General features: G+C 40.9%; 1 protein-coding gene and 1 long non-coding RNA gene across 13 annotated transcripts; one reads left to right on the top strand and one right to left on the bottom strand.

Moving 5' to 3' along the window:
- Window positions 1–26,841: 26,841 nt before the first annotated feature.
- LOC107306598 lies at window positions 26,842–40,994 on the bottom strand. Its single transcript, XR_001552195.2, has 3 exons — window positions 40,048–40,994; window positions 27,566–28,348; window positions 26,842–27,090 (listed from the first exon to the last, which is right to left on the bottom strand). It is a non-coding gene; the product is annotated as an uncharacterized LOC107306598 (long non-coding RNA).
- Window positions 40,995–42,996: 2,002 nt separating this feature from the next.
- ELAVL2 (ELAV like RNA binding protein 2) lies at window positions 42,997–129,240 on the top strand. 12 transcript variants are annotated; one of them, XM_032441339.1, is made up of 10 exons: window positions 42,997–43,059; window positions 43,604–43,719; window positions 44,506–44,564; window positions 73,935–74,025; window positions 76,344–76,581; window positions 102,011–102,114; window positions 120,571–120,724; window positions 122,971–123,196; window positions 126,003–126,041; window positions 126,468–129,240. In XM_032441339.1, the coding sequence occupies exons 4-10, from the start codon at window positions 73,954–73,956 to the stop codon at window positions 126,793–126,795; spliced, it is 1,161 nt and encodes a 386-aa protein (XP_032297230.1). In that variant the 5' UTR covers window positions 42,997–43,059; window positions 43,604–43,719; window positions 44,506–44,564; window positions 73,935–73,953; the 3' UTR covers window positions 126,796–129,240. The 12 variants fall into 12 exon arrangements, with proteins under 12 accessions (XP_032297230.1, XP_032297229.1, XP_032297228.1 ...); XM_032441338.1 differs by having other exon boundaries at window positions 42,998–43,059; window positions 76,341–76,581; XM_032441337.1 differs by having other exon boundaries at window positions 43,003–43,059; window positions 126,465–129,240.
- The last annotated feature ends 14,939 nt before the right edge of the window (window positions 129,241–144,179 follow it).

The following is a 144,179-nucleotide window of genomic DNA, read 5'->3' as shown; positions in this document are numbered from 1 at the left end:
TGACAGGTAAGGGAGGGTCTTTCTGCTGTTGAAAAGGTCTAGTGTTGTAAGGTGACCTACCAGAACTCCTGAAAATCTTAATTAAGTCCTGTGCATAAACAATAAGCATGAACATCCATATTATGAGCAAAAGCATTGAAGCAGACAAGTGTTATTACACTAAACATGGATTTAAGAAAGGTTGTATTTCAGATTTGATGGACTTCCCCAAGAACTTATTCCTCTACAAGACAAGAATAAACTAGAGAAGATTCAGTGTTTGGTTTATTTTGATGCTAATGTAGTATGCATGCAAGTATTTATACCTACTGTTAGTTATTCACCTGCATATCTAAATTTAAAACAACCACCATGGCTGGTTTCCTTGGTGACCTTCCCTCAGTCCCTCTGAGAGGTATCCAGAATGAGCTTCTAGGTTTGGAATTAATACATAGTATTGATTATAATTTTGTCTGTGGGAGAAGTTAATGTATGGCAGGAGTTTCCCTTCTCCAATTCAAAGATGTTGTGACCTTTTCCATGTCCATAGGGACATACACAGGGACACAGGCAGGACTGGCTTCAATCTTTGATTTGCTGCCATTATGCAGCATGGCCTCAGGCAAACCGCCACCCATCTGCCTAAGCTTTCCTCCAAAATCTGGAAATAATAATAATTAGTTATTTTATGCATATCACTGTAGCAAGGAAAATTTTACTACTTTAGTAATGCTGCTTACAAAATAAGCAGTGGCGAGAAAATATACTCCCATTTCTTTCTTGATTTATCTCTCAGACAGGCACTGGGAAAACAAACAAGTTTCAGACTCCACATATTGAAAACAGCACAGCCTGCCTTTCACAGCCTGTATTTTTCTCATTTTATTACCCTTTTTTTTATTAACAAGAAATTTACTTCTCTATTATGATTGACATTTTGAATCGGGAGATTATAAGATTTTTACTATATGGGAAAAATTAAATGATAGACTATCTCAACATTTTCATTTTACAAATACAAAATGCATATTTCACTGATAAAGCACTAAAAGCAGTGTTGAATCTAAATAGCATTTTCTTTCCACTTTTTCAAAAGAGGCAGAAAAATTAAGTGCAGGTTTGTGTGGCATACAAGAAAGCACAATTAGGGAACCTTGCATTGTTGTCTCCTGAATAGACTTGTCACATTACTATTCACAGCTTTTGTCTAGTGACAGTGGAATATCAAAAAGACACTGCATAATATAGCAAAAATCCATTGTGCCATGAGATCTAATCTTTGTCTGCATGTAATTGCCTTATTAAAGGATTTGCAAGCTTACTCTTCCTCTGTTTCAGAAGGAAGCCAAGAAAGAAACGTGTTATTTTAAAAAACAGTCAAAGCTTCCGAAACTGTGATCCCTGTGATATGACAATACTGTGTAACTCAAACTGGAAATTAAAACTACAGCCCTCCAGTACTGTAACAATGATACAGATGCTGCCAGCACTCCTATGAGCACTCTATGAGCTTGGTAGGCAGTGCTGGAGGAGTTGCCTGACAATCCTGTTTGTGCTGTACTGTCCGTATTGTGGCCCCTCATTTACTGCCACATCACCAGACCTATGGGCAGCACCCAGAAGAGAACTATAGAATCATAGAAGCATTAAGGTTGGAAAAGACCTCCGAGATCATCCAGTCCACCTACCACAAATATAACTCTACTAAATCATGTCCCTAAGTACCAGATCTAAATGTGAACACAAGAGCCCAGGTGGGGCAGGACCACCAGCTGCTCACCCTCCTGCAGGAAGAATAGCACCACAGCCCAGTGTCATCTTTCTGCTCCAACACAAATTGATGGCTTTTTAAAATAGTGTGAGTGAATGAAATGTTTCTTTCAGCCCTTCAGATCATTTCCCTTTATTCCTTGTGATGGTTTACTTTATGATGGTATGGAAGCCATGATATTGCTGCCCTTAGCAACCAAACAGATTGCTTTTTTATCTGCAGATAAGGCAGTGAGGCATAATGCAGGCATCCCCACACAGGGCTGTTAATTCACCTCCTGCTTTGCCTCCGCACACCTTTATCTTAGGATGACAAAATAAACCCATTCTTGTCATTCTGCCTGCCCTGGGTGTCATTTCAGAAAGTAAAGAGAAAAATAACATAAGGTTAATTTAAGCTTTCAGCTCCTGTACTTGTTTTCACCTTTCGAATTTGAAGATGTGCTTGCAGTGATCACACATGCCTAAATAAATGAATAAATAAAGAAAATTTCAGAAGTGGAATATTATAAAATCTATCCTGAGGGTATTTTAGTCCTTGATAGTTGTATTTTTTCTTCAAGGTAAATCAGATAATGATTTTCTGATACTGCATCTCATGCTTTAATTGTACAGCACATATCTATTCTAGAATCACAGACGTTCTCATAATTCACACAGTGAAAACTGAAAGTAAAACTAAATGCTTGTAAATTATTAATTTAAATGTCTTGCAATCCCCTACAAATTAAAATGAGCCAGGTACCTTTTTTTCCTTTTTTTTTTTTTTGTCTAAGTCTTTTTTAAAATTCCCATTTTTTCCTTGCTTTTGAAGAAGAACCAAAAGCAAATTGATCCTAGCATCAGCTTCACACAAGAATGAGATAAACATAAGAGATTAAATGTTGGATCAATGAGATATCTTGATGTATACAGATGTCAGATGAAACATAAAGCATAGCACCTTAATAAATAACTGATAATTTTACTTTAAAATGGCTACCCATAATCCATTCTTAATAACCATCATTAAGAATAGACTGAATAAAATGTAATTATAGATGTTATTTGTAACTTCTATTACCTACACTTGAAATTATGCCATTTTATGTCAAGAAACTGAATAAGCTGTAATTCAAAAGCTATAGTTATGTTTTTCTTAATTTTGTGTGACTGTGTCACTTGTAGACAACTGTTGTATGTGGGAACATCAACAAAGAGCTATGCAAGGGGCACAGGGTGGTACTCTAAACCATGGCTTTCATGCACAGTGCACTCCTCCTAAGACAAGATACTAGAATTTGAGGAGAAATATGCCCCAGGAAAACACTTTCAATCCTTATACTATAGAAATGTCGGGAGATGATTTTTGAACCTTCTTCTGAAATATTTGATACTGACTGCTATGAGGAAACCGTGATTGCTGTGTTTCTCAGTTGGGGTCTGTGATAGATGATTACAAGAATACTCCTCATCAGGGTTCATCTGCTGTATGAAAGTGATAAGAAGATACAATCATAGGATGGCTTAGGTTGGAAGAGACCATAAAGCCCATCCAATTTCAAAACATGAAATGACATGAGCTGTTTGCCACCCACCAGAACTGCTTGCCCAGGATCCCATCCAATCTGGCCTTGTACATTTCGAGGCATGGGGCATCCACAGCTTCTCTGGACAGTCTGCACTAATTATTATACTGTGCAAAAAGTTGATCACTCTCCTACTTGTAAGTTCCCTTCAGTTACTGGAAGGCTACTATAACATCCCCCCAGTGCCTTCTCTTCTCTAGTCTGAAGATTCCCAAATCTGTCGGCCTGTAGGCTCCAGTAGGGAATCTGTTTCAGCCTTCTGATCATCTTTGTTATCCTTCTCTGGACCCACTCCAACAGCTCCATGTCCTTCTTTTTTTGGGGGCCCCAGAATTAAATGCAGTACTCCACATGGGGGCTCACATGAGCAGAGAAGAGGGGTAGAATCACTTTCTTCTGTCTGTTGCCCATACTTCTCTTGATGCAGCCCAGGATTGAGTTGGCCTTTTGGGCTGCAAGCACACATTTCACCTTCAGGTTCTTTAGATGGTCTTGAATCTGATCTTCACTTGCATCAGGCAGTCTGCATCACAAAAATTTGTAGGTACACACCAGCTGTTGTTTGTGCCTTTGTAACTTCCAGTGTACCATTAAAATACTGAGCATATTCAGAAAATCTCTCTTTTTTTTTTCTTTTTCTTTTTCTTTTTTTTTTAAAGTTTTTAACTACTGATTGATTCCAAATTTCTCCCGTCTGATTTTCCTCTGTGATAGACAGCTTGACAGTTTTACAGGCAGAATCCCATGCTGAGGGTCTTAACTCTCAAAAGAGAAACACTAAAAACCAGGACAACAGATTGAAAGAAAGGTGCCATTTATTTCTTAATCTGAGTAATGCAACAGACATCTCTCCAACAACTGTTATTATCACCCGCCAGATGTGAAATGTTTGAGGGCAAACAGATGACATTTAAGTATTCTATCCTCTCATCAGGAACTCTTGCTGACTTTGATTATCATCAAAACCAGTCAAGATGAAGTGGCAGCTTTTAACTCCTACTTTCCATTTTAAAGACTACCTCTCTCTCTCTGTTTTTGTTTTTGTTTTTCTTTTTTTAATATTCACTCTATACAGGAAGATTACTGTATTTCTGTATATTTCTTATAGTGAGAGTTTTCACTGGTATTTCTAATCTAACTGTGAACCCAAGAGCATAGGCAGGCAAGTGTTTGTGTGAAAAGGCAAGATACTGTGACTTAACTTTAAAAGGACTGCAACCTTCTCCAAGCTGGAGCCATGCATTCCTCTGTGTGACACATCCAGTTGACCAGTGTTCCAGCTTCAGATATGAGTTTATAGGAATACAGAATACATAGCAAAGAAAATCATAGTAAGTGCCCAGATTTTCTCTTCTACATCTTTAGGATAATCTAACAGCATGCAGGAAGTGGTTTGCCAGGTGTTACTGCTGGCTTACTTCCTTGAGAAGTCAGTCCTCTGTTTCTGTATTCAGGTATACAGAGGCATAGTGGTTCTGAATACTTTTGAGACTGAACTTCAAAAGCATGTATATTAGGCTGGATATGGTAAATCATATAAACACAGATTTGAATAAGGAACCACTGTCTAAATGAGTTTGGAATCTGGCTTTTGAAGTGTATAATAAACTACAAATTCCATAGGCATCCTATGCTTTGGAAAGCATTGAGAAATACATGAAAAAATAGACAATGAACAGTGAAGGACAAATTGAAAAAAGGGGACTAGTATAATGGACATTTCAGAGTTTCAAAAAGAAAAAAATCACCATGCCTCTCAGGTGTGCTGCGGTGCTTAATCTGTGAGTAAGTGCATCTTTGTGACCCACTGAGAAATTCATAGGGCTTTCATTTTGGAGAGATTTCCAAGCAATTATTGTTGCAGTCTTCCATAAGACTTCCATTTAAATAAAAGGTATTTCTTCTAGTCAGCAAAAGTATTTTGCATCTTTTCAGTTGTAGTCACCGATCAGTGCAGGGCAAGACTGTGAATGTGTTTTGTTATACAAGCTTATTTTGCCTTGCTCTTTTCCTGTGATAAATTGTCTGATTTTTATTTTTTTTATGACATGGATTCTTAATCAGGATATATTACCAGAAGTGTTTTGCTAGTGTTATATGTGGTGAAGATACAGTTTTAATTTTAATCTTGATTTCTTTTCCCTAGCTTAATGAATATATTCAATATAGGTCTTACTGGTACACCTAAGAGCATACAAATTAATGAGGCTACAACTAAAACAGGCACAACACCGAATCTTACATAGAAAGTGGCAAAAAAAAGAGTTTTCCTGTCTCTAATTGGGATGCTGCTGTAATGATTTTAAATTAGCGTGTAGTTCTGAATTGACAGAGAGGTTGCTCACCAGCTCTAACTGTGGCACAATTTAAATGCAGACGCTTTTAAATAAATATGTTTTTTAGTAGCTGTTTTGAATTGCTTTGCCAGTTTGGATGGCAGCTACAATATACGAGCCAAAATAAAAACAGTGGGTAGAACAAAAGTAGTGCGAACAGGTTGGCATCTGCCAACTTGCAGATGCTGCCATTTGCTAACTATCTGACTATTTGGTTGAGCATGGCATGCACCCAAGGTAAACTCTCTTTAAAAAAAAAAACAGAATGCAAAGCATCATAGAAGATTAAGAAACATAGAGTTCATCCCTCTTCCACTGTTTAGAGGACACTTTCTTCTAGAGGGAAACAAAGGCCCTTAGCTCTTGTGGTAGACTTTAGCATGTTGTAGACTTCATTGACCACATGCACCTCAGGGTGTTCCTCAGTAGCCCAGAACCCTTCAAAGATATTGCAGTGTTTGTTATACGATTGACAGTAACATAACATTAAGAGTGGAGAATCAGGAATTTTGAAAAACATGACTTCTCTCAATTAAGCTGTTTGCAAATACGAATGTATCCCTTAATTAACCCATCTTGGGCTATTCAGATCTATCCCAGAAGAGCTCTGAATGCCTTTTTATTATGCCATTCCATTTAAATTGAGAGCCATCATAAACCTGAGTTTGAAAACAAAGCAGATGAACAAAAAGGGTAAAAACAGCCTGCTCTAATCTTCTGTTTTCTTCATCTCCCAGACTTAGGCAGATTATGAGCAAAACCTTGCTGCAGAATTTTCCAAGAATCCTCAACCAAGTCAGCAAGAGCTGCAGCTGATTCTCCCCTCACATTGCGTGCACTGCCTGTGCTACAGTGCTGAATGGCCGAAGATAAAGTGAACCACTGAGCTGTAATCACGTCTCTGCTCTGGCAGCTTTTATGCAGCCACAGGGATAAAATGCAAGTTTACGTTGGATCTTTTGTGTAAGGCTGAGTTAAGCTGCACTGCCCCAGGGAAATAAATATCGCTATAGAAATCAAATAACAACAGTTGTCCACAGTGTACTTCCTCAAATCTGAAGAAGGAAACTGTGGGAGATGGAGAGGTCAGCTCGGCCTTGTCGAATGTCAACTCTGATAATGAGGCTCTGGAAAGGAGACAGAAGGTCTGAATAAACAGGGGTGTTTTGTACCCAAGCATAAGACAAGCCCTCTGCTTGTTATGGAACTTGCTTGCTTTCTTGCCCATGGACTGTTAGTGGAAATGTACTGAATGTGTGCATTAGAACATAAAAGTCTTGCTTAGAAGAATAAGCAGGGATACAAAAGTTGATAGAAATAGACAAGATAAAAGGAATACACAGGATGATGGGGATACAGAAGATGATATGGATATGTGAGATGATGCAGATACACATCATCATCATCATCGTCACAGCAATAAAGAAATCTTCCTGGCATGAGAACCCTGTGCTGTGTTGCTAACTCACTACAGGAAACCATGATTTTGTAAACTGAATACGAATGTTACTTCTTCAGAATGCATTCCTGGCAGCATAAGAAGATCTGAAAAGGCCCAATTCATGCATTCTGTAAACCAGTGGAGCTTTATTGAAGAGTAAATAAAGTAGACCATTGTATTGCTTCAACTTCTGTTCCACTGCAGGATAAAGTGTGAAAGTAATCAGATGATGAGACAAAGCACTAAAGAAAAGAGAAAAGAAATAAAACTTTGTTGAGAGATTTCATGCTTTATCACAGAAATGAAAGAAGCAAGAAACTTTTCTCCTGATCAGGACGCTCTGACATTAATTCATTAGACTATCATTCATAAAATGCATGTGCATTCCAACAGAATCATACAGAAGCATAAGAACATGTAGGATGCCAGAAACAACATTAAGTGCAATAATCAAGAAGCCCTTTGCAGAAAAAGGAAGACAAATCCTGAGCAGCACACTCCACCCCCTGTAACTGCACTCTTTGTCTCTGCAGTGCTCTGCTCAAGAACTTGGTCCTTCACCCAAGTTAACCAACACAGTGGAATAAAAAATTCTGAAGTGACACACTATATAATCGCCCTATTCCTGATTATTCTACATGGAAAGTCAAATGCAGTTTTGCAATATGTCACATATCCAGAAATCATGCATTTGGTCCAGTTCTCTTTCACGCCAAGACTTCATAGCAAAAAAGGAGAATTTGTGAGCTTTGAGAATGCAGCAGTTCTACATTTAAAGCTGCATCATTCTGGGATTTTTTTATCTTAAATTTTGGAAGATTATTAAAAATGATTTAATTAGTCAATGTTTAATTTAAAATTAATTAAATTTTTATTATCTTCTTTTTGTAATTGCCAACATTAAGAAAATGTAGCAAAAGAATATAGTAAATTTCATTTTGTCAGTTTGATATGACTTCAACACATACACAGCCAGTGATATGAACTGATCTAGGAGAACAGAGCACACCTTCAGGTGAAGCAGAGGATCACAAAAGCTTCAATTTGTACTGCCCTGATCCTTAATATATGTTAAAGCCATTAGTACTGCTACTAGGGGCTGGCATTTCTTTATTTATTTCCTTTTGGACAGGAGTGGTTTAAAAAAGCTGACAAGACAACTAAAGTTTTGAGCCTACTGTATAAATGTTCCGCTAAAGATATTTTTTTTCCTCTGAAACTGTCTTCTCTGCTAGATACATTTAGTGGAACAGACTTTTGGCATGCAGCTGCTCTAATCTTGTCATGAGATCTGTATGTGGATACTCAGGTGTATATATGTTAGCTCATACAAGGTATTGCTCACATTGTGTCAGGAGACTGGATTGCCAGCTTCTGTAAGTTTCAAGCCAAAACAGAGTAGGATAGAATCCAGTTCTTGTTGGCAAGCAGAACAAGTTCGTAGGCACCTCAGGTTTGTATGGACCAACGTTGATGTTCATGTGCCTTTCCTGTCATCTGGATCCCATAGACCAGCAGAATTTCTTTGCACCCTCCAGCTGAGCATCTTAGACTGTACTCCCAGTCAAAGCTGCCTTCATGAGGGGGACCAGATGCCATTAAAACACACACACACACACACACACACTCAGGTAGACAGAATGAAAGTATCCTCAGATTTAATTTTTCCACTTTCATGTAATCAGAGGCAGGAGTAGCAAAAATATTTCCATGCACTCAGTCCTCTCATCAAGATTGTTAATAAAGATGTTAAATAGAAGTAGCCCCAGCACCGAGCCCTGGGGGATACCACTCATGACCAGCCACAAACTGGATTTAGCCCCACTGACCTGAACTCTTTAGGCCCAGCCATCCAGCCAGTGTTTCACCCAGCAGAGCATACGCCCATCCAAACCAAAATGGAGAAAAATTGATCTGATGGATGGACCACTACCTGGATAGAGAATTGAGTGGGTGGTCACACTCAGTGAGTTTCAGTAAACAGCTCAGTGTCCAAGTGGAGACTGGTGATGAGTGACATTCCTCAGGGATCTGTGCTGGGTCCGTCTCTACTGAACATCATTGTAGGCAACCTGGACAAGACTGAGTGAGAGTTTACAGATGACACCAAGCAGAGCAGTGCAGTTGACACGCCAGAGGGAAGGGATGCTATCCAAAGGGACCTGGATGGGCTTGAGAGGTGGGCTCATGCCAACAAGGCCAAATCCTGAATGTGAAAATGGTGCCATGGATAAGGAAGTAGCCCTCATCTTATTACAGTGCTTGCTAGAAAAGTGGGGAGTTGAAGGGGTTAAGCATGTACCAGGGCTTATAGCCTTTGGGGCTGCAAAGGGGTTTTTTATGAATTTTGAATCTTATTTCGAGGTAGGTGAATGGAGAAATTTCGGGGACTATTTATGGAATTTAGTAATCAACAATGATAAGACAGTAAAGAAACTGATGAAGCTGTGGCAGGAGGTCATAAATAGTTTGAAAAATATAAGGTAGAACAGCCAGTAGCAGTGGTAGCCACGCAGCAGTTAGGTGGACAGCCACAGGACTCTTGGAAAATAAGGAACATCAGCACTTGTGAGGCTTGGGTCCTACGTGGAGGCTGATTATAAATGTACTGAAGAATATGCAAGCCAAGCAGCTTGCTTGGGGGGTGGTGAGGGGTGTGCAGAGCAGCAAGAAGAAGCTACTGAGAACGAAAGCGATTTGGATGATGGTGGGAATGGGAAAGCATTAGAGGAAGATATTAAAACATTAACTGAGAAGCTGCAGGATATGAAACTGAGTATGAAGGAGTATGAAGGAGGCATTGGTCTCTCTGAGGGCTCCACTGATGTCTTTACAGCCCCTGCCTATGCTGCTCCCCCCCCACCACGTAGAAATCCTCCATCTTTGCATTGGTCCAGGGTTATTACAGATGTAATACTGGAGGGACAGTGGCAAGCTGAGGTTAATGGGATGAGGTTCAACAAGGCCAAGTGCCGGGTCCTGTACTTTGGCCACAATAACCCCATGCAGCGCTATAGGCTTGGAGCAGAGTGTCTGGATGACTGAGTAGAGGAAAGGGACCTGGGGGTGTTGGTCTATGCTCAGCTGAATAATGAGCCCACAGTGTGCCCAGGTGGCCAAGAAGGCCAACAGCATCCTGGCCTGTATAAGAAAGAGTGTGGCCGGCAGGTGCAAAGAGGTGATCACCCCTCTGTACTCTCGTGAGGCCGCATATTGAGTACTGTGTTCAGTTTTGGGCTCCTCACTACAAGAAAGACATCAAAGCCCTGGAATGTGTTCAGAGGAGGGCAACAAAACTTGTGAGGGGTCTGGAGCACAAGTCTTATGAGGAGCAGCTCAGGGAGCTGGGATTGTTTAGTCTGGAGAAGAGGAGGCTCAGGGGAGACCTCACTGCACTGTACAACTCTACAACCCCTCTATAGCACTGCTCTCTCTATTTGGTAAGATGCTGACTGGCTGCCTCTCTGTGTATTGGAAATGGATACTGTAGATTACATCGAAGCCTACGGCATCAGCAATGAAATGGTAAGAGCAGCCATCTCCATCTTGGCTGTTCCTGCACCTCCAGACAGTCCCTCTGGCTCTGCCTTCAGACTGCATGAGGGCTGCTGGCCGGGCAGAGCTGCTGCTGTCCTGCAGCTGTCCTGTGCTGCTCCACACCCCACAACACCTGGTTCCTCTGGCCACCGCTCTCCCCACTCACATTCCTCGGTCTCTCTGTGCTTGCCAGGATCTGTTGCAGAAGTTGCAGTTCCTGAACTGCATTTGCTCACTGTGCAGCACTGCTGGAGAGAAAGGCTGGACAAAGAGCTTGCCTATCTTCTGCATTGTACAAGATCTGTCACAGAAGATTGAGGTGAGGGGACATGGCACCCAGGTGCCCCAAGTAGCGCAGATTGGGAATAGACATGATTCTCACTTCAGGGATGTAGTTAACAGCAACCATCTGGATCTTGAATTTGATGGATGTTGGGTTGAATTCTGGTTTGCTGAGGTTGTGTTCACATTTCCGACAGCGCAGTGAACGTTTGATCAGGAGGTGCTTATGACGTGGGTAGAGCTGGGAAGCACAGATTGGCTGGAAGTCAGGCTGCAGCAAGCGCTGATGCAGCGTCGTCACTTCAGTCAGATTGATTGGTCTTGTGTAGTAATCCTCAGGAAGGGGTTCTACAGGTTCTACAAGACAGGGGGAGACGGAGGCAGGGAAATCATGCACAGACACCAAAGTGCCCCAGATGGGACTCCAGGTGCTGCTGAGACCTCAGCAGTGGAGGCAGACAGCAGCACCAGTGTGCCAGGGTTTGTCGAGGGCCACTGGGGAGACTCAGGCCCTACCGGTCAGTGGCAGGTTTGCTGTTGCTGGGTGCTGGCAGCTGCCAGGTGCCATCCTGACTGTGCTTTGCAGGTTCTGTTGTGTGAGGAGCCCAGCGAGCAGCTGAGCACAGCACTCAGATACCACTGCATGAATGCGATTGCTGCCCTGAGGTACCTGCCCAGTCCCTGGTTTTGCCAGCACATCCCCCGGGCACGATCCTGGTGGCCCTGACGCAGCCCCCCGCTAAGTCTTGGCCCTTGTCCTAAAGCTGCTGGCATCAGGACTGTCCTCTGACCCAGAGCAGCCCTGTGGGGGAGGAGGCGCCTCCTGGCAGGTCTCCCCATCCCTCTCAGGGAGCCTTGCCCAGGGGAGGACCTGATCCACCCCTGCCTCAGCAACAAGGCACTGCTCCTAGCATCTGTGTCTCTCTATTTGCAGTGCAGTGAATGCAATTACGGAGGAAGAGATATTACATCTCTTCAACGTGTGCTGCAGTGTCATCTTCTACGTTCCTCCAACCAGCGACCTGAACATTTGCCTCTACAACAACGTATGTACTGGGCAATGTGCTCTGTTTCCTTCTGTTGCAGCCCTTCATCCAAGCCAGCATTCATCATTCCTAAGAACCTAGTGGCCTTTCTTTAAGGTCTGTTAAGGCCGCTACCTCTGTGTACAAAATAAGACTAACCATGGCAGACACATATGTTGCTTTGAGCAGCATATATATATCATATGTATCACATATATCATAAATATATGATACCTGCTCATTTTGCTGGGCCTGTGACAGATACAAAGCAGGAAAGTAATGTTTCTCCTAGCTTCTTGCAAAGCTGAAGTGCTGGGAAGCAAAGCTCCTGCTTGGTCAGTAGTGCAGTGTGCCTGGGCATGAGTATCATGAGGAACAGGACAAATGAGTTTGTATTTCAACGGGAGAAAAACCCATATTTTCTTGTCCTATATCTTGGAAACCCAGAAATCCAGTCTCACATATTCAGTTTTGTGTTTGCATCTCAAGATATATTCCAAATAAATATGATATTGGAATACAAAGTGACATAATGTAATAAAATAGACTTGGAATGGAGGCCAGTAATCTCAACAAAAACAAGAGAGATTGTCCCAAATTGAAGGCCTTACTCTAAGTGAGGCCGCATCATGGTGAGGTCACATTTTGAGTGTTGTGTTCAGTTTTGGGCTCCTCACTACAAGAAAGACATTGAGGCCCTGGAATGTGTCCAGAGAAGGGCAACAAAACTTGCGAGGGGTCTGGAGCACAAGTGCTATGAGGAGTGGCTCAGGGAGTGGCTAAGTCGTTGACGTTAGAAAACTGCCAATAGGTAACAGGTTCTGTCTTTGTTAATTTCAGCTGCTTTTGACAAAGTGTAGGGAAATGCCTTATTGGACTTTATATTCTAGCTGGCTCAGCCTGAGAAAATATCCATAGACTCCCCAAAACTGAATTCCATTTATACTGAGTTTCTGCAGTAGCAGGCCCAAACCACAAATGACACCACTAGCTAAATCCTATAAGTAGGACACTTTAAATTTCTTCTAGTCAAAGCATTGGAACATCCTGGTTTCAGCATACAGACATTGGGGCCGTTGCTGGGACCATGCCCAAGCCCTGGCAAGGACTCCAGGCCCTGATGGAATCTCAGCTCACTTGTGGGGCAGTAAGTGCATGGTTGTGTGTTGTTATCTGCCTGGCAGGTTCTATCACAACATGGAGAAGGAACAGTTTAAATTACTTAGCAGAAATCTAAGCGACTCTTATGTAAATTCTTACTCTTAAGTAATATGGAGTGAAATGGTTTCACAGGTGGCAGCAGAATCACTTGGTAAAGTAATGAAATTACTTCAGGATCACCTGAGTATCATTTATGTGAAAACCAAATTCAAATCTTATTTCTAGTATTGATGGTAAGCAAGCCTATTTGAAATTTTAAAGTAACATGGGAAGTAAAGTGTAAAATAAAACAAAATCATTATAATTAAAACACATTACTAGTTGTGGGGGAAAAAATAATAATTAAAGCCCTTACTGTGCTATTAGTTCACTCTTTTGACAGTTTTTTAAAGTCTTCTTTAGATTGCTGTAATAACCTTCTACTCCTAATATATTGTCCAGCTCTTGCAAAATGCTCTTGCATTTTGCATGCTCTTGCTTAGAGCATGTCCTTAACGAAACAAAGTTCTGAGTCTGCTTTTGGAACCTGCACACCTTGACAGCCCTCACACATGGTAGCTCACAGTATCACAGCTGGGATCTCAAACCCTCCAGCAACAGCCTCCTTCAATTCTCACCACAATTAAAAAGTGGGACTTCCTACCTTTCTTTCAGATGGTTGGGAGAAGCAGCAGTAAATTACACAACAGTCTTTACCCATCACAGAGGACAGACACAACATCCCTGGTTATCTTTCAGTTTGATTTTGCTAAGTGTACAAAGAGACTATCAGTTTCAGTTTAGGGATATTAGAGAATGTTTGCTTCAGGCTTCTCAAAAAATATACACAGAGGTGCCTATTTTCTCCATGCTCAGGGTTTTTATGTATCTTTCTCACAAGCTGCTTCAGAATAATGCTTATGGTGGTTCATTTCTGCTTTTCATGGATCTCATCTATGGAGATAATAAGGGCATCTTTTTCACATGTGTATGTGGGGGGGAAATTCACAGGATGGTAGCGATCCCATGCAACTACTCATAGTTAGTTCATGTGGAGTCCAATTTCTTCATTCTTATTTTTAATGGGACACCAGACACACAGATATGCCATCCAACTCTGAGAACATGCTCATTTCAGTCAGATAGCTCCAGTCCTTACAATGACTAGCTGGGAAAATGTGATTATAAAAAAGCAGTAACACCTGAAAATAAATACAATAAAATAAAATAAATCCTAGGAGAATTTTAAAGAATGTTACAGCATAGTGCCTGTTAGAAAGATGAGTGCTCAAATTGAAGTCCCACAGAGGGTCTGAAGATGATTGAAACAAATAGAAATTTACTTGTATTTTGATTTTAAGTGTTACCAATGCCCTTATGTATCCTCACCCTTCCTATATTGGAATATCCATAAATGATTAAGAAGCTCCATTTGTTAAAAGCATCAAAACAATAACAAGAAGAAATCATTGTTTTGGAAGTTTCAAACTTAATTCAGAGTGCAGAAGTGTCATTAGGCCGTCGATCTGAGGTGGGAAAGGAACATCTGATCAAGAGGGAACAGTACAGCATTTATTTTTTATAATTGCAAAAATGTGAGTTAGTGAATGGGGCCTCCTGTGTATGCACGGCAAACTCACTGTCTTCCAAATTAAGCTACTTTCCCAACCTGCTGTGAAAAGTGCTTTCTGAGCCAATTATTTGTTAAGCATTTGTCCTTATGAAGAGATTCTTTTAGTCTACAGAGAAATAGGCTTTCTCTCCTTTCTGTTTTACCTGTGAATATGATTTTTGAATTAAATATAATCACAGATTCAGTGGGGGCTGAAGTCAGAGTGGAAATTAATAGCTCTTACTATTGAATCTTCACACTTTGCAACCACTCAGCAGATGATTCGCACATTATTGTCCCTTAAATAAAACCCAGCACCACCTGCCCAGTGCCTTAACCCCTCTGTACTTCCACACAACCTCTTCAAGCTCTCCCTAGTTTACTCAGCCTCAATAACCTGGTCAGCCAGTGCAAAGTATTCTCAAAAGCCTGGCTTAGCAAAGTGCCCTTGGTCAGATCAAGCCACTGAACTAAACTGAGTCACTAATTAATCACAGAATTGTTAGTACATTCGATGGTGTACTAGCACTGTCTGCAGAATGTGATCAGCCTTGAACTCTAGCGGCAATCCCTTATGATTCTACATCATCACAGCCTTCTACATAGTAATGAGAGACACCTCACACATAAATGTCTGCATAGGTATAGCTGCACATAGAGCCTGAGGATTGCCCTCAGCAGGTAGTTCTTGTGCAGTGGACTTAGCCACATTACTGTGGGTGTATACTGTGCACAATGACCAGCCCCACAGAGGCTAAAGGAATTCCAGAAGGTAAGACAATACCATTTGTCAAGCGGCCAGATTAAGAGGAGTAAACACCACACATATCTTTCTCATTAAGATGAAAATCATTCCCATAAGCTCTTTTCTTCTAACTGATGAGGTGTGGAAGGACAAAGAAACTAAGGCAAAGTGCTTTGTGCTCATTACTTCAATAGCCAAAAAATGTAGTCCTTCAGCTTCCACCCAACTTGGGTTTGTAGACAACTTCTCAGCCTCCTACCACAACTCTCAGGTCCATCCATTCACTTTCTGTGTGAAAGAAGAGCTTTTGAGCTCTTTGACTGTCAAGCTATATTTCTGTGTTGTTTCCTGTATTTTTGCATCTAATGGTGTCTGCCCTTCCTCTTTCCTAATTAAAAGCAAAGCCTATGAGGACAACTAATACAGAGCAGCAACTGGAAGGAACAAACTGGAAACTAACAGACTTCTTCCCATTTATGCGCTTCCCACATGAAAATACGAATGAACAACTTTCTGTAAGAGTCACTGGAATTCTTATCCCCTACACTTCATGGAATAGCTAACTCTTGAAGGAGTGGAAGCTCATGACAGTGACAATCATAACACTGTCCTGGGAGGACAGATGAGAAAGTTGGCATTCTTCTAATCACCACGAGGACATGAAGTGGGGTGAGTCACTTACTTTTACAAGTGGGCTTAAAGTGGAAGGAGTGGCAACTAAACGAAGTTGCCTCTATATCATTAAAAACTATAAGTGCACGGTGACAATGACTGATAATGCTGACGCATCATTAGACATGACACAAAAAATGTCACAAAGTAATGGTTTAGTGGCTCTCTGCAGTGCTGTTTGATGACAAGATGCATCTCCTACTGCTAAAGGCTGGGTACTTCTGTGTTCCGAATAAGACAGTACTCTATTAATAGACAACATTTTTCATACTTAATTCTGAATCTACTTTCCAGATGGTACCTAAATATCTCCAGGCCCCAGGGCAGAAGAGAAAATTGGAAACTGCTTATGCAGAATCTCAAAATGAAAAGCAGAAAGAAACAGACCAGTTCCTGTTTTCTTCAGTTAGGATATTCCCATCAATTTTTAGGAGCAGATGTGACCACCACTTAAGGGAGCAATTCAGCTACACTGGGGATGGTAGACCAGTCACCTTTGGTACCGGGAGAAGTATGGCCATCTCAACCTCACAAAAGGCCAAGCCCAAATATTTTATTACTATTTACTTTCCAGAATCCAAAATGAAAACAAAACGTTTTGATCCAAATCGACAGTAGACAATGAAGCCCATATTTGTCTTCATTTTGATAATGCTATGAATGGAATTAAATTCTAGAGTATTTATTTGCAGAACCAATAGATACTCATAAAGTTGTATCTATAAATAAAAAGAAAAATATTAGCCTTCATCCTGGAAGACATAATGAGAAAAAACCTAGCAAACACATTACATTCTGATTATATCTGCGTTGGCTGATTAAAATTTGAGGGCACGACATTTGCCTAGAAGCTAATGAGAAACTAATTGTTCTGTGTTTGTCATGTTACATAAATAACGTCAACCAAAAAACACAGATTGTAAGAGAATAAGATACTCTGAAGTGGTGAAGACAGATATCCCTATAGGAGATGTAATTATATTAAGAAAAATGCAGATTTATTAAAATAATTTTGACTTCAGAATATCTCATGATCAAGCATTGTAATGTCCCAACAGCTGAAACCTCGCATCTGCACCTTACTTGAGCTCATCTACTCAGTCTGCTATAAAATCCCCCAGAAAAGCAGGAAACAAAGAACAGGTTCCAGTATGAAGAATAAAAAAACACTCAGTAATAAAGTTTAGTCATCCATAATAAAGACTATGGTGGTATATTTTCTCATCAATTGTTATTTTCAAGCAAATATCTCAATACACCTGTTGGCTAAGCAAAGGGAAATCTTTATTATACAGTCAGCCTTTTTATGTTCATTGCATTTTTTTTTCTCATTTCAGAAGGACACAGACCTCAGTGTAATGGACTTTTTTCAGAGATGGGGTCACCTAAATCACCGTGAATTCCAGGTAATCTCGAGTAACTTCACTTACTCTCCAAATACTTCCAGTAACTTAAAAGTGAATTAACATAACAAGTAGGACAGAAATACATTGCAGGATCCAAAATGAAGCTAAAGACAAAAAGTTATACGCAGTCCAGTGCCGACTGTATAATATACACGATACCTTTGACTTTTAGCAAGACAAACCATCAAAGAAATAAAGTGCTTTTAAAAGATGGGGAGGAACTAGAGACATTATGAAATAAGCAGAAAATGGTGTGGCTTCCAGGAGTCGTTTCTCTTTGCACGTACTATGAGACTCTTGCTAGGCAGCGTTATGGAACAATCATAAGCACAATATACTTCCAAGTTAGACCCAACTTCCATCACAAGTCATTGTCTCTTCCTTCATCCATCCTTCATGCACAAACACTGAACAACAAGGGCTTTATAACTGCCAAATAATGCCTAAGGGCTTTACTAAGGGGTTTGTCCTGTCTAACATTTCATAACACAATATCATTTCCAGTCATTGTGCAGTGGGTCTCAAAAGAAACCATGATGGACGAGAAGAGCAACATTTCCATATTGTTTAAGCATGGAATAAGCCTAACTCAACACAGATCTCTGTTTTCGCTTGAAATTCATTTTCTGCAGAAGCCAGCATACTGATTTGTGGGTAGAACCTTAAGCCCTGGCAGAAGCACAGTCCCAAACTCAGGTTCTCAGATAAGACTGCCACAGTCAGCCAGTCGTATGTATTTTTATGCATCTGCTATTTTTTAAGCATATACTTTGTTTATATCATTTCAGGAAAGAAAACATCTCAGAATTTTTTGTGCATTCTGCTCTTCCTCTGAGGCACAGAGGAATGCAGTTAATGTGCAGTCTGTCCTTCAATACTCATCAGTAGATACAAGCATCTCAGCAATACTGATAGCAGTTTATTAGTGGCTTTCACCACATGTGGGGAAATGATACAGAGAAGATGAACTAAGGTGAGTAAAGCACCCCTGAGAATTCAAAAATATAAAGAACTGTATACAGCAGCATATGCCCTTTTAGCAGTGCAGCCATACACCTTCAGAACATAAACCCTGGGTTATACTGGGTCCCTAAACACACACACACACACAAAGTTCAGGAAAGTGATTTATCTATATTCCCAGAATAATCCTGAGCTTAGAGACCACACATAGCTTTTGTCCTACATGTACTAACAAGGGTATAGTTATGCTTTCCCTTCTTCCTTTTCTCTCTGCAATCTTTAAGTTCTTACAGCACACTGTCACAAAGAGATAGGCAGTTCCTACACTCAAAGATTTCCAGCCTCCATGAGAATTGGCAGGCCTGCCCTTGAGCATCCCAAGTCTAATAATCAATTCCAAAGTCTTTCCATTTCCTACTCACACTCTCCAATTGGTAAAGCATCGTGTATGAGGTGGGCAGCATCAGCAGCACCAATGCCAGCCCTGCAGCCGCTTGTTGTGAAGGACTGGGTCAAGAAGAGGCTGGATAAGTAATGAGCATGGCTAAAGAGCTGTCTGTCCTCTGCAGAGGGCTGATCAGAATAAGCCTCCAGAGTGCCCAAGGCACCTCTCTGCTGAGTAGCATTAGCCTGAAGGTTTTGGCAGTATTTATATATCTGGAAACATGAATCTATCACTTAGGAATTGTTCATTTCAGACAACAAAGAAAGTGAAGCTGAGCTCCCCCAGGCCACCTCAGAGTAAAGCAGGTTTTAGATGCAGCTTAGAAATTTGCAAACACTGTCTCTGGCATGCCCAGCTCCTTTTCATTTGACTCATCCTATGCGGCTCATAGTGAATTCCTGGAGAAAAACTGCACTGATTGAGTCATTGAAACCAATGATCTAATTGTTGACCCAACACCAAAGCCCTTCCTGAGGCTGTGCAGTCTGGTGGGAAGAACATTGTGCTGGCTGTTATGAGACAAGGTCAGTCTCACCAGCTCTGAATAAACTGAGATGTTGCTAAAATTGGAAAAGAAAAGCAAGAAAATGGAAAGAAAAATCAACAGAATTAAATTCAACAGCTCAGCCACTTTTATTTTTTATTATTATTTTGTAATACAAGCAATAGGTTATTTTGCATAGACAATATTCAGACATTCTATTTAATCATATTCCATCCTTCTTGAGAACTACAAATAAAGCTATTGATTTGCTTTAAGATCTGATGGCCTTCTGGGTTCCCTTCCTGCCTGGGTCCTGTGATTCTTTTTCTCTCTTCAAACTGGTATTGTGATCCAAAGGAACAGAGTACACCATAGTGCCAGGACACGGCTTAACCATGGGAAAGGAGATTAGATTTTTGTTGATCAGCCCTGGGGCATGAAGAGAAATTGCCAAGTGAAATACAAGAAGGAAACAGCAAGAGGGGGAAGGAAGGCTGCAGGAGAGGGCAGATGCCAGCTTCTGGGAAGGAAAGGAGCAGCAGCTTGAGGTGGGAATGCTGCACAGGGCATTCTGCAAACATAAGCCTTCTTGCATGGTTGTTCATGCTGGCCACCAGCACTCCACAGGACACGTGCCGACACGTCCACTCCAATGTGCATAAGCAATTATTGTCTTGGATAGTCACTTTGGGTAAGGTTCACTGAACTGACACTGTTATACCTCCCCACCTCCCACAGCAGGGGCTGAAGCATAAGACCCGTCTGCCGGCGCGGTTTTCCCTTTCTCATTCTATCTTTTCCATTATTACTTTTTTAACAGGCATTTCCTAACGCCGGGTGGCGGCCAGGTCCTCTCCTCTCTCCCCCGCCTCCATCCCACCAATGCTTCCCAGCCGGTTCCGGCTGCGGGCGGAGTGCCGCCCTGTCGGTGCGGTGATTTGGCGATGCACAGCGCCGGCAGTGCCTTCTCACCGCGCTCCCTCCGTGCCCCCAGCGCAGCGGGTCTGAAAACTCATAGACACGTGCGCGTGTGCCTGCCTTTCTCTAAGCCCGTGAGAAACCGCTGGGAGGGCAGAATGGTAAGTAATTTAATAATAATAATAATAATAATAATAATAATAATAATAATAATAATAATAATAATAATAATAATAATAATAATAAATCGCGATTTCTTTTAGAATCAAGAGGAGAACGGTCGGTGGGGCACGGAACCCACAAACCCCGTGTCCAGCTGCGGCTCGAGACGGGTCGGCTCCGGACTGTCCGCTGGGGGTGGGGGGTGGGGGGTGGGCGGAGGGAGGCGTCCCCGGCTCCTCCTCGTCGGGGCGGGGGGCTGAGGGCGGTGTCTGCGGCGTGATCGAGGTCTTGTATGGTCGGGGAGCTCGTCTGCTGATGGCGAGAAGAGCTGGTTCACCAAACCAGCCGTGCAATACATCCGTCGTTATATTTATTTCATTTCATTTCATTCCATTTCATTTCATTTACTGCATTTTATTTCAATCCACTACATATTTTTATCTCATTTTTATTTTACTACATTTAGCTTCATGATAAAATTTTACAATGTTGCTGTATTACTTTATCTTATTTTTTTGCTTTATTGTAACGTGCATGTTCTGTTTCATTCTTCTTTTAATTTTAATTTATTTATTTTAGGAGTTGGACATTTATATCTCCTTTAATCCAACCAGGGGAACAGTAAACTTCCTGACTTTGTGGCTCTGTAGGGTAACTTTCTGATTCTTAGCAATGGGTCTGGTTTTATTTCTATATTTAATATAATAATTAATATTAATATAAATATAATAATATTTAATATTTAAATATTTCTTAAATGTTTGTTTTATTTATGCAATAACTAACCAATGCTTACTCTGTTTTCTGTGGGTATCAGAATCCTTCCTGTAGAAAGCAGCTGTAAGTCAGTATTGCTTAACTTCACCATTAGAGAAGGCTGTTCAGGCCTTCTGTAATGATAAGTCTGTCTTACCACTGTTCAGGTAACACTTCTGGGCTATTGGCTATCACTGAAACTGATTAGATTCCATCTGATCTACAGTATATAAGCAGAAAACATCAAGAACCACCTTAATAAACAGATTTCGTTGGTTTTCTTTTCTTTTCTTTTTTTTTTTTTTTTTTTTTTTTCTGCCCGCCCAAAGGCAGTAACATGCAGGTTAACACTTCCCACAGGTACAGTTGGATGGGCACATGGATGCTTTTGATGAAAGCATGTTTTTGCTGTTAATGGGGTAGAAATAGGAAGGAAAGGAACTACATGTGTTTGTACATGTGTTTATGTACGTATGTAAGTATGCAGTAGATGAAACTTAACCTGAAATGCTGATACAAGGTTTTGGCTACCAAGGAAATGGGAAGATTTGTTGGTGCAAGACTTAGTGGCATTCTCTTGCATGGCAGTGGCTGCAGATGCAGCACTGTGGGTAGCTGGTGGCAGAGGGAAGGCCTTCTGCTCCCTGGTGACTGCAGGCACATGGATAGGAGTTGTGTGCCCTCACCCAAACATATTGTGTGTGTTACCTTGCCAGAGAGCATATGGCTGGGTGTTCTGATGGCAGCGTTACTGCAAACTGAAGCAGAAAACTGTGAGCAGAATGTACACAGATACTGCTGTGTGACATCTCAAGAAGTGGGGTGGGAAGCCCACTTACCGACCTTGCAGCAGGCTGGAAGTAAGGGAGTTTAAATTCTTCTGATCCGTGTGTATGACAGATGTTCTTGTCTCAAAACTGAGCCTTAATGTGCAAAGCAGAGTATCTCCCATATGAGGAAAGGGTGAGGGATCTGGGTCTGTTCAGCTTGGAGAAAAGAAGACTGAGGGGGAAGCTGATAAATGTTTATAAATATCTAAAGGGGGTGGAAGCAAATTGGGGAATCCAGGCTCTTCTCTATGCTGTCTGTCATTAAGACAAGGAGTAATGGCCTAAAACTTGTACATAGAAAGTTCTATACAAACATGTGGCAGATCTTCTATATGGTGTAGGTGACAAATTACTTGGACGAGTTGCCCAGAGGGGTTGTGAAGTCTCCTTCTATGGAGATATTTAAGGCTGGATTCCTGACTGTGCAACCTACTGTAGGGTACCTGCTTTAGCAGATGGGTTGGACTCGATGATCTCTTGAGATTTCTTCCAACCCCTGTGACTCTGTGATTCTGTGAAGTGGGAATCCAGATTAGAGAGCAATACCAAAAGTATCAGGATGGCACGAAATAGTGTGAAGTTTTTCTTGAAAATTGAAATGAAGGGAAATCTGATCATCTCCTGCATTCTGTGGGCTGAATTTTTAAATGATGCTTTGGGATGATTTCTTTAGAACTGTCTGAAAGTCCATGCTGGATGCTAGATATTAAGTACCAAACATGCACAGAGCATGGGATATTTAGTCTGTTAGAAGGAGAAGTCTCACTAAATAAGTTGTTTCACACTGAAGAGACTCAGCAAACACAGCCACAGGTAGCTCTCATTGGAGCACCTTAACACAGTTGTGTTAAAGTGATCAAATAGAGAGATATTCAAATCAAATAAGCACAGTCCAAATGCTTCCCTGTCTGCCAGAATATCTGTATGACTGTTTATGTTTTCCAGAAGGATAATCAAACTGTTCTCTAGTTCAACTAATACATTTCATTAGTAAGTGAACTTAGCTAATAAGTTTCTCCTAACTTGGAAAAGTGCTGAAAATTTTGTGAATCGAGGCTCTAAATGAGACTCCTTTGCCTGCCTCTGCAGAATCCATGGGAAAACAAGATCACAGCTGTTGCAGGGTTTCCATGTTTAAATAATGCAGATCTCGTTTAATCAGAAGTACGAGAAATGTTTAAAAATGTATCTTAGCCTAATTCAGGAAATCATTGCAGCATCTGACAAATTTTAAGCTTAGCTAATTGCGTGCTGAAGACTTTTGATTTACAAGGTTATATTTGTGGAGAAATAGAAACTAAAATAGCCATACTTAGAAACCACCTGTGTCTTTTTGGATAATATTAAGCCCAGTTAACATTCCTGAAATGAACACTAATTATTGAATGGAAGACTGTTGCCTGAAATATTGCACATAGTCATGCATGCCCGTAAAGTTAATAAAGCTTTAGGAATGTTGTTAGGGAAGTATAAATGCCTTTGTTGCTTCCACAATAGCGTTGGTACCCCTTGATTAGCATCAGTTCCTGCAGGTAACTGTCAGGTAATCCTGCACAGGTAAAGCGCCTTGTAGTCATTAAAGACAACTGAACATTTGTGATTTTGCCCTTGAGTTAAATTTAAGTATCATAGAAATGCGCTATATGTCAAAATTCCTAAGTGAAGAATTGCCCCTTAAGCTCCTAAGAGGTCTTTTAAAACCTGAATGCTTAAAACAAATATTCGCTTTCATATATAAGTCCGTGGTACTAAGGTTAGTACCTCAGATTTCACATGCTCAGAGACCTCTGCCCCTTGAAAAAACGTAGCTGCAAAGAAGAACTTGTGCTGAAATCAAATCACTTGGAGTGCAGAGTGCCATTCGTCAGAGCTCTGTTGTTCTTGAAAGTTGGCTTCACAAGTTGTCTGCTTGCCCTGCATGTTGTTTGGTAATTCGGTCATAAAAATGTCAGACCAGTCTACCATGGCAGAAATAGAGCTGCATTTGTTGGAAATTACAGGTATAAAACTGGGGGTTAACATGACCAGGGCGCTGCTCTATTCAGCAGTCAGTCAGTAAGCAGGGTTTACATCTAGACGAGGTGTTGCTATGCGCTGCACAAAGCCTTGCTGGGTTTGTTTTTATTGTGGTGCTGGTCCTTGGCTTCTCTCAAGGTTACGAGAAGATTCTCATCTCTTCTAGAATCACAGAATTCTGTGATTCTGTGACTCTATAGCTGATGCTTGTGTTCAGCCTGAGAGTTAACACTCATTTCTTTTCTCAGAATGAGATTTACAGCAGCCTTCTTTGGCCACAGAAGTGTAAAAAATGGGTATTTAAAACATATATTTAGAGAGAGTAGAAAATCTAAATACTTAATGCCATTAACAGTACCAAAATGTATGGCCACATTCAGCCTGAGTGCAGGGACTAATTTACAAATACTTCACCATTAAGCGCTTTCACCCCTCCAACAGCACAATCTAATGTAAATAAAGTGTTTCCATCCTCACCGAGTTCTTTTTCTACTTCGCTCCTGAGCTGCTGGGGTCAGCACAGAGTGGCCATTCCTTCTGGGCACAGCTCCACACTTTCTTGTTCCTGTAGCCCTGCTGACCCGTCAGACAATCTGCAGAAGTGATAGTTTATAAACAGAGCAGCAGGATCGGAGCACTGAGGTTCACCAAACACAGGAGGCTGAGTTTTAGCAGTTTATCAGTAAGTGAAGGTTTTGACTCCTCTAGGTTATATGATCCTATTGCCTGTTGAGCTTATTTTGTCTCACTAGTTATAACACGTTCGTAGAAGCAGGCTGGGGTACTAAGTGCATATGTTGTAAAGTTTTTGAACATATGTTTTGAAATATAGCATGTAAAATAAAAACTAAAAACAGGGAAAAAAAAAAAAAAAAAAAATACCACCCCCCCCCCCCCCCCCCCCCAAAAAAAAAAAAAAAAAAAAAGAGAAACGGTTATCAGGGGAAATAAGAATTGAGCAAAACTGATTCTCCAAGTAGTGTCTCACTTTCTGTTATGATTTAAAAATGATTGTTTGAGTCCACGTTAAACTTAATGTGCTCTAGTTGGGTTTTACATCCCATGGTGTGCTGTGTTGTTCAGTGCATGCAGAATATGGAACAGATGGCTTGGGAAGGCTGTCAAAAAGACCTGCTGGGCCTTTTCTGGTGTTACCTTCAAGCAAGAGAAGGGATGAGTAAATGTGCTGCATTTTTTGGCCTTAGCACAGCATTCAGTAAGCCGAGTCTTCTGAAAGGATGCTTACTCAATCACAGTAACAGATATCAAAACAAATATCTATTTGGGAGCAATGAAACAATAAAATTATTTTAAATTGAGATGCGTAATGGAAAAAAGAAAAGGGAAAATTGCAGCGGAGGAGTAGGAAAGCGCAGAACGTTTGCTTGAAGGGGCTCATCAGAAGGGCTGAATAATGCAGAAAAATAAATCTATTCAGGAGTCTCACCATCCTTTAGATATTTTAAACACAGTGTAGTAGGAGCTAAATCTTGCAGTCTTTAATTTTGATACATATATTTTTTTAATGATGATTTCAGAGGTCTCCCTATGGAAATAGCAGCTGCGCCCTCAAGACCTGCTTTGTTTTGGCATCAAACACCCAGAGCACGTAGGATCTTCTAGCTACAATCAAACTATGTATTTTGCAGAGAGAATCTTAGGCATGAGAATCAGACCCCAGTGTATAAACCAGAGTTTACAAAATGCTGTGTACTTTTCGGAGATGTTTGATAAACTGAGAATATATGCGTGCACATTTCTGGTGTTAAAAGCAGTACACAACAAAAACTTCTCATTTGCTTGCCCACTGAGATTTGGATCTTGGAATCTCATTCCCACAGCTGCATACCGCCTTTTTAAACTTTGATTGAGTTAAGCAGACATCCTGTTTTAAGACAAATTGACTAAAAGTTCTACATATTAAAAAATGCATTCTGCCTTTAGGTTCCAAGCTTACAGAAATGGAGAAATATGAATGTTGCAGAGTAAGGAATACGGTTTTCTTTGCTGTTTGCTGAATTTCTCTTAACTCTAAAAATGTCCATGCAAAGTGTTCACTGAGAGCTGCATTTCTTGTGTTACGAGAGTGTCATGATTTACAACTTAACTGCTCTTGCTGGATTCCTTTACATGTTATCATTTTTCGCTCATCTGCTAAAGCTGAAATGTGCAGCAGTTATTTCATTTTCCATGGCTTTGCAATGCATTTATCTCAGAGCTCTGGGACATTAATGCCTGTTGAAGATGGTTCTACAGCACCTAAGTTGAAAATACACCTTTATGCTGTCTCCCCCAAGTCTCTGTCTTGGTGCTGGTTTTTCATTACCATGTTTTAGGAAAATCCTATAGATGTTGTCATGTTACCTCTATGGAAAGGAAAAAAAAAAAAGGGGGGGGGGGGGGGGGGGGGGGGGGGGGGAGGGGAAGAAACATGTAAAATACTGTTGAACTCATTTTGCTTGTGGTTTTGAATAGCTTTCAAATTAGAATGATTTTCCCAGATTTTTTATAGGCTTGCCCAATCCAGCTGTATATTTTATATGCTAATCTGAGTTCTATTTTTGTTCCCCTTGGGATTTAAAGTGATTATAATTGTTGCTCTTCAAAAGCCAAACAGATGATGATTGCTGCTTCAGGAATATACCAAAAGAAACTGGCTTTCATTAAACCTGCTCATCCACTTCATAATTATCTCCATTTGATCTCACTAAGAAGCGGGAAAATGGCAACTACAGTTCACTGAAGCCAGCTCGCTTATTTAAACATCACTTTACTGAGATAACAGGAGGTGTTAAAGCAGGGGGCCTTTTTCTTTTCAGGCACTAAGACATAGACAGCACTATAATAGCATTGCCAGACTCCTCAAGTCAGCTTGAAATGCAGTACCAGAGGCCAGAGATGGCAGGAGATGCCATCTCCAGAGGGTGGCTGGGGCCGCTTCTGGAGGACACACATAAAGTAGGCTGACAGTGATGTTGCAGGGCGTCTGCTTGTCTGACCCCTCTGCAAGAAACAAGAAATCAGAATGAGCTCAAGCATGTGAACAGAGGAAAGGAGGTCAGGGCAGGCGTGTGGGCAGAGGCTGAAGGCAATAAATAGGTGAATGATAGATATTTTCATCAAGGATTCACGCCTAGATCTGGTGTTCACATGAGACCTAGTGGTGTTTGGAGTGGGCTGGGGGGAACAGAAGGTTTCTCCTGAACTTCAGCAGTAAGATTCAGGCTAATTTCATTGTAAGAATGGCACTGAATAAATTTTGCAGTGAATATATAGGTCAGAGAGGAGCAGGTCCATGTGATTTGCACCAAGATGCTGGCAGACCATGAGCACTGGCAGCAGAATACAGAGGTTTCCCAGCACCTGTAAACCTGTTCCCTACTCCACGTAGTCAGCTAAAAAACCTCACGTATTCAAATTTCTGCAAATCTCCGTCTCTTTTCTTTATCTTACAAACAGAAAATGGTTTTGTTTCTACCTGTTCCCTGAAGTGCAGCTCTTGCAGTTAGCTGGAAGAAGTCTGACCATATGCGTTGCCATTTGTCCTCCGTTGCTTGTTTTATGCTGGCAATCAGCGCAGTGCTTTTGCATAAATCACAGCTTACCACTCAAGGGGACCTGTAAAAAACTGGTACCATCAACAGTTTCTTCAAAGAGGGACTGCAGCAGCTGTCTGAAAAGCTGGTTCTTTCATCAGAGAGAGCAAGAGCTTTTCACAGCTTCAGTTTCCTGCACGGCATGTTTATGTCAAGCAGATGACCAGGAAGAAAAAGGACAAGGTAGGCGTACACAGTGAGGCTGATGTAGATTTTCATTTCTTAAATTTAAATGCCTGTATGAGAGCAGCAGATAAACTTTGCTGGGCCATCAGAAGCCTTTCTCTGTCAATCACAGGAGCAAAGCTTTTGTCAGTTGGCATCTTTCTTGCTGGAGCATTGCCAAAGTTTGGCCATAGAGCTGTAAGCAGAGGGACAAAAAATTGCAGGACCTGTAGACTGAAGGAAGAAAAACAGCTGCTCCAAATAGAGAGGATGGCATGGAGACATTTATCAGCTGCAGCGCTGGGGTGGGTTATTCTCCTGCAGACCACTGAGGCTCAGCAGAGAGACCGACCAAGAGATGAATCCCAGAGTGATGGCAACACAGTGCCAGGAACACCCCATGTGCAGTTCCAAGGAACAGTTCATACTGGGTTTTGGCTGCAGCACTCTCCTGGCACTGCATGCTGAATGCAGAACGGCAGCACTGAGGTCAGGCCAATCTGTAGAGCAAGCAAAGGATAGGTGGCAGATGATAAGAGCAGCCAAAGCACTGGTTTGTTAGAGCTATCACCTTCTTCTCATTCATTACCAAGGAAAGATTGATCGTGCATCTTCAGCTGGGAAAATCAGAGCTCTACCCACAGTTAACAGGGGTCAGGATCTCCTGAGATGCAAATCCTGTCTCAAAGTCTTACTTACTTGCTTTCCACCTTCCTTCATCTGATATGAAATTGTACTAAATTATCCTCCAGGAGTATTTAGGGTTCATTTTTTCTGCTTCTGGGAATGCAAATTTCTATCTGGAAAATGTCATGCACTTACTAAGGAAAGGAACAGTAGGTGGCTTTGGGAAAGCAGGTGGTACAAAGAGAATTTTTTAAGTTTTTTTTTGTTTGTTTTGTTTTGTATGTATAAATGGTTTATCAAACAAAATGCTATATTTTGTCCTAAGCTTATTATCTTTCTAAGGTAGCTCTTAGTTGCGTATCTGCTTCCTATTTGTGCTGTGTTTCTGCACCGGTTGGTTTATGGCATAATGATGTGCATTCTGTCATACCAGTCCCAAACCAAAGTCTTTGTAGACCCTGCATTTCCTCACTGGCAAATTGTGCTTTGTGGCCCTTGCTGCAAACTAGCTGTGCTATATACCTTTACTCACACAGAGTTCTCATATTCTACAGCTGGAGAATTGTTTATGCAGTTTCTTCAATCACTTGCTTACATTTACTTCTTCATACACTGTCATTCAGAGTGCAAGGAAGGTACTGAAAACATATGCAGAATTAGTATCAAAAGAAATCTGTCTAAAAGTAGAATGTTCAGTAATGAACTGCAAAATATAATTTGCTGTATTAGCAGTGCTCCACTATAATGGAAAACAACCATAGTTTTTGCTTCCTTTTTATTAGTTTGCAGGTTTTGCTTATTTATATTAGATACCTGACCTTAACTTTATATTTTCTGCTTCTTGTGTAATTACTTTGTTCAGGTCAGAGCTTAAATTTGCAGGGTTAAAAAATATTCTTACAGAATCTGTAAAATGTAATAAATTAGCTGTGGTATTACAAAGAAACCGAGGAAGATGATGCCCCAGTACTTTGAATTATACATGCAGACTGATCTGATATGTTGAGGAGGGATGCTTTTAAAAATATGGCATCTCCGTTCTCAAATATGGGTCCCAAAGTTCTACAAGCTATCAATAAATAAATAAATAAATAAATAAAAAATTAAAAGGAAAGTTCCATTCAGGTAGTGATAATAAAAACACTGCAAGGAAGAAGAAAAGACGTAGCAGAGAAATGCCAGCACAGTAGGATTTAAAGAATATAATACAAGGAGAGATATTTTTTTTCCTCAAAAATCTAAGGTAAGCAAAGTGAGAATAAAAATGGGTGTTTTTCACAGTATGGACTGTCAGAATAATTCATGAAAACATGTTGCTACTCAAACAGTTCAAAAGAGCCTTTATTACATTAGTTTTATGTAGTCTTATTCCCATTAAGGCATTTGATTTAAAATTACTAAAACAGGTCCAACAGAACAATGATAATATTTTATTTCTTGTGTCACAGTGAAGCTGCAAAATGAAGGAGGTAGCATTTTGGTATTCATCCCTGTTATATCTGGTAACAGCTTCTACATAAACTACAAAACCCATTTCCTGCAAAATGATACATGCACAGAGCTAAGAGTTGCAGATTCTTGGCAGTTAAGGAGATGAAGTGTTCTGCAGGCTTTACTTAACACACTGTAAATATTTCCATTGATCTCACAGAGATTACCATAACAAGGAGAGTTAAATATGTGGTGAAGTTTTCACTGTGTGGTGGCTTTACAGAGCTACTCCTAAGCCCTACAGCAAAAGAAATGACAGAAGTCATTCTGTGCAAGAATTGGAAGCAAGAGATGAAGCATTCTGTGCCCTCATTGGGCAAACATTTTCTGGATTGGTATGTTTGTTCTGTCAGGAAAAAGAATAGAAACACTTACAATCCGGTAGTTATTTCTTCCTTCTGTTCAAAGCATTCTGACTACTCAAAACAATACTTGGATATAGTTGAATGTGGAATTATGGGTTAAACTGGGAGGGAAAGTCTGAGAAGCAGAAAAGATGTGAAGAGCAGCCTCAATGCTGCTATTTCAAATAACACAATTTCCCCTTCTCTCAGCATTTCCAAGCACTGTGAAAACCATGGACCTACAGACTTACAAGAGACGTTAGAATTTGAAGAGTAGAACTTGGTCAGCATTCCTGTGTTCTCTGAAGGTGAAAGTTGGGCTGACTCTCCTTTCCTTCTTTGTTAGCTCAAGAATGACATTCCCAGGAAAAATAAAAATAAATAAATAATCAGTTCTTTAGAATGAGGAAGGTATGTTCCAAATAAAGCCTGCACTTCTCCACCTTCTCAGTATAAATCTCTCCCATCCAAAGCAAAAGTAGGGGAGCAGCTTCTAATTCTGCTTTCAGGTGCACAAAGGTAGTCTCTCCCTAAAATAACACATTCTAGCATACTTTCTTCACTTGTTAATCCAGGTGTGCTTTTAAATACTGAGATACACTTAAGAGGCATACTGTATTGAAGCTATGGTAAAACTACCCAAGTACAAGCTCAAAATACTTCATCTCCCTTCCACATCAAAGATGGAAAACTGAGTTATTCTGGGTACAGCGTATTCAGTGAGAATAAAAGACTGTTACATGTTACACAATATATTTCCATGACATAAAATGCTCATGTGCAGAGTTACTACATGGTAGGCTTTTCATATCTGAACCACCAAGTCAAAATAAGAAAATACAACAAAGTTTTTGCCTACTTGATAATGCTAAAGAAACAGAGGGATCTGAACACATACAAAGAAAGACACAAAGAATTAACAAGCTCCCATATGAAGACAAGTAGCTGTCACATATCTGGGAGGTAAGCCATGAAAAGATGGATATAACTTTCAGCATTAGTTACTATATACTTGTTTTGAACGCTCCATGACAGTAATAGGGATATTTTACAAGGATTAATGAGGGTCTTTAGCCAATAAGTATTAAATAATTATTTGTGGAGTGAACTAGCATTTATCTTTTGCTTTACAATAGCATCTAGGAGCAATGATTAAGTGCTAACTGGAATAAATACAGCTAGCTCTTTTCAACCTCAGGATTTGCCATATAGGGAAAACAAAAAACAAAAGCAAGAGGACTAGATAAAAATATTAAGTAAACCTTCTTATAGGACTTGTAGTAATTACATCTTGGGTATTTTAGGTATTTTTCTTCTTTGACCATCTTTTAAGCACACTGGAAACAAGGATCTCATGCCCTTCAGAAGAACGTGTTTTCAGAACATGAAGAAGCCATCCCATAATTCTGTCCCTCTGTTGCCTGTCAAATCAGGCTCTGTATGGTTAATGTAACTTGAAGGTTCAAAGCAGGTCTTAGGGCTGGAGTACAAACTTGAGTATTAAGAAAGATACTTCCGATCATTTGGCTATAAAAGCCAAAAAACAAAACAAAAGCAAAACCAAACCAAACAAACAAACAAAAAAACCACCCAAAAAACAATTTATTCATTCTGGTGGTGAATGGCGTAAAGCCCAAAGGAGCTTCAAGAGATCACAGAATCTGTCCTAGCTCAAAATAAAGTGTATATATAAGTTTGAACGTGTGATCCAGTACTTAATTACCCTTACAGAATATTTCCCAGGTGTTAATCTGGGTTTTACGTGCTGTGAATAAAGCCATTTTCCATTTTCTTCTCACCTTATGGTGCATTTGAAGACTCTTTGATCACAATCTGTCAATAGTGATACAGTCTAATAGATCCTTTGCCATTGTCCCAAATTTTAAACAAATTCGCTCTTAAAATATCTCTTTATCTCCATGTTTTGTACAACCTTGTGGCCTCTCCCCACTTTTCTTAAAGCCTGACTGGGTACAGTGTTCACTTTTGGACTCATCAGTGCCAAACGGGAAATGCATTCAGGTATCTCTCTATTTTCAGCACCACGTTCCCAGGACTCTGTGTGGTGAACCAGTGTCACACACCCTCTTCCTCAGTGCTGTTGTAATTCTGTTTAATTTTTTCACGTTTTATTATGTTCTTTCTTTCCTAATAACCACAGCCACTTGACACTTACCTTGCTGGTCTGTCTCTCTGTTTTGGAGAGATCATTTTGTATTCAGCACTTAAGCACCAAATGTTTATAACCTCCTCTGCTTTTGCTGCAGTTTACCGTTTTTGTACCCACTGTGTGTCCGTCCTTAAATCTCAGAAAGAAGTGCTCACTTTGCCCTGAAAGATATACTATAGTAAGAAGTTATTTGATGAGACCATCCTTTTTCCCAGTGAACTATAACAAAATATCCTCTGGATATATTTTTGTATACTGGCTTTATTGTAATCTAATTAATACTATCTTTTCTTGTTATCCCATGAGAACACAGTGCAGGTTGGCAATTAAAAGCTTTAAAATCAACATATTCTCTTTTATTCTCAATATATTCTCAACATATTCTTCTCTGCCTTGTGCAATGTGCTATGCTTGTAGAAGGAAGTAGGTTTTGTCTAACAATTTGTTCCTGGCACATTGAGTGTTTCTTATTGCTATAATTTTACAATCTTCTTTTGAATTAATAAACAGCACGTTTTGGCATGTTGAAATAAGTCTGAGTGGTGTCCCTTTTCCTGAAGCTCTTTTTACAAAAGGAAACAGCATAGTACCTTTGAATCCATTCTGAAGTGTGTACACATATTAGCTAATGAGCAGATACATGGGAGAATTTTCAGCCGTGGGTAAATATCCTTGTCAACATCAAAATAATTGGCTGTAATCTTATCACACATTTTATTTCAATAAATCATAATACTGCTCTGTACATTGCTATTAGTTGGAATAACCTTTTAGATATTTGCAGCTACATGATCATTTATGGTCTAGGTTTTGCTGATGACTCATATCCAGCAGAATCACAGTAGTAGAAAGCTCTGCAGAAACTGATGCAAGAAACTGAGTTGTATAAGCAGAAGAAACAAAACCTCCACCATTTAAAGGCAAGAAAACTAGGGCAACACTAGTGAAAGACAATAAAGTCATCCACAAGTGAGTAATCCTGATATTAAAGAGAAGATAATGTGATTATTTAGAATATTTTCAGCCTGGCCCATAAAAGTAAAATCTCGATGATCACTGTGAGATGCTCTTTGGAAGTGCGATCGGGTCTTCATAGCTAAGGAGGGCAAGGAGTGTTCAGAAAAGACTAATTCTACTACGTTTGAATATTGAATCACTGCCTTGTAAACTGACTGTAATATAGGTGATTTATATAATATCTGTAAAAGAAGAGTGTAAAGAACTGGGTATAATTTTGTCACAAGCATACAGGAGTACATATGAAGAAGGAGGCTTTTAGTGTAACATTAAGAAAAAGTGTTTCTAATATCCTTTCTCAAGCACGCTGCTCATCTGCTCTCCACCACCAAGCCATTAGAGTAGGTGTGCGCTAAAAAAAAGAGATGAACTCTGTTTGGAGGAGGAGGAAAATGTGCAACCTTCATATATCTTCAGAACCCATACGTGTTAGAGCACTCTGTGTGCAGAAACATAATTGCCAGCTGCTTTCTTATTAGCTTAACTGAAGGAAAAAAAGAAAGGAAGAAACTAAAGCTGATATTTAATATGATATGGAGCTTATTTCAGAATTGCGCTACAAGGTCAAAAAAAAAAATCTGTCTGCTATGCATGTGATCTGATTATCTGAAGATCATCTAATTACATACTGTGGAAACACTCTGGAATTTATTGGGACTTATTCGATAAAATATTGGTAGCAACATCCTCCCCTTTATTCCTCTGTGCTGTCAGCAGGAAATATGCTCGCAGACTAAAAAGCTCTATTTGTGTAATATGTGCTTTTCCCTCAACAAATGAAAACAGATGCATGCTTCCGAAAAAGCAAAATCTATCTCTCCAGTCAATATTGCTGTACCTTACTACCGTAATAGGATATACTAATTACTGTAAGTTTATAACTATGCCTCCCTTTCCTGGAGAAACTTGTTACAGTAGACAACTAATCTAACCGAACTGACAGCATTTGAGATGATTCACAGGAGAATTTAAAAGCACTTTTTATTTTTGGATAACAAACAGCATTAAAAGTATTGATCGCCTTCTTGCTTTCGATTGCCTCTTTTACGCAAGGTTATTTCTCTCCCATCTGCACAGCACTTTGCGGGCAGGGCTGTGACTTCAAGCCCTGGTTACGTACTACAGATTGGCAGAGGCAGGATGGCATTGCTAAAGCTGAGCTATTTCTCTCTGGTTTGTCACCTTCATTAGAATACCTATCTGTTCGTAAGCTACTGCGTTTCATCTGAAGTAAAACCATTTATTTTTGGCTTTTGCCATGGACACTTGATACTAATTTCCCTGTGTTAAGACTGCACAGTCCTCTCAAGTTCTTGTGTGTTTGACCTCTCAAGTTCTTGTGTGTTTGACCTTACCAATACAGTCTGCCACACTGTATTGTTAGAAGGGTCCCGAGATTTCAGAGACAAGCACAGAAATGTTTCCAGCAATCCAGCCTGAGTAACAAGCAGGAGGAACTGGAAACTGTGATGCACTCTGAAAATTATGACATTTGTGCTAGCCAGCAGAATGGTGGGATGAGCTCCCACAATTTGGGATACTACCATCGATGGCTATAGGCTCTTTAGGAGAGATAGGCGAGGTAGGAAGGGTGGGGGAGTCGCCCTTTATGTCAGAGATTGGATAAACTGTGAGGAGCTCCCCATGAGAAACAGTCAAGAACAGGTTGAGAGCCTGTGGGTTAGGATTAGAGATGGGACTAATAAAGGTCAGCTGGTATTAGGGGTATACTACAGGCCACCTGATCAAGGGAGGGCTGCTGATGAGGCTTTCTTGCTCCAGATGCGTGAGGCGTCTGGCTCACGGGCTCTTGTCCTGGTGGGGGACTTCAACCATCCTGACATCTGTTGGGAAAACCACACGGCGAGCTGCAAGAGCTCCAGAAGGCTCTTGGAATCCATTGATGATAGCTTTCTGGTTCAGGTATTGGACAGACCGACCAGAGGTCAAGCGTTGCTGGACCTGCTGCTCACCAACGCTGAGGAGATCATCAAAGGCGTCAAGGTTGGAGGCTGCCTGGGCTCCAGCGATCATGCCCTGGTTGAGTTTGTGATCTCAAGCGATGGGCCTGGCAAAGAGCAGGACCAGGATGCTCAACTTTAGAAGAGCAGACTTCAAGCTACTCAATGGAATGCTGGCCAAGATCCCCTGGCGCGCTGCCCTCAAAGATAAGGACGTTGAGGAGAGCTGGCTACTGTTCAAGGATGGCCTCCTGGCCAGCACAAAGAGGTCTCCATTCCCCTGATTAGAAAGTGGGCAGGAGAGGTAGAAAACCGGCATGGCTCAGCAAGGACCTGCTAAGAGAACTGAGGGTGAAGAAAGGTGTACAAGCTCTGGAAACAAGGCTGTGTCACCCGGGAAGAATACAGGGATGCCGTCCGAACTTGCAGATGTGGGATCAGGAAAGCCAAGGCGCAGGCAGAACTGAACTTGGCGAGGGATGTGAAAAACAATAAGAAAACCTTCTACAGGTACATTGGCCAGAAGAGACAGGCCAAAATGGGCGTACCTACTCTGGTAAATTCAAAAGGAGAAATGGCTTCAACAGATGAAGAGAAAGCTGAGGTGCTGAATGAGTTCTTCACCTCGGTCTTCACTGGTGCCAGGATTCTAGTCTTTTTCACGTCCCTAAGTCTTGCACCCCCATCCCTCCATGTTGGGGACCAAGGGGTAAATCCCTCCCCACTGTAAGGGTAGAGCAAGTCCGAGAGTGCCTCCTTAGACTGAATGTGTATAAGTCTATGGGCCAGATGGCGTGCATCCCAGGGTCCTGAAGGAGCTGGCTGAGGTGGTTGCTGAGCCGCTCTCCATCATATTTGAGAGTCGTGGCTGTCAGGTGAGTCCCGGATGATTGGAGGAAGGGTCACGTCACTCCCATTTACAAGAAGGGGAGCAGGGACGACCCGGGTAACTACAGGCCGGTGAGTCTCACCTCTGTGCCTGGGAAGATATGGAACAGATCCTCCTGGACAACATGCTTGATCACATAAAGAACAAGCAGTGATCCGAGACAGCCAGCACGGTCACCAGGGGAAGGTTCATGCTTAACTAATCTTGTGGCCTTCTATGATGGAGTGACGGCGTTGGTGGATGAAGGGAAGGCGACCGATGTCATTTACCTGGACCTGAGCAAGGCCTTTGACATGGTCCCCATCACATCCTCATCTCCAAATTGAGGGGAGGTGGATTTGATGGGTGGACAACTAGATGGATAAGCAATTGGTTGAAGGCCGCAGACAGAGGGTGGTGGTCAATGGCTCTATGTCCAGGTGGAGGGCGGTAACGAGCGGCGTCCCTCAAGAGTCTGTCTTGGGACCGGTGCTCTTTAATCTTTATAATGACATCGATGAGGGAATGGATGCACCCTCAGCAAGTTTGGCTGATGACACCAAGCTGAGTGGTGCAGTTGATACGGTGGAGGGAACAGATGCCATTCAGAGGGACCTTGACAGGCTGGAAAGCTGGGCTCGGGTGAAACCTAATGAGGTTCAACACGGCAAAGTGCAAGGTTTTGCACTTGGGCCGGAAGAACCCCAGGCACCTGTACAGGCTGGGAGGAGTTGTCCTTGAGAGCAGCTCAGCTGAAAAAGACCTAGGGGTCCTGATAGATGAGAAACTTAACATGAGCCAGCAGTGCGCTCTGGCAGCCAGAAAGCAAATGGGATCCTGGGCTCCATCAGGAGAGGGTGGTTCAGCAGGGATAGGGAGGTGATCGGTCCCTCTCTACTCTGCTCTTGTGGAGGCCCCATCTGGAGTACTGTGTCCAGGTGTGGAGCCCTCAGTCGTAAAAAAGATATGGAAATTTTGGAAAGGGTCCAGAGGAGGGCCACAAAGATGATCAGGGGGCTGGAGCACCTCCCTATGAGGACAGGCTGAGGGAGTTGGGTTTGTTCAGCCTGGAGAAGAGAGGTTGCGGGGTGACCTCATTGCAGCCTTTCAGTACCTGAAGGGAACTTACATCCAGGAGGGGAGTAAACTCTTCGAAAGGGCTGATAATAGCAGGACTAGGGGAAATGGTTTAAGTTGAAGGAGGGAAGATTTACGGTTGGATGTTAGGGGTAAGTCTTTTACTAGAAGGGTGGTTAGGTCCTGGAACAGGCTGCCCAGTGAGGTTGTGGATGCCCGTCCTTGGGAGGTTTCAAGACCAGGTTGGACGGGGCCTGGGCAACCTGATCTAGTAAATGTGTATGTTTGGTGGCCCTGCTAGGCAGGGGGGTTGGAACTACATGATCCTTGAGGTCCCTTCCAACCCAGGTAATTCTGTGATTCTGTGATTCTGTGAATCTGCAAGATCTCTCTCCCAACCCTATTTGCTTCCATCTTTGCTGTTGATTCTGGTAATGCTTACAATCCTAAAGCAAGTGAGAAATTAGCAATTTCCTTTCGTGATTCCTCCTGGTAGTCCCATGTGTCAGATATGTTTAATTGACAGGCAAATGCCAAGTGAATGTGGTTGGATTACTGGGAGGATAGCAGTGGTCTCACCTCTCTGCCCTCCATTTAACAAATCGAAGTGATAAGCATTTATGTTGCTGTTGAAGTTTCAAGTTTCTCTTGGCAGAAGTACCCGGCAACTTGTCTGTTGTTAAGAAGAAAAGCCTACCACAAGTCTTAAATTATATCCAAAGAAAATGGATAGTTAGCTTAATGGCTAAAATTAGATAACATAATGGCTTGTAAACCCATCTACTTACTCCAGCTCTTAAGAATCAATCACAGGAGTCAAGTGATTGTAGCTATTCCTCCTTCACAACATAATGTTGTTTGACATCAGGTTACATGCCCATCTACATTCGTTTTAATTGCATTTTCCAGGAAGACCCCTTTAGAAAATAATTAATTAATTAGGGGGGAAAAAAAAAACAACCCAAAACAAAACCCAAAGCGGGACTGAAGTCTGTTTTACACTGAGTGAAGACACTACTGAAAAGGTGGAGCTACAGAAAAGTAATCTGCTGGCATTAGTCAATCAAAGTGCATGGTTTGAAACAGATTTTCTGCTCTGTAAGATGTCGCGATGAAATTTGGCTGATATTTTTTCAGGGAATATGTTTAAAAGTGCCTATATATCCTTTACACATCAGCAGTTAGGTTTTGTTGTTGTTTGATTTTTTTTTTTTTTTTTTGCCTGTTGCTGAACTGAGCTTAAATGCTTTAATGTGAGTGTGGCTGTTGTTTATTAAAAATCACATTGCACTTCCTTCTCCTGTAGAGGAAATGGGGAATTGGAATAAAATACTCCATTTCCAGAGTGGGAGATTTTGTTCTTTGGACAGTTTGTGCCATGACTCACAGACGTTTCACAGCACGAAACAATGAGGAGCCCACCCCAGCTCAGGTGCTGCTAGGGTAGCAATTAGGGACGGGGGTGTTAGAGTATTTTATTAAAGCAGCATCAAGTAAGAGAAACCTATTTCTCTTTGCTGAAAACATCCTAATGACAGTTTACTTCAGTGGATTATCAGCAGCATGCTGGCTGTGCCACCTGAATTTCAATTTCTTAATTTACAGCACAGATAAAACTGAATGGAGCTGCATCTCTGCTGCTCTCTACACCGGGCTGGTCTTATCAAGCGTGAAGTTTGGTGCATTGGAAACCTATTCAAGCGATTATCTGTTGAGGACCTCTTGAGCCATCTCCATCTCTGCAGTGTGCTGATAAGACAGCTGTTTCTGTAGCTGCAGTGTCTCTCCGGGCCTCAGTCTTCTTTTGGTGCAAACTACAGCTTTGTCACTGTGCCGCGATGCTGTCACTTTGCCTGTTGTACAAGTGTTTGATCCAAGCACAAAAGAGGTCGATGGAAGTGATTGATTGGCAGCCAACACAGTCTTATTATTTCACAATTGAATGCGTATTACACACTGCTGGAAATAAAAATCCTTAATAAAAGAAGCTGCCTAAGCTGTGGTGTAGCAGAAATCTGCCTCTTGTCCAGTTGCATTGGGAAACAAGCAAAGGTACGGCCGTTTCAATAAATAGCATCTTTCAGGTGTTGTGTTTGAATCAAGGCAACACAGTGTTCTGCAGAACTCCCTGCAGCTGTGATAACCTTGTGTCAAACAGACTTTTGGGGTATCTTCTCAGTTTCAGACAAATAAAACACCTCCATTTCTTTGTGCAAGTGCTAACTCCTATTTGCAAAACAGGTTTTATTCGTATTCAGACACTGGTGCATAATAGGGAAAAGCAGAGCAGAGTCATTTATAGCAAAGTATACAAAAGTATATTCACACAATTCCCATATCTTATGACCACGGAGAGGCTGAGGAAAAAAGGAGGCCGAGCAATCACGCATCTATACCGAATTGCAGCCTCTGTGTGACTTTTGCAGCAGAAAGAGCTGCTCCAAAGCATTCTTCTGAAGCTTTCCAGCCCATTACTGTCCACGTATCGAATTCAGAGCAGTGTGCACTGTAAAAGCGAGCCATGGAGGCCCCAGGGTGTCCCCCCCGTCTACCCTCCCCTCCCCGTGCACGGCTTCACACATGATCACCACCATTTGGCTGAAGTGCCTTCGAGAGGGACCGAGCCCACAGCGACACCACGTACCTTAACCGGAGTAGCTCTGAGGGGAGGAAGGGCGAGATGAGGGTCAGGGTCCCCGTTGGGCGTCACGCTGCATCAGGATCCGAACGCTGCCCACGGCGGCCGAGCCGGGACGCTCCGTCGGGGCGCTGCTGTCCGTGGTGCTGGACCTGCGCCGCCCACCCGCGGCCGCGGCTCCTCTTCGCAACGGAGCGACTCTTCGTTGCTTAATTCCTCTTATTATTCTCTCTTCCCTCTCTCTCGCTCTCTCTCACACACACACACTTTTTGTTGTTGTTGTTGTTGACGTTGTTGTTTAATCTCTTTCCATCCCCCCCCCGCGCACTGCAGCTGCAGCTTTCTTCCCCTCCCTGTCCCAATCCGGGGCTCAGTGTGCCTGAACAAACAGCAGTGAGATCTCCTGCAGTTTTCCCTTGTGCAAAGAACATTTAATAAAGCTGTGCATGTTCTGGCTTTAGGCTGTGCTCAGCCAGGCAACTAACATCGATCTTAAGCACCTCTTTGCAAGACGCATCAACACAGCTTACCCTGAAGAAATGATGCGTCCCCAAGGAAGGACAGAGTTCAGCTTTACTTCTGCCACCACTGCATCCAAGCACTCTGAAAATGCACCAGGGCCAGGAATGGTAAATGACAAGACAGTTCACTTTAGCAGCTATTTTCTGGCTGATTTCATCTTAGCACCATGTATTGACAAACGTGATAAGCATGAGTGCATTATTGGTACAGATATTAAATCCTTAGAAGAAAATGACTCAAATCTGGCTTTTACTGCTACAAGCTGGTCACTAATTACAGGCAGGATATCATTCCCTGTGATGGAGAAGGGAGAGATGCCATTTAAACGCTGAGAATTGGACTTGACAGGGAGGCTGCTTAGAGTGGAGTTCTTTAATTTCCTCAAAGTTCAGAAAAGCCATGGTTCTGGTTTCTAGTGGTATACATTTTGGACTGCTCTTTAAACTAAGTTTCATTTCTCTTGAGAGCAGCTCAGAAGCTGTTTGATCTTAGAATTATTACTAATTTCCTCCCTTCCCTTCCCTTCCCTTCCCTTCCCTTCCCTTCCCTTCCCTTCCCTTCCTTCCCTTCCCTTCCCTTCCTTCCCTTCCTTCCCTTCCCTTCCCTTCCCCTTCCCTTCCCTTCCCTTCCCTTCCTCACACACTGCCAAATTTCCCAACCAAAGGAAAGTGGCCCCATTTGCTAAAGTACTAAAAGACCTAAATCAAGTTTGAGGTAATCAACCAGGCGAACCAGAACTCAGTAGTTCCTATATAACCCGCAACACAGTGCATTAATTTTTATGTTTTCTTTTTGCTCCCTAAAACCATGCCCAACTAGAAGGAGATATCTGCACCTACAGTGCTAAATGGAGTGAGTTGTAATGGTGGCATCCACTTGGAACCATTCACAAAGCATGTCTATGGGTTCCAAGGTTGAAGTTGCCACAGGAGGCCCCCCCCCCCAGAAGTTCACTGCAGTATCATATGTACTGGGCATACATACTATGTCCTGAACCTGCCTGAAATGAGAATTAAGGGCCTGTGCAGACACAGAGCTACTGCCACAGAAGCACAGGTGATGCAGTGATTGGGCAAGAAATGACCGGTGAGCATCTTTTCCTCTGTGCATTAATTCATTATAACATTGCTCAGGACATCCACAGCAACACTCCTTTATGCCTCTGTCTTAACCCGGTGTTCTAACTCGTGCCTTGCTGTCACACCAATGCTAGAACTATCCAAAACACATGCCCAAAGCATTTCCTTTCTGCACAGTTCTCTGCTCTTTGAAGTACATCACCATGCACTTATGTCACTGTGTAACTTTAGATGTTGTGCATCATGGTGAGACTACGCCAAGCGAGCTCTGCAGGCTGTGGGCAAGCACAGTGCAGGAACAGCGCAGGAACATGAGACCTTGTGGCCTCACGCAGGTGTCTTCTTCCACCACAGCTCCATCTCTTCAAAACACAACTCATGGTCCATGGGAGACACAGGAGGCATTCTTTTTTTCCTTCCTACCCGCCTGTCTCTCTCTTCCTTCTCTTTCCATTCCTTTTTTCATCATTCTTCCCCCTCCTTCTCCCTTCTCCTCCTCATTTTGCCAGAAGCTTTAATAACAAGGAATCACACTCTTTGCACTGGTTCTGCCCGCAGTCAAAGTGTGAGAATCAGCCCTTGGGCAGTGGCATAAACTTTACATACATGCTGCTGACATGTCACTGGCAATAAGTGGTTGAGGGCAGGGAAAGGAGGAAGAAGGAGAGGAGAGGAGAGGAGAGGAGAGGAGAGGAGAGGAGAGGAAGAGGAAGAGGAGAGAGAGAGGGAGAGGAGAGGAAGAGGAGAGAGAGGAGAGGAGAGGAGAGGAGAGGAGAGGGAAAGGGAACAAAAAGAAACAAAATAAGGGAAAAAGAAAATAAAAAATAGATAAGTGATAGAAACAGGGAAAATAAGGAAAAATGAAAAAATTGGGGAAAAAAAAAGAAAAAATGAAAAAGAGGGAAATGAATGAATGGGGGAAAGGGGAGGGAGGGGGGGGGGAGAAAAGGAAAATGAGAAAAATTGAGAAAGAGGGCAAAAGAAGAAAAAAAAGATAAGGAAAAAAAAGGGGGGGGGGGGGGACAAAGAGCGGGGGAAGGAAAAAAAGGGAAGCGGGGAAAATGAGGAAAAAAAAAAAAAAAAGAATAACATGGAATAAGGGTGAAAAAAAAGAATAAAGAAAGAAAGGACGGAAGGAAGGGAAAGGAAGCAGAAGGGTAAAAAGGCGGACACAGAAGCATCGTCCCGGGGCTCCCGGCTGCAGGTGGAACCGCACCCGCTCCCAGCCCCGCGATCCGCACAGCGCCCTTCTCCGCGGCGCCATGGGGCCGGCCCGAGTGGCATCGCGCTGTGCCAATGGGCCGCAGCCGTCCAGCCGGCGGGCGGGCCGAGCGGCGGATGCTGCTCCAATGGCTGCACGCAGCTCCGGTAGCACGCTGCTGTGCGCCGGGCTGCGGGGCGGTGCGGCGGTTGCGGGGTGCGTGTGTGCGCTGGGGAGGGGGGTGCGGACAGCCGCCCCCGCGCCGTGCCGGCGGGCGCGGCACACGCAGCCGCACGCAGCCCGGCGGCGGGCAGGAGCCGGCGGCGCGGCCGCTATAAATCAGCGCGTTGGTCCGCCTCGGGCACGGCGCGGCGCGGCACGCGTCCTCCCCCCCGGCCCCGCACGCAGCCCGCGATGCGGCAGCGGGACCCGAGCCCGGCGGCGCGGTGCTAGGAGCGGAGGCAGCGCATCACATCGCCCCGCATCGCATCGCCCGCTGCTCTTTGTTCGCGGCTCTCTCCCTCCACCCCTTTTTGTGCAGCGGAGCACAGCGCTGTCACTGCCGCGCTGCTGGGTTCTCCCTGCTGATCTTATCATTTTTATTTTTTTTTTTAACCCCCTTTTTATTTCTCCCCCCCATCCTGCTCCCCCACTCCTCCCCCCCCCACCCCCCAGTGTTGGACTGCAGGGAGAGGGAGGGAAAGGATTTATGTCTGCTTGTTTTATTATTTTATTTTTACCCTTTTCCACGCCCTTTCAGAACTACCCGCGATTTCTCTCTTTGCGCCTTGTCCTGAGCAGACGCTGCCTCTGCCCCTCGCTCCTTACCCGGGAGAGCTGCGCCGTCACTTTTTGCTCTCAGACGAGTGGACGGAGGTAAGTCGTGCTTCGCTCCGGCCGTGCACGCACCGCGCCGCGCTCTGCCCGAGGGGGCGGCCCCGGCGGAGCTCAGACTCGGTGTGACCGCTCCGTCCGACTGCGATGCGGAGCTGCGGGAGGAGGGGGGCCAGAAGTTGTGGGCTGGGGGCCGTGCCCTTTTGTCGCCCCATCACGGAGGACCAGAGCCGGCCGCTGCCATTGTTGCTTAATGTATGCCCCGCACGTCGCTCCGCGCCCACCTTTTGCCGTAGGGAAGGTAGCGGCACAGAGCGGTTCCCGGCAACGGAGCGGCATTACGACGCTCTCCGTGTATTTTGCCGGGCGGAGGGGAAACGGAGCCACGCGTGTCCTATCTCGCAGGCACGGAGCCGCCGTCGGGCGTACGGTGCAGGTGTCCGGCGGCCGCCGCCCCGGTACTCCCTCCACAGCGGGGAGTGGGCTACGTGCGGATAGGGAAGGGGGCATCCCGGGGGCGCGGCCCCGCGGGCGCAGGGCTCCTTGAGTGGCCGCCGGTCGTGTCACTCAGGCGGGGGCGGGCGGTGGGTGCTTTTATCGGCCCGACGGCGGGGGTTCGCGCTTGTTCCAGCGGGGTGGTATTAGCGGGTGAGGGCAGCGGTGTTGGAGCTTGAGGGGCGAACGGCTGCGAGGCCCCACGGAGCGCCGCGATGCAACGCGGGTGTTGGGGCGGGGGGCGGCGGGACGGGGAGGGAGGGGGCGGCGGCGGTGCGTGGGCACTGAGCCGCGTGGGGCGGACGGAGACCTCACCCTGCGCTGTCGTCGTAGGTAACCTGCGGTTTTCCGGCAGCTTTGGATCCCTGCACTCCGAACTTGAGAGCTCCCAGGTATTTGCGGCGTGGCAACACGAGGGCTTACGGCCTCTGGCAGCCCATTCCCTGCGGACAGACCGCCCTTCCCCCCCTTCCCCACCCCCCGCCCATCCCTCCCCCCGCCTCGAGGTAGATGTTCTGCGGCGCTCCAGGATTTTTGCGAGCTGGACCCACCCTGTGTGCGGTGCCGACATCGCCCGACGACGGCGTTGTCCTTCTCCCCGCTTCGCTCTCCATCCGTGGCGGAGCTGTTCATTGCTTCGGTGCGCTGCGGGGCCGCGGGTGGGGCCGGGGCGCGGCTGCCGTCGCGGCTCATCTCTATCGCCCTCGCCGGCGCTGTGCGCACCGAAGTAGTATTTTAGGTCGTTTTTTTTCTTGTTGTTAGTTTGTTTTACCATAATTTTTGGCGAGGGTTTCGTCCTAAAGGAGCTTACTAATCAGATCTTTTGGTGCGGGGCTCAACGCGCCGTCTGTGCGCTCCGCGGAGCCGTAGAGCTGCGTTGTTCCACCCCTACCCCTGCGCTCTCAGCGCGGTCCGGGCGGCTCCACGGGCTTTTCTTTACGGGAAGAAAATTCATCTTGTTGTAGTTGTTTTAGTCGGAGTACAGAGCTATAAGGCGTTGCCGCAGTTGGGAGTTGGGAGGACAACTCTTGTTTGATGACTTGATGGAGAATTTGGGTGTCCGGATTTCTTATTAATGGCGTTTGCTACGGATTGTACGCGTCAGTATGTGCAAATGTATATCTCACGAAAGCGAGGTGTGCCGATGTTTGTACTAAAAGCAGCACGTCCGATTCCATTTGCCTTAGACTTCTGACTGCTTTCACTCCTGTGAAAGGGACGTTTGGGGCAGCAGGCAGCGGACATGTGGCTGTAGCGTCGGTTCGGTGCCTTTCCCATTTTCCTGGCTCTGGAAGTGGTGCTCAGCGCCTCTCCTTCCCTGCTGCTCTTCAGGGATTGTTGCACTGGGGGTGGTAGCTGAGCGCTGGACTGTGAATTGGGGTTAAATTACTCATAGATTATTTTTATTTTAAAGCATAGGATCGTCAGTCAGACTAGTTTTCTTTAGAAAGATGCTGTTCTTGAAGCCTTTTGGTGTGGTATATTGAGAGCATTCGTGATGCAGGCAACATACAAATGACCTTGAAAGTGCTGAGGAATCTTATCACGCTCATTAAAATCCAGCCAAGTGCAGCTTTGGTACCACATTAAATGTGTTCCAGCTGTACCTGAGCTCATGTTTTCCCTCAGCAATGCCTTAATTTCATCTCCTTATCTTGGCAGAGTGGCTCAGCCTTCCTGTGTGCAGCAGAGGTATTAATTGCTTGGATTTTAGCAAGCGATACCTCCCCAGCGTGTGTAAATCTCTCCTATTAGTGGCTTAATCACACTGATATGATATTTCTGATGTAAATTCAACTTTCTGTTCTGCTGCAAATACAAACTTCTGCTCATTTTCCTGACTTAGCCATAACGCTGCTCAGCAGGGAGGGGCAGGTCCTTAATGCCCTTCTTGTAATTTGTATCCTTGCTGCTGCTGCACAAACCCTGAGCAGCCACAGCTGAGCTCGGCATCAGGTACAGCGTGCTTAAATTACTCCAAGCAGCTGCTAACTTGGGAGTGTGTGCTTTTAAAAGAGGGCGGGGGGGGTGGGGGGAAGAAAAAAGCTTTTAGGCTATTTCTCAGATTTCTGTGTGGCTGAATGCAACCTGCGCTGGTGCTATGGACTCGTTCCTATTAAAACATTTGCAAATGTAAGAGGTATTTTTGGGAGAGTCAAGGCTAAGCTGCCTTTGTTTAGGGATGCAGCTGAAGATAGATGAGAATGGATCAAGCATTATATTTTTAAAAAGGGATACTTAGCCTTTTTTTGTTTCTTAAAATAAGTCGGTGCCATTGGAGAGGTGGACTGTGCAGTTAAAAATAGCACAGGGATGCATGCTGAGCTCCTTCCTGGTAGCAGTGATGTTAAAATGTGGCTTTTATGGGCAAAGTTCTTGCTGTCCTGCAGCGTAATGACTTCTGGTTCTATTGCTGAGGTTCTTCATGGCAATAAAACAGAATGCTTGCTAATGGAGAAATCCAGTTTGTGATGAATGTGTGTTTTAGTCTTACTTTAAGGCCATCTTTCCTTCTTATCTAATGCTTTCCTAATAAATGGTGCTATCTATAGAGGGCAGCAAATGTTACTGGCTGCCTCTGTGTGTTTAAAAGTAAGAACATAGTGTTATGCACAGTTTTATTGCCCTGCTAGAAATCAGTGCCATCAGCAAGATCAGCTGATGTTGCTTTGGGTTTTGCTGTCTGCATTTGCAGTCTTGAAGGAAGCAACTTTTGATCTCATCTGCTCAAATCTGTCTAGTTTCGCTTACTCAGAAGGATTAGCCTGGTGAAGACAGGATGATGGAGCTTTCAACTGCCCTACCCCTTGGGCTGGAGCAAGGTGTGTTGTTGTACAGCTTCTTGCTGAGTTTGAAGTCATTGTGAGTTTCAAATGGTGGAGTACCACAGAGAGGCAGATGTCTTGATGACTTCAGAAGCTCAGGGGAGGTGTGAGCACTGAGCAAGGGAAGAGCCAGTGCTAAGCAGTCTGCTTTTGCCCAGCAGGTTTGGTGCTGGTTTGTTGTGCTAACCTTGTCAGAGCTTGGTCATCGTTGTACTTAAGTTCTCACAGCTCAGCAGAGACTTTCTGTGCAGAAGGTGCACCTTAGGAGGAAGCCCTCATTGGAACACCAGGGTCTGGTGTGCTGTAGAAAGTTCAGTTCTTTAGTTCTGTAAACTTGGTGAAAGAGTTCTAAGCTTCTTACTTTAGGTATTTGGGGGGGAAAAAAACCAAAACCAAACTAAAACCTTTCTGAGAAGCTCTAGAAATTCTAAATGAACATCAATTTTAAGTCCTTGTTAAAATCTGTTTTTTTTGGGTTTTTTTTTGTTTTTTCCTGGCAAGATATGTGGAGTTTTAGGAACTGTTGGAGATAGGATAACAGGAATTGTAGTAGAAAGTCATTATTCTATATGTTTGAACATGTGAATTGGGAACAAGCCTAAGTGTTCCAGATGGAGCTTAAAATGAGTGTCACACTGTTTTCTGTTCTGTTTGAGCCACTGTTCTTTGTGGCATTCCTATAGTTAAGCATCAGGGGTCTTCATTTGTTTTGATAGTCACAGTGAGCCTGGACATACACAGGCTTGGAAGAAGCTATAGCTTCCTAACAAGAAATCTGCAAGAAGATAAGGAGTCTAAATGTGGCTTGGCACTGCCTTGATATGAAATGCACCAGCTTGGGATCACTGGGAATAATTCTAGAGAGTTCTAGACTTCACTTCATGAAATGTTCTGTGGTATCGCTGCCTTCTACAGCCCTGGGCTCACTGATGACTCAGATGCTGCACATACAAGTGGTTGGGACAGATGAAGATGTTGCAAAAATAATTGAGAATCTTGGTTTGTTGTGGTTAGCAAAAAGGGTGTGTTCTGGTAAAAACTGCAGTAGTTGACCACATGATGCAAGCTAGAAAGCAGTGGAGTGCTGTGGGCTCATGAAAAACCTATAAGGTGCATGGTGCTTTCTCTCTGGTCTTCATCAAGCATGGAGTAGATTGAGATAACATTGAGTTACTGAGCTGCTGGAAGGTGATTGAGAATAATACCCTGGTGTAATTTCTTGAGTGCTTAATAGCAGAGTACTGCTGAGATGAGAGGACGTGTCCATTCGCTTGCTGGTGTATTTATCAAGCAGCCTTTCTGCAGGTCTATGCTAGCTGCATTTGCTTTTGGACTCCTTGTAATGATTGTAATGTAAAGATTTATGGGGTGAAACTGCATTTATGTTCTTCTGCTGGTCAAATTTTAATGATGGCAATAAAATTAGTGGGATTTATTACACAGCACAGGTGAATAAAACTAATATTTGTGGATTTTATGGAAATCTGTAGGTGTCTTGGTTTGCATTCTAAGGAATGGAGATACACCTGTAGACAGGGATAAGTAATATGAATTTGACATTTTAGGGTCTGTTTCTTACATGGTTGATAATGGTTTAGCTTCATTTCTTGTGTAATTTTTTCAAAAGTAGAGTTATAGTCAATAAAGATGTATTTGGGGTCTGCCTCCTTGTGGGCTCTGTGCTCGTCTGTGGCATGCTGACCTGATTCTGAACTGTCTGGCCATGTTGTTGGGGTGAGTGGGGGTTGATGGGGCTGGGGAGGAGGGAGGGAGGGGAGGGTCTGCCAGCTGCACCTGGGCTGCGCGTCCGTACGTGAAGGGGCTTGCAAGGACTGCTCTGACTTCAGTTGGAGGGGAGCAGATGGTGTGCTTGCTAGAAAAAAAAGGTGTGGCTTTGAGTCCTGCAGCAAGAACTGTCTCTAGGACAGGGAAATGCAAAGTATGAATATGAGGTGCAGAGGGCTGCAGGGATTTTTCCTGTGTAACTGCTTAGGAAGCTTAGTATGAGCATGCATTCATATAGATAAAATCACATGTGGATTTCATGGTGATGTGTCATTGCTTTTTTGTTAATGTTGGAACTATGAAGTGGTATCAGGAAATAATTCTGTTGTAAGCTTGCTGTAGGAAATATCTGCAGTGAGAAATGAAGTATATAGGCACCATTAGAAGATCACGGATTTGCCTGTCTGTTGTTTAAACTGAACCTTGTGAATTTGGCCCTCTCTGGCATGCCCTTCCACTTTGAGTGCTGGTGCAGAGCTGTGCTTAACCTCGGTGCTCTGAGTGCACCTGTGAACACTTCCTTGCAGTTATAGTGTTCTCTCAGCAGAAACAGCTGCACCCGATCTGATGCGGTGCAGAAAAGGCTGAATGGTGAAGCAGCTTTTAATAATGTGTGGGGGCCAGTGGGGCAGGAGCAAATGCACTCAGCCACTCTACTGATATTTCTTGCAACTTAAGGTGACCTAGAATTGAGTGCATTTTGGGGAGGAGAAGTCCCTTGGGGCTGTGGTCTAGGAGCTTGTTTCTGATGGGTTTGGGAGGGAAGTAAGAAGGAGAGTGCTTGGACATCTATGTGATTGATTGTTTTATGCTCCAATGGGCAGAGTCATATCTCATAAGTAGGCAACAACTGCTACTCCAAACTGCTGCAATTAGTAGCTCCAGGACCTTCCTCCATGTTTTCTTTTTTGCAGTGGAGTCCTTGTTACTCTGCCCTCCATTTTGTTTGCCCACCTGAAACAGCAAAGATACCTAATGCTGTGACTTGTATTCATCCACTAGCATTGCATTTCATATATTTCAGTGCAGAACAAGATCTTGGAGTTCCTTTTTTCTATCACCCGTTTGTCTGTGGTCTTGAGCCAGCAAACGTAACTAGATAGAGGTATGTAGGAAATACTACTGCACATCAGTAGTTATATGAAGAGCTTTCAAAATCCTAATACCTGCTATAATTGTAATTAAAGGTATTATTTTTATCTCTAGTAACATGGTTACAAATCTTGTCAGACTTCCTACTGCAATTTCTTTCTTCCCAATATGCATTAGAAGCTGTTTTCTGTCTGTTTTCGAAACGGGGACAACTAAAGTCATAACTCTAAAACACCATATGCTTCTCATAACAAACTATGCGTGTACTGCCTGCATACATAGTGAAGTGAGTTTATTAACAAGCATAACTTTTTTTTTTATGTTTGTGCCTTTAGTTATATCCCAAAATACAATTACTGATAAAACAATGGTAATCTTAATCTGGCCTGTGCACCCATTACAGAGGGGACTAGAAAATTGCTGACAAAGTGAACTGCTTAAAATGAAGAGTTTAGAAGCTGCTTTTGCATTCAGATAGCTAAACTGTGAAACTTGGCATAGCAAGTTGTGTTGGAATGCATCCATGGTTGAGAAGTTGGTAGGCAAGATGAGAATTACAGCCTCATTAACCAACTGAGTAGCTGAATTTTTCTTTTCTATAATGATTGAACAAAATGAACTAAAAGTAAAAGGAGTCACACTTGTTTTTTAGTAAAGGCCCTTTTCATAAGGAAGCTCTTGTAGTGAAATTTCTCTGAGCCACTGCAACTCAGTGATAGAAAACTGGTTGTCATGTTGGAGATTAAATGATGGCTGGGAATATCTGTACTGAATTATAACTGAGTGTGGGGTTACTTTTCTTGTGTGAAAGGTTTTTTGCATAGCTAAACTCCTATGACATGGTTGTCTGCTTCCATAGCAAGGAATGTGTAACAAGCTACACGTGCAGAATCTCTGAAGGATTTTTCTGTGCAAGATAGCATGTTAATAAAAGTGTGGATTCTGTTAATACTTTTTAATAGACTGGTGGCTGAGGGCAGAGCAATGGGTAGTCTTCCTTGACTTCAGTAACTGGAGTGCCTGTCCAGTGCAGAAAGCCTGATACAACTGCTTGATCATGGTGGTTGTGCCAGGCCGTATTCCAGAGGTGCTTTCTTAACCATTCAATGCTTCTATAGTACCTCTTTTCATGGCTTTTTCACTTGAGAGGGCTGTGTTGCTTTTTTTCTATATACATCTGGAAAAATATGGCTGTTGGAATGTCAGGAAGGGCTGTAGCTGTATAATTTTTGATCACATTATTTTATTTTTTTTTTACTCTTAATTAAGATAACTGAGTCAAATTGCATTGCAGGTGTGCAAGACTTTGTGTTGAACTACCTAATGTGTGTGTAGCATAGAGGTGAAGAGGCGTTTCATGTTGGGATGGTGGATGACTAGTTTGAGCAGTATCTGACTTATGTTTGAGAGCTTATAAAGGTGGACTCTTGGGATATCTGTTCATATATGCTTGATTCCATCTGCCTTGCTCTGTCAGGAGGCTCTGTGAGGTCACTGTGTAAGTAGATTTGAGAAAGGGGTGAAATGATATGCAGGTGAAAGGAGAAAGGAGTACAAGAATGAGGAGAAAGGAGTGGTGAATAGGCCTGTGTGCACTGAGATCAGAGGATGAGGAGGTGTTCTGGGCCTGCTGTTTTCTCTGCAGCCTGTGGGGAGGCCATGGTGGAGCAGGTAAGCTGTATGATGAAGTACCTGTAAAAACCTGCTTGTCTTCCTCCCCTCATTCTGGGGAGGAGGTGAAGGAAGGGAGTGAATTTGAGCCTGAAAAGATGAGGATAAAAGGTGAGGAGAAACTACTGTTTAAGCCTAGTTCTGTTTAATACTAGCTAAATCTTTCAATTGGAAATACATTAATTTTCCTTAAGGTGAGAAGCCTGGCTTCCAAATGTAATTGTCTGCTCTGATATTTGTGTGCCTCTGAGATATAACTTGTGCATATAGTCTCCTGGCTAAGAAGGAGTAATTGGGCTTTAAAGTGGCCTAGGAATTCAAACTGTTAACTATTTGAAAGCCCTTCTTCCTTTGTAGTTTAGGCTTACAGGTGGGGATGGTTGCTGTGGGTGGGTGTTGTAGATCAACAGGCAGGATATCTTCTTGATACTCCTTTTGCATGAGTACCTGACCTGGTACCAGTTTTTTTGCTTCCAGCTATATTGGTTGGCATTTGGAGTTTTTAAATGTCAGTGGAACATGTGTTCTTGGCAGCCACAGATCCTGTCCTTCTCAAGAGGGAGTAAGGTGTTGGAATCTTTCTCAGTTTTTAGAAGGGAGTGTTTCCAAGGCATATGACTTGCTTCATTCTTTTATTGGTTAAATCAGCTGTCAGATTTGGTTCTATCTGTCTGTGGTTTAGGGAACTTTTCGATTTTGCTAGTGCTCACTGCCATAATTAAAGATTTGTAGTCATCCATCCTGAAAAGTGACAGACCTTAAAACTGCCTATGTCTGGTAGATCTCTGTTCTTTCTTTAGAGTGTGGGGAAAGTGTGAGATATTGGTGTGAGTGTTAGGTGGTGTGCCCAGCTGCATATTAATTGTAACATCGTTCTGTAGGGCAAGAGGGCACTGTCAAATATTTGCTATGTCAGAAAGGTTGGGAAGGTTCCTCCTTGTTGGGGCAAAGTCTTACTGCTGTTATGTGAATGCAGTAAGGGTACCTGAGGAGCCTTAACTGTGTCCATGAGTAACTCACTGATTTGTTGGAGTCATTTCTTTGGAAGTCAAGGAGAATCTGAATTGAAGTACCCAGCATTGATTTACCAAGAGTAAGTTGTGGAGGAATGCGTGTCTTTGAAGTGTAACTCTGTGGCTGAGGAGAGAGTGATAGATGTAATCTGCCTTGTGTCCAGCATGTCTGCAGTTTCCTGCAGAATCCTCATAACAACTTAAGGATGTTCACTTCTAGGTGAAGGGATGGCTAAGGGTGGAGAATTGGTGGGATTCTTGAGTTTAGTTGTTAATACCTCCATGATTTTCCTTACTATGAATGTAGGTCTTGTGTACTGTGTAGCACTGATTATATTTAGTATGGAGGAGCTTTTCTTCATCAGGTTTGTAGGTGGTACCTGTTTGGGTGATGTCATTCATATTCTGCAGGGCAGCTCTGCTTTCCAGAGGTTCTGGAACTGTGGAGAGAAAGGGGCTTTGGAGGACTGCCTTTCAAAGTGAAATCCAGTCTTTTACACTGTTCAATAATTGTAATTCTACTTAAGGTTCTCTGTCGTCTCATCCAGGATCTTGGTATTTGGGATGGCAGTTAGCTAGTATGGTGACGTACTATGTGGGCTGCAGCCATTCTGAGTGTTCTTTACGCTTTAATTATTAGTGAAGCCATGGGATAGTAGAACCAAATGTTTTCTGATCCTTAGGGGCTGCATGATGCAATTTTTTTGAGAGAAGAACTTAGAAGAAGAAAAGAACTTAGTTGTCTCTTCCTCATGTAAGTGACCTAATCAAAAGTAAATACTGCAATCTGAACTTGTTTTCCTGGTGGGGATTAGCTCAGAGGCAAACAGGCTCCACATTTAGATTTTACAGGTCTTCAGAGCACTGTTAAAGCTAAAACGATGTACCTCTTCATGAGATACTCTTGAGAGCAGTGACTGTCAGAAGCCTTTTCTGGAAGTCCCTAAGGGTAGATTTGGGCCACATACGGATCCTTTGACAGCTGGAATGTGAAGGTGTTAGTGCTGCACTGTGGGTAAGAGAACTGAAAGAGCTTACTGGCTGACACTGACACAATTTCTTTGTGATAAGGGGGGAGAGTTCAGAGGGCTCCGAGTTGTTACTTGCATATCAGTTTGCTTGGATTTTGGTTTTTTGTTTGTTTGTTTTCCTGGCATATTGGTACAGGTTTAGATGTAAGATTTTGGGTGTTCTTCTAGGAAGCCGAGTGTCAAAGTTTTGGTGAGGTTCAGGCTCTTTCAGAGGCAAGTCATGAAAAGTCTTCTGGATTAGAGTGTCTTAGTGTGGGCAGTATTTATCCTTCTAACAGTATTGAGCTCACTAAAAAGAATCACAGAATCCTAGAATGGCCTGGGTTGAGAAGGGCCATATTGATCATCTAGCTTCAACCTCTCTACTGTACGTGGTTGTCAACCACTAGACCAGGCTGCCCAGAGTAACATGTAGTTGAGTTACAGGACTGAAGGTATGGTTGTAGTGGTGATCAGGTGAAATCTTGTCATGCAGCAACTTAGTGTGGTTTGTTCTATGCCACATGGGTCTTAAATTTATATTGCTCCCTGACTTTACCATTTAACACATGGAACTGATTGTAATATTGTAAAGCTAACACTTAACTTAAAGGAGGCAAAGATCTAGCTGATCTTCTGTGCTTCTAAACAACAGAGATGCTTTTGTATGGTAAATAAAATACGTAAAAGTTTGGTCTATAGCCATTAATTTTTGACAGTTACGCTGCTGTTGTGTCCTTCTGTTTCTAGTTAGGAGATGGTAATACTGCAGTGGAGGCATGCCCTTCACCAGTATGTGACTGAACTGGTCACAGTCTGTTTGTATTAACATTACCTTACTTGCTCTTCATTTTTATTATACAATACAGGATAATCTAGGAGGATTAGGGCTAGGCACGAAAACCAGATAACTACCTGAAGGATTATGGAAAATTTGAAAACTTGACTGTTCTATGGTAAATGACTAATGGTTGTGTGTCAGCTTCTTAGCCTTGGCCACAGACTCACAGAATCTTTCGAGTTGGAAGGGATCCTTAATGGTTGACCAGTCCAACTCTCGTGCAAAGAATGAGGTCATCAGGTTGCTCAGAACCTGGTACAGCTTGATACTGAATGTCTCCAAAGATGGGGCTTCCATCATCTCCCTGGACAACCTGTGCCTCACTTTATATCCAGTCTAACCATTGAACCATTGACCACCTTTCTCAAGGTACAGTTTCGCAGCCAGTTATTTGTTCATTGAACAGTTGACCGGTCAAATTGGTATCTTTCCAATTTGGAGAGAAGAATATTATGAAAGATTGTGTTGATATTTGTCTTTAATGCCTGCAGACCTTCGAGTGCAGTGCTTACTTCATGTGAATAGATGCTAAAGGCACTTATTGTGGACCCTCAAGTATGCTACTGGTGTGTTCTAATTCACGGTCAGTGATTCCAGTTTTTGGGATTATGCAGATCAAAGCCAAGGTGATAGCTGTCTTCTACAGTTGTGTCACTTCAGAACCAAGAGATCTTGAAAAAGGAGAGAGAAACTGATCTACAGCTGATCATGTCAGACTCTCGGTAGGTAGCTATTGTGTTGAAATGTATTGTCTTTTGTTTCGAGTTTGGATTCACAGAACTGGAATATTAACTAAAGCTAATATTTGTCTAAGAAAATGGGAGTTAGGGAGGGTCTTACACTTTTCTCTCTTTTTCTCTGTAACAAGCCCTTTGCTTGTTACATAATCCTGAAAAATTTAGTTTACTGGAGTTGAGTGAGCTAGTAATGGGCCTGTCATATAATCTAGATATGGTAGTGATGATTTGGGGAACCTTGTTCTGCCAGAGCTGCTGGATCTAGTCATGTGAACTGCTACAGAGGGAGCCTGAGAAGCTTGGGAATAGACTGATATAATGGAGAACAGTTGGAAAAAAAAAATTATATATATATATATATATAAACACACACATTGCTTCATACTTTTTCTCATGGTTTCTTCTGCCACATTAGCTTTTAAATTACCTAGTCAAGATCTGCAAGTGCATACTTTGCCAACTGATGTCAAGAGGGCATCATATGGAAGAAACGCTCTCACACATTCTTCTAAAGATACCTGCTTGGATTTTAAATATATTTTCTGTCTGGCGAATTACAAATTTTCAAGTTATGAATAAACAATAGCTTTCTTTTGAGGTCTGTTTCTGGAGTGAACCAGTGTGTTGTCATCTGTTTTTTAACAAGATTAGCATTTGGAATACCTCTCTTAACAGTGAGCAGCTGGTTGTCTCTCTGACTCCCCTTCTAAACGCACACTTTACAATAGATATCAGCAGTATAATTTCCTTGAACTACTTCACTGTTCCTTGATTAGGAAGTACTTATGACTTATTGTGCTGTGTGGGTGTATAGATAGCACAGTGTCTTGCTGGCTAAATCAACATTTCCCTGTTTCTTTTGCTTTCCAAAACTAATCTTTCTCAATCTAAGTTTGGCCACTTTTAAAACTTGTGTCACTTCTGCTGTATATTAGTAAAACACCTCTGGAGGTGCTGTCTGAACTTGGACCTATACTGTTTTAGTCCTTTATTAATCCTCAACCCTGTGTTTTGATAGGTAAAGGATCCTGTAACATACAGATTGTGACTTGATTTTTCAAGCATCTTCAGCTTTATTGCATAAGTAGTAGTGTGTAGACGTGTATGAAGTTGTGTACTTCTCACAGTAACACTGTGGTTTGGAGAAGGTGAGTGGTTGCTGTGAGGGCTTAGTGCAGGGTAGCTCTGTTCATTGCTTGTCCTGCTGTCAGTGAGCAAGCAATTGAGTTTGTGTTCCTTTTCAGTCCAGTAAAAACAAGTGACTTTTCTGCTTGTTGTATTTTATATGTAAATAAGTTTAAATCAGCTATTTTCTAAATCTTAATGCTATGCTTCTGTGAGATGAGTCAAGAAGTACAAGCAAAATGTGGACTAGTGCTGGAGTTCTTGTCTGATTCTGCACGGAGTTCCTGAAAGCTAAGTGTCCACTTGTGAGTAGTTGTGGCTGATTGTAGTACATTATGTTTCTAATGACAGTTTTCTCCCTCAGCACTAGCAGAGACACTGAGAAAGTTAAGACTACTGGTTATGCAACACCTGGGTTGTTAGCAGTTTAGTGTTTCCATTCTACTCTTAGTCCCTAGGTATAATGTGTGTGACACTTGAAAACTGTTCTAAATGGAAAGAAGCAATCATAAGTTGATTTAAGAATATGGCATCTTGTCTGTGGCAAAAGAGTTGGTATGCTTGTACTTCAGTGCCTTACTTTTCCATCATCTCTCTTATCTTGTGCAAAACAGTAGTGTATCTTGCTCAGCTTCAGCTAATTATTGGCGGTTATGGATCTACTAAAGGGTCAGGCTTTTGTGTATTGAAGCAAGCAGTGGTGACAAGTTGAGTGTAGGTGCTGAACTGGAAGTGATTTGGTAGCTAACTGGTATGATTGAACTGTTGCCCAATTGCTGTGTTGTCCAGCATTTTGAAAAAGTGTACTTAAATTTCTCATTGTGGCATCTATATATTTCAGAATGCAGGGTGACAGGAAAGCGAAAGCACTGTGACTCTGTACTGAAGTTGGAGGTGCTTGATTGATTTGGCACTGCAGGGTTTGCTGTAAGAGGAAAACCTGGGTGGGCTCAGTCTAACAAGTGCTCTGAATTATTTCATGGAGCTGTAGAATAATCTGGTTTGCGAGGGTTCTTAAAGACAATCCAGTTCCAACCTCTCTGCTATGGGATCAGGTTACCTAAAGCCCCATCCACCCTGGCCTTGCATTCAGTGTAACACAACTGTAAAATTCATTGCTTTTTGCGAGATGTCATCTGAGACTGCTGGGTGAAGAATTTTGTAGGCAGTGTTTGATATTTGGAATGAAGAAATCCCAGAAAACCAGAACAGTGATAAACTTGCACAATGGATTAAGCAACAGTTGCTGTTCAAGGCAATTTCCTTCTGCTTCAATTCATTCCCAAGTGTGCTTTTTTCTTTCTTTTTATAGCTCATGTACAGCTGTTCCTTAAAAGTGAAGGACTCCGTTCTGAAGCCTCCGTAAAGGCATGACACATTTTGTCTGTCTCTAGTTGATAATGAAGCTGTCACAAACAGCCTCGAGGAGGTAGACTGTGCATTAGTAATGTCAGAACAGAATTTTGGAGATACGGCTTCAGAAACATCAAATGGGTATGTTTTATTCAAAAAATTTGAAGCCTGAAGGTTTTTCTCAAACTTCCTTGCTAAGTTTGTTAACTTGTTCAGCAAAGTGACTTCCCGAGAAGTTTCAAATAGTATTGGCAGGACTTCCTTTTTCTTATGATTAAATAAGGTCAACGTAGAACTCCCTGCCCAGTGCAAAAGTTTCTCCTGATCTGTCCAGGCATCATCTCTGTAATTTTCACCATGTGGAGAAGTCTTGTGTTTAAGAGCTGCCTGTTCCTGAGTTGAAGAAAATCTCTAGCAGTACTGGTAAGTTGAAATAACTTCCGCAGTTTGATAACGTGTGTTGTTTAGTGGACTAACATGTTAGCATCTAAGGGGGGGAAATAACATCAATGTTTTTATCTCCTTCTGTGTTAGGGTGCAAGATATTTTTTTTTTTCAGTCTGCTTTTAGTTCTGCTTTATGCTTAATCTTTGTTGATCTCAGAATCATAGGGCTTGGAAGGGACCTCCAGAGATCATCAGGTCCAACCCCCCTGCCAAAGCAGGTTCCTTACACCAGGTCACGCAGCTCAGCATCCAGGTGGGTGTTGAATATCTCCAGAGAAGGAGACTCCACAACCCCCCTGGGCAGCCTGTTCCAGTGCTCCGTCACCCTCACCATAAAGAAGTTTGTGTGCACATTCATGTGGAACTTCCTATGCTCCAGTTTCTGGCTGTTTTCCCTTGTCCTGTCTCCACACACTGCTGAATAGAGCCTGGCCTCATCACTTTGCTCCCCGCACCTCAGATATGTATAGACCTGGATCGGGTCCCCTCTTAGGCTTCTTTTCTCAAAGCTAAAGAGACCCAGTTCACTTTGCCTTTCTTCATAGGGGAGATGCTCCAGATCCTTCACAGTCTTTGTGGCCCTCCACTGGACTCCTTCCAAGAGATCCCTGTCATTTTTGTACTGGGGAGCCATGATAGTAAAGATCTCCAAACTGCATTATGTAGACATTACTGAGACGTTGTTAAGAGCAGTCAATATCCCTGCTGTTCAAAAGTGCAACTCTTGAGTAGTAATTCAGAAGTATCTTGAAACTAGACCTACTTTGTGCTCAGAAACACTGTAGTTAACCGTGTGTGTGTCTTTTTCTCTGCAAGTTGTGAGGCTGCAGTTAAAGATTGTCTGTGGTGTAGAATGCCTGTTGGGCTATTCTTTTTGAAGTTACAGTTTTATTCATAATGACTTTCCATATAATGAGCTGCATTGGAGGGAAGCACTACATAATGGATATGTTTTGTAGTGGACCCTGCATTTTTAGTGTGGCATTGGACAAGGGCTTGCTTGAAGATTTAATTCAAAGGATGTTGCTGCTGGGAGGTCTGCAAGGTGGAGCTAGGCACTGCAGTTGTCTCTTCACTCTCTGCAAGAAGACTGAAAGAGGGTTAGGGATAGATCTGCCTTCTGCAGCTTCTGAGATTATAGCAAAATCTGATGGTACAGTAGTTCCTTCTTTAGAAGAGGGAAAGATGTCTGATTTGGTAAGCTTGCATTTCATTTGAGAGCTATGGAAGAAATTATTTGCATTGTTCCTTGGAAACTGATTGGATGTTGATACTTAGCTTTGTTTTTTTCTTTTTGCTCTTTTGTTTCCATCCAGGCTTCATCACAGTAGCTTTCTGTTCATGAACTGAGTTTCATGCAGAGCACAGATATTAATGGCAAAGATCATTTGCTTGTTAAAAAGTAGTTTAAAATCGTGGTTATTTTTCTGTTGAGTTCTCTAACTTAATAACTCATTTTTTAGCACCCTGAAGTATTTTTTGCCATTCTAATTTGAATACTGATTCCTAATTAGGGGGGAAAAGATACTAAGGATTGTGCTGGAAACAAAACATTGTAGCATAGGAAGTCTTTGAGGTCCACAAGGTTATATAGGACTTCTCAAAGCCTTGACTATGTAAGAGTGCTGGTTTTGCCAAGTTTGTATCTGATGAGATCTGTAGGGTGGAATGGTATAGTGTACCAAAGACACTATGATTGGATTTACCACTGTGCCAAGACTTAAAGAAGGATATGTAGATCTGGAACAGAGGAAAAAAGATCCAGGAGTTTGAAATCCTAGGAATGTAAAACAAGCAACAACCCAAGAAACACAAAACAAATCCCCCACAATTTTAGTGGCATAGTTAGAGCTGTCTGTATGATTTGAGCAAGAGTAAAGTACCTTTGACAGAAGCTCTTGTGTCAGTTGTCTGAATGGATGTGATAATGTCCTGTGCTTTAACTTCATTACTTCTAAGTCGGAGGAGCAACAGATGTTAGATGAGAAGCTGAATCAGTGTAGGGTGGTCTTTCAGAATAACTGTAGGCTTATAGATTTGGGTTCTCTAATTTCCCTAGCTTATCAGAAAAATAGGCCTAGTGAGCACATCCAGACTTGCATGAATCTTAACTCCTAAACTCACAGGAGCACAAGCCATCTGTTTTGGGTTGTGTATAACTATCAGTGTTGAAATAACTTTGTTGGGTGCCAAAACTTTGTGTCCTGTGCACCAGTTGAGCTGAGCTGGTGCAAAGAATAGAAAATGGATTTAAAAGCACTTCAGCAGTCTGTACAAACAAGAAGTGTTATGAGATGAGGAAAAGTTACTATTTTGGGCCTCGCGTCCATCGGCACTTTTAATAAGCTTGAAAATGGTCTATTATATGAGATTTCCTGGTTGTGAGACAGTACTACCCCTCCATGACAGATTGTGCTGAGTAGGAAGGTAAGGGCTTGATTCGTTGAGTTCACACTGATTTTCTTTCAATATGTTAACAAATATAAATGGCAGAAGAGCACTTTAAAGACTTAAGTAAAAAGGGTTTGGATAGGGTGGCACTGAATGGTTTGGGATTTTGCTCTAAAACTTGAGGTATGAAGAAATCTGCCTTTTTAATGAGTTTGAAGTTTCAAGTGTGACTTCAGCAGTTACTGATATGAGAAGGCAGAAAAGGAAACTGAAGAAGTGTTGAGTATTCCACCTGATACTGTCCTGTGTAGTCAACCATAGTACTTTGTTTTGTTTTGTCTTTCTGATTTATCTTTGTTTACTGCTCAAAGATGCGAGGGGTTGTTGCAAGGCTGTGAGACTTAGCGCAGTGTTCTTAGGTACAAATGAATCCCTTGAGTAGCATCAGTGATAGAAGTGTCATTACAGTATCAAAGAAGTGGGATGAAATAAGATGTTGATGAGTGTCTTAACAAATTCAAACGTTATCTCCTGGGTAATAGTATCTAGAGTTTGAATCATTAGCAGTTAAAGTCAGATGTTTGTATTCTGCTCATCTTCCATGGGAACAATTCATAGAGAAGACTAATTGCCTTCTCTTGAATGAGGCCTTCTGGATTTTTTTTGGTTCCTTGTCAATGCATTGAAACTGAAAATAGCTACCAGGGCAGGTACTATAAGGAGCAGTGTGTATGATGCTTTACTGAGCTGGATTTCAACTTCATATAACTTACAGGAAACAGAAGATGTTAACATTAGAGGTTGAAAAATGCAGCGTCTGTGAAATGGGGGCTTTTGGTCTGGTCCTTAAATTTCACCCAGTGAATTTCTTTTGGAGCCTTTTGTAAAGTCTGATCTAACAATCCAAACTCATTTAACTTGTTTGGCTTTGATTTTGTTGAACTCTGCTTCTTGCGGGTGACCATACCTTTGATGAACCCTGGGATTAACTCTTTCTCGCTAGGACCTTAGTCTTCTTTCATTTAAGTAATATAACAATTTCCCTAAGTTTAGAAAGCTCCAAAAGTCTTCCACCTAGAAAAATAGTATTGTGTACAGAACTGAGATATAATTTCCAGATTAGCTGAAGGCTTTTTTTTAGTCCAGCACCAGTGATTTGATTGTTCTCTCGGTCATCACAAGATTGTTAATTGTAGTATAGTATATGTAAAAGTCACTTCTGAAAAAGCTGTTGACTAACTGACTATAAGAGGCTGTAAGGACTGATGGCAGCCTTTTAGTTAGGATAGGAAGTGATCAATGTTACTTCAGTTCTCTGCAGTCCTGTCAAGCTCCAGTGTTTGCGATTGCACCTTGGTGGGGTGAAGGAATTTGTTTTAAGGAGGTGGTAGGAAAATATTCTTAGTATGTTTCTCTGATCATGTCTGACTGAATAATTTGCAAAGCCAGGAGGAAGAAGGATTCCCATGAGCAGACTGCACGTAGAGGTGAATAAAATCACTGAATCGGTTTGTGGGGTTGCAGTTAGTTCTGGGTCAAGAGAAGCCATTGTAATATTCTTGTGAACAGCTGATAGTACTTTTTTCCTTGTCAAGTAGGCTCTCTCAGCCAGCTGAATCATGTCTGCCACTTACTCCCTGCTGAGGTCTGTAGAGAGATTCCTGCTGCTGCTTCTCAGGCACCTGTCTTCAATAAATGCTGAACTCCACCCCCAAAGTCATACCTCTTCTCAGTGCTTCAGAGGAAAGTCTTGCTAATAATGGTAGTCTCTGTAGTTAATCCACTTACTGTAGTGAATTTGGTAGAAAACTATAACAATTTGTACTTTGCATAAGCAAATTAGAATGTTAACAGACTGGTGTGACAGCTGGGAGACTACACCATTAACTTTTTTGTTTGTTTTTAAAAAAGAAAAATAGCATTAGGATTGAGGATGGCTTTTTCTCCTTTACTTTTTTATTGAGATTTCACGGATTGCCTTGTAGCTGTACTGATTAGTTAGGAGTCTTGCTGGAGACCAGAGAGGTCCCATAAGACTGTAAAAATGCTTGTAAATAGGAGATAGTGAACTTTATAATACAATCCCAGTCTTAAACAGTAACCTTCATAATGAGGTATCAGTATGTCAAAGGCAGCCAGATGACTTTTGGTGTCTGCCAACAAACTACTTAGGTTTGAAGTTCTTTGTGTGTAAAACTGACCATGTTCTAAAGTCTTGAGTTCAGTCACAGACTTACTGTACTGCCCACTTGTTTTTAAATGAACAGTTCTGTGTCAAGAATCCCAATGTGATTTTTGCATTCACCAAAGAGTCATCATGACTGATGTTTTCAGATTGACAATATTCTCTCCTCTTGGAAAGGTTTGTATGATAGTCATGTAGGCAGCTCAGTTTGTTCACCCTGTTTCATTGTGGCTGATCATAGGCTCCTGTGTTGATATTTGTGTGTGAATTATCTTTTCCTTATTGTATAAAGTGGATCAGTTATTGTGGGTTTGAGGAATCGAGAGACATGATCTTCTAGCAGCACTGATCATATAAAGGCTGCTTACCTGGTCTGATAACATGGCAGTAATATATCCAAAGAGGTTGTAAAAGAGGGTAGTATTTTCAGTGTTGCGCTTGTTTAGCTACAGTACAGAGATGTGCCTAAGGGTAAGAACAGTCAACCAAGGGTTGCTGGTTACTTGCATGCTGGTTACTGGTGAGTATGCAGCCACTGAGCTCCGAGCTGTGTTGCTTGTATTGCAGCAGAAAGTTTTTCTTTGTGATTCATTAGATGTGGCTGCAGTGAATTAAAACCATCTTAAATGTGACTTGGCTGATCAACTGTGGGTGTTCCCGGTATTTTTGCCAAAGGTTATCATGCTCGTTTTTCCTCTAATTCCTTATGAGGAATGCTGATAAGTTATGGAAGCTGAATGTACTTTGAAGGAGATGTATAGTTCTTGAATCAGAGTTCTTTCAGATCCAAAAATTATTCCAGTTTGCTTTTTCTTTATATGAAAGATTAAAAAAAAATCAGCTGAGGAGCTGGTAGTTGGGAGACATTTGTGATTTCTCTAACCTCTGATGCTTAACAGGATAAAAATAGTTACCATATGGAATGTCTTTTTTTTTTTTTTTTTTTTTTTTGGTGAGGACAGTCTCTGCTACTTGAGAAACTTTGTGTTTAAGCACTTTCTGTACCTAAACATTTTTAGCAGTTTCATCAGCTAGATGAGATGCAGCTTTGAGAGCTGCTGTCATTGTCTGTAGATCTAGGGAGGAAAGAAGCTTTCTCTGAAGTATATATGGTCTTGATGTTGAAGCATTCTGCTTTTGCATTTCCGTTAACAACAAGGTGCAAGAACCCCTTTACCTTACACTAGTGAAAAATAAATAGCAATCTTGGGTCATCTGTTTTTCAAGCCTCTGTAACAATTCTTTAAGATTTTAGCAACATTCCTACAATTTTCTTTTAAGTCACTGGAGCAGTGTTAATGACACTTCATCCTAGTAGTAGGAGCTTGAAACCATGAGCTTATGAGGAAAGAGGAAGATCTGGTACTTGTATGTGCTGAGCCCATTCTCCAGTAAGCTGTTCACAAGTAATATCATGCTTTAAGAACAGTTCCTTTGAGTGACTGTGAGGAAGGAAAAACCTAAGCCTACATGTGCTTGTGTGACACAGAACATAAGTGTGTGCTGTTTACTTAGTGATTTTCTTTTGACAGTCTGTGGTAGTTCTGAGAAAAAGATTGGGAGATGTTACCTCTAGTCTGCATCTTAGAGACTAGAAGTTGTTCTACAAGCCTGTTTGCTGATGGAATGTCTTCAGTGTCTGGAGGCTGGTTCTCAGCTTTGACTTCTACTGCGTCCTTACGTCATCCTCCTTTTGTCCATGTCTGTCTTGACAGAAAGTCTCTTTAAAATGACTTCTAACTCTTGGCTTCAGGTTAACACCTTTAATTTTTCCAGCCTTCCCATGCATTGGCCTTTGCAAGTGTTTTCAGTGTCAGTCATTATAGTTCATGTGGTTAAATGACCTGCAGTCATGAGACTCAAACTGATGTTCTTAATATTTTTTTCCTGTAAATTAGCTAGCATATAGCTGTCGATGGAGCTGCTGCTAGCCCTATGCAGCTAGTCCTGGTGTGTGCTCTCTGCCAAGAGTAAAACAGTTGTAAACATTTTTGCATTACTTTTTGTATTACACATAAGCTGAGCACTTTCAGATCCTTCATCCTAAGTGCTGTCTTGTATGATGGCCTGGAGGTAACTTGTAGTACCCACACATTTCATACAGCTGTTAATCCGAATTTGCAGTAAGAGATTTGAACTGTCCTTAATGCTTTTATTGGTAAGCATATTTGAACTTGGTTTTCTACTCCTTTTCCCACAAAACATTGCAAAGCAATAGATGAATAACCTACTCCTAGTTATCCACAATGTGAGAGAAAATCCTCGCTCTCTGTCACACAGTGCAGTGCATTGCATTTACTGGCATCTATGGATTTCTTTAAATTTTGGCTATCCTTACTTCTGCTTATTTGACTGATTTGTCTATAGTTTTAGATACACTGTTCTTTTTAAAAATGCACACTTACAGCTTAGGGAGCAGAGCTTAAATGAGCTGATGTCCTTATGAAGTGTGGAGTAAATGGTGTTCTTCCAGACATGTCTTTTTTTTGAGCTATCCTGTGCTGACAACAAAAGAAACTTGCTTTTTTCAAACCTGGAGCTGCTGCTATTACAGTTTATTGAAGAACCTGTTCTGTTGAAGTCTGGATGGCATTTCCTTGAAACAGCAATCTGTTATGGTTTTTTTTTTCCTTTCTCTTCATAAAATTTTAAACTAAGTAGTGCAGATGCTGCCTTTCTGTTTTCAGAATCTAGTGTCTGATGGTAGGGTGGGATCATATAGGACAATATAAGAACCCGTGCCTGATACCAAGGTCTGTGAATGATCCAGATTTGCCAGCTGTGACTGGTTGCAGCCTGGAAGGCCAGCTGTATCCTGGACTGTATTAAAAAAAGAGGGTGGCCAGCGGGGAGAGGGGGATGATTGTGCCCCTCTAGTCAGCTCTTGTGAGGTCCCACCTGCAGTACTGTGTTCTGGGGCCTCCAGCACAGGAAGAAAGTGGAGGTCTTGGAATGGGTCCAGAGGACGGCCACTAAGATGATCAGAGATGGATCAGCTCTCTTATGAGGAAAAGTTAAGGGGGAACAGGGCTTATTTAGCTTGGACGAGAGAAGGCTCTGGGGAGACTCTATTGTGGCCTTCCAGTAGGGAAAGGAGCATATAAACAGGGAGAGCAGCTGTTTACGAGAGTGGATAGTGATAAGACAAGGGGGAATGGTCTTAAACTGAGACAGGGGAGGTTTATGTTAGAGATTAGGAGGATGGATATGGCTCTGGGCAGCCTGGTCTGGTGGTTGGCGACCCTGCACATAGCAGGGGGGATTGAAATCAGATGATCATTGTGGTCCTTTTCAACCCAGGCCATTCTATGATTGGGTTTTCAGGGTGTTCCATTTCTCCCAGCCCTTTCAGGTTGTTATTCTTCTCCCCTAGGTTCATTGTTCATCCTGTGAAAGTGGGCTTGATGCTGTTTGTAAGTACTTCATGATGAATCAAACAGCAAAGCTTCAAAATGTAGATTTCTGTTTCCATGTCAGAGGAGTGCCATGCTGAGAAATCTGCTGTGTGATGTACTGAGGTATTCAGTGCTTGACAGAGGTCAGCCTTTGGGTGTCATGGCACAGTAATATGATTTGACGGGTCTGTTATAATGGGTGTTAGGTAAGAGCAATGTCTTAGCTTCCTTGTCTCAAACACAGGTGCTGGGTGAAAGTACCTTACCTTAGAATTGTCCATGGCCGTTGTAAAATTCTAAGTAGAAACACATGGATTATCTCATGCTAGAGACAAGGGCATCTTGAGTCAGATAACATTAGTATCTCTTTTTCAACCTGTTGAAATTCTTTAAGCAAAACTTTTTTTGCTGCATGTTGTAGTTCTCTAGCCAGGCTCATTTTCATCCTGTGGAACGTGTTAGAGTTTTTGGGGCTGTGTAGGAGACTTCCTAGAACTTAATGTGCATTCATATAAAGGCAGGGAAGTATGAAATTATTCAGGGCCGTGTGCTGTTGAATTGACTTTATTCTTGCTTTCATGCTATCCTGAGACTTCTCGGCAACTTTGCTAGGAGTTATCTAGCCTGTCCTTTAATATCAAAGTTGGAAGATCTGCAGAGACTGTTGTAAACTGAAGGTAGAACTCTTATGTACTTGGGAGATCTCTCACAGCATTGTACTTTCATGATGGCTGTTTGTTTCATTACTGAATTATACATAATGTTACTGTGGATTGGAATACTACTTAAGGCTTTTGATGCGGTGAGAAAGATTTAATACAGCTTGAGTCAGCCTTTCAAAACAAATTGAAAATATGAAATTTGCTGTAAAAACATCTGTATCTCATGCTTAATAGATAGGAGATATATAGAAATGTGTAAATATATTGGATGGAAATTGTAATAGGCTTGGCTATAGCATCTACTACAAGGTCCTTCATTAAATGATATTAAAAAAATTTAGTCTAGCCCATAAAGAAAAAGGGGAATTTTTATTCAATTTAGTGGCATTAAGTGTCAAATGGAGTACTGGGAAACACTAGAGATGGAATAAAATTAGTTGCATCTCAGTCAGCAGAAAGTTAAGCAGAAGTGCCAGTGTATGAAGACTATGTGGTCCTGGAAACCTATTTTATGAAGACAATTATAAGGTGTCTGTATTAATAACGATGTATTGGTTTCTTAGGTTTTACAAGCAGTTCTGGCAACTTGACTTACATTATTGTTCTTAAATTTCTGTTTTTGCAGCAGTTCCATCCACAGAGGTCAAAACTTCAGACCAGATAGATTTTTGTGCTGATTCTGGTCAAGTATGGGTTTACTTTACAGCAGGAAAGTACTTAAGTCTCTCTACGTTTTTAGTTGGATTATATAAATCAGCACATAAGACATTTCTGTACAGCATATGGATCTGTCGTGTTCTATCTGTGTTGCATTATTCATTACTTGTATAGCTGGATGAGGAAATGAAGTTCTCATCATCTGCTACTGTGAAAGTCTGCTACATTCATGGGACTGCAGTGACTTCCTGCTCCTGGTAGAACAGGCAGGGTAGAGTGTTGCAGCTGTGTTCAATCTTGTATTTTCAAGAGCAAGTGACTATTAGCTTCAGGTGGCTAAGAGTGTTCCTTAAGCCACATAGCTTTAATCTGTAAGAGGTGTGAAAAGTCTGGTTTTGGTCATACTTTTAATACTTAGTGATTAACCTGGCCATGATTTATTGATGTATTTACTCGTACCTCTGTATGTTTTCAGTGAAAATATTAAGAAGTAATGCAAGCTTCACACATCTGTAAGCAGCATTTGAGCATCTCTTGGCTCTTAAGAAGATGGAAAATGCTGACTGAGAAGTTTGATTTGTGTCCCTTCTGATTTGATTCTTTCCCTTACGCCCATTTTAGTGAGGGAGGAGAAGGCAGCTCAAGTTGGTACCACATCTCTTTTTTTTTTTTTTTTTTTTCTTCTCAATTTCTAGGCCTTTCATGAGGGAGAAGTGAGGATTCATATTTGAAATACATCAAGCAGCTTAAAATGCGCTGAATTGATTCTACCAGGAGTTAACTAACTTCGCTGTTTTGCTTTCACTGTTATGGAATCCAAATGGAGAATACTTTCTGTTTTTCAGCTTGGGAAGGACAATCTTTATTCTACTTACTTTTCCCTTGTTAGTGTTGTTCTCAAAATGGAAATGTGGTTCTTCATCCTCTTCAAGTTGTCTGTCAGGAAGTAAGAAACCTGGAAAACTATACCTCCTGCGACTTTACCTTTTTAGTTTCAATTTATACCTGTATTTTAGCTATCTGTGGGCTTGTTGTACATATTTTAGATTTGTTTGAATGTTTCTTCTTGCACATGTTTTGCTTGTTAACAGTTCTAGAGCTGAGAAGAGTGCTGTCTGCAGCCTGTAATGTGGCTCTCATAAATGTCCTGGGTGATGAGGGCTCATGCGGGTATACGGGTTCATATGCTTACTGTTGCTGTGTCAGTCGGACACTGCTTTGAGAAAATATGTGGAGAATAAAACTGTGTGGAAGCTGCTTTTTACTTTCAGCAGTGTGCTTTTTTTCCTCTGTTTGTGGGATTGAGTAATTGCTGTGCATGGAAGGATTATAGGAAGTGGGGATATTAACTGCCAAACTTCTCCCTGCTTATCTTCATTTATGATTTTAGTCTGGAAATCAGACTAAAATATTATTTTAGAAAATTAGACTAAAATATTTTGCCTTTTCCTGGCTATTGATATACGTAAATAGTTCTTATGACGCCAGGGGGTCAGCACTGGGTCTGTTCTTGTTCAGCATCTTCATCAATGGTCTGGGGTGAGGGGAGTGGATAGGGTCTGCCTTCAGAAGTTTTCTGGTGGTGTAAACCTGGGAGGAGTGGCTGATGCACCAGAAGGTTGTGCTGTTATTCATTGAGACTAGACAAGCTGGAGAGCTGAGGCAGATGGAACCTGATGAGAGTTCAGGCCTGAACTCTGAGCTAGTGATGACTGTCATGGGACTTGCACACTCATATCCGCAAAATTGTCTGTTTTCACACGTGCCTAATGTGACATGTGGTGAGGAATCAGAATATAACAAATGTAGCTTTGTCCTCAGCTGGCATAAAATTTTTAAATGAATGAAGGCTGTGAAAAGAAGTACAGTTTTAGGTTGGGTTCTTTCATCTTGTGTGTGAGCTAATATTGATGAGTTCTTGTGCTGGAAGTAAGTAGTTATGTTGGTAAAAGTGCTCTGATTCTAAATTGACCTGAATAATTGCAAATAGTTAGAATTGCATCACTGAAATCTCACTTGGACTAATCATTTAACAACATGCTGGTGCTGCAGGTAACTACTAGTGTTGCACTTAAGCTACTTTTTCAGACCTGCTTTTAAGTCTTTGTGTTGACCTCTTGACGCAGTAGCAGTGTTAGTGGGGCAGTGTTGTTAAGAGCATCTTGCAGGTTAAGTGGTCTTTGGTGGACTGCTGAGTTTTCAGCAACATTACTTTTGTCTGGAGGCATTCCTTCTGATTCAGATATGCATTTCTAGTGTTCCCTATATATTTCTATTTGCTCTTTTTTGTCTTTTTGGTTTGGGTAGTGAAGCTGTTAAGCTGTTGGTAGAGTGTGCCTGTACTGATGACAGTGTCCTGTTCAACCATCCAGAACTGCTTACTCATTACCTACCTGAAACAAGCAAGTCTGGCTGTTTTTCTTCTTGCCAAAGGCTCCTGCAGATTATTTTCTTCAACATTAATCACAAGGATTAATTTGTCTTTTTGCTTACATCCCATGTGCCCTTTCAATATCTATCTACTATCCATTTCATTGCCTTTTCTCTTGCCTCTGGGGACAAGGGCTAACAGTACTCCTTGTTTTCTGATTTGTGTCAGAGTGATTGCCAGAAGGTTTTCCTTATAATATGGTTGACTTTGAGAGGCTGCACGGCAAGCTGTTGTTGTCTAGTGACTGCTGCTCTTTTTGCTCTTAACACTGACCATGTTCAAATTAACAGAGTCAAGCTGAAACCTTCGAGAGTCTCTTTTTCAGAAACTTAATTCTATGTTTTCCTGGAGCTGTGACGGACTTCAATTAATACTATATCCTATGGTCTCCATATTGTGCATAAATCAAAAGATTCTCTGCTGTTAGTTTTCTCTTAAGCTGAGTGAACTTTCTGTTGGAGCAGAAACTGCCAGTTTTTGCTGCAAATTTTTTTTTTTTTTTTTAATGGTATGATGAAAGAAAGGACAGACGTGAACAGATGTGCTACTGGGAGGTTGGGAAGGTGTTTGGAAAAGAAATGCTGCTTTGTGGTTCTTTTAAAATAAGTGACAGTGCTGTACTTCTTTGGGCAAACTCTCCAAGCAGTTTGTCCTTGTGGACACAGGGTAACTATCAGTGTACAAATAGCAGTGTGCTTGGATATTTTTGAAAGAAATAAATTTTAGTTGTTTTTAAAGCAGAATTGGCTGTGCACATTTTGTCAGGGCTATTGCTTGTCCACGAGCCTTCAAATAATCCATAGCTTTTCTGTTTTAAGGTGTTTAGGGATATTCCTTAGGCAAATCACTTACTCTTGCTAAGAGACTTTTGTTGCTGGTGCATGTCAAAGTAGGTAATGTACTGAGGACCAGATGTTAAAAGAAATTACAAGCAGGGGCTAAGTAAAATTCTGGTTTGATTTTCATGTTTGAAGATAAAAAGGGCATTGTTCTCATCCATGTGTTCTTGTTCTGCTGCTTGATGCCCTGAAATCAAAGTCTGTTGTGCTTATCCAAACAGCAGTGTGTGATGCCTCACTTCCATTGCACTGTTTGTACCCAAAGGCAAAAAAACACATTCTGAAAGTCTTCTGCTCTTTAGCTTCTTAAGTGGATCTTCATAAGTATGGGTAGGATCTCTTAGGACTTCAGGAGCGTTGTGTCAGTTGTGACCCTTCTTGAGGTTGGAGGCATTTATCTCATGGTGCAGTTTTAGTTGCCTCGTATAAGTAGTAACCTGTTTGAGGAGGCAAGGCAGGTGTTTAGTATGTAGTGACTGGTCCCTTGGATTCAAGGTGCTGATTTTCTGTGATCACCTTTATCTCAATACCATTTATAAGTATACAGCTGAATTGGGACAGGTATATATGCAGTGATTTTGATGTGGTATCTCAAAGTAGGAGTAATTTAAGTGTATGAAGCCCGTATGAAACGTATTTCCTTCTTGATGACAAAGATGCACAGGAGTGGATGAGAGAATAAAAATGATTAGTAGAGGATCTCCACCAGAAAGTATGATGCACTGAAAGCTTCTCTACTCTGCACATCTGAGGTGGTAGCAGCAGTCTCTTTCTTTTGTCACCTCACCTTGTTTACCAGAGCTGCCAGGGTGCAGACTTAGCTTCTCTTTCCTTCCGAGTGTAAGCAATTGAATGTGTTCCATACCAAAATACCTATTTTTCAAGGGAAAGGAGTAGTAGACCACTGAATATTGTATTGCTGATCTTCATCTCAGTAGCTTCGCTTTAATTTTCTTAAGCCCTCATTAAAAACAAAAACTATAATCTGAAGTGTTCCATGGTAAATAGTACTGATCACTTATAATATGTTCCTTAACTCCTGTTGTGTTTAAACCTTAATTATTAAAAATAAATCAGGAAAAAAAACTAGTCCCTTTTCTGTCATGCAGGCAACTTACATAAATTAAATAACAGCTAATTAGAATTAGCTAATAAGAAACTGAGTTTCAGTCAGTGCCACAGACAGTTTTTAAGACTGTTTGGATTTAAGACTGTGCTTGATAAATGAGAAGTGAATTTAGTTAAAGATGCATGACACGGTGCAGTGTATTATCAATGGGAACCAGTCACTGTTTGCTGGACTGCAGAACTTTCTTTGTTTTTTCTTTTAGGACTTAGAAACATCAGAACTCCTTTTCCAGCTTACTTATTATCAATCTCTATATATTTGACAAACTTGCATTTCTTTAATAAAAGGTCTGCTGATTTTTGCCCAGTTATTGAATGCAGTTACTGCTAAGCTGTTGTAGTCATTTGAAGAGCAGTATTCTGAGGGCGGAAATGCAAAAAACTGTTACAGTACCAAGTCTAGTTCTCTAATTAGGGTTTTCTTTAACTTGGGAAACTTGTTAAAATTCTACCATTTTAATCTTCTAATAATGCTGTTCCGTTTGGAAATAGTTTTTTGAAAAAGTCATGACTTTCTTTGGCGAAGTTGGCCATGTTCCTTATTTTTCAGGTCAGGTGGAAGTTGTATTGAAAGGGTAAGAATTGTTTTTTCTAAATTAGATATAAAAAGACTCTTTAACTTCGACGCTGTGAAGCAGTGTTAAGCATTCTTGGAAGTACTTGAAATGAGTTACTTTCACTTTTGAGAAGTGTTGTGATTCTCTTAGGGTCTCAGTGATGCCTGCAGTGAGTGCACCTTAAGTTAACACGGATGATAGGAGTTCTCAGTCTGTAGCTGTGGTGTGCAGGAAGCAAGTACCAGTTACTGCTGTTTTGCTGGGAAGTGTTGAGGTAGGACAGGTTCATAGATCTGACATTTTAATGCAGTCTCTCCTTAATAAAACTTGCATAGATGTAGCAGAGCTCCCCTGATAAGCAGTTTGCCAAACATGCTTGGGTACCATGGAGTGAGTGCTTCAGAAATGCATGTCTGTGTATTGTTCTTGGTTTGAGGCCGTAGAGGATGTGGCTGATAACAAAGTATTTTTGCATGAACAGTTGTGGTTATGATTAAAAGTCCTAATATCAACCTAAGATAGAAAATAAAGTGTAAAGCCAGTTAACCACAAAGGTTTTGGTAACCAACCAACAAGAGGGCAGGTTCTAAAAGCGTTTAACAGAAAAACAACTTTGTCTGTTGTGTGTTTGTAAAATGTGGGTGTGGTGTTCTTACAAAATCTTTTTTTTTTTCTTTAAATCAAGTTAGATTTACTGTCTATTTTTTTTTATCTGCTAACCAGGGGCGTAGAAGGAATCAAGCTCAAGCTTATCAGCCTCAAGCTATGGCAATGCTCTTACTATTCCTTTTAAGTATTGCTGTATTTAAGATCTGGACCAGCTGTAATTGGCTGCAAACGGTCAATTAGCTTTTGTGATATCCTCCTAGTACTGCTCAGTCAAAATCCAGCTAGACTTGTAGTATTTTTTTTTTGTTTGTTTTAAAGCAAATAAGATGCCATTACGAAGAGCTGCTCCATTGATGATTTTTTTTTTCTGGGTATTCCACTTGAGAAACTCTCAACTCTTCTGCAACTTGCATATCTGCAGACGCTCCTTTTGGATGCACCTGCTGCAGGAGCCTTTCTGAATGTCTTCTGTGCAATGTTTTAATTCTAAAAAACTTAGGGTTTTGGTAATGGACTGGATCCTGTCAGGTAGCATGTTCTGTGTTTTTGTGGACTGGGGAAGGCACGTAAGAGATGTTCTTCAGTGGTACACTTTACATGTTAATTGAAAATCGACTTATTTGTTCTGTTTTGAAGACTGGGATGTGTGGGGGGAGGAACACACAGCTAAAAGAAAAAAAATATAAAAATAAAAACAAAATCACCAACTGTGATGTGTTAAGGTTCATTCTGGGTGTGGAGTGGTTTCTTACAGTAGTTTCCAGGGTAGATGGAATGATGGCAGAGGTAATGATCTTTTAAATCTTCTCTTAAAAATAATCATCCTAATTCATGTAAGAAAAAAAAACAATGAATTCGGAAAGATTAGATTGGAATTGCCTCAAATTCAATTAAGCCACACTGCGTGGACGTGCTGGGAATATAAATGCAATTACTGTAAATTTGTACAAACTGATTTGTTGCATTATCTTGCTAATCTAACATACAGTCCTTTTGTGTCCATATTGCAGACGGCAACTCCAAACTAACATGGCAGTCAGACTGTGTGATGTGGCTTCTCTGCTTAGAAGTGGTTCGTGGGCAGCAGAGCCTTGGACTGGGGTCTGTGGGATTTTTCTTAAATTCTGTAGGCTACTTTTTTTTTTTACGTGTTAATATTGCTGAGGCCATACCAAACTCCAATATCATTCGGAATGCTAACGCTGTTCTATGTTTCATTATAGGCTGTAGGCTGTGTCCCTATTCTGTCAGGGTCTAGAGCACACTGGTGTACTATGATAACTTACCTATTATATGGTGATCTCCTGTAGAAATTATACTGCAGTGGCTTGCCTTTTTTCTAATGAGATTTTAGTGATAATTCAAAATATCTGGTGGATAATTGGAGAGTAGTATTACATTAATGTTGCTTTGGTATGGTCTGAATACTAAGTTGCAGTAACTTTAAAAACCTGTATGCTATGTATTTATGATTACTAATTTTAAAGTGTGTTTAAAAACCTTATTCTAATAAATTGTTAAAAAAAAAAAGTAACTTGGGTCTATTTGGGTAGGAAATACTTAGTAATTTCTGAAGGTGTGGCTTGTGTTTTATGAACAGTTGTATCCAACCTATCAATGGAATATGCATTAATTGTAAAACATGAGTATCACTTCCATCAGAGCAGATGGTTCTATAGCTGGGAAATGCTGTAATTTCAGCACACACGGGCTACTGCAGCTGTTCACTTGAATGTTGGCTTAAATAGCATTTTTGCCACCTGAACGTGAAAATAAATGCGCAATTAAGTGAGGACTTATTGTCCTTGCTAACTCTTTCTAATTTTGGTCAGTGAACACTTAAAAATTGATTGGAGGGGGAAAAAGGAAGCAGCCATGGTTATGGTATGAAAAGAAGGCATTGGAGGCTATCAGCTCTGCTAAATACACTGGAGTTCTGAAAAACAGTTCATCTTGGGATCATCTACGTTCTCATCTCTTCAGCAGACTTTCCCTCACAGTGCCAGTAGTAATTCACCCCCTCCCTGGTGGTTAGTCATGAGGGAATCAAATGCTTCTGATCCAGTGGTAGCTCCTCAGGAAAACCAGAACCCATTTCTACATTAAATGTTCTGAATAGATGGATCTTCCTTTTCTTTCTCTGTGCTGAAGTAACGTCTTGGAAAATATGCTCGTATGCAAAACAGAAATGTCTTCCTGGGTGTGTCTGAATTTCATTCAGGCACTCTTAAACTCTTTTCATGTTTGCAGGAAATTAAGATTTGCCTTCCCTGACCTAGTCAGTTCTTCAGATATGTGCTGACTGGATATACTGCTTAGAAGTGGGGAGTTAGGACAAATTCCAGCCTGATCCTACTCTACAACTTTACAAAACGTTTTCCTGTGTGAGAACTCCTAGAAATTTTAATATTAGATTGGATTTCAATGATTACTGAATTTTCAGTGAAATGAGTCTTGCTTCTTTGTTAAATGATCTGTAAATGGATAACTTCTATAGAATTCTCTGCTGACAGTTGTCCTCAGTAGGCTACCCAACCTTTGTGTATTAGACTGCCGTTTAGAAAACACGTTGTCTTTACCAATTGTTATTAGTTGGTGACTGTCAGAGAGGCAGAAAGCCTTTGTATGTGTGGATTCCTTCTGCCAATCATAGAAACTAGCCACATTGAGGTGGAACACAGTTTCTGAAGTAGCAGTTGCTCAATTATTTGATACCTAAGGGTAGGTTGAGTTTTAATATCAAACAGCTGCTTTTAGGGTGCAGATGAGAGGAGTAGTAAGAACCCCACGTTGTGAATTTAATCCAAATAGATTTAGAAACCTAATTCCAGCCTGTGGTGGCAGAAGAATGATCTAGAAGTTTTGAAGGAAAAGTTTGTTTTCCATTTTAGCACATTCATGTGCATCTCTAGGCATCTCCTTTTAAAATATGAATCTTCCTTGTGCTCTTAGATATAGGGTCGAGACACAGTTATTTACCCACCTATCTTGAAAGTAACATCTCCAAATAATAAAACAAACAAATGATTACTTTAAGGACTATGTACCTCACTTGTCACTTGCAAGTTGATAGCATCGATGGCTCTTGAAAAAGGACAACTCTTGGTTACTTCTGTACTAGGAAGTCTGTGATGCCCTAAATGAATTGGAGAAGGGACAGGGGGAACTAAGTTTTTGTGTATTAACTTAATTGAGGTACATCTTCATATTTTTAGTGATTACTTAATTTGCTTGTAAGTTTGAAATTGTTAATCAAGGCAACACTTAATCTTCAGTAGTGTTTTTGCATGTAGAAGCATTGTCTGGCTGTCACAGTGCCACTTGTGCCTAGTAGCGGTTCTTATAGATTTTTGTCTGGATTTTCCATAAGGGGGTGAAATATGAATTTTGATGTTTTTTGTTTTCTGTATTTTTAGCAGGTAATTGCTGCCATGGAAACACAACTGTCTAATGGACCAACTTGCAATAACACAGCCCATGGTTCAAACACTATAAACAATTGCTCTTCACCGATTGATTCTGGAAACACAGAAGACAGCAAGACTAATTTAATAGTCAACTACCTTCCACAGAGCATGACACAAGAAGAGCTGAAGAGTCTGTTTGGCAGCATTGGTGAGATAGAGTCCTGCAAGCTTGTCAGGGACAAAATAACAGGTATGTTGGTTTCATCTTTTCACTGTCCTATGGTCTATGCTGTCAGACAATATCTTGCAATTCTGTTCGGTTACAGAATAAATTCAGGGAAACCAGTGAAGACATTGTTGGTCTGAAGGAACTAGTCTATCATCTAGATTCCGAACAGTAAATATAAATGCTTGTCTTTCATCCAGTTTTGTATGTGAGTACTATAAATGCTAACAAGACTTAGAAATTTTCTGCGCTTTCTCATTTGTTGGAAAGAAGATTTTAGTTAGCAGCTTTAAACTGGAAGAGAGTAGACTGAGACTAAACATTGAAAATTCTGTACTGTGAGGATAGTGAGGCACTGGAACAGGGTGCTCAAAGAGGCTATGAGTACCCCCTCCCTGAAGGCATTTTAAGACTGAGATGGATGGGGCTGTGAGAAACCTGGTCTAGAGGGAGGTGTCCCTGCCTATAGAAATGGGTTGGAACTAGGTGATCTTAAAGGACCCTTCCAACCCAAACCATTCTGTGATACTGAAAAGCAGATAAAAACTCAAGCCTTATATAATTATTCAGCTCTATTATTAGAGCTGTGCCTGATAGCTATAGCTGATTCAAAACTTCCTTTCTGAAAGATGTAGGGATTTAAACTTCTACCTTGGGAGAAGGGTGGACTAATTAATTTAGCTTTTGTGTTGCAGCATTTAAACCAGTTTCTTTAGGCTATGCTCTTGAATTGACATGTGCAGGCTTAGGATATGCAAGTATGAAGTGCTGAGTGATGCTGTCGATGAGTACTTCATTTTACCAACAGCTGTTGCTCAGTGTGCATGTATTTAGACCAGTTGTTTAATTTTGAAAGAACTACCAGATGGATGCCTACACTTTAATAACCAAATGAAAGGATCATTGGCAATGTTCAGTTTGCATCATTTCCATTTGTGAACTCCAAACTCTGTCAAATTAAAAAACATTGATATACAGTTTATGTTGACATTTCATTATTTTTATTCAGAAAAAATGACTTTGGCACTCTACTTCTTGGCATCTTTTTTTATTTTGCAGAGCTGTTCAATACCTGATTTTCAAAAACATACCTGAACTTAGATGCAGCTCTTGAATATACTGTGTTTAAAGCTACTCCTTTCCTGGTTTGGGAGTTTGAAACCATCACTAATGGAAGGTAGCGGCAGAATATTAGCGTTTCCCTCATATGGCATAGACTTCCTTTTGACTGAGTATTCCTAGGGCAGCAGTGGTAGATAAAGGCCTTAGGTGATGAAGGTTGTATGTAGCTTCAATCCATTCTCTGCATGTTGACACCTTGGCTGTGCTGGGGAAGTGTTCCCCAGCTGTATACATGACTTGCGGTGACTGAGGCTAAAACCTTCTGGCAGCTCTGACACCAGGACTTGTCTTTGTGGAGTAGGCTAAGCTGATCTTCTCCTATATTTTGTCTAGTATGCTGCTCAGACAACAGTGAAGTCCTCATGTTCTGCTAACATGCAGTAGTGAAAATATTAATATGACATTTGCATAATTTCTGGACAACTTTTGTTGCTTTTTGAGAATGCTTTTGTCATTATTCATTACATGCTAGAGATAACACTTGTGAAAGGGTCTGACAAGTTTTAGTTGTGCACCATGTGAGAATGACTTGTGAACACAGAGTTGTATTCTCAGCTTTGTTTAGCGATGAATATAGGTGGTGCCTATTGTTCTTAACCGTAGATGGTTTTGTTGATGAGATACACTTATTTCAAGAAAGTGAGGTTTGAAAATCTACCTTGTGACACAGGAGTGTATCTAGGCTTAAAAGTGTAAGCCTAGAGATGTGTTGTATTTTGAAGATGGCAAAAATGGAGTTCTCTTGAAGTCATGGTTTTTTTTGGTTTTTTTTGGTTTTTTTTTGGTTTTTTCCTGCTGACTATAATACATGTAGTTTATATGTAAAAATTTGGAAGCAAATTTTCCACAAAAGAAGGCAGTCCTTCCTGAAGATTGTGGCTTTTTTTAAAGACTGCCGGAAAGGATCCATGTTGGTGAATTCGCAAGTTTTGTACTCATGGTGATTCGTTCCAGTTGGCATTTGACAATTTAGCCTGACTGAGAGCTCTGCACTTGCTTTCTTCCTAGGTAGTCTAACTAGATTTTGTGTATTTGAATTAGGATAGTTTTTTTACCCACTGAATCTTAATGATCAGCACAAATCCATAGCAGATGACTTGCTCTTAAGACAGTGTAGCAACATTATTAAATTGGAGATTCATGCTCTACCATTGTGGGTTAGGCTACAGAAACTATTTTCAGTCCTATTTATTTGACTTTGCTACCAAATCATGCTCCAGTGTCTTGACTGTAGTTAGTACCAGAAGTGCTTGGGGTGTCAAAGAAACCAGAGATGATGCCACATATTGCTGTCTTCAGCTGTAGGTTGGCTGGTCCAGAAAGCAAACTGATCTTCTCTATAGGTACTGACTTCAGGGCCTCAGAATAGAAAGCTCCTTTTCTTAGGACGAGTGGGAATGGTTTCAAGCTACGGCAGGGGAGGTTCAAGCTGGACATTAGGAAGTGTTACTTCTCAGAAAGGGTGGTCAGGCCCTGGAATGGACTGCCCAGGGAGGTGGTGGAGTCACCGACCCTGGGGGTGTTCAAGGAACAACTGGATGTTGTGTTGAGAGACATGGTTTAGTGGGAACTATTGGTAATAGGTGAACGGTTGGACTGAATGATCTTTCAGGTCTTTCCCAACCCTGGGGACTCTATGATTAGCTACTTCCTGACTTTTTGTTCTAAAAGTAGAAAAATATAAGTGGTACTTCACTTTTTTTATGGGATGGCTTTTCATGCTGTTTACCCATATTGCAGTTGGGAGTTAACATTTAGCATTCTTTGTTAAATTTGCTTAGGGATTAGTGCTTGTCCCAATTATGAGGCTGCTGCAGGCCAACAGAAATGAGCCTTTGGATCTTACTGGTCGATGTGCAAACAATCCTTCCTTAAGCAATGGTTTTGATGCTTTTTGTGCTAGAATGCTACTACTTAGTGTCAGGTGACTCCTTGTCTGGGAAGAGAACAGGAAAACTTAATTGCAGGCTTTGTTTGAAAGCCTGATGCCTTCTGTATAGCACAAAGTGGTACCTAAGAAAGATCATTAATTTAAATGCAGTCTGTAGTGGGGGCTAAATGAGGTGATGAGTCTTACTGTTTGCAACTGTTAGGAGAAAGACATCATATTTGCCCTTATCCGAGGGCAGCTCCTCAGCTTTGAGGCATGTATTTAACTGACAGCAAAAGCATGAGGTTAATCTTGTTCCAAAAGTTATTACTAACAGATGAGAAACTGTATTTCTAACCTGCACAGGGAGCAGTACTTCTTATTTAAGCAGTGTAGCAAGGTAACCTTGTGTTAGTGGATGCTTGGTTGAGAGCACTGCTTTGAGATCTGTTCTCATTCATCTTCAGGTTTTACGCAGTCTGCTTAGAGATAATTTTCCATTTGTTTATTCAGTTCAGGTGAGGGATTATTAGAGTCTTCTCACGGATTTCAGAATTACTCTAATTCTTGTATTTAAAGAGTTGATCATAAATAAGCTGCCATGAGCGCTAAGTACTTGGTGAATACCTTAAAATGATGAGAAGTTTGTGAGTATGGAAATTTAAATACATTTTCATACAGACGGAACAGCAAGTGAGAATTGATAAAGGAACAAAGCACTGATCTGCCTTCAGATGTCTAATGCAAGTTGGTCCACATGAGTGTTGGATGCATACTTGGGAAGTGAAACTTGACACATTATGTGTTAGGACTGAGATCTGTTTACCAAGCCAGTATGACATTTTCAGTATAGGAATACTAAGAAATCTTGTATAAATGGATAATCAATACAAATGCAGAGAAAACTTTCTGCAGCAGTGTTGATCTTCCTCTGTGTATTGGCAGATAATACCAGAGTGGCGGATATGTTTAGTTTAAGTTCTTATGCATTTTTAAGAGCAGCAGGTAACTTTTTACCCAGTTGCACATAATTAACATTAAATGGTTTTAAAAAGCTGAAGGTGGTATAAAACTATAGAGTCTCTGCTTCCTCAAATGAGCAGCTGCTGAGGAAATGTAAGATAAAGTAGTAGCTGCCACTTAAAATAAATACTTAAGTTAAAAAATTTTAGTTTGCTATTCTGCCACTTTCTGAAACTTGAACATAGATGAAAAATCACAATCTTTAAAAACAAAAGCTTTTTTTTTTTTTATGTATTCACTGTAAGTTAGGTTGTGCAGAAGATAAATTTTTAGCTTTTGCTTCAGGGTAGAATATTTGATTTCAGACCTTTACTTTTTAGTCTTTTGCCAATAATAGTAACCTACAGGAAAAAAATCTGAAATTCAGTCTCATGTAAGGAGCGGCTGAAATCAGCGTCACAGATTAGGGAGAATTTCTTAGTTTTCTTGTCTGCAAAGCACGTGTAGTGTTCTCATTGTACTAATCATGGGCTCATAAAATTCACTTTTTTCTCTAAAGAAATCCTATTGCTGACAAGTCTGTTTTTCTCATCCTCTTTAAAGTATCTTGTGTAAGCTACAAATAATGTGTGTATATTGACCTTACATTTGTGATGTAATATACCAGCCTGTATTGCCTAGAAGCTGAGATAGGATGCATCTAGTGTAGAGCAGTATCTCACAGCAGTTGACTTGCGTAGTTCACAGAATCATAGGGTTGGAAGGGACCTCCAGAGATTGAGTCCAACCCCCCTGCCAAAGCAGGTTCCCTACATCAGGTCACACGGGTCGGAGTCCAGGTGGGTCTTGAATATCTCCAAAGAAGGAGACTCCACAGCCCCCTGGGCAGCCCATCCCAGTGCTCCGTCACCCTCACTGTAAAGAAGTTCTTGCACACATTTGTGTGGAACTTCCTATGCTCCAGTTTCTGTCCGTTTCCCTTTGTCCTGTCTCCACACAATGCTGAAAAGAGTCTGGCCTTGCCACTTTGCCCTCCACACCTTGGATATTTGTAGACCTGGATCAGGTCCCCTCTTACGCTTCTTTTCTCAAGGCTAAACAGACCCAGTTCACTCAGCCTTTCTTCACAGGGGAGATGCTTCAGGCCCTTCGCCATCTTAGTGGTCCTCTGCTGGACTCTTTCCAAGAGATCCCTGTCATTTTGTACTGGGGAGCCCAGAACTGGACACAGTACTCCAGATGAGGCCTCACCAGGGCAGAGTCGAGGGGGAGGATCACCTCCCTTGATCTTCTGGACACGCTCTTTTTAATACACCCCAGTATGCCATTGGGCACATTGCTGGCTCATGGCCCACCTGCTGTCCATGAGGAAACCCAGGTTTCCTCTGCAGAGCTCCTCTCCAGCAGGTCATCCCCCAACATCTACTGGTGCATACAATTATTCCTTCCTAGGTGCAAGACTCTACACTTGCTTTTGTTAAACCTTATTTGGTTTCTTACTGCCCAGCTCTGCAGCCTGTCCAGGTCTTGCTGAATGGCAGCACAGCCTTCAGGTGTGTCAGCTAATCCTCCCACCTTGTATCATCAGCAAAATTGCTCAGTGTGGCCACAGTCCCCTCACCAAGGCCATGAATTAAGATGTTGAACAAGGCTGGACCCAGCAATGACCTCTGAGGAACACCACTAGTTAGATGTCTCCAACTGGACTCTGCACTGCCAATGATGACTCTGTTCTCTACCAGTAATTGAAATTGTCTAGTTAATAGACTGTTCCATTCAATAGAAGGAGACAGGTGTTCCCCGCCCCCCCTATTTTACTGCGTAGTTTTCTGCTGACAAGTTTCCTGCCTTCTGAACTTGATGACAATTCTCTTTTTTTTCAGGTCATTGTTAGCCATTATTATATGGACCTGTTTTTCAAATTCAATCCAACTGTCCTATTATCAAATTCTCAAAAACACAATCTTCTAAAAACTTTCTCACTTGCTTCACATCCAGTAAATATTTGTAGTTTAATAGTGAGGTTTCTTAGTGCAGGATCACATAATTTGTGGGTCAGTTTTAAACATATTTCATTTTGCTTTCTGCAGACTCTGATTTCCTAGGTATTTAGAAGTGTTGTCTCATTATCATTTGGTTATAGATAGTACAGATAACAAATGCAGCACATAGCTCAACAGATTTCTGGAACTGTAGTTCTGAAATAATTGAATATATCTAGAAAACATCGATGAAGCTCTAGTTAATGCTTGCTGTTAATGTTTGTATGTAAACAGTTTCTAGTAGTAAAATCTTGCGCATTTTTTAATATTGCTTTTGTTGAAGAGCTGTGGTAATGAATTCAAAGGGTTCTGGTCTGATCGCAACTGAAAATGGAAAACATAAAAGGAATTGCATATGTAATGATCAAAGTTGTAAATTGGATGTGTCATCTTCGAAGCTGAGCTTTTGTGTTAGGTGTTATCCATAGTAGTATTTCTTATCGCACTGTTTATAATTCAGTGTACTTCTGTATACAGTCACTGGGGTGTTAAGGGAAATAGAAGTCATCAGCTGCTTGTTCATTGCTCTCTGGCTGTACAGTGTCTAAGAGGAGATACGTGGTGACAGTGCTGCATTGTTATGTACCCAAATAATTGTTAGATTCAGTGAGGTAAAGGATTTTCTCTTAAGGTAAGCCCAGTATCTCTTCAGAGCAGGGATGAAACATTGATCTCTTAGTGTTAAGTCGCATGGTTGTTCAACTGTAACTGCAGTCCTTTGGTAATAAACCCAAAGATCTTGTTTTAGCAGTAAAAAGTTCCTTGTCTGTCTGGCTTCTTGGCTCTAAATTACTAGAACCTGTGAAACTTGCTAAACTCTTTGTATTGTGTCTGTGCAAGAGCTGTGATTCACTTGGGGTTCTGGGTAAGAGTAGAGCTGTTCAATTGGAAGCCTTTTTTGTCAGTGCTACTGCAGAACTCTAGATTTCCTACATATGAACTCTTTGTTTCCAGGTAGTCTCTTGGTTTGCTTGAACCTGGTCTGCTAATTTGAGTCTTGTCACCAGTTTGAAGTGTTGGCTTACTTTCCAGCTGTAAATCTTTCTCTTACTTTCTTACTGCTTGGTTAATTCCAGGACATCTAAACTAACATGGGAGAACAGGAAGAGAATAGTCATAGTTATTACTTCAGACTAAGACTCTACACGTGTTGCCCTCTTGAAGTACTCTGTGTGAAGATGAGATAGAAGATGAACTAAGCAAGTTCTTTTCCTTTGTTTTCACGTGTCAGGGAAGCAAGAGAAGAATAATACTATGGTGTTCCTATGGAATGGCGTAGTATGGAAAGTGACTGCTTAGTTCATTCACAGGATAGGAAATCTCATATGTCCCTGTCAAAATTAAAATCTCCCTGGGTAAAAAAAAAAAACAACAAACAAAACAACTGAGGATGGTAAGACCAAACAGCTGAAATTCCCAGTATTTGCTTTATGGTGCTGATACCTCATACAGGGAGCATCGCAAGAGCAGATGCCAAAAGTTTCTTACTGTTTTTTGTAAAGCTCTCCACTTCTTTTTGCCTTCTCAGCCTTCACTCCCAGTGTGTGTGGTGTTGAGAGTCCTATGGCAGTCTGGCCTGCCACATATTTCCTCAGGGTTTTGAGCAGGCTTGAGGTGGATGAATAGTTTGGCAGGTGGAGAAGCAGCCAGATGAAGGTTGCTGCAGTTCTGTGTTGTGCTGACTTAGTGTCAGTGGTTCTTTGTAGCTGCTGACAGCCTGACAGTAACTGGTTGGGACAGGGATATGGACAAAAGTATTTCATGACAAGATATTTTGCAAGCAGGATGCCTAGAACAGACTATAACTAAAGCATACATTGAAAACTAATGGGACTGCAGACTGATTTTTATGTGAACTTAGTTTCTTTCTGGAGTTTCTTTTTCTTCTTAGTTTCTTATGCAACCGTAAAACACTGGATTTTTTTTCTCCTTTTTCTTTGTTTCTACAAGGGTGGATGAGAAAGAGCTGTTCTGAGTATTAGCTTTTTAATTTTTAAGGTAAGTTTGTATTGTAAACTGTACTGCTATTAGATTGTGGACTCTGGGGCCTGGGGACCCAGTGTGTAGTAGCAGAAGGGCAGTAATGATCATTTTAAACATTGTGGTTGCAAGTTCATTCCGCAAGCACAGAGAAATCGGTCTACTTAGCTGGTGATTGAAATACTGTCCTATTGTCTGGAGTGCAGGAATTAATCCTGTAGAAGCTTTCAAACAAGCATTATGAGCACTGTTAATGGAGACTTTCTTTAAGCCTGTCAGTGTAGTATATTTTATAAGTGTCTTTTCTCTGTTTCTGCATACTTATTGTTTGATGGTACTGGAAAGAACTTAATGACATTAACTGTTCTTTTCCATTATGAACCACATGATTGATTGCATAGCATGCACTCCCAAAAGTAACTCATACTTGCAGATGAAGTAATTTGTTTTACTTATATTACTCAGTAGCATTTGATTCTTCATGTTTTGACTTCACTTTTCACTGCTTTGCAGGAGTAACATTGTTTTTTGTCTGTTAAAATTTTTGAAGTTTCACTTTTATAGATAAGGTAACAAAAAAGTTCGATTTTTACATGTGTAGATGTTGTTTTTTCAGGAATTCAATTAAATTTCCTGCTTGGTCAGCTCTTAGTACTGACGTTGTCAGAACAAAGTATTTTTTTAGGGGTTAGATGGTTATTGTTCACTCATATGCCAACCCCCTAGGACTGACCTCAATATGCAGCATGGGAAGTTGATGTTTAATGGTAATTCTTCTTTTAACATTAAATATGGATGAGTATATATAGTGAATCATAATGTCACCTTCATAAAACTGTTGCGTTCAGCAGTTGCCTTTTATGATTGTGATAAATGTAGTATACACTTCCTTTACACTTCTCTGTAAGCAAATTCAAACTTACTCTTGTCAGAGATCGCAGTAATGTACGAGAAACCCATGAAAATGTTGGGTCTTGGATTGTGTCTCTTTACAGTGACATCAGACATGCTTGTGTGTTTCTGGCAGGGGCAGGGCTCTGCTTCCCTCCTGGCACCATCCCAGCTGCCTGTTACATGTCTTATCACTCACTGATTATTTGCTCTTCCTTAGCTGCCTGTAGATAATGCAGTTTTCTACTGATTTTTAGACAAACCTGGAATAAATGTTAGTTCCTGTGCAAAGTGGTGTCTATTAAAAGAGACCCTGAAATTTTTGTAGGCCAGTGCTGTCTTCCAGGGTAGCTGTGCTGTGAGATTAGTGCCAAGTATTTATAGCAGTTGTGATTTATTTCAGAGAACTCTAGCTCAGTTTGGGCACCAGTGTTACTGTATTGCTCGCCCTGAATCCCTCTGTTTGAAATTATATCGTGAGGATTGTATAGTCCTTGTATAACCAGGGATAGTATTTGGCTTCATAGAGGTTCCATTATATACTGAAGTAGACAGCATACAGTGTTAATACAGGCAGAATAACAAGAGTGTAAATTTCATTTGAACAAGTGATTATTTTAACAAACTATATGGTATGTTTTCACCTTAACATAGTAAGGAGCTTCTACTTACTCCTTCTTGGAACTGTTTTGGGCCAGGATTTCCTGTTTGGACATTCAATTACTGTACATTCCTGACCTACCGTGCTTAGTTGCTAAGGTTTCTTCCTACCTGTGACTTTCTCTGCCTGCTGTGGAAGAACCAGAGCTGCACTTCTGTGTTTGAATATGACATCAACAAACAATGAAGTCCCCAGGAATAGTGGCTTGTGTTGAATAGCAGTATTCTTCATGTATGGGAAAAACTGCATGAGATGTAAGGCAAGAAGATGTAATTAAGTTAATGAAAACGGAGTACTGAACCTGTCTAGAGTGAAACTTTGCATCTGTTGCTGAAAGAAGTCTGTTTTTAGAGTAACTTAAAGCTCTGGTGATGGCTGTTTAATCAGACATAGTTGTCTTACTATATGGCAGAATAAACTGTCAAGTGTGTTGATTGGTATTTGATAATCAGTTTGACTTCCTTTTGATTCGGAGCAGTAGCTGAGGGTCCAGATGCCTCAGAAAGAGGTGGCATAGTATCAGAAAGAGGTATCTAATAGTGATCACACGTTACAAGTGTTTCCTTGATGGCTTGCCAGCACAGTGTACAAGCTGTGAATGTTCAGTAAATACAATCCATCTACAAGTACAAATTCCTATTAAATTAGGAATTGCTTAGTGGCTCCTGCAGATTTTTCTCATTTTGCTGAAGCTGATTATAAAACACAGTTCAAACTTTAATATTAACTTGAAAGGACTGTGGAACTTGAACAGTGATTTCTATTGAAGGAAAATGGTGAGAAGGGAACAGTGCTGCTATTCAGTACTTACCGTTAGTTTTTCTCAATAGAGGAGTACAGCTTTAGGTACAGAATTATGGCTGAGTGACTGGCATCGTCACCAGGTGTGTGCTCCCTAGACTTATTCATTGTCAGAATACTGACGCTGGCTTTTAATGTTGTCCTTGGCTTTTCTTCTAATAGAGTTCTTACACTAGTGTTTATAGCTTCAGGCTTTCTTCTGTTGTTCATCACGTCCAGTGTTAAGTTTCTGTGAACTTCACTTGATACTGTTAGAAAGGTTAAGATACTAGCTTGTTTTAGCAGTACTTCAGGGAATCTTGACTGCTTAGCTTTGAACACAGAAGAACTGTGGATTTAAACAAAGTTATTCTTAGTTAAGCATCTTTGGCACAAAATGAACGTTTGTGAGTGTTAGCATAAAAATATTTATCTGTATGGAAGGTAAATGCATGAGGGTATTTTAAAAAGATTTATATGTTATCTTCATCTGAAAATGAATTATAATTTCAGGTTTTTTGTTCTAACAGCTTTTAAAGTTCACTTGTGGAGGTACTTCATATGTTATTTGTAAAGTGAAATGGACGAGAGGTGGAACTCTTAAACTTAACTCTTTCTCCTTAAACCACTTTATTCCATAGAACTCACTAGGTTACACATTTGAGTCCATACTGAGAAGGCTTGCAGTATTCGTTATTGAGCACTATGAAACTCAGAATTATTATTATTGTTGTGGAAAAAGAGATTACCTGTGTTACAGGTTACCTAGATTTACCTGTGCCCGTGACAGGGGGGAGCCACCCCATAGGGCCGCCCCCAACCTGGAAAGGAAGGGAAAAGGGGAATGGGATAAAAACAGCAGCAATCTAAGGAGGAAAACTTATTTTACTAAGTATGATATCGGAATACAAGATAACACAATATAATATAATTGAGGCTAATAAATCAAAAGAAACAGAGGGAGAGAGTCCCCGAAAACAGAGAGGCCTAGTGTGAACTCTAGGTGACACGGCTGGAACACTTCCCACTCCATGAGAAGTGTGAGAGAGAGCACTCCAGCCTGGGAACGAGATTAAATAGTGTCCTGGTCCCGTGACTTATCCCTGACTGTGATGTACTGTTATGTTGTGGAATACTGATAGCACAATTACAAAATTACAAAACCATGACATTCCACCCCTTATTCTACATTATTATATAATGGTTAATATATACATATATACATGTATGTAAAACCATGATAGCTAAATAGTAGAATTACATGTAACATAACTAAATGTATAACTATAATAACTAAAATATACTACACATGCAAATATATACATAGATACATAAAATTATTGACTGCACTCCCCCAGCATCAAATTCCCTTGTGGTACACATTGAACATCCCCATCCTTCTGCATTACCCACTAAGTGCACCCAGGTCCCTGGGCAAAAACAGTTCCATGGACAGGTTTGCCCTTTCCAGAGGCTGAAAGGACCAAAACAGCTTTTCCCACATGTTGTTACATGTACAACGAGGTACTTAAATCTCCCTATATGGGTAGGGCTAGATTTGACTGGACGCATCACGATTGACAGATCCTCTAGTATTGACCAACCAAGTGGGCTTCTGCCAGATTCTTCTCCAGTGCTTAATGTTCCACCACCCATTGCTTTCAACATAGTTTTCAACAACCCATTATATCGTTCAATTTTACCAGAAGCTGGTGCATGGTAGGGAATATGGTAAATCCACTCAATGCCATGACTTTGGCCCAAGTATTTATAAGAGAATTTTTGAAATGTGTCCCGTTATCAGATTCAATTCTTTCTGGGGTGCCATGTCGCCATAGGACTTGTTTCTCAAGAACCAATATGGTTTATCGGGCGGTAGCATGGGGTACTGCGTATGTTTCAAGCCACCCAGTGGTTGCCTCTACCATGGTAGGCACATAGCATTTACCACTGCGAGATCGTGGCAAGGTGATATAATCATCCTGCCACACCTTCCCATTTTTATACTTGTGCTATCGCCCTTCCTCCCAGAGAGGTTTCATCCTTTTGGCTTGTTTAATTATGGCACATGTTTCACAGTCATGAATAATCTGCGCAATAGCGTCCATAGTTAAGTCCACCCCTCGGTCTCTGGCCCACTTATATGTTGTGTCTCTTCCTTGATGGCCTGAGGTCTCATGGGCCTATTGAGCTAGAAGTAGTTCGCCCTTATTCTGCCAGTCCAAGTCGATTTGAGCCACCTCAATTCTGGCAGCTTTATCTACCTGATGGTTGTTTTGTTGTTCTTCAGTAGCCCGACTTTTGGGCACATGTGCATCCACCTGACACACCTTTAGGACCATATTCTTTGTTCGGGCAGCAATGTCCTTCCATAGTTCAGTGGCCCAAACAGATTTACCTTTCCGTTGCCAGTTATTTTGTTCCCACTGCTGTAACCACCCCCATAAGGCATTTGCCACCCTCCATGAGTCAGTATAAAGATACAGCATTGGCCACCTCTCCCGTTCAGCAACATCTAAGGCCGGCTGGACAGCTTTTATCTCTGCAAACTGACTTGATTCTCCCTTACCTTCAGTGGCCTCTAGAACCTGTCGTGTGGGGCCCCACACAGCAGCTTACCATTTGTGATGCTTCCCTAAAATGCGACATGATCCGTCAGTGAACATGGCATATTTCTTTTCATTTTCTGGTAATTCGTTGTATGGTGGGGCCTCTTTAGCACGTGACATCTCTTTGCTGGTGATGTTCCAAACTTTTTATCTTCAGGCCAGTCCATGATCACCTGATCACACTGGATTGAACATGGTGGTGTTTGTAAAATTGCCTATTTCATGTGGGATACGAGTGTTTGTAAAATTAGCTATTCCATCTGGGATGTAGATGCCAAAATTCGGACCATACCACATCGCATATAAGTACCAGGCAGGTGTCTCCATCAGTGCTCTTATTAGGTTGTATGCATACATGATTCCACAACACCAAAGCATGGTATTAATAGTTGATCAATACTTTGAGAAGATCATAATTGCTTTCAATCCCTTATACAGAGCAACTGGGATGGAGAGTGGATTCATAGCTGGCAGGCTCTGTAAAAGTCAGAACTAGCTAGCTTTGCTCTGAGGGAGAAAGAAATCCCTTTGTTTTCTTTACAAAAGTGAGATAGCAATGTTAAGAGTGTGCAGCTACCCCTGAATGTTGACAGTTCGCCTGGAATTTCAAGGTCGCGTTCTCAGTGAGCAGCTATGAAAAGATAACACTCCCGTAACAAAGCAAATGAAGCTCTTTGAGAGCAAAGAGAGAGTTGTTCTAAAAGCTAAAAAAGCAGAAGCTCTTTGCCCGCATTCTCCACCAAAATCTGTCATGGGTTACCTAGATTTACCTATGCCCATGATGGGGGACCCCACCCCGTGGACCCCCCCCTCCTGGCCCGGAAAGGAAGGTAAAAAAGGAGAATGGGATAAAAACATCAGCAATCTAAGGAGGAAAACTTATTTTACTGATTATGATATTGGAATACAAGATAACACAATATAATATAATTGAGGCTAATAAATCGAACGAAACAGAGAGAGAGAGTGAGTCCCTCCAGCCTGGAAATGACATTATATAGTGTCCTGGTCCCGTGACTTATCCCTGACCGTGATGTTCTCTGGGATATGTAGTCTTCTTCTGTAAACTGCACATTGGGCAAAATCGTCCATGCTTTACATGATGTTATGATGTGGAATACTGATAGCAAAATTACAAAACTATGTCAACCTGCAATTGTGTTACCTATTTTACTTGGTCAGCAAACCCTGCTGATGAATGTTTAAAGCTTAGCAGGATAAGCTGGATGCTGTGGCAGCACATCACTGCAGGGATAGGAAAGGTAGCTTGTTCAGCCCTTATGTTAGCTGATCCGTAGCTCTGAAACAGCGTGGCCAAGGACTCCCTCGTGTGGTGGGTGTGCCAAGATTCAGAGGCATCTGTCTGAATTTTTGTTAGGAGTCTCTTTCTCTCCGGAGTGTGGAGAGTGCTTGACAAAGTAACACAAGTGATAGACTCCAATAAGAAATGCAGCAGTGGAAGCTCTTTTTTAGTACTGTAGCTGCTGTTTTTGGCATGTGTTAGTCATCTGGTTAAGCTAAGAGTGTATGCTAATTAAGTAGTCCTGGAAAAACACAGTGTTTGCTGAAGCAAAAATGCTTAGTTCTACAGCACTGGTTCTGGGTTTTATCTGGGGTATAAATAAGAAAATAATTTTCATCAGAGGCTATCTTAGGTAAACAGTTATGAGTAATTTGATTTAGGAGACAGCAGGAGAATTCAAGGCTGAGAGATAAGCAAGCTTGGTGCTGGCAGAAATTTCTGGGGGAGAACTTGATGGTTTTCCAAAACAAGGCAAAGAAATAAGTTCAGAAAACCTTATAATTTACCAGGATGTTTTAGTCAGTCATGATCAGTTTGATGCTTAGATTTCAACTGCTCTCCAGTCACTCTGTCATGCAGTATACATCCTTTTATGTAAAAGTAGTGCTAACAGTTGAAAATGCAACACTTGAGTTCACTTTATACCTGTGACCTCTTGAGGACTTTTGTGTGATACAGCCATAACCGTATTTTAGAAGTAGTTTTAAAAGTGGCTTGCATGGCAGCTATTATATCAAAGCTCACACTTGTCAATGTTTCAAGCTATTCTCTTGTAATACAACAGACTGTAAATGACACTTGAACACTTTCAGTCAAACTCTTATTAACAGGACTGTGTAGTTCAGATGGCTGAGCTTCCTCTTACTGCACATCCAGTTCAGCAGCATTGAGTATAAAGCTGTTGAAGATGCTGCTTTTGGCGCTTGTCTGAAATAGTATTTCTTATTGGTTCTGAGTTGCCTACAGGGTTCAGAAGTGGTAGCTCTTGGGCTGAAAATGTAAGAGAAACATTTTTTTCTGCTGTCTTAAACTTATTTTATAAAATACTGTCATCTTTTGCCCACTGTAGAAGGGAGTAGCTATCCAGACATCTGTCTCCTTAGAGGTTTTCGTTTGTAGTATTTGCTTGTGTTGGTATTCCAGTTACAGAAGTTGCTGTAGTTTAAATAAATAAATGCATTTTAAGTAAACCTCTTGTTTTTCAAGACAATTATCTGATATGGGGGCTCTTCTCCTTTCTGTGCATCTGTGGAAATCCAGCAAGGAGAAATTTAGCTATTACGTGGCAGCTCTAGTAAAGCTTTAGAAGAGCATGCATTAGCTGTGGATGCTGTAGCCATTTCCAAAAAAACAAACAAGGAAGTGCAAGTGTACTTTTTCTCATTGTCAGCAGTCCAGTTCCTAGAAGAGGCTATAAAAAGTGTCTTCACTGCTGTCCTGCTGTGGTTGGGCTGAGTGCTGGGGTTTAGCTGGTTGCACAACTCTAGCATAAGTGAAGGAGCACTTTATTCGAATCTAAATAAACTCTGCTTCATCTTATAGTTAGAATATGTTCTCTACATTGATAGCAAGTCAGAAGGGTGTGCCTATACAAATGAGAACCTGTAGGAGGTGGTACAAGAAGAAAGTGATGTTAGGTTTCCACTTCAGTTGGAAATGAACTGTATATACAGCAGTAGTGGACTTAAAGTGAAACTTGACAGGAAGGGGAGGGTGGAGAGGTATTACTCTGTTGTCCTTGAATGTATGCTCCTAGTTTTCTCACCTAAAGCAAATTTTGAGACAAATCACACTAGCTAATGTCTCCTAACATTGAACTGGGATGTGCTTCAGGTTGCAACAGATGTTTATGCCTGAAGTACTCAACTGCATGAAACATTTTTTCTAGGTAATATTTGGACAGCACTAGGCCTTGTTTTTTTCTTTCATGTCCCCCACTATTTCTTACTTAAAACTTACTTATGAGAAACTTGCATAGTAGTGAGGGAAAATGACCTTGTCCTTCCCCAGTCTCTTGAGAAAACTTTACATGGGTAGTTAAGTACGGCCAAGTGAAATGAGGTAACTTGTAGTGGATTACAAGGGTTTGTTAACCCAGCAGCAAGCTCTTAAATATTGTACGTACTTCTGCTTCAAGGAAATGCATGATGCTGTTTAGTGATGTGCAGTAAGAAATTGAGGGAAGACGAAACTTGACTTGCATTTGACTAGGCAGACAGTTAAGTTGCTCAGTCATCTTGTCATTCCTTCTCTCTGGAAGAATAGCGTGAGGGTCTTCCTCATGGTCTTTGGTTCTAACATTCTGTTCTTGAGAATGGGACTGTGGTATAAGCAACCTCGCAAGTTGCTGAAAATAACCAAGAAGTTCTTCAGCAGAAGTTACAAAGAGATAGACAGTCCGATTATTCTTATTCAGAAACTTGAGCATTTTTGTTGTTAGGTGGAGGGAAATGGCTTTCCAGCAGTTATATTAAAAATATGCTATTGTGCTTTAAGGAATATTGCTGCTACTTTAAAAGCAAGATGTTAAGAAGGTTCAACAAATATGAGTTCTCTGACATCTGTTTTGTATGACAGTTTTCTCTGTTACCAAGCAGAGGATTTTCTTTGAATTTTTGCTGCTGTATGTAGTACTTCAATAGGCTTTCTTTTTTGTAGGCATTTTTAAAGCAGCGTGTTCAAGGTAGAGCTAATTAGTTACTGAATCTTCCCCTTACCGCTATCGTGAATTAGAGCGTGTGCATTTTTAAAGCCAAAAACCATGTGATGCTTCCAAAGGCACAATTCACAGGCACTGTGGCCATAGTTGTGCCTTCTCCCTGTTTCTTGTCTCCTTGTGACTTCAAACTTGAGCTGCCCACAGAGTGATACAAGTTAATGTACTGCTTTTTCCTAAATAAGAAATTAGTGTTCATCTCTTGCATCTTAGTGAACTTTGAAATACTTAATGTACACTTGTCTAGAGTTTACATGGATCTCCACTCAGTCTTTCAAAGGCTTATTAGGGTTGTTTATAATGACTTCTTAACTCCAGTTCTCTTAGAATCCATTCCAGCTTCTGATTGTAGTGCCAGAAAGTAACTTTGCATTCTCTTAAGATGCAAATTAAAGAACAATGTATACATGGTGATCAGTAGAGATTTATGAAGCTCAAAAGCTTGAAACAGGAAGGGAGTAGTTTCCCATATCAAGTGGTGCTTCCCTGTTAAGTTTTTTCTAGGTTGCATGCTTGGAAGCTGTATATTTCGCAGTGACTGACAGCATACCTAAGTTTAGAGAAATGCTAAAATCCCTAGAGATTTTTTTTTACCACTTACCCATGAATTTGGCTTTGTTGCAAGCTCCAGCTATGTAGAACATAGGATGTAGTTACTGTGAATTTTCAAATGTTAATATTGGTTCAAGTTAATCAGAGTTCCTTGAAGGAAGGCTCAAATGAAACAGCTTTCCTTCTTTTTCATGATGTAATGAAAGAATAGTTTATCTTCCTGTTCATTAGCATTGCTGTGATGCTTTAATAGTGCGTGACTGTGATTGTAGGGCTTTAGTAATCCATGGTGGCAGTTATCTTTTATATAGTGAGCAGCATCAAGGACCACGGGAGTTACTTCCACACCTGTTCTGTTTCTCTGAAAGTGAAGAGGAGGTAATGTTCTGTACAGCTTTGCTGCCCATTCCTGTGGATTTTTTTCTGTGTTTTTTGGTAGTACGTGAAAAGATATCTTAGTGTACACCAAAGGCTACTGTTTATACTGTCTCTGTGTCCAAACCAAAGCACAAAATCCAGAACAAATTATACGGAAACAGATTTTTAAATCCTAATGAGCTGTGAAATAACAGCAAGAGCTGTTGAGGTGGTACTGTACTTCTCAGTTGATGCAGTTGAGCATGTAGCATGTCATGTGTTATACACTTGCAGAAATGAGCAAAGTAACCTTCTCAAAGGTGTAAGTTTTCCTTTATGGGAGTATTAGTAATTCATAATAAGAAACAAGGTAGCCCCTAGAGGTACTGGTGACTTTTCAAATTGCTGGCTGTGCCATTATGCACAAATTGGGAAGAAACACTCCTGAGGTTAAGATCTAGATGCTGATGACCCTATTCTAAAGTGGCAGCTCAAGCTACTTTTTGATTGTTTAAATCCAAGGATTAATTAAATTAGGGAGAACTGTAGCTTTACCGTTCCTTCTCTTACCCACTTGGAGACTTCAACAAATGTACTTATTAGGCATGGAAACATATGTAAGATGATTTGCAGATGACTTCTAACTTGGTGTATTATATTGTTATATGTTATTTCTATTATACTTGCTAGATAATTCCATTTTAAGGAAAGTGAAATGTGTGTGCAGTATATACGCTGTTCTTCCTGCACAATCAGATGGGATTTCTTGTATGCTTTTTACAGAGATAGCATTAGTGCTAGCCATGCTTAAAATGGAAGTTTTTATGGCTATGAAACACTTAACTGAATTCCCAAGTCCTTATCTTTCTAACTCACCTTATATTTTCTAAAAAGAGGGAAAACAACCAGCAGATGTTGGACATACTTTGCAATAATTGGGAAACCCATGGATTGCTTGAATTAGATATTTCTGGTTTGTGTGGACTGTTTGCCGGGATTTTCTACAACTGAGCCACCCGTATATGAACTGAAGAACTCCTTACGCATTTTCCCTTAACAAAAGCTGGAGAAGCAAAAAGCAGCCCTGGAAGAGATGCTGTTCAACTTCCAGCTTTGTATTGCTTCTTGCTATCCAGAATTCATCTTCCTGTGGGCTTCTGTCTGGGCTTCTGTGTTTGTTTGACACAAAATTGTTAATTCAGGAATTGCTGTGACATCCACAGTTCTTCTGGGGAATCTTTGCCAGTGCTTTAGTGCCGTGTAAGTAATATCTGTTTAATATAGTCTAAATCTTCCCTATTTTAGTTTGAAATAATTCTTCCCCCTTGTCATATTGCTACCATACTGTGAAACAAACAAACAAAAAAAAAATTGGAAGGCTGAAATGGAACTTTCCTTACAGCCTTCTGTTTACCAGGCTGAACAAGCCCAACTCAGTTGGCCTTCCTTCATTGGAGAGGTGCTCCAGCCCTTTGATAATCTTTGTGGTCCTTCTTTGCACCTTCTCCAACAGCTTTGCGTCATTCTTATGCTGGGGGCCCCAGACCTGTACAGTACTAGAAATGGGACCTTACAAGGGCAGAGCAGAGGGAGATTATTCCCTCTCCCTGCTTCTACTCCACTTTTGATGCAGCCCAGCATAATATTGGCCTTCCAGACTTCATGAGCATGCTCTGTTCATATCCAACTTTTTGTCCCTCAGGGCCCCCAGGTCCGTCTCTACAGGGCTGCTGTCAGTATCTCTGTCTGTACACATGCAATTGCTCTTGCCCAAGTGCAGCAGCTTGCACTAGACCTTGCTGAGTGTCATTAGGTTCTACATGCCTGCTTTTCAGTCTTGTCCACATCCCTCTGGATGACATTTCTTCCTTCTGTTGTGACTGCTGCACCACTGAGTGTGGTGTCACCAGCAAGCTTGCAGAGGGTACACTGTATATTCCAATGTTGATGTCACTGATAAAGATGCTGAAGAATGCTGGTCCCAAAACAGACCCCTGGGGGAAACCACTAATCAGCAGCTCTCTTAATGAATGGCAACTTTGACTGCAGCCATTCAGCCAGTTCTTTGTAGACCACTGAGTAGTCTATCCATTGCATCTATCTATATTTTTGAGATAAGGGTGTGGTGCAGGACTGTGTCAAAGACCTTGCAGGAGTTCAGGTAGATGACAGAAGCTGCCCTCTCTTTGTCCACTGTTGCAGTCATTCCTCCATAGAAGACCACAAGACTTGTCAGACATGACCTGCCCTTGAAGCTATGCTGGCTGTCTTGGATCACCTGCTCATCCCTCATGTGCCTTAACATGGTTTCCAAGATAATCTCCTCCATGATCTTCACAAGCACAGGCATAAGGCTCATTCACCTGTAGTTTTCTCGGGTCTTTTTTCCTTTTCTTAAAAATGGGAATGTTTCCCTTTTTTCTGTCTATGAAGAATATGACAACCATGGCTCCTCAGATTTGGTCTTTGCTTGGTCTAGATTTTTTTGTGTAAAAAAAAAAAAAAAGACGAAACTCACGTGCAGAAGTTATTTCTGTTCCTCTGTTCACCTTCTATATTCTAGAAATAAGAATATATTCGGAGCATCTTACATGAAGTAGCTTTGTCTTAGATTTGACTTTCTTACAAAGTTGTGGCTTAGATGAGTTTTATCCTAGACCATGACTAAGAATACCAAAATTAGCATTTCTGCTTTAGGAAGTAAGACATTCATCAAAGTTGCTTATTTTATTTATTTATTTTTTTTTTTGAAACTGTGCTTGGGAGAGTTTCTGCAGACAGTGGGAGTGATGGAGGTGACAGGTGTAGAAATTGCTCTACTGTAATCAAACTAATATGGAAAAAAAGTAACTTAAACTCAGTTCTAGTTATCTAGGTAGACTCATAAATGAGCACAGATCATACTTCCATGGGTTGCCATAGTGTTTGTTACACAACCACTGATACTGAATGCTATTACAGAAATCATAAAGTAGAATTCCCCGCTTGGAGCAAGGCTGTGTAGAGCAGACTGCTCAGGGCATTGTCCAGTTGAGTACTGATGTTCTTTTTGTTAATGACTTGGCACTTTGTCTGTGTGCATCTGTTCACAGCTGCCGCTAGCCATTTTTTTTCTTGTGCTTCTTGGTATTATTTTAGACAAGTTGGAGAAAAATGGTCACATTGCAGAAGTGTAGCTTGTCTGCTAAACTTTTGGTGCTACCAGAGAATGACCCGGGTTGGAAGGGACCTCAAGGATCATGTAGTTCCAGCCCCCCTGCCTAGCAGGGCCACCAAACATACACCTTTACTAGATCAGGTTGCCCAGGGCCCTGTCCAACCTGGTCTTGAACACCTCCAAGGACGGGGCATCCACAGCCTCCCTGGGCAGCCTGTTCCAGGGCCTAACCACTCTCCTAGTGAAGAACTTCCCTCTAAGATCCAACCTAAATCTTCCCTCTTTCAACTTAAAACCATTTCCTCATTTCCTGCTATTGTCAGCCCTTTCGAAGAGTTTACTCCCCTCCTGGGTGTAGGTTCCCTTCAGGTATTGAAAGGCTGCAGTGAGGTCACCCCGCAACTTTCTCTTCTCTAGGCTGAACAAAGCCAACTCCCTCAGCCTGTCTTCATCTCTTCCTTCCACCGTATCGACTGCACCACTCAGCTTGGTGTCGTCAGCAAACTTGCTGAGGGTGCACTCCATTCCCTCATCGATGTCATTAATAAAGATGTTAAAGAGCATAGGTCCCAAGACAGACCCTTGAGGGACACCACTCGTTACCGGCCTCCACCTGGACACAGAGCCATTGCCCACCATCCCTCTGTCTGCGGCCTTTCAACCAATTGCTTATCCATCTAGTTGTCCACCCATCAAATCCACCTCCCTCCAATTTGGATATGAGGATGTGGTGGGGGACCATGTCAGAGGCCTTGCTCAGATCCAGGTCAATGACGTCGGTCACCTTCCCTTCGTCCATCAATGCCGTCACTCCATCATAGAAGGCCACAAGATTAGTTAAGCATGACCTTCCCCTGGTGAAGCCATGCTGGCTGTCTCGGATCACATACTCATTCTTTATGTCATCGAGGATGTTGTCCAGGAGGATCTGTTCCACAATCTTCCCAGGCACGGAGGTGAGACTCACCGGCCTGTAGTTCCCCGGGACCTCCCTGCTCCCCTTCTTGTATATGGGAGTGATGTGGCCCTTCCTCCAATCGTCCAGGACCTCACCTGACAGCCACGACTTCTCAAATATGATGGAGAGCGGCTCAGCAACCTCCTCAGCCAGCTCCTTCAGGACCCTGGGATGCACGCCATCTGGCCCCATAGACTTGTACTCATTCAGTCTAAGGAGGCACTCTCGGACTTGCTCTACCCTTACAGTGGGGAGGGATTTACCACCTTGGTCCCCACATAGAGGTTTGGGGATGCAGGGCTTAGGGACGTGAAAAAGACTAGAATCCTGGCCACCCGTGAATTCCGAGGTGAAGAACTCATTCAGCACCTCAGCTTTCTCTTCATCTGTTGAAGCCAGTTCTTTTTCTAGACTTGCCAAAGTAGGTACACCCGTTTTGGCCTGTCTCTTCTGGCCAATGTACCTGTAGAAGGTTTTCTCATTGTTTTTCACGTCCCTTGCCAAGTTCAGTTCTGCCTGCGCCGTGGCTTCCCTGATCCCACGTCTGCAAGTCCGGACGGCATCCCTGTATTCTTCCCAGGTGACACAGCCTTGTTTCCAGAGCTTGTACACCCCTTTCTTCGCCCTCAGTTCTCTCAGCAGATCCTTGCTGAGCCATGCCGGTTTTCTACCTCACCTGCCCACTTTCTTATTCAGGGGAATGGAGAACTCTTGTGCTGCCAGGAGGACATCCTTGAAAAGCATCCAGCTCTCCTCAACATCCTTGTCTTTGAGGGCAGCGCGCCAGGGGATCTTGGCCAGCAATCCATTGAGTAGCTTGAAGTCTGCTCTTCTAAAGTTCAGCGTCCTGGTCCTGCTCTTTGCCAGGCCCACATCGCTTGAGATAACAAACTCAACCAGGGCATGGTCACTGGAGCCCAGGCAGCCTCCAACCTTGACGCCTTTGATGATCTCCTCAGCGTTGGTGAGCAGCAGGTTCAGCAACGTTTCACCTCTGGTCGGTCTGTCCAATACCTGAACCAGAAAGCTATCATCAATGGATTCCAAGAGCCTTCTGGAGCTCTTGCAGCTCGCCGTGTGGTTTTTCCAACAAATGTCCGGATGGTTGAAGTCCCCCACCAGGACAAGAGCCCGTGAGCCAGACGCCTCACACATCTGGAGCAAGAAAGCCTTGTCAACAGCCTCCCCTTGATCAGGTGGCCTGTAGTATACCCCTAATACCAGCTGACCTTTATTAGTCCCATCTCTATTCCTAACCCACAGGCTCTCAACCTGTTCCTGACTCTTTCTCATAGAGAACTCCTCACAGTTTATCCAATCCCTGACATAGAGAGCAACTCGCCCACCCTTCTACCTTGCTTATCTCTCCTAAAGAGTCTATAGTCGTCGATGGCAGTATCCCAATTGTTGGAGTCATCTCACCATGTTTCTGTGATAGCAACAATGTCATAACTTTCCGAGTGCATCACAGTTTCCATTCTTCCTGCTTGTTACTCAGGCTACGTGCATTAGTATAAAGGCACTTCAGCCGGGCTGTCCGTCTTGCCACCTTTATAAGGGATCCAGGATCCGCTAGAACAGCAGCATCCCCAGCATCCCCCTGCCCTACTCCATCCCTTTGCACTCTGCCGTCATTACCCATGGAGTTTGGTACAAGCCTTCGAATGACTCGTTCAACTCCAGTAGCCCTTATTTTTCCCCCTTCCCCCTTTGTTCCTAGTTCAAAGACCTGTCAATGAGTCTCGCCAGTTCTTCAGCTAATATCCTCTTACCCCTCAGGGACAGGCTGCTTGCATCAGCAGCCATCATGCCGGGTGCAGTGTAGATTGTCCCGTGGTCAAAAAAGCCAAAATTCATGTGTCTGCACCAGCTCTTAAGCCATGGATTTAAGAGTTGGGTTTTTTGGATCCTCCCTGTACCTTTCCCTGACACCACGGGTGTAGAAGAAAAGACCACCTGCACCCCAGCTCCTTCAAGTAATCGCCCCATTCGCCTGAAGTCTTCCTTTATAGACCTCAGGATTTCCTTATCACCTTCCTTGCCGCCAGCCTGAATTATTAAAAGTGGGTAGTAATCTGAAGGCTGAATCAACCCAGGAATTATCTTTGAAATGTCCCTGACCCGTGCCCCAGGAAGGCAGCACACCTCTCTGCGGGTAGGGTCGGGCCGGCATATAGGGCCCTCTGTTCCTTGCGGAAGGGAGTCACGACAGTCACCCTTCTGTCCTTATGGTGCTATGTTAGTTGTACAAAATACTACCAACAGTGGTGGGCTTATTACTGAAACCTCCGGTCTCTATCCATCAGGTATTTTTCTTGTGTATGTTCTGCTATCTAAATAGCATATAGCAACTTCATACATCATGGATGCTTTTAGATCTTTCCTGCGATAAATGGATTTGCCACTTGTGCATTATGTAATACGGTTTATCCCTTTATCAGTACATTGCCAGGTAACATCTCATACTGGCATTCTGTGAGTGGGCTGTACTGGATGCTTCCCATGGCTTTGACTTGTTGACTCAGGTTTTTGAATTAGATTTTTTCAGGTTCTTAAAATAATCTTGAAAGACTGTGGGACTCTGTATTAAAATCTGTGCTAATGAAGGGTATGTTTACTAGATAGCATCCTGTTGCTATGTTACGTTTTAGTAGCTGTCTGTTCTTGTGTGCTGAAAGTCTTTTTAAAAAAAAAAATAGGCTGAAGGCAGCTGCTTAAGGATGTTACATGCTTGGTTTTGTGATTTTCAAGAGATAAACCCCTAAGTACTTACTAGGTGCTTAGACACAGTACACTGATTGAAATGGGCTGTGGCTTAGTAGGAGTTAAAAGTGCTCTGTAGCCATCTGTGATCTGGACTGGTAGTGCTAGAAGAATCTGATGATGTGGCATCTTTGTTCTAATGATATATAATTGATGTCTGGTCATTTGTATGAGTTGGTACGAATATAGCAACAAAATGGTCTTTTAAAACCTCTTGCTACCAGGAGGCTGTATTCTGTGTGAGTAGTGTCTGTGGAAGCGATCATCTTCAGAGATCTCATGGCTCAAATTCTGATACTGAAATGCCTTTGAAATTCCCTCATTTTGAAGTATTGTTATGGAATCTTACCATTATGCTTTCTGTACTCAATTAAAAAGTTGAATAGTGGATTTTTTGATGTTTTGACTTGGAAAATTTTGTGTTACTTCTTGTTTCCAACAGTTCATAACCAATTACTGAACTATTTCATACAATTTTTTTTCAAGCCTTTTGTTAAATGTATGGTAGCCATTTCTTCAGTGCATTTTGGGCAGTCTATGGGAAAAGAGAAAGCTAATGAAATTTATTAGCCTTACTGGAAAAACAAAGCATTGTGAACTTCTGATTATTGCAGATGTCTGTTTCTCAATGTAGTTATTTTGTTGTATGTCCATTTAAGGTTTTTTAAGTACATTTAGTTATAAGACAGTGTAGGAATACTAATGATCACTTTTCCTTTCTTTAACCAGGGCAGAGCTTGGGTTATGGTTTTGTGAACTATGTTGAACCGAAGGATGCTGAAAAAGCTATCAACACACTGAATGGATTGAGACTTCAAACTAAAACAATAAAAGTATGTATTTCTTTCTATGACTAAATTGTTTTTGACTTTTTAGTCTTCACTATTTATGACTTGTGTTCTTCCAAATAATATTCAGGCATTCTGCTGTTGGCAATATAATAGTGTAGGACATCATTGTGATTAGTCCTTTGTAGTCTAGTTAGACTTAAAGCTAGATTGTAATTAAATATAGAAAATCGAGAATTGCTAAGTTCTTTGCACCTGCATGTAACTGTGATCTAACTGAGAAATCAGATTAAATTGTTGTTTGCTTGAGTTACAGAAGTGCAGTATTTCCTGTCGTCTCAAGGCTACACTATGTGCTTCCTACCTACCCTTTCAAATAATAACGTATAACTCACTTAGTAAACCAGGCAATCACTGCCTGAAAGTATTCTCCTTTATGAATATCCTTAAAATGAAATGATATAACTGTTGCGGCTACAAAGATCCATGAATTACTGGTCTTGCAAGTTTGTTCTCTAGTTAGTGTATCTATGGTTGTTTATTTGGAATTTGTGTTTTTGTTTTAACTCGATCATGGGTGAAGCTGTACAGTGCTCTTGTAAGAGAGCAGCAGCAATACATTTATTGTTATAAAATAGTGGTTTAGCAAAACTTAATTGTAAGTAAGACAACTTCACAAGATTTTAGATGGCAGGGTACCCAAGATTAACAAGATTCATAGGATTAAACAGACTTCTCAAGGAGACCCTCCCACTGTGTCACAAGGTTTAGAAGAGACTCTTGTTTTCTAAACTCTTACTTGATCTAAATGTGTTTGAATCTACCCTGAGTTTCAAACTTGCCAATTGTTTGTGTCTAAGGGATTTCATGTACACAGTCAACCTAAGATACAATCTTAGCTTTTAGGATTTGTGAGCTTTGCTGTTAGTCACTTACTGCAGATCTGTAGCAATACAGTCTCTTGATGCCAAGGTGTATGGTGCCCCTGCAGTGCATGTAGGCATCCCTACTCAGAGGGACATCCTGTTGTTCAGTCTGCTGTCATACAGGAAAACTTGAAGGGCTCCTGGGCTGTTTATTATTTATGGGGTGAGATGACTGACTCATAGCCAGGTGCTGAATACAATTTTGAGCTTGATGTTAGTTCTTCCAAAACTTAAGCCAGAGGCTTCAGCACTGTGGCTAAGATTGTCACTGGCTCATCTAGTCCTTAGCTGTGAAGCAAGATGCCTGTTTGTTGATCTGTTAGCCTGGGCCAGAAAGTAACCAGTGCTGTATTCACCACTCATCTGAGTAAAGTTGATGTTAAGTCAGTCTGGAAAGAGGAGAGCAAGGGATGTGCACGCCACCCTCCTGTATCTTCTGTTTATTAAATTCAGCTTACTGAAATTCCAAAAGTACAGATACTTGGCTCAGCAATTGTTTTTTCTTGTTTCATTCTCCTGATGGCATCACTTACTTATAAAATGGTTTTCTCCAAATGTATGTAGGCAGGGTTATGGTGATGAGGAAATAACTTTATAATAAGCATGTTTTTTTTATCTGTTTTTTTATGTTACTAATACTTCTAAAATGTAGCTTTACACAGTTATTCCATCATCAGAAGAAGATGCTCATTCAAACAATCATTTGGGTTCTGAAATGTGGGCATTGGAGATTAGATAAATAAATCTGTCAGAAAATGGAGACTTCCAAATCTGTTTCACAGGTGTTGGTGCCTGTGGGCAACATGTGTCAGCCAGTTTCTTCTTCATTAAAGAGCAAGGTTTGCTTGCTGATCTCTTACCTAGTGATGGCTCTCAAACTTACAACAAAATGCGCTCCTGTTAACATGTTTGAAGTTTAATTGAAGTTAGAAGCATTACTAAGCCAGTTAAGCATAACTGAAATAAATACAAGGTGCCTGTGACTACAGTTAGAATTCCCTACCCGTTCCATATTGATGAAGTTTAATAAGTATGTGACACTATTTGAAACGTACATACACTGCTGTTTGACAGACTCTGAGTCATGGAAAGATCTGGGTAGGTGTTTGGCTGTGCAGCTCTGCCATGTTATTTGCTGTGGGGAAATGGAAGGAAGTCATTCGGTGCTCCAAAAGCTTGTGCAGATTTTGAAGGAGTTTTCAAAAGGGAATAAATTTGTACTCAGTAATGTTGCAAGTATATGCACCTTAGCAGTGACTGGGATAAAATATCTTGGTTTGTAAGAATAAGAAATGCATTTGCTCAATTCTGTGGACTGTGTTAGAAGACAAGTAACTGAGTGGTGGCTTTTTTTATGGGGCAGGGTGGCAAGTTCTGACTTTTCTTGCCTATGCTCAGTTCTGTTCAACTTCAGCACATTCTTTCAGGTTTAATGTACAGTAGCTGGGAAAAGACTGCTTTACTCCCTTACCCTCTCTTATTAAGTGTAAGCTGGGTTTCAGGGCAAGTTTTCAGGATTGTAGACACTCAACATGCTGTTTAAAGTGTTTGGCTTTACCTGCTTCAACACTGTGGGGGAGAACATTGATTAGGGGTGTTTCTAATGTGTTTCAGGACTTAGGGTATTTGTACACTAGAAGGTTGCTTCTGTTAGAATAGTTGAGATGACTGTGTAGTTGAGAACTGTCAAGGATATCTGCCTTTATCTCTGAAGCAATACAAATTCTCATTCACCTGGGAAGCAAGCTGTATTTCATATTCCCCTCATCAGTCCAGAGACTAACCTGAAGAGAGCTGAAATTGATAACAGAGCTCTTTGTGCAGGAACATTTGAAGGGAGCAGTCATTTCTGAGCAATCAGCAGGAGGACCTTGGTGGAGCCTGCAGTATTCCTGCTTATCTGGAGCTGGCAGCCCAGCTGAAATGTATATATATATATATATATATAAAAGCAAACTCAAAATCCAGCTCTTGGTTGAATTTTATTTGAAGCTAGATTTGAAACTTAAAACATGGATATCAGACAGGTTTTAATATGCAGTCCTAAAAAATGATGGAATAGTGTCTTCAATGGATAACTTTACTTCAGAAGAAAAGATGATTAGATTTGTATTCTCCCTGCATTCTTGAGGTTTCTGTAAAATTTTCTCAGTTTACTAGATTAATTGTTGACAGTGCTTGTTTCCTTACTGGTATGCAGTTGTGGAGGGAATTTGTTTAGGTAATGGAACTTCACGTCATGCCTGAACTCTACAGAGCCACTGTTGATTTGTGTGTGTATGGTGATTATCTTTGATTACCTGCATGCTTGCACATTATTTTTTTCATTTCTGTCCTGAAAAGGTAATTCCCAAGCGTGGAAAGCTTAGAGGCGCAAACAACATGCAAGTATCTCATCCCTCCACGTAGCAATAGGTGAACTCAGCCCATGTTTTGCTAGGTAGGTTTTCTGCATGGGGGAAAGGAGTGAATTCCTCAGTGAATTGTCCTTCACCTCACTACAGGGAAAACTCCTTCAGAAAGATAGATTAAATCACAAGATGATCTGAATGGCGATATCTTTTGGTATGTTGTGATTTCTGCACAGACAAGATCCTTTCTCTTAAAAGGAACAGAACAATCAATGGCCTATTTTTGAACTGGTACAAAACCGTGTCAGGAGGCAGATGTTTTGTTGATTAAGGCTAGTAGAAGGACACAAATCTCAGAGTTTGGTTTTACTTCTTACGGATGCCAGGGTGATTGAGTGGTGCATGCGGGCTTGAGTGGGTTGGAGCTCCCAAGGGGTGTAGCTGATGTCAGTAACATGATGCTTGTTTCTGTCTCAGAAGGTGAGATGGGGCTTTGGAATATCCTTCAGTTCTCCATGTGGCAGAGCTTCTCCATGAAGGGAGTAGCAGATGGTTTTCTAAAGCAGGTGATGTGTGATGTAGTCACATATGCAAATATGAATTGGAAATGGGAATGAAAATGATTTGTCAGAGCTACAGGCCTATCATTTAACCTTATGTGAAAGATAGAAGGCAGTTAGATAATCAGTGCTACCTACATTTTAAAAATCAGATTTAATAAGGTTTTTTCTTCTTTGAAGTTTTGTACTTGACTATTAGTGTTTCCCTGTCAAGGAAATATGGATTTAATGCTTTATCTAAAATATTTCTTAAATCTATAGGTTTTCTTCCCACTCCTTCATAGCTCTGCATACATTCAAAGAGATAATTGTCAGACTTGTATGTAATATCATTTCCAAAAGGAAGTTAGAAATGTCACTGATTTTCTGGCTGCGTGCAGAGAAGTCCCACTTAGCCATCAATTTTTGCTTGTTCACTACCTTATTGTGGAAAGATGCACAATTAGAACAGTGAGCTGTTGGTTGACTATGGGAAATACAGCAAGGGGAGACTTGAAGGCATGTGCAGCAACCTTGTTCATGTCATCTGAGATAGCATGTCCTTAAGCTCTTGGTATTATACTCTGCAGTTTCACTGATTTCCCCATTATCTAGAACCATCCTTCAGGGGTCCTTTCCAACCTAAACCATTCTGATTCTAAATACACAGGGTCAATTCTGCTGTGTGGGTGAAATAAACCCACCTTGCTGCCTCAGTTCTGCTCTTAAAATAGTAAGGAACATTGATGTGCTGAGTGGCAAAAGAGGATTCTGCTTAGTGGTTTAGTTAAAGCTAGTGAATTTTATTGATGCTGCCAATCTGCAAAGATAGTGGTGGTATGGTGCTAGACAGTTTAGTGGTCATGACAGGGTAATTAAGTACCTCAGGACTATATTCTTGAGGTAAAATTGAAACTCCAGTAAACCTGAGGCAGTAGAACAGTTTATCTTGGAACGAAGGTAATGATGTTTTTTTGCCATAAATTTCTTCAGGAGTTACATAAATGGTAATTATACAACTTTCTAGCTGTGCTATGGAAATGCTGTCAAAGCTTTAACTATTTTAAGCCCTTTCCTTACCCTACATGTACCTTTTCACCTCCTAGTAAAACTTGTTCTTCGCTGAAGTTAAAATCCCTTCAGACTATCAGATGATGGATGTTATTTAACTGGCTTACCTGAATGCTTACTCATTGTTTTAAGAGGAGAACGGTAGAATCATAAGATTCACTTGTGAATGCATATTGCTGTCATCTCCTGTAAACATAGCTTTTTTCCTATTTGGACCAGCTGGTTTGTTCCTGCAGGAGTCTGCTGCAGTTTTCCCAGAATCAGAGGTCCCTCACATCACTGCAGCTTGCCCTGAGACTGCTGAGCAGGTTTGTGGCCAAAAAACTCTGTGGTGCAGACTTTCTCTGAGCCTGCACAATAGGTATCCAGCACAAATAGATGTGTTAGGGCAAACCAGGACTGAAGGAAGATGGTAAATGTTTCCAAAGAGCTTAGTTATAAGAATGCAATAAAATAATCAAAAGTAAAATACTGGGACCAATATTACACTTTTTTGTCTCAGCCCTCTCCATGCTATGGAAAGTCTGAGTAGGATGTGACTTTTCTGCAGATGTCCAAAAAGCTACAAATGTCAAGTGTGAACATCTGTTTGGGCTTATTAAAAACCAATTTTTTTTTTTTTTTTCTCACCAAGGGTACTTTTATTACTCTGAAAAGTAGATACTTCGGCAGTTACAGAAGTACTGAGAATCTGTTTGACCTCTACTAAATAACAGGCTTTCCAGGCTACTTGACATTGTAAATAGTGACGGCAGGCATCTTTCATTCTTAAAATAAGACTTTTTTCCTGAAAAGCTTCATAGCTATTTGTAAATGATAGCATATAGTAAATGATAACTGGATATTTAATTTTCTTTAACATTTGTAGTAGGTGTGTGGAGTGATTAATGAAGGGCAGACCCAATGACGTGCTTGTCAGTGTTTCTATGCTTGGAGAGCTGCTGAGGAATGGGACGTGGAGAACTTGAGGTGCACTTCCTTTTATTCACCTCAGCTTCTAAAATGAGCAGAATTGAGGCTTCTTTGTATATTCCTTTAAAGGGCTGGACATTACACTTCATAGTCTTGTCCTATTAATTATATATATATATTTTAACTGGAGGTGTTTGAAGTGTGTAATGCTGTTAAAGCTGTTGGGTATGAGTGAGGAGGAGAGTATGCATATATCAGGAATAATAAGGACAGGAAAGGTCTCAGGACCGTCAAGAAGTAGGAAAGCCTTTTCTCCAGGTGCAAAGAGGGAAGTTTGGAGAATGTCTCCTTTTATTTATTGCTCTTCATTTGCACATAAATTAGGTGTTGTAAATAATTCTTCTTAAAAAGACAATAATTGACTGCAGATTTTGAAGTCTTCTGTGCTACAAATCCTTTAAAGGGTAAAGCGGTCAGAATTGTTATCCTGGAATTACCATAGAATCCGTAAAGTTAGGAAGGACCTCTGAGGACCATCTAGTCCAGCTGCCCTGCAGTGTACAGGGACACCACAGCTTGATCAGGTTGCCCAGGATCTGATCCATCCTGGCCTTGAAAGTCTCCAGGGATGGAACATCAACCATATCTCCAGTGCCTTACCACCCTCACTGTAAAATATGAATTCCTTATATTTTAAATTCTACTATCCTTTTATCCACTGGAGTGCACAATCTTCATTTTATTGTAAAAAGACATCAATGATCTTAATTGCTTTTTCTCTTGTAGTACAATAGATTTCTGATAGTACTTTTACCTATGTTATCTCAAACACTTTTATGAAAAACTGAGTCTGTTAGTTTTTAACATGGTTTCCATTTGGTTCCTGTTAACTTAGATGTTTCTGCATGTATCATTTGGTAGATGGAAGCAACTTGAATCACAGAATTGTAGGTGCTGGGAAGGGACCTTTGGAGATCAGTGAGTCCACCCCCCCCCCCTTACTTAGGCAGGTTCTTTACAGTAGGAACTTCTTGTGTCCACTTCAGACCAGGTCTTCTGAAAGCCTGTTCTTGGTGTTCCTTTGTGGTAGGTAGTTTTGTGAAGTGTTCCTCTTAAAGAAATACACCGTACTTCATCAGTTATATTCTAAGAAGTGTTCCTAGTTACCTTCTTCTTTATCGTATTAAGACTGATCTGAAGAAAAGGCAACACAGCATAGGGGCCCGGAAATACAGCTGCCAACAGATTAAATGTGAGGTCAAGTGAGTTAGAGAAGAGCTGACTTTCTTCATTTGTTAAACTCTGTATTTCAGTTCTCTTTCCCCTTCCACTCTTTTCGTAATGTAGAATACGCATTTAGGATTACAGAAGGAATAAAAAAAAAATAAGAACTGTGCAGTGCGGTTTGGGGCTCTGTCAAACCCAAAGTACCATATCTGTCCCTTCTCATTCCCTTGTTTGAAGCTAATGGCCCCTTTAGTTTTCAGCAGTACTAATAGCAAGAAACAGAAGAAAAACTGGTTTACCCTTGTCAAGGGCAACCGCTCTGGACACTTAGTTTAAAATGCCTTTATCCATCCTTGCAGAAATTAGTACCCAGAGGTACTCAGAGGTTTCCATCAGCTTGTTTATCCTTTTTCTCCATCTTTCTGAGACCACCAGTGTGTCTTTAACTTAAACTGACCATGTTCTTAAATAGGTGGTGCTACTTATATACACCAAGCTGCTACTTTAAACAAGGCCAAAGACAAATTACTGTAATGTTTGAAAGTCTCTGCTTGATACTATGATATGCTGCATAGAGATTCTCTAGCTGACTATTTTCAAATCCAATTGAGGTTGTGAAAAATGTTAATAACTTCAGGGTTATGTTAGGACACTTATAACACACATTCCTAATATGTTGGTTAATGTTTCCAAGGATTTTTTGAGGGGTATCCTGACTGTATAAGCATACAGAACACCAGAATGAGTTTAAGCGCAGTACCAGCTTGATCTGTCTTTGCTTATGGGGTCATGTTTTAATCACTTTTGCGTAAAGGAGATTCAGATACCTTTGACATAGTTGCTTGCAGAGAATTCTGTTACGAATGGGAAGTTTTTTTCCTAAAGTATGTTTCTCGTGAGAATTGTAGAACAGAAGATAGGGTTTTTTGGTAGCTGCTGGAAGTTATATCAGACTTTCTAGTTGAAGCATCTCCTCTGTCCAGAGAAACCAGTGAACTGTAGTTGTGTTTCCAAATGAAACATGGTTCTTAGGTGACTCAGTGCTATCCAGGGATGTGGAACTGAGTGAGAATCAAAGCTGGTTACTAAGTAGGGTGCGTTCATCTATCTGTGAACCCTGAATGGGTATTGGGACAGAAGGGCCACTTAAAGTATTTCATGAAAAAGAAGCTCTTATTCCAGTGTGCTGTTGCTATGCACTGAGTAAAATACTACTATTGATCAGTAGGACTCCTGACAAATGATGAAGATAGGCCATATTCTGTTTGAAAACCCACAGCTTAATGACTGGCTAGATAGTGGACAGGTAAGAGTTGATGACTTAGTGATGTAAGACCAGGTGTTGATCTTACCCATGTTGAGGTGACTGTTCAGCTGCTGCATACGGTATGTCTTTGGCAATTGAAAAAATGTCTTGTTTTCATAAGGAGATATTGCTGTATTTTATTTCTAGATACCCTTGGGAATTGTACTGGGAAGAAACACTTTCTTTTCTGTCTAGAGAACCCTACACTTTACACCATGCAAGATGTTTTTATTTCAAGGGATTGCTTGCATGCTTTCTCAGTTTCTCAGACTGGTTGTCTCATTCCTCTCTTTTACCTTTCTTCTCATCCAAATAGCATCAGTTCATGGTCTGTGACCATTGTAAAGCTTGCATCTCGTACTCTGCTTGCTGGTACATCTGCTTTCATAATGATTAAATTATGCTAAATTTTGGGGAAATTGCAAAGAAAAGACTAACCTGATTTCATTCTATGACAAGGTGACCTGCTTGGTAGATGAAGGTAAGGCTGTTAGTGTGGTCTACCTGGACTTCTGTAAGGCCTTTGACACTGTCCCCCATAACATTCTGGTAGAGAAACTGGCGGCCCATGGTTTTAATGGGCACACGCTCTGCTGGGTGAAGCACTAGCTGGATGGCAGGGCCCAGAGAGTTGTGGTCAATGGAGTGGAATCCAGTTGGCGGCCAGTCACGAGCGGCTTGGGCCACTTCTGTTTAACATCTTCATTGATGATCTGGATGAGGGGATTGAGTGCACCCTCAGTAAGTTCACAGACGACACTAAGTTGGGAGGGAGTGTTGATCTGCCTGAGGGGAGAAAGGCCCTACAGAGGGACTTAGACTCAATTGATGGGCCAAGTTTAATGGCATGAGTTTCAATAGGACCAAGTGTTGGGTCCTACATTTTGGTCACAACAACTCCAGGCAACCCTACAGGCTTGGGGAGTTGTGGCTGGAAAGCTGCCTGATGGAAAGGGACCTTGGTGTGCTGATGGACAGCCAGCTGAATATGAGCCAGCAGTGTGCCCAGGTGGCCAAGAAGGCCAATGGCATCCTGGCTTGTATCAGGAATGGTGTGGTGAGCAGGACTAGGGAAGTCATCTTGCCCCTGTTCTCGGCATTGGTGAGGCCTCACCTCAAGTACTGTGTTCAGTTTTGGGCACCTCAGTAAAGAAAGAACATGGACGTACTGGAGCAGGTCCAGAGAAGGGCAGTGAGGCTTGTGAAGAGCCTGGAGAATTGACCCTATGAGGAGAAGCTGAGGGAGCTGGGGCTGTTTAATGTCTGGGGAAAAGGAGGCTGAGGAGAGACCTTATCGCCCTCTTCCAGTATCTGAAAGGTACTTACAGTGAGAGTGGGGTGAGTCTCTTCTCACTGGTGACAAGTGACAGGACAAGGGGAAATGACCTCAAGTTACTCCAAGGTAAGTTTAGGTTGGATGTTAGGAAACACTTCTTTACAGAAAGGGTAGTCAAGTACTGGAATAGGCTCCCCAGGGAGTTGATTGAATTGCCATCCCTGGATGTGTTTAAGACCTGTTTGGATGTTGTGCTCAGAGACATGATTTAGCAGACGGTTGTTAGAGTTAGGGTACTATGGTTAGGCTGTGGTTAAACTTGATGATCTTTGAGGTCTTTTCCAACCTGGATAATTCCATGATTCTGTGAAGATGCTAAAAATGCAAAGGGGAAGTGAGCAGCTGCAGGAAGCTCCATCTATAAGGAGACTTCACCATTTTTACTTACTCAGATTTTTTTCAGGGAATGTCAAAGTTCAAAGGAAGTTTTTAACAATATATGTCCTTTTTGTTTTTGTAAGCTACTGTGCCTGTCAGTAATCACTTTTAACATCTTACTTCAGGCTTGCTTGTAAAAGAGCTGGAGCTTCTGTGTTCCAGCAGAGCTGTTGATGTGAACATGCAAGAGCTGTGCCAGTCAGCGTAGCTGTCCTTGTGTGCTGTTGTGTGGGATCCATTGTCAAGAGTGTGTAGAAACTGATACTGCTGTGATGCAATGTCCTGAGACAATTAGTATCTTTGCATGTCAGGGTTCTGATGAGCCTAATGTCTGCGTGATTCATAGATTCAGGATTTTGTACAGGTGACCACTTTGTGTCCAGTTGTGGTTCTGACTGTGCCTGTTTTTCTGGATGGATAAACTTGCAGGTTGATCTGTTCATTGGCTCTGTGCTGGGCATGGAATAGACAGGTACTCCATGACTAGCCTGCAATTCTGGCACTGGGTTTAGCTGGCATTCTTCATAGGATGAGGGCTAGAATAGCAAAACATCCTTTAATTAAAGTACTGAAAAGGCATTTCTGTTCTATAACAGCACGAGTTGTGAAAGCACAACCTGTTACCAGTCTTTATTAATTTAGGCACATATTTCCAGTTTGCGTTTGTCACAAACGTTTTTGTACAAGATTTTACCACCTACATAATCTCGGTATAGCGTGAATGTGTTAACCTAACAGTCTTGCATATACTGGCAAAACCAGCCTTCAAGCTTTCTTTGGAATGCGTCCATCTTTAATTTGAATAGAGGCAGAAAGTAGACTTGATAAATGCACACTCTTCTGTTTCTGGCAACCTTTTCCTGGCTAGTGAGAGCTGAGACCAAGCTCGCTGTTCTGCTTCATCATTCTATTGGAAATAACATGAAGAAGAGTTCTTGAGTCATGGCATCTCGTATATTGACCTAAGTGCAGGTTAAGACACTTGCCTTCTACAGTCACCTCTGAAAACATTGCCCAAGCAGAAACAATATTTCTGTATTTTAATTGTGCTTGTCAAGAGTGCTTATATTCCTAATGTCTTCCCTTTCCCAATATACACCTGTCTGCTTTGCAGAAATCTTTAACCCACTTTGTGGATGTCTCTTTTTCTCTACTAAAAGAAGCATTTAAAAAGAAAGTAGTATCCATAAGACAAAGCAAGATAAGCTGAAAATCTACACTGGAAGCTATTGAATATAAACATATATTGAAATCCTGACTTCTGAAACTCTAATATCCAGATATCTTAAGCAGAGGGTTTTAAATTTTACACTTTCTCCTAAAGTTCTTGCAGGCAACATAGGTTCCCTCTTGCTCTCTAGACTATTAAGTAGCTTAGCAGTTGTTTTTTTTTTTAAAAAAAAGGTAGAAGTACAGTGTTTGAGGTATCAAAAGGTAGTAGCAGATGGTAAGAAACTGAGACATTCTATTTTAAAGGCGTGATTTTTGCATTCTCTTTTGGCAACTTCATTGCTGAACCTGCTAGCTTTCACAGTTGTGAGCTGAAAGCGGTAAATCAGTTCATCTCAATGCTGAGAGAAGAAATGTTAAAGCAGTGAAAATACTTGGATTTTGTATTATTTGAAATTCTAGAAGCAGGTCTTTCCTATTAACGGCAGTGGAAAATTCCAGGAGAACAGTTTTTAAATTGGTTCCTGCAGAGCAAATACGTTCTGTTTGCTGTCATTAAATATTTAAAAATCAGACTTTCCAGCTGCTTCTCAACTTGCTCTGTGTTAAATAGTTGTGATATTGTGAACTCCAGTGTTTACTGATAAAATGTTCACTGGTTGAAATATCTGCAAAAGTAATACCTTACCACAGCTGTTGATTTAGTGTATGTATATTATGTAAAGGAATGATTCTCGAAGGATCAGGGAGTAACTGAACTAGCAAACTGACAAAAAAGGAGATGAATCAGAGGAGTCTTGCTTTAAATCTTATAAATGAAATAGTTGGACTCTGGCATCAACAACAAATAGAAACTAAGTGTCCTGTACTCCATACACGTTTTGCATGGGCATTGGTTCTCCTGTACCAATAATGTTTTCATTATTTTTCTCTTAATACTGACTTGCAGTAGTCAGAGGAAAAAGTCCCAGAGGAAGAAGTAAAATCTTCAGTTATACTAGGTGCTTGAACCTGTTATTCTTCTGATTTTTCCTGCCTGGTCAGAATTTCTGGTGCTTAGCAAGGTGCTTAGAGGTAGTTTTTAGTTATTGAGCCTGATGTGCTGATTTCTGTTCTATATTCTTAATGTGGCTGAACTGTGTAAATACCAGTATGTATGAATCAGGAGGCAGAAGTACCTCTTAGAGGTTTCCCTGCATGGATAAGTATGTTCCTAGATATGAAAAATACTTGAATACCTTGAAGAATTGAAAGAGAATTACACTGAAATTGGAGTTACAGTACTATTTACTAGTTAGAGGTTATTGCATTCATTTGTTGCTTTCTTAAAAGCATTCAGTATAGGCCTTGACTGTTATGTCAAACTATTCCAAATAGCACTTATCAGCCTTGGCAGTAGACATCAGTGGATCACCGAGAATGAACATTCTCATCATTACTGCAAGTTCAGCAGTGGGTCTATTTTTCCTGGTTATCTGCTGTTGATGCATTTGCTCATATTCTCATCTTCAGCTGTTCAGACAACTTCTGTATTCCTCCTTTGTCATCTGCCCTTGCTTTCACATTCAGCATGCTTCAAGTTTAATGTCTTGTACATGCTAGCAGTTACCTGGTCACTTTGGGTTGATTTGCTGTTTTAGACTTGGAGGAAAATGAAGTTTAAAAAGTGTTGATAGGTAAAAATCACTCCCAAGCCCAAGTCTGCTCTTCTATGGTCATGCCATTTGTACTACTCCATCCTTACAGTGTCCTAAAGTCCTCCAGCTGATGATCACTTCAGCCAAAATGAACACAAGCTTTGCATCCCCAGCCAACTCTGCTGTTTGGAGGTACTATGTCCAGGAGTGTGTCCTGCTTTTGGTTCTGTAAGGAACTTGTCATCAGTGCATATCTGAAAATTCCTGGACTGCTTGATTCTTATGTTCCTCATCAGATACCGGTGTGTCTCAAGTTACCTGCATCTTGTCCTCTTTGCATTTCTAACTTGAAGCTCTCAATTGCAGATTGGTCAGTGTTTAAGCATGTTTACCCTGCTCGTGAAGAAGAAACCTATCCCTTTCTGACTGTACTTGACTGTAAAGGAGTTTTGTGGCCAAAAGCCATTTAGATCTCATTTTGTTGACAACAGTTGCTCAGCCTCTTCATAACCCACAGTACCAACCTCTGATTTTCAAGCACTCTCTCCTTACTTGCAGAACTTGAGATGACACCTCTTGGAACACCAACCTCTCAGAGCCTCATATTCTTCAGGTTTCTAGGATTGTTGGTGTCTGCAAAGGGGGTTACAATTTGGGAGCTCTACATGCACCAGCAGCATCTCTGTGAAGTATCAGATGCAAGCTTCCACAGAGCAGCAGTCTCCTTGAGCCAGCAGATCAGTCAGTGTATGGGAACCTTTATCTCACACAGTTGTTTCTCACTCCTTTTTCTCCTAGCACTGCTACAGGGCTCCAGCTTCTGACAGTCCTGATCCCCATTTTTCTCCAAAAGCCTTGCTACTGGAGCCTGAAATGTATATAGAGAACTAAGCCTTCTGCCTAAAGTCACTAGTACTCAGGCCCCTCCTAGTGAGAGTTCTTGCGCTGTGAATGTGACTGGCTTCCTGGGTGCTCATTCTTTGATAGAACATCAGCTGCAAAGAACAACAGATGCTTCTCATCATTCCTGGAATACGCATCGTGCCCTAACTGTGGGAATATTTTGCAGCATGTCCTGTTGTACAGCAAAATGTAGAATTAAAGCAGCAGAGAGATAAAGGGTTAGGCACAGGCAATTATGTTATGTGATACTGCTACATGCTCATGCTGGAGATGTTGAGCTGGAAATCAGGTGTAGTTGACATGATCATGCTTCCAGACCTAGAAAATCTGTTCCAGCAGCTTTATTTGTGAGAACTGTTGCTGGGTTGTCTCATCAACAGGGTGAAGTGTCAGGCCATTGTAGAGTAAGAAAGGTGAATTTTCATTCTCTGCAATGCTGTACTTGAGGTGCTAATCTGGCAGAGCTTTTTGGGACGGCAGTTTGGTTCTAGCCCACTTTATTATGGCTGAGCAAGAGGAAAACAGATACTAAATAGTGCCTCATAGGTCAGTGAACTGACTTAAGGTTTTTCTTTGAGAGGGCTTCTTGCACATCTTTCTCTTTTCATAACAAACAGCGCTCTCATTTCTGCTTGTGTCGTTTTACTCTGTCTCATGTGTTGAATCAGAATGATTTGGACAGTGGGCAGCTGGATGGAGAGTTCAATTACTACATTAGATTGTGTAGAAAATGGAGTTATTTAATCTGTCAACAGCTATATAACTTCACAAAGTCAAGGCAGCCTGGGAAAACTGCGGCAGCCTGTATATCATAGGCAAGCTTTTGGGTATCTTCTGTTCACATAGGCTTTTTTCCTGTTAGAAGAAGTTTGCAAAATCTATGCTTTGCAGCCGCTGTTCTGTAAACTTAGAAAAATGCACGCTTCGAAAGCTGTTGGGTAATGTGTTTATCTGAGTTCAAAGCCAGACGCAGTAATTCTTCAGAAAACTTAATCTTGAGCAAACGATGGGTTGTTTTTGCTAGTGGTTTTTTATTTTTTATTTTTTTTCTCTTTATGTCTCTCAGCAGAGAAATGTTTGGTCAGACAGCTTTCTTCTTAACATACAAAGATAAGTCACTGTTTTTCTTCTTTTTCCAGCCAGTGCTCACTCCTGGAATGCTGACTGTTCTCTAGAGGATGTGAACAAACGTATATAGAAAACAAAACTTGTCTGACAGCTTAATTCAGACTGGATAAAGCTGTTTTCAGCCTATCTCGATTGCAGAGAATGAAAAACAGTCCAGTAAAATTGAGATATGCCAATGATCCATGCAGCTATGTAACTTCATCTACTTTTAAGTAAAGTAGAACCTGTCTGTTCCTGCTTCCTTTGGCATCAGTTTTAACTTGGAAAGTTCACTGTGTTCCATTAACAAATGGGTTTTGCTGTGCCCCCTTATGTGCTAATGGTGTTGAATTCTGAGGAGCTCAGGGGTTCATTTTGAAAACAGACATGAACTCAGCTGTTCAGAGCTACTCGTTTTTAAGTGGAGATTTTATTTTGCCCAGGCTGCTGCCCAAGCAGTCTGTCTGCACTTTGGCCTGGATCCCCTCAAGGTATTTCTGCCAAATATAACATAGTTTTATTACTTAAAGAAGCTCACAGCAGCTTTGTCAGTACCTTTTTCCTTAGCTGTTATGTTTTTTGTACCTCTTGGGCATCCAGCACTATCTGTCTTTCAGATGAATGCAGAAAACTTCATTCTCTGTATGTTTTCTTGTCTCTGGTTCAGTTTACCTCAGTGCACCTGGGAATATTAAAGGTGTGTGCTTTTTGTACATGAAAGAGTAAGGGAAAACGCAGGGTATAGCAGAAGTTCTTGGAAGTACAGGCATTAGTTAGAAAGGGGGTTGAATTTACAGGAGGAAAAAAAAAAGAACTTGGTGTCAAACATCTTACAAGTTTTGGGTCTTGGCTGCATAACTCTATGGTGGTAGATCTGCCATGTGAAAAAAAGTATTACTGAACATGTGTCAAATAGTTGAGCCCAGAGCTCACAGAGTCAGTTATTTGATGTAGCTGTGCCAGGAAACGTGGTGTCTGATTTAGCTGAATTCTGATTCCTCTTCTGTTTACTTGAATTTCAGTGCCATGCTTTCCCCCTTGTTTTCGTTTCTATAGTTGTGCTCATCATGTTTAACTCTGCAAATGCTCATCTGAAAACGATCATGCAGCTGGGTAATAAGAAAGAGCCAAGAGACATAATAGGTCTCTCCATTCCTGTCTTCCTGTGAAAGAGCTAATGTCAATGTCTTGGACTTAATAATACAAAAGTAGGAAGTTTTCAGAAATTGAGAGTTGTTTGCCCCTCTGTGGAAGGACCTGATAAACTTATGATTTGTCTTGCGAAAAGCTCTCTGGTTTTTTTTTGCACAGGAATGCAACTGCTGTTCTCATTAACATCTGTTACCTGTTGCCTTCTTTCATGAGCTTCCATGTAAATCTTGATGATAAAATCTCTGTATAGTATATGAAAAAAAATATACCTGGTGCTGCAAAACAACCATAATCAGACATTTAAGTGTTTTGGTGCTATGAGTGTAATAAATTAGACACTTCTTATGCCAGGTTAGGATCACTTAATGCCTTTGAACACTCCTGCTGTGTTTATCTTACTCTAGCTCTTATGTCATGTAATCTTCCAGGAATAATCCTCAGATGTCTTTTTATGGAGTGCTCCCTGTTTAAGTTCTTAGTTAGCAAAAACTGATTGTAGTAGAAACTTTCTCTGTTCCCAGCCGTTGTGCATAATCTTCAGGATGAACTAACTTAGTTTACAGTGTATTTTAAAAAGTTACAAAACACAAAAATTTTTGAAGGAAAGAAAAAGTATAATTGAAAATAATACCCGTCATTGTATACTACTGGATGACAGAACAACTCTGAAATTGGAAGCTGAGAAAATAACAGAATTTTTTGGGTTGGAAGGGACCTTTAAGATCACCTAGTTCCTTCCCTCTAGACCAGATTGCTCACAACCCCATCCAGCCTGGCCTTGAATGCTCCCAGGGATGGGGCATCCACAGCCTCTCTGGGCAGCCTGTTCCAGTGACTCACCACTCTCACAGTAAAGAATTGATTCCTAGTATCTAGTCTACATCGAGCCTCCTACAGTTTTAACCCATTTGCCCTTGGTCCCTCCCCATCTTTCCTCCTTTAGGCCCTCTTCAGGTACTGAGAGACTGCTGTAAGATCCCCCCAAAGTTTTCTCCAGGCTGGATAGTTCCAACTCTTCCAGCCTGTCCTCAGAGGGAAGTTTGATTTAGAGTTGTCCAAAAAGCTGATATTTACCCAGAAATCACATAGCAAATTCCAATTCCCAGTATTTTGTGGGGTGGTTTTGTTTCATTCACTCTTAGCACTATAGAATCCTAATCTGTTTTTCCTGAGAAAGGATCTTTGGCTGCCTAACATCTTGATGGTGGTATCTTCCATCAGTCCTTTTGTGGACAGTTCCTTAGTGCATATTTCTAGAACTTGAAAGAGGAGAGAAAATGGCATCTAGAGGAAATTAGGCTCAGCTCCAGTGAAGAAAGTTCTAGTGTGAAGGATTGAAACTGTGTGTAAACTGGGAACTTTTTTCATTCTTGCTTTGTGAAACTGGGAACTGACAGCTTTTCTCTTTGAAAAATTGAAATTGAACCATCTCGATTAAGACAATCAGAGTAAATGAGAGAAGACTGCTGTTATTCCCAGCTGCCTGTGCTATAAAACAAGGGCATGCTTGTTCTTGTGTCTCTTCCATTTTAAAAAGAAAGGTGGTGCTGCTCACAGGGTTCTGTGTTGGAGCTTGTCTTGCATTGGACAGATAGAATTTTAGTAGGTCAGCCACTTTCAGCAACACAGTGTTTTGTAAAGCCTCTCTGGAAGGTCAGATGATAAAAGCAGCATTGAGGATACTGCTTGTTCAGTTACTGGGGCTCTCAGTCTTAATTCCTTTTTGTTTTGCTTTCACCTTATGCAGGAGTCTTACAGTTCACTGACTTATATGTGAATTAGATGTGAAGCATTTGAAAATAGATGCCAAAGGTTTAGGCAAAAGATAGATTTACAGAGTTGAATTCCCTGCCCAGCAGCTGCATCCTGAATTATGGAGGAGAAAGGAGATAAATCTGACTAATCCTTGAGAATCCTTTTACCTTTATATTTTGTACAAGGAAAAGCCCTAAGTGTTTTCTATCCTGTTCCACTAGTGTGGGTGCCCAATTGTTATCCTTTTTGTAACACAGATAAAATTTGTCAGGACTTCATTGGGAGATACTGAACCCTTCAACTGAGTTGAACATAATTGATTTTACAGAATTTCTAGCTGGCAGGTGCTTTGAGGCACTGAGTAAAATTTGGAGCTGGGTGTGCTTTGAGGTCCTTTCCAGTTTAGGCTGTTCCCTGTTGCATTCTGCTGCATGTTCTTAGTGATGTGACTGTTTATTTTCACATTCTGGGTGGCATATATATGCCTAGCTTGTCTCCTTTATTAAGAATACTGCTTAAGTTACAGTTCACATGTAAATGAGTTTATGTGGTTAACTTCTGATCTGTGTTGCATTCCCTTCTTACAGCTGTCGGCACCAAAGACGACTCAGTTGTCATTGTGAAGTAAGCTGGCTGTCCTTAAAAACATTTCAGTATCTTAGAACAGTGTGGTTTGTTCTATTCCAAGTATTTCGGAAGTGTTCATTTTTATTACTTTCTGTTCTTTTTAGGTTTCCTATGCGCGACCAAGTTCAGCTTCTATCAGAGATGCAAACTTGTATGTTAGTGGACTTCCCAAATCAATGACTCAGAAAGAACTGGAACAACTCTTTTCCCAGTATGGACGCATTATTACTTCTCGTATTCTAGTTGACCAAGTCACTGGTAAGTGGGCAGCTTTACGCACTCTCATATAGCAATTTGAATAGTATTTCACCTTTCAGTACAGTAGTCTTATCTCTAGAATGCAGAAAAGCTGTATAGGGGCTAAAAAATGATAATTTCTGCTGGAGTTGTTCATAAATATGCATGGTCAAAAATAGGTTGCTGTGTAAAATAAGCCATCTTGAGTCATTTCCACCCTAAAGGTGTAGGTTTGTAGTCTCATGTATTGTAGTAAATCCACAGCTGCTGTCATCTTCTTTTCCAAGCTTCTATGTGGAAGTTGTCCCCATGCCCTTATGAAATGCTACTAAACACTTTCTCTAAAAAATCAAATTTTATGCAGAAATGCACAGGTGGTTCTTTGAGTCTAGGATTACAAAAGATCTGAACTATTAATTGCTATTCATTGCTATTTAGACTGTCTTTGTGGTTGCCTCAGTCACTTGAGGCACTCTGAAAAGCATGAACTTTTAAGTTTCGCAGGAGCAGTTAAATTCAGCATTTAGCAGTGCCTTAAAGAAACACAGAATTATTTGGATTGGTAAGGACACTGAAGATCACAAAGTCCAGCTGTCAGCATAACAGTAGCAAGCCCACCACTAAACCATGTGTCTAGGAGCCACATTCACCCACCTTATAAATGTCTTCAGAGATTACATGTGTAAGTAAAGGTAAATTCTAGTAGGTCAGGTACAGTCTAGGTTGTGTTTCAATATAAGTAAATGAATGTCAGTGATGCTTGTGGTTACTCTTCAGACTAGGTCTATAACACATCTATGCTGTGCTTTCATGCTGGCTTGAAGTTTTCAAATGACGTTACTTCAAAAATATTACATGTATGTGTATTGTCTGACAGTTGGCTGACCTATAATTGACTGCCAACTCTTTTTTCTTGTTGTAGTTCTCTTAACAGAAATCTCAGTATTGACCCTTAGAGTATGGAGAAGCAGGAAAAAGAACAGTAGATGCAAAGTAGAATATGCGGGCATATTTGTAATCATTGTTCAACAGATAACTGCTTACAGAGTGCTTTTGTATATTATTGCACAGAATGGGTGGCATTTGATATGGGCCAATAAGTACTTGTGAACTTCTGAAACTGTGTACTGTAGTTCTAAGTAGTCGTACTCATCCTACTATGAATACTGTGGTTCTCGGCATGGATTGTTGTCGAGCTTTTTTCAAAGTTGCTAAGAAGGAGAATGGAAGAGAGACTCAAAATGTTATGAATAATAAGGTTGTGACAAAAACTGATGTACAAAAACTGTAAAATTGAGGCTGTGACACTTGCCTCTAATACTTCCTTATGCCTGTTCATTGTCACTTTCATTTAAATTATCATTGTTTATAAACAATATTTCTCCTAGTTAATGCCTTTCTAAAGTGAGGGCAAACTTCTAACTTGTCTACTTATTCACAAGCAGAAATGTAAGAGGTTTCTAAACGGATTCAGGAGTGTTAAACCAAGCACACAACAGTGTAGTAACAGACATAGAACAGTGTTTGGTGCAAGTATTAACACCTCAGTATGTTTATATTCAAGCAACAGAATGAGGTTTTGAGTTAGTATTTCCTTAAGACCTTCTATAAATACTTGCCAATCTCCTTGCCTGTTATCTTTAACTTGCCTATACTAGTGAGTCTGTGATCTGAAAAAATCTGTTTCCTTCAAAACCATCCCAACAAAAACATGTTCGTATGCTGAAAAGGGAGTGTTTTACTTACAGGAATAAACTCGCCCTGTAATTCCTGTTACTGCAACCTAGAACACTCTGTATTCATCTACCATATTTGCTCCAAAGGGAACTTAAAGGCATGCTACAAGAGAGCATAAGGCATTTGTCCCTTCTAGGGAGTAGAAGACTATATTCATGGGGTCTCTGTAAATTGTTTAGATACTACAGAGTAGCACCAAATGAACAGAAGTTACAGTGCAAATGAGTTCTGCAATTCTGAGTTGACTTCCATCCCTCTAAAATGACTATTTCAGTGTATACTTTGACTCTTTAAGCTGCCTTGACAGTATTATTCAGCCTTCAAAGATTTCTTTCAAAGCAGCTTGCCTTGTTTAATTTAAAACAAGCCAAAACAACCCAAAAAAATGATTTTCTAAAAGTCTTACTTCTACCAGTATGTGATCAGTTCCAGTAAGGTAAAAAATCAGTGACTGTTTATAGCACTTATTGAGAGAATCAAATATTGTCAAATGTGCCTCTGAATTTATTAGTGTCCTTCACTGTATGCAGGTATGTCAAGAGGTGTGGGGTTTATCCGATTTGACAAACGTATTGAGGCAGAAGAAGCTATCAAAGGCTTGAATGGCCAGAAGCCCCCAGCTGCCACAGAGCCCATTACTGTGAAGTTTGCTAACAATCCAAGCCAAAAAACCAATCAGGCCATCCTTTCCCAGCTGTACCATTCTCCAAACAGAAGGTATCCAGCACCTCTAGCTCAGCAGGCTCAACGTTTTAGGTAAGTCAGATACTTCTGTTTAACTGAGCTGGAAAATATGTCTTCCCAGAGGCCTGTTGGTTTCCCTGCACAATTTGATTTCTCCTCTGTCCTCTTTCTGTCCTCTGTGATTTGTATGAAGGAAACCCATGGAAACGTGGAGTTTCTGCAGCTATGCTTCAAGAATATAGCTAAAGAGAAAAATGTGTTCTAGCCTACTGACAGCAGGAAAACATCTAGTAAGCCTATTCAGAGTTAAAATCAAGATAACATTCTTTTTATTCTACACTGTCAGTAAAAAATACAAATCACTTAAGGTTGCTTTTAATTTAGTGCTTTCTTGATTAATGTGAAAGCTGATACAGTCAACAGTGGCATGGGTAGTTAAATTTATGTCTTAGCCATGCAATATGCCACAGCCATCCTTTGCTTCCCAGCCCTTGTACTTCCTCCCCATTCTGGCTTTCAGATTTTATCCTGGCTTGTTTTCTGAGTGTAGGCTACTGTTTCCCTTACTCCAAATTTCAGATATCTTCTGTATCTGTTTTTCTGTGGTTATATGTTCTGATTATGTGGAAAGTACAGCACCTAGCTCCCTGTGATAATTCAGTGTCTTTAACAGGACAAATGGCAAGGACAGAGTGTAGCAAAATCTATTATCTACATTCCTGAGTGTCTTGCTGTTTTCAGTGACTTTGATAGTTTCTTTCCAGCCTCAGACCACATTACTGGAATGTGCTGTATGTTAGTACTCTCCAAGATGTGCTGTTGGATTTTTCAAGCAACAAAATCAGCTTGTCTGCTTAGAAAGAAGAGAACATAACAGCCTTGAAAAGCTCCGTGTGGGCCACCCTTGCTTTTAGATCCTGGTGCTCAGAGCTCATGGACAGGCTTCTGGCAAAGCATCCAGACTGTTTACAGCTTGTCAGCCTTTGTACCACAAGTGCCCAACAGCAGTGTAGATCAGCACTGAAGGGAGGGATACCCAATTGTATTCAGTGTTTGGGGAATATTCATACTGCTTCTTAGGGAGGCAAAATGATGTGAAAGAAGTACAAGGTTGAGCTGGTGGAGAACCAAGTGGTCAGACAGTGAAAGTGGAATAGCAGACATTAATTCTTTATTTTTCTTCTGTCTTCCAGCTTTTGTTTGCTGGAAGAGGCAGCCTTGATAAAATTTAAGTGTTGGTAGCTGTCAAGGGAGATGTCTTACATTTGGGCTTTGCTTATGTGCCATTGTTGCAGTGTTTCAGCTGCTGCTAATAGTGTAGTTCAGATTGTACTGACAGCTCAGGTCTTCTGTGTCTTTCTCATTCAAAAAAAAAAATAATCCTGGTTGTTGAAATTTCAGATGTTAGCAGGATGACCTGATGCAGTTGTACAGTCTGCAGTTAAACTTATTGAGGCCTGAAAATGTACAGGCAGCAAATACTTGGTGAGGAACTAAATGCTTTTCTCAATATGTTGGTTTGGGCTTTAGAAAGCAGCTCTATCTATAGTTGCTCCTTGGTTGCTATAAGCTGTGTAACTGAACGCATCCTTAGAAATTGCCAGGTGAATTCCATCTCTCCCAGATCTCTTAAGGCCACCCAGTAACCAGTGGAAACAGTTGGGTTGGAACCATTACTGTATGAAGTTCTCAGACCCTTGTGCAACAAAGGGGTGGTGATATTTCTGGAACTCATCTTTTTCTCACCTCCAGATCATAAATGAGAGTAGACCTATGTAGTCCACAAGCCTGCTGATTGATGGCAGGCAGCTGTCTTTTCCCCTTATGCTCTTGTAGGCAATCAGTGCGTTACTGTCTTATCCATACATCCTTCAAACCCCATGCACTGCAAAATCAAGATATTTTGTAGTTTGACCCTTACTTACCTGCAAGTAAGACCAAATCATTTTTCATTTCCTTTTTTTTTTTTTTTTTTTTTTTTTTTTTTTGTGCATGAATTACACAGTTAACTGCCTTTGACTTTGGATTCCTTATGTTACCAGTGGCTCTTAAATCTTAGAGCTCATTACTGTAGAAAAATAACAGTGAGGTACAGATCTGCAAGATAGCTGTAAGCTAAAAACCACATTGTATAAGTCTTCATTCTCTTAATTTTGTGGCATCCTGGAGGTAACCTTTCAGCAAAAGGTGTTCTCTTCACATCTAAGCTTTGCTGGGAAGAAACGAACTGCTTTAGGGATTGTATTTTTCTTGAAGAAGCAGATTCTATCTTAGCACTGTTAAAATACGAACAGAAGGTGCTGCTTGCTTCAGATATTGGCTCAGTAGCTTCATAGGGCCTAGAGATATACTGTATACTGAGAGAAGATGGAGGAGGAAATAACTTGGAGAAAGTTCACAGCCTGTAATGTATATGTCAATATTCTGAGGAAGTTTATTCTAGAAAAGAGAGAGAAAATAGTTAAAAATAATACATATTTTTAAAATGCTTGGTCTAATACTTGCCGATGTTCCAGAGCCTTATGTCTATTTAGATATTCATGTCAGCATATTGAGAGAAGTCTCAGTAAAGTCTTCATCAGAAACAAATTTATAATCTGGAAGGTTTTGCTGAAGTGTACACACTGCAGCTTTATGCTGCTGGTATTACTTGTCTTACCATAAGTTCAGCTTTTCTGAACTGAACTAGTTGAGATTGTGGATGCTGAAAAAGAACATCTGTTTAGTGTTACATTAACTGTGTAGTAAGGTGCTGCAGCTTTAGTATTGGTGGTATTCTAGCTGTGGAAACAGTGCAGAGGAGCTGGTAATAATATACCTGATTTCCTTGAGACTTTTCCAGGCATCTTAATCTTAAGACAGTTTTGCTGTTTTTCAGGTTGGACAATCTGCTAAACATGGCTTATGGAGTAAAGAGGTAATAAAGAACCACTCAATTCATAATAACCAATTCATTAAGAGTAAATATTTTGATTATCATTACTTTTTCTGTAAGACTTATTTTTGCTTGTTGAGACTAGAGCTGAAGTTACCCATCGTGCATGAAAGACAAACCTTTTGTAGTAGTGCCATGTTCCAAACAACTTAATCCTCTCTGTTGTTGTAGCATGCTTTTATTTTATTCTTCCGTGTTACTTATTCTCACACTTTGTGTTGTCCCGTGCATTGTATTTTGTACAGATGAAAAAAATGATAAAAATCCCAAATTACTGTTCCAGCCGATGAGTCCCAGCCACCTGTGGGAAAAGCTCCCCATCCTTTTCTCTTTTTGAAACTTCTTTGCTTTTGATTTTCTTAAAGTTGCTGCTGTGTTTTTATTTTGTTTCCCCTCATTCTTCAGTAGGTTTCCCCCCATGACCATTGATGGAATGACCAGTTTGGCTGGAATTAACATCCCTGGTCACACTGGAACTGGATGGTGCATCTTCGTCTACAACTTGGCCCCTGATGCTGATGAGAGTATCCTCTGGCAGATGTTTGGACCCTTCGGAGCAGTAACCAACGTGAAGGTCATCCGTGACTTTAACACCAATAAGTGCAAAGGCTTTGGGTTTGTGACTATGACAAACTACGATGAGGCAGCTATGGCTATAGCTAGCCTGAATGGATACCGCCTTGGGGACAGAGTACTGCAGGTCTCCTTTAAAACAAACAAGATGCACAAAGCCTAACAAGTTATTCTCAGTGCATTATCATTTGAAATCTATACAACAAAGGCAATTTATGGGAAGCTTTCCGCTAGTAAATGCCTTTGTTGTATATCAGTGTGGATATGGGGATAAAATGACTACTTAGCATCCTAAGAGTATGTGAGATTTTTTTATTGCTAATATTTGAATTAGAACTTCTTAAATACCTTTTGTGTTTGAATATTGAAAAGAGGTACAGGGTTTTTACCTGTCACAGTGCATTCTATTGCCTTCTTTGAAGAAGGTGGACCTTTTAAAATGTTTCATCTAAGGGAAGAAGTTTCTATTTTGTTTTGTGTTTTATTTTTTTTTTAATTACACAATTTGCCATTAAACTATGAGTAAAAATTTGAGGCTTTGTGTTAGACTACTGAAGTTCGTTTTGTAATATTACGATTCACCTTGTGTTTAATTTACAACTTGATGAGTTGCTGTTGTTGTTGTTGTTGAGAAGTATTTGAAGTTTACATTTTATTTATAAAATTATGAGCAGTATTTATTTTCTAGTTAGTGTTTGGGTTGGGGAAGGGGAGCACATTATAAAAGCTTATTGTAAGAATACTGGAGAACTTTTCATAAAGCAGTACCTTGCCAAAGAGATAAGAGCCTCTTTGATGTGGGTTTAAAAAAAACAAAACAAAAACAAAAAAAAAAAAAAACCAAAACATCTATTTTTATATAAAAAAAAAGATTTAAAAAAAAAAAATTTGGAGAAACTTTTTACTGGTCCTGGAACAAATATTTTGACTTGAATACTTTGAGAAATCTCTTCGTATGACACCTTGTGAGCTTTTAGAACTTACCAGGAAATTTGCAGCTGCTGGGGGAAAATTTAGGAAGATTTATGATGTAGAAGTAAATTTGAGACATTTGTGTTAACAAGTAGAGTTGATGGGATGCGCTGTTGGTTTCGTTTTTGTAATCATCAGTGGAGTTTTTGATCATCCTGGTTATGTAAGCGGCTCACATTAACTTGTGATTTTGAAACAAGAGAAAACTTAAATAATAATAATAAAAAAAAACTATATAAGAGCAAGCAGGAAACTTAAATACTAAGAGACGGGGGAAAAAAAAAATCTGTTCTTCCTAAAGAATTCCCTTCAGATAGAGCTCATGGTGTTTAGTGATGTACTCGCTATTGTTTGAAGAATTGTTTTGTCTTAGGAAAAGACATGTGCATGGTTTGCACAGCAGATGGATATGTTTGGAGGTATTTTGGAAGTTATGTTCAAGGCTAACACCTGAGCTTTGTGTAATGTAAATAAGACCTTGAGTTATGAACCTTTCAGCTAATTTTGATTATTTTGTTTATTTTTCAACTTACATGCCAAGTGATGGTCAATTCTGAATGTTTTTGTATGAGTTTTTTCTTTGTAAATGGCATTAACATTGTTACTTGAGGTCTGCTTATTCATTTTTGTTGTCCTGAGGACTTGAATTTACAGTGCATCAGATCTGTTGCTATTTTTGTCTGTAGATAGTCTAGCTTCAGCTGTTTATAGTGATGCTACATTTTGGGTTATAAATATGTTTGTGGTTAAAAACGAGTATAGTCATAAGTTTCGATCAAATTTCCTTACATTTTTCATACAAATTCCATAAATGCCTGTATGCTACTGAAATTTAACTTTGTATAATGCTTAAATCACTATTTGGGGACATAGAAAGTCTTTACCATGTATTGAGGAAATTAAAGAATTACAGAATATTTTCTGATTAGCATCTAGCTTATATTAAATTTTTGAGGAGAAAAAAAAAAATAAGCTGAGGGTTTTGATGCCTTCGCCAGGATGCACTGACAACTATATAGTTACGTCCTGCTTTTTGTATTAACTGAGATGCTCATATGCTTCCCCTTAGATGAAAGCAATGTTCTATGCATAAACATAGTTGTACACTATCTTTGCAGTTGCGTTTGGTTCTTATTCTTTTAAATTGTAGTTATAAATTTTTCAGTATAGTACAGTACATATACTGTGAAGCGCGTGCTAAAGTGAATAAGCAAGTTTTCATGCTGACCCACTCAATGCTATTCAAAAATCAATTGGCTTCCTGAGCACTTTATCATTCTTAGGTGCATTTAGATTGTTAAAGCTCTTCTGCATTAAATTGTATATACTGTAGGAAACACAATCTTTCCAATATAGGGAAAACAGTAGCAACATGCTTCTTTCCTGATACTACTCTAGCAAACAACAGCATTGATGAGAAGGCATGTAAATTGGGCTTCACTTTACAGTGTTATCAGAGCACTTAGTAAAATGTAAGGTTGGTATTTATTTGAAGATGTATAGTTAATTCACATCTGTTGGAATAGAAAATATATTCTGTTGAGTATTTAAAGAGGTTGTACATGTTTACTTTTGTGTTTGGATTCTTTGTACTTTTTCATGTTCAGTACATCAATAAACAAAGTTGAAGGGAAAACAGTCTCATGAGCATGTTTTATTGTATTGTCTGCCTTCACAGGTGAGCAGCCTGAGCTGAAGGTGTTTGCAAAGCTTGTTTTAGCTTAGGTTGCTAGTTGCCTACAAGGCAGTGCAGTGGAGATCCTACCAGTTCTGTTATGTTAGGATTTGTTTCCAATGTTTTCAGTTTGGCTTCTCAGTAGTGAGGCAGGTATAATAAATGAGGACTGTTAAACACATTGCATTAAAAATGAATTTACTGTCTGTCTAGCCACCTGCTATCCGGCACAGCTAAACTAATGCTCTGTTGTGTTGAGAAAGTGCAAAGAAGGGAGAAGGATTTACTCTTCATTGCAGTGTTCTTTAGCTGAAAATCACAGAATTTTCTCCATTCTTTGAGTACTTGTCTAGCAGATATCCAGTTACCTCATTCCTTCACCTTCTCAGCACTTGACGGATGCTTAAATTTATTACTAACTTTTAAAGTACATATTTTCCCAAGTTCACTGACCTTTCTTAAATGAGAATGAATTTTAATCAGTGATAATTAAACTCCAGTAGTAGCATACAGTTTTCTTTCACTCTTTTGTTTACATTTCCAATGCGATAGGGCTTGCATTGATAACTGTGTAGTATATGTTGCACTATGGAGCATCTCCCATCAGTGCACTGCATGGGGTTAGTCAGAGCTGGTGAATAAGGGAACCTGTTGGGATTTCTTAAAGAAGAGGGCACTTTTCTCACTATGTTTAAATTTTTTGGTGAATCCGTGGAAGAAAATGTGAAATCCATATATCAGGTTGTGCTGGTGGTGTGTTGTAAGTAATTATAAGAGCTCCAGGAACCTCTGCTAAAGCTAGAGATGGGCAGTGGCAGATTAGATAAGCAGGAAACAGCCCTAGCATTGTTTTGTTTGTTTGTTTTTTATTGTATTGTATTAATTGTATTAATTAAGCTTTGCAGTAGGTGGCATCTTTCTTAAAGCAGCGCTGCACTTGATGACTAATGCTTTGGGGCAGCAGATATTGTTAGTACATAGGAGGTCATCAGAGTGAAGCAGCTTGAAAGTGGTTTGAGGTATTTTGGTGGGAGAAGATGGAATGGGGAATTTAATAATATCTAAGAAGAGTCTGTTGTGGGGGGAAGTGCAGCCTGGATCTGAAAGGCTTGACTTCTGTTGCTGCTAGAAGTGCTCTCCCAGTGTAGATTATAAACGTATGCTTAACAAAGACCCCAGAAAAGCTGCTTTTTCAATTTGAGGCAACTTGTACAGTTAAATTATCCTTATTTAGGCAGTAGACCCTTACAGAACTTGCTTTGAGTGCAGTGATTTAGTTACTTAATGCTCTGCCGATACGAGCTTCTGCAGGTCATCCAGCTGCTGGTACAACAGGATTACTTATCAATACCTCTGGAAGATGACAGCCTCAAAGATATACACAGCCCTGAAAATTAGTTCCTTATATTTTTTTTATGCCCACCTGTCTGCAAAGTCTGGTGATATCTTTTAGAAATGCAGCGTGTTCCCAGCAGCCTGTTCTCTCAGAAGGAAGGGGATTTGTCAAGGTGAAATGTTTTTTTTCTCCTGCTGCTGTCTGTCCTTTGTGTAGTGGCAGACTTTATTTTTTATTCTTGGTGTTAGTGGGAGCGCTACTATGACAAAATAAACTACCATTCTGCCTTCCAGTTCCACCTGCCTGTCTTCTATGTTAAATAGTTGACATTTTATGAGGAATTTACTCCAGAGACATTATATTCAGTCATTTTCTGTCTTGGACTGATGTGCTGCATATCCACTGCAAACAGCTGCAGTATTGGTATTTATTTACCAGAAACAAGATTGTTGCAGGTCTGAATTTTGATTTACTGTTTTTGAAATAAACGTAGGCAGAAGATTGCTTACATGTAAAACAACAGCTGAAAATACCGATGGTGGACTTTCTTTAACCTTCTGTATAAACAAAAGATTCTCTTAAGTGTGGTGCACTTCTTGGAGACTTCACTTGACCGTATTCAATCTGTAGAGACCAAGAGACCGCAGTTTAAAAACTGTTCAAATTCCTTAGCCATTATTAGGAAAAGGAAAATATGTGAGCAAGTGATGAACAAATTTCCTTCCTCATGAATTTAAGGTGATTACTGTATGCATCAAAATATGTTCTCTTTTCCACAGGGATGTTTCTCATTGGTAGGAGCACTAGAGGACTCTCTCTGTAGGTCAATAATGGAAGTCCTGCCTAGCATATAAAGGTCAGGTTACAATTCCTGGGGGAGAAGGAGTTGGCATCTCTGACCACTTTAGTTCCTGATGATGATACTGCAAAGTCTTTTAGGACTAATGGGTACTTTCTTCCATTGAAGTAGATCAATCCTTTACAATATTTCTTTCTACTTAAATGGACTAAGGCTGAGATCATCTTAAAGCATTGTCTGGTTTATAATCTTTTGTTTTTGTAGACTTTGAGCATGAAGCAAGTCTTGCAAGATCTAATACAAGGAATAGACATAAGATTTTGGGGGGATTTTTCCCGGCATTATGTGATGAGTATTCCTCCATCCAGAGGAGGTCAGTAGAGTGCCAATAACAAATCAGATGAAACAAGCAACTGAGCCTGACTGTAGGAGTTAAATGAGCTTATTTAATGAAACAAAATGCATTCCAGCTTCTTCAGCAGGTCACCCTGGCTGTGGGAGAGAGTCTGATAGATGCATCCAATGTGAATGTCCCATCAGACTTGCTGGTGTTCTTTCAGTGGATGAACCCACCTGTATACCAGAGCTACCTCATGGCAGCATATTGATGCTCACATCTCTGCTTGAGTAACTTAAGCCTGACTATCAACCTGGTTTAATTCTGTCTGTCTGCTCTGGTTCAAGCTCCTTTGCCTAACAATCAGAAATTGTCATATTCACGTTAAACGGTCTTTAAAGGTTGTAAAGATTTTCTTTATCATTATGGCCACTTAAATGCCTTCAGATATTGGCAAGTCTTATAGATTCTAGATATCTAAATCTAGGCAGCTGCTCACCAGCTGAGCTGTCAGCTCTCTGAGGACTGTTAAGCCAGCAAAGTTGGTTTAGGGGAGGTGTGTACTTCTTGCATCTCAGCTGTAGCTGGCTGCATGTTGTTGCTTCTGGCTTCAGCCTGCTGCTTTGTGCAGAATGCACAATGGAAGGAACATTGCTTCAAATTCAGTTTTTTTACTATGTCAGTATGATGTCTATGAAGTTTTCAGGATCCAGTGCGAAGAGGTGAGCAGAAAGATAAAAGTTTCATTTTATGTTGAATAGCTGCTATGTTTTCTGTCCTCCTGGCTGTATTCTTCTCTATTGTGTGGACTGAAATGCAGTGTTCAGCTTAAGTCTATGTTCCTAATAGCTTTGTCTTTAAAATTACGAGAATCTCCTACTTCATGTGTTAAGATCATATGTTCCCACTACTCCATATTAATTTATGGAAGAAATCAGTGCTCTGGAACTACAGCAGTGTCAGTAGATTTGCAAAACAAAAAATTTTACCAAGCATGATGGAGTGATGCTCAGGAAGGAATGAGAGCTACTTTGATGTGTAAATACCATCTCATTTTTTCCTTTGTTTTAGGCTTTATGTGCTTTTTTCAATTCCTGCAGGATGTATGAGTGCAGTCGACAAGATGCATCTTTTCGAGGTGCTGGTCGAGAGAAGATTACAGAAAAGATGATCCAGCCCGTGTCATTGATTGCTGAGAGTGGAAGAGGCTTTCTTAAATAAAGGAAAGCTCATCTGGATTTCTGTGCCAGAGGAGGTCTTTACAGGTGAGAAAAGTTGTTCATAACTTTAGCATCATCATTTACTGAGCAGTTAAGCACAATCTTCTCTTTTCTCCAGAGCTGGAAGATTTGAGAGGAGTGTAGGACCAGGAACCCAAGAGATTTCAAGCATCAAACACTGCACTGAACCTTTTGCATGTTTAGCTTCCAGAGGCAGAGTTCCCTCAAGACATAGGCAGATTAATCACAAACTTTTTACACATGATAGTGTTAATATTCCTGTGTAAGGGTAGTGTTTTCATACAGTTTTTTCCACTATTTTTGGTGTTTCCACTCTTGGAAATAATACAGTGATTTTTTTTCTTAATGAGAGTAGGTTCCAAACATGCTAAACAGCTCCTTGAAAGCATACACTGGGAATTCATCAACTGTCTTAGTGTGAGAAAGAGTTACAATATTAGCTATATGGAAGGAGGAAAACAATCTCATTTTTGTGTAACGAGAGTTTGGGTGCTGTGATGGTTGTATGGTCCTTGTCCTGGGAGCTGAAGGTGGGGAAGACAAAATGTGACCTCAGATGTAGCACCAGAAGTACAAACACTGATCCTTCAGTCAGAACAGTCACCAGTTCTTCTGTTATTTGGGTTGCAAATCTGTATATTCCTTTTACTTCCAGTATAGTCAAGGAAAAATACATTTTGACCCTGTCTGCTGCAGGAAACAAAACTGCCCAAAACCATTATTTATTTTGAGATAAATGGGAACTTGTGGGAACCTTTTGATGCAGCTGCTATGAAATAATGCTGTTATGGATCATGCATGGATAAGACAGGGCAATAAGCAGGATTGCAGCCCTAGAGTCCAGGAGAACTAATTTTGACCTCTTCAGGGACAACCATGGGAGTTAACCCATGGGTGGGGGAAGGTAAGAAGGCCTGAGAGTGCTAGCTGACATTCAAGCACCACTTCCTTCAAGCTCACGATCAGTACATCCCTAAGAGTAAGAAATCAGAAAAATGTGGATGAGAAGGATCTCATGGAAAAACTCAAGTGGAAGAAGAAAGTCTATGGAATGTAGAAAAGGGGTCTGGTCACTTGGGAGGAATATAAGTGCATGTATGCAGGGGTGCAGCAAGGAATGCTGAGGCCCATTGGGAATTAAATATGGTGAGGACTGTCAGGGACAAGAAGGGCTTCTTTAAGTATATCAGTAGAAAAAGGACTATGGAGAATGTGGGCCTGCAGCTGAATGATGTGGATGCACTGGTAATGGAGGGCACTGAAAAGGCAGAATTATGGAATGCCAACTTTGCTTCAGCCTTCACTGCTAGGACTGCCCCTTAGGAATCCCAGACTGTGGAGATAAGAGAGTCTGGGGAAAGGGCGAACGGTCTTTTGTTGAGAAGTATCTGTTCAGAGATCATCAAGGTGAATTGACACACACAGATCCACGGGCCACAACAGGATGCATCCACAAAGTGCTGAGGGAGCTGGCAGAAGTGACTACTGAACTCTGTCATCTCTGAAAGTGAATGGAGAATGGGAGAAGTGTCTGAGGACTGCAGAAAATCCAGTGTCAGTCCAACCTTCACAAAGAGCAGAATGGAGATGCTGTGAAACTACATGCCAGCCAGCATCACCTCCATTGCTGGCAAGGTGATGGACCAATTTAGTCTGGATGTCATTTACAAACAAGTGGAATAAAACAGTAAACTTCCTTGATGAGGAAAGGCTGGGACCATTCAGCCTGGAGAAATCTGAGAGAAGGTCTTATTGGCACTTATAAATGTCTAAAGCCAAGAAGATGGGGCCAGGCTCTTTTCATTGATGTCCAGTGATAGAACACTGAAACACTGGACCACAGGAAGTACCATCTGAAAAAGAGGGAGAACTTATTTGAGAGTGAGAAAACACCGGCACGTGCTGTCCTGAGAATTCATGGAGTCTCCTCTGAATGCTTTCCTGGGCAACCTACTGTAGGGAGCCTGCTTTAGGAGATCACCAGCAATGTCTTCCATCTGTTATGATCCTGTGATTCCATTTGCCTTTTGTTGATGACCGTGACCAAGAAAGCCTCCATGCCTCGAAGTGTAGCATTGGTAAGCTGATCCCAAACGCATACTGTGTCTCCACAGCTGTGAGTGGATTGATGCTGTTTCTTCCTTTCATGGGAGATTGTGAAGTCCTCACACGTGTGCAGAGCAGGAATGCTCCCCTAGTACTACACAAAACATGAGCCAAAGGAAAAATGTTTTTGAAGAATTTATTTCTGCTGGTGGGAATAAGCTCTACTTTAAAAGTTCTGAATGTCAGAACTAATTTAGTAAGGTTGCACAAAGAAGTAGTGCCTCAAACTGGATTTAGACACTTTGTCCAGATTGTGAATGGTTTCCGTAGGTCTCTCACCAATCATCTAGAACATTGTATTTACTTAGCTGGAGATGCACAATGATGTGCAAATTCCTGCTCAATCATGTGCTATTCTTCATGGTTTATGTTACAAAACCTGCAGGGAGCATCTTTGCTAGTACATCAGACTGCTGCACCAGTTTGCTTCATGCTAGACCCTTCTGTTTCTGAATGCCTCATCAGTGACTGCTAAACAGCAAATCTGCACTAAAGAATTTCTAAAGCAGCTGCATTCATTTGGAGTAAGGCACAGTGATGTCCTGGAAAATGTGCTAATAAGCTCAGTGAAAAGCATTCTCTAAAGCAAGGAAAACAAAGCTAATATCTGTGCTGAACGTTGACTGTCAGATATGAACTGCCAAAAACTTCTTTGAATCTTTTCTAGACCACGCTTCTTTTCTTGGTCATCTGTACGAATTCTGTACGGGAAGAACAGTTTTAAAATAAACCTTTAACCGAAATTTAGCACAGACAACAGCAACCTAAAACTGCATTAACATCTAACTGGCAGATTGTCTTCTTCCCATCGTGATTGTTTATCCTCTTTGTCACAAGGAGTAATTAGCCAGTGCATTCACTTGCAGCTGTTAGATTCTTTGAGGATCAGCAGAGAACACTGAGGCTTTGTGTACATGTAGCTTGAGCATGGAATGCAGTGAGTATCTGGAGTGATCTACATCAGGGGATGCTTGTGGCCATCAGTGGGTCCACACAGAAATAAGATGAGCTTAGTGTGATCCTAGCTCTGCTTGTTTTAATTTGCAGCCTCGTGGTTTTGTTTAGAAGGCATCTTCTTGACCTGGGTTGGTTAACAGCAACAGACTCAGCAGTTTGCTCAGTAATAGGTTACTCTATTTAGTTTTCAACTGAGCAACCGTGTGTTACTGAATAACCCAGTTTGTTGTGTGTAAACATACAGGTTGACCTGTGTGAGTCTCACAGGTGTTACTGCGTGCATATCTGTAGGTCACTTCCAACTGCATAGTCTATGATTGTAAATGCTGGGGTGGTTGTAAGTCACAAACATTGAGGAAGAAGTAAAGAGAAGTTCACACAGTGGTTAACTTCCCATGTCCTAGATTTGAAATGTGTAATTCTTTATATAGGCATAGAAAGGTAATGGGTGATGTTCTTTCGTCTTTTCAAAAGTCTGGTTACAAAACCATTGCTTTGCTCAGTCATCGCATGCACAGTAATGTGCTTTAATTCATCTCATTACTGCCTTGATGTTGTGACAGTTGTAGCAGCTAAATGTTTAAAAATTTAAAAGGTGTGGTTTTAATAAGCTCTGGAAATATGAATATATACTTTAAAAAGGTCTGCAGTCTCAGAAGTGGTTTGTCTTCATTTAAGAACCATTTGGAAGATGATGTGTAGAAACTATCTTCACTCAGCCTGTAAGTGTTTATACATGTCTGCTTGCTGTACATAGCAAACCAAGCACGATGTAAATGAAGTACAGATTATACTAGAAAGCAGCATTATAATTTGTCAGTACTTTGGGCTATTCTGTAAAATACAGAGTCAACTTTACTGTGCTTTGAAGCAGGGCTGTTTTTACAGGTTTACAGGGTAACATCCTGGCATCAAGGTGAAGAAAGCGACATCCTTTACATCTGTGCTAGCATTTCATGACGCACAATGAAAAGACAGCATGATTAAATATGACTAAATACTTCAAAATGGATCACATTCTGATTTTTTTGGATGTGATATTCTTTCCAGATACATGTTGATGATAAAGTATCCCTGAAAGGAATTGTGATTCCAGAGTTTGCAATCCCCTTTTGATCAGAGCAGTTATGTGTTCCCAGTCATTAGCCAGTGAGCATGTGTGGACTACTGATGAAAGGAGAATAGATATGAAAGAAATCTTCTCCCAGTAAGCCACTTTTTGTCACTGAATTGTTTGAGTTGGAAGGAGTCCCTTAAAGGCAATCTATTCCAACTCCTTGCAATGAACTGGGATACCTACAGGGGCATCAGGTTGCTCAGAGCTTGGTCCTGCCTGGCCTTTAATGTCTCTGGAGATGGGGCATCCTCTCTTTGCAAGATGTGCCAGTGCCTCACTGCTATCATTGTAATGACTTTCTTCCTTATATCCAGTCTGAATCTCCCCTCTTTTGGTTTGAAGTTATTTCCCTTATTTTGTCACTCAAATGTCTGTCCTTTTTTCTGTCTCCCCTTTAGATGCTAAAAGAATGCTGTTCAGGTCTCCGCAGACCCTTCTCCAGGCTGAACAGCCCCAGCTCTCTCAGCCTGTTCTCATAGGAGAGGTGTTCCATCTCTTGGATCATTTTTGTGACCCTTCTGGATGCCAGCAGCTGCACATCTTTCCTGTACTGAGTGCTCTACATCTGGATGCAGACGAGATCTAGAGGAGTGTATTCACTAGTAACTAGCAGGTAATGTTTCGGGTGTTTAAGGCTAAGACTGTAGGACATCTGCTTTTGAGATCTGAAGTCCAAGGAATGTACTTACATTTTTGATCAGAGATCCTGCTTGACAAGACACCGATTCCAGATGACAATTTGTTCTTTATTTCCTTTTCATTCAAATGTAACTCTTCAGTGCTTTCATTTTCTTTAAATTTTCCTTTTAGCATTAAATCTTTTCTTAAATAAAGGCAGTTTCATTTATCTCAGATTTCTTCTTTGAGGTTTCTGTGGCCACACTTGTATGTCCACCTGTCCTCTGTGCTTAACTGAAGTTCCATAAACATTCTGGCAAATAATAATCCACACTCATACAGTACTAACGCTGGCATGGCTCCTACTGTTCTGCATTAAATATCTCTAAAGAGAAGGCAATTAGTGACTGTGAAATACTTGTCTCTGCATGGTGAAATAAAATACAATCATGATATCTGGTTTTATACAAGCTATGTTGGAAAATATTTGCAACAAAGCATGACTGAAGTCTTAGAAGTATTGAGCAATCAGTACAATCTAAATGTAAATGTATTCACTGGTAAACTTTATCCCTTTAATGTTAAGTCTAATGCTGTAGTAGATGTGATTATTACAAGACCAAACTCAAATGCAAAGACTCTGTGAACTGGATTAAAAGTAGGTGTTCTGTGGACTAAATGAGCCCTTAAAAGTTAACTATGATAAATAACAACATTTGACTTGATCTCTTATGTCTGAGTGTTTTTTCCTGATTTTTTTTTTAACCTCACTAGATTCAATTCATCAGAAGCTGAATCTACTCTTCTGTAATCAGTAGTTTCTTGGATTGTAGCAGAACTTAAATAAGCTGTTAGAAATACTGCTAACAGAGCCTGCAGCAACACAGTCTCACTCCCCTACACACACACACCCCGATGTCCCTCATGATAGAAGTGAGAGAAGGGGTCTTAAAGAATAGTACTGAACCCAGAAACATAGCAGAGCTCAGGCTTATCCCCTTTTTTCCCCTCCTGTGCATGAGCATCTTGTCTCTTACAGGATAGCCTGAAACTCATTTATTATGTTGTGACTGATCTCTATTGCAAGCATTAACCATGGCTACTTGCCACAAGCAGACAAGTGAGACCGTGTTGTTCATGAAGACAAGAAGTGCTACGCAGTGAGACAGGAAGGTGTGACTGCAATTTGCACCTCCACTTCATTCACCCAAAGGATCTGCGTTTTCTTTGTTGGAGTTTCAGACAAGTGACAAGGTGACACGAACCATTGGCAGCGCTAACAGATATAGCGGTACGCTCAGGGTCTATCATTCACACTTAACAGCTTCCTTGGTAAACATATGCATTGCAGGGGGGCTGCTGCCAACAGAAAGTATTTCCTTACTGTCAGCCAAATGCTGCGTTGTGTCACTTCCTATGGCACTGTTCTTGAAATGGAGCTTCTGTGTTGTGAGGGAAGGATTAGGATTTATCCCCAGCAGTCTAATAGCAGAGATCCTGGGTGCCACGCGGGGTGATAGTATCAGTCCTTGCTGAACAGCAGAGCTAATTTTGCTAATGAGCCTCTCTCATTAATACATCAGTCAGCTTTTGTTGAACTGACATCATAACCTCTGCCTCAACGAGTGTCTATGTTTAGTAGAGATATTTAAGTGGGAGCCTATTAATGGCACTGTCGCTATTCATCACTGTAACTGCTGATTTTGCTCACATTAAAACAGTCACATTTTAAACATGGAAGATGAACTGTGGCTGAAATGAGGGACAGATCCGCATCCCTTTGCTTTATTCTTCTATGACAGAGCAAATGCAGAGAGGGATATTCTGGCCGCTGGCATTTTTTAATCACATGCATTATTAAGGCAAGAAGGCTTCTGTTTTATTACTTCAAAGGAATCTGGTCTTTAACGTAATTCAGAAAAAGGAACCTTTGGTCTTTTACGTAACTCAGAGTTACTCTGATGTGGATTGGTTACATTTTTCCAGCTATTACTTTACAGCCACTGAAGTCTTCATGGAAGACAGCATCCAAGTAGCGCATTGTTCTCCTCTAACCAGTGTCCCAGAAGCTGTAGCTGCTTGTCTCCCTCATGGCCTGTGTGCTGACTGGTGTGCCCATAAGCCATGCAGAGTGCTGTTTTTCTCACAGTTGCCTGGTTGTGTGAAAGATGTAAATTATGCAGACTCCTGGAGTGAGAAAAGAAACCTGCTTCTTAATGCAACCAATGCTCTGTACGCATGCTGCTGTAGAATTTATGCTAACCAAGGTAACTTCTACAACCTGTACTTATCTGTGCAGGTGATGTTTCACATCCCCTTGTTTTGATGTTGAATTAAGGCTCATAGCTAAGTTGCCAAGTGATACCTGAAAGTAGGACTACCTCTCATCTTTCTCAGATTAAAAGGACACAGTGTTCCAATGAGCAATCAGACTCAGCCACGTGCATTATCCTGCAATCTGTCTTATGCTGATTTGTGCATCCCACAGAAGCTTGCCTTCATGCGATCATCTAAGAGAATTTTTGTAATTGCACTAAATGCATCTTTAGTTCTGTAACAGCAAAAGTTTCTTGTGTGCAGCTGAAATGATCTGTGTGATATTTTAGCTGTAAGTATGGAGAAGTGTAGAACATATCTGAACATTGCAAGAGGATGAATCAATCCACCAGCAGAGCTTTCTCTTGTGGTCCTGAAATGCTTCCTTCTGCATGTTGGTACCTGAGAAAATACCTGAGTTCAGGACATCTATTTCTTAATGAAGCAGTCGATGTGTGTGTTTGGGTTACAATAGGAAGAGAAACAATTCCCATCATCACTGTTTATTGTTCCCACTGAGGTATATTTGAAACACACGCTTAAACCAAAATCCATATGTTCATAAAGATGTTTTGCTGTTCAGAAATAGGTGAACAGGATTCCCTTCAGTATGTTATGTACTTCTTGTACTAGATGTAATGAGTAGAGTTTTGCAGGTCCTTTTGGTTACCTTCTATAAGAGGTTGTGTATTTATTTGGTGACTGAAGTATCATTTGAAACTATGGAAATGATTTAGATAAAATCATAATTAGGATAAGAATGACCAAAAAACACTGATACTTTGTGTAGTAAGAAACTATTTTTGCAGTATTCATTAAACATTGGTATTGCTGGAGACCAAAGTCATGACTTCAGTGAGCTTTATCCTGTGCCTGCCATTGCACTAATGGATGAGCACAATATTGTTCTTGGCCTTCAGTTCTTCTGCCAAAGGAATCCAGCTGCCAAAAAACACATTATGGTGGATTTCAGTGTGTAGTACGGAAGACTTCTGGTTTGGTTTTTCTCTTATTTAATTTTATTAATAAAAATGACCTGGGAATATGAGGCACTGAGTGTGATGCTCACAGAGACCTCATCACAGCAGATGCCTGCAAGCAAAACTAATTCCTAGGAAAAAATCCATTTGACAGACTGGTTTGACAGCCCTGGCGTTTAACACTTCATAAATCAGAGCAGTGTTCTAAGTCCTCCAGGTTATGCATATATAGCCAGAAAAACAGTTGCTTTTTGAGCATTTTGTGCATTTTCCATGATTGTCAGTGCAGGTCAGAGTATTGATGCTAATTTCCAAACTACTCATCTTCAAGCATGAATTTTTATTTCTATATTTGAGGAAGCTGTTTTGGGGCTATTTTAAGAAAAATGCATACTTTGTGCTTTTGCCTTAAAATAATATGTATATGTATATATATAAAAATATGTACATAATATATACACATGTGTGGGTATATATACTTTCGATACCTTTAAAATAATTTAACTGAAAGTATAAAATTTATCTAGAAGCCAGCCAGTTGTTGTACATGCTACTTAAAGAAGAAAGTCGTCATACTACAGTACACACTGCTTTCTGAAGCTTTGCTTTGATCCAGACAGTAGTTGACTTGAGATGAGATATAAATTAGTGCATATGAGTTTGAAATATGTGAATGTATTTAAGCAATCTATGTCTTGATGACCTCCAGATACAAGTGTTTTAGGAAGTCATGAGCCCAAGTTCTAGATTTCTAGCAGCAACATTTACGAAGCAATTGCAGTTCTCTTGCCAGGGGGTTTGTTTTCACTTGTTCAATCAAAACAAGAAATCTTGCTAGTTCTTGTTAAAGGCTGAACTGCAAAAAGTGAGGGAAAAATTGTGTAAACAAATGTTTTAGCCAAACTCATAGTCTCTGCTGTCTGGCTATTATATTACTCAGTGGAAAATTGATCTTAATGTGATAGTGAATGAAAAAAAGCCAGCCACCAAGCCGCTATTCTTTTCCTGAGTTTGTCAAGCTTTGCCTTAAGAAGGAGAGAAGAGAGAACAACACAACACTGACAAATGCAACTTGATATCTCAGTTACTGTGATTTCCACCACAGGCACTGGCAACCCAAAGGTACAGCCCATTACTCAGTTGAAGTCCGTAACCCTGATTATGATTTGAGGCTCTTTTAAACGTCTATCCGCAGCAGTGTTTTTGCTGTTTCCCAGATTTTTCTGTACAACACTCAAAGCAGGTGTTACAGGCTTTTAATTTCAGGACTTTTTATTATAGAAAAATGAATTTTCTGTAGTGCTCAGTAATCAGCATCAGAGGACATACAGAGGGCATGGGATAGGTGTGGTAGGATCGATGGGGGTTTCTTGGGAGCAGTTCCACGCATGCAGAGTTGTCATCAACACAGGGATCTCACTCACCCACTCTTAGTGTGTAGTCTATTTGCCAGTGTTCCCTGTAGGGTAGAAACTAGAGAAGCACCGTTGGTCAGGAGCAATCACAGACTTTTAAATATATATATATGCATAATATATATATATGCAGAAATTTGTTTTGCACGTAAACAAACCAAGGCTTTGGAAATGTTACAAGGGATGCTCCAGATAGTGGTGGTGTGGCAGTAGAGGCTGAGCTTTCCCATTGATATCCCATTTCATGTTGTTGCTTGGACAGATGGCAGCCTGACTGAATAGTGTCTGACATGGGAGCATGGATGAAGCAAAGGGGTGAAACTGAATTCCTCCATGTGGAAAAAACAAACTGATGTATCTAGACCCCTGCATTTCTGATAACTTTCAAATATGAATTACAAATAAGGTTAAATTATTGCATAGGGCAATAGGGGATGCGGGAGTAAAAAGGGTGAAAGAAAACAGGAAAAGTCATCAGCTTTTTTTTTTTTTTTTTCTCCCCAAGATAACTGTGAAATAACTTTTGTCTTTAAAAAAAAAAAACACTAATTTGAGGTACTGTAATATCGAAATGTTTTACAGAAAGCGAGACAGTGGCATTATAGTTTCTGCATTCTTTTCCCCCTCCCTTCCGTGGTCAACAGGTGTTGGCTGTTGAGATGGAGAGAAATACCACCCTGCACAATAGCTTTTGCTGATCTTCTTTTTCCTCCTGTGTCTACACAAGCCAAGGGGCTGTCATCCAGGTACTTACAGGTAATGTTCAAGTCAGTGTCTTATAACAGCATATGATAGTCAGCGTGTGATGAAATTTATCACGTGGGCATCCATTTTGTATTGATTAAAAGCCTCTCTTTGGGAAGACATTGTATATTTGAGTGACCAGAGAAGAAACTGCATTGGAGGAGAGTGCATATGCAGTTGATAGGTGGTTAAACAGCAGTGGATGTTACAGTTGGTGTGTGGAGGACCTAACTTCTTTACTTTCTTCTGTACTTATGTTCTTCTATACTGGGGATTTCTCAGGAGGAGGTCAGCATCCATGATGGAATGGACTTAGTGAGCAATTAAATATCTTTGCCTAAACAAAACTGACAAAATGAATCACTTCGGTCATGCACTTTGTTAATGACTGAATGTGAAATAGACTACCCTAAGAAAAGGCAAGGCAGAATATTTCCATTACATTGCTGGCTTACCAGGAACAGTTTCCATTCAGTGTCTCAGTTCAGCATGTAGAAGTTTTAATTCATTTCATGTGCAACAGAGAAGTGAGTCGTGGATAGGCTTGGAACAGTTGTTCAAGGTGTTGCAGGGAAACAAACCATTCATCTTACAGTGCCGCAGCCATTGGAATGCCTGAGAATCATCCAAGAAGAAAAACTGAGAACTGAAAGTGACAATTTATAACCATTTTCTTTCTACTCCATTGCTCTGCTCTACAGAGCAGTTTATTTCCTTTGCTGTAAATGTAAGATCTGGGAAGGAGTATGCAGATGAAACTTCCTTTATTTCAGTTGGCTTTTAAGTGTGAGGCTGTTGATCCTTATGATTTAACTAATATACATCCTCTGCCAACATTATACATGAAGTAGATCGATAAATTAGCAGTGCATGGAATTTCTGCTTTTAATTTCCAGAGAAGAGATCGTGTTTGTGCCATTGCTGCAGTACCCTG

The sequence above is a fragment of the Coturnix japonica genome, chromosome Z, assembly GCF_001577835.2.
Source record: "Coturnix japonica isolate 7356 chromosome Z, Coturnix japonica 2.1, whole genome shotgun sequence".
Lineage (NCBI taxonomy): Eukaryota > Metazoa > Chordata > Aves > Galliformes > Phasianidae > Coturnix > Coturnix japonica.
The sequence above is the reverse complement of the archived record's forward strand: the minus strand, read 5'-3'. Positions and strand labels throughout refer to the sequence as shown.

What these genes read in the sequence shown, in the direction of transcription:
- ELAVL2 (XM_015849882.2), top strand. Translation starts at nt 43,553, where the DNA reads ATGTCTGCTTGTTTTATTATTTTATTTTTACCCTTTTCCACGCCCTTT. An exon ending in TCTAGTTGACCAAGTCACTG is followed by an intron (nt 120,725 to 122,970) that starts GTAAGTGGGCAG and finishes CACTGTATGCAG; the next exon opens with GTATGTCAAGAGGTGTGGGG. An exon ending in CAGCAGGCTCAACGTTTTAG is followed by an intron (nt 123,197 to 126,002) that starts GTAAGTCAGATA and finishes GCTGTTTTTCAG; the next exon opens with GTTGGACAATCTGCTAAACA.